The sequence below is a fragment of the Humulus lupulus genome, chromosome 2, assembly GCF_963169125.1.
Source record: "Humulus lupulus chromosome 2, drHumLupu1.1, whole genome shotgun sequence".
NCBI classification, from domain to species: Eukaryota; Viridiplantae; Streptophyta; class Magnoliopsida; order Rosales; family Cannabaceae; genus Humulus; species Humulus lupulus.
Window position 1 is genome coordinate 122,305,026 of NC_084794.1, and position 144,179 is coordinate 122,449,204.

The 144,179-nt window shown below is 40.0% G+C and overlaps 1 long non-coding RNA gene and 1 other non-coding gene across 2 annotated transcripts; one reads left to right on the forward strand and one right to left on the reverse strand.

The window, feature by feature from the left end:
• The first annotated feature begins 59,772 nt into the window (after positions 1 to 59,772).
• LOC133820552 (small nucleolar RNA R71) lies at positions 59,773 to 59,879 on the forward strand. Its single transcript, XR_009886958.1, has one exon. It is a non-coding gene; the product is annotated as a small nucleolar RNA R71 (small nucleolar RNA).
• A 14,992-nt stretch (positions 59,880 to 74,871) lies between these two features.
• On the reverse strand, positions 74,872 to 98,059 carry LOC133816281 (uncharacterized). Its single transcript, XR_009885132.1, has 4 exons — positions 97,949 to 98,059; positions 97,819 to 97,872; positions 97,665 to 97,733; positions 74,872 to 75,119 (listed from the first exon to the last, which is right to left on the reverse strand). It is a non-coding gene; the product is annotated as an uncharacterized LOC133816281 (long non-coding RNA).
• Between the last annotated feature and the right edge of the window lie 46,120 nt (positions 98,060 to 144,179).

The following is a 144,179-nucleotide window of genomic DNA, read 5'->3' on the forward strand; positions in this document are numbered from 1 at the left end:
TCCCTTGGTTATTTCTTTGTATATTTATTTGCCAGCTGTACCCGAACTGAGTGAATGACTCGAGCTAAAATTAGGGTACAACATTTGCCCCCCAAGCTCCTGCTCTTGTATGATGTCATCATTTTCTGACCTACACAGTAGGGGATTTTAGTCTTTTGTTACACAAAACCATGCCTGCCAACTACTCGAGTACCGGACACGTGGCGTACTGCAACTGGCGTCTCTTCAGGTTTCGAAGGCTGTAATAATTGTCTTGTCACCTTTTTGCCTCCGTTTTGTATATTTAACCATGGACCTTGGATCTTATACTAACCCAATTGGATGGCCCAGATTAATTTACGTATAAATAGGAGGGGAAAATTTCAGACTTCACCACCTTTCATTCAGAATTTTTCCTCTTCTGCACTCTCGAAACTTCCTCCTTTTCCAGAAATCTCCAAAACTCATTCACTGTATCTCGTTACTCAGGAGTTTTCCAAGAATTTTCCTCTGCAAAATCTTACGTCTTACCGTCGAAGAACATACTGTAAGTACCTCTGATATCTTGGTTTGGAAAAGTTTTTTTTTACTGGTCTTTTGTTCTTCACCATGCTCATTTGTAATATTCACTATAGTCACTTGTTAGGCTATTTCTAAATGTTGTTAGAGAATAGGCTTTGACTTAGGTTCAATGGGTAGGCCCTAAAATAGCTCTAGAAATAACACATTCATAAAACTGGGAATTCTTTTGGGTAAATATGGGTAATTTCGATGGTGAACCAATTTAAAGAATACCCATTCAGGATAAAGGAGATGAAGGGTTTTTAGGGTTCAAACAAGATTGATTAGAGGTCACGCTTCTTGGGCAGTTTTGCACAAAACCGTTTCCGAAGGACAATAGTGGTCTGGCAGTGTGACACACAGATCCCTAAATATCAGGGGTTTGTTAGGAAACCGAGGCGCATAACTTAGGGTATCGCGTGGCAACACACGATGGGGCTAAGGCTAACCTCAGCTCGTATAACGAAAGTAAACCTTCCCCCCTTCGTATTTCCGCGTCAGTCTATAAATCCTCTTAGGTCGCCTATTAACTAGGTCGTTCTGTTCGTTAGGTTGTAACGACCCGAATTTGCTAATATGGCTTAGGGCCTTGATTAGTGTGCCTGGAGGGAAATAAATGATTTAATATGTTAATATGTGGATTTATTTGAATATATGATAATGATGCATGTTTAGTTGAGTTAAATGTGCATGTGGGCCCCGTCTGGATATTAGGGGTAAAAATATGATAAATGTTATATATATGTGATATGTTTGTGCAGCATGATCCGAGATAGTCCTGGGGAGCGGTTAGCCAGAAAGTCACAACAGGGTTGAGAATCTGAATCAGGGCAAGTCGAGGGGTAGTTTGGGCATTAGTTATTATACGGGGTTATCAGGTTATGAAAATAAATATTTGGAGATATATTTGAGGATAGAATGTCTAGGAGGGAATATTGTGGAAATTTACCATTTTTGCCCTCGGGGACGTTTGGGTACCCCGAGCCTTGAGGTAACCACATAGATTAAGTTAAATAAAACAAAGTAGAGGAATAGTTGGGAAACTTAGAGAAACCGACATACACTTTCCTTCTCAGCTGAAGGTAGCTTTCATCTTTCTCTCTCTTTCACTCTCTAAGAGAAACTCAAGGAAAACTTGGGGGAAACTAACTTGAAGCTAAGGGATTGCAGCTGGGGATTCAGGGGAGCTTGAAGCTTGGAGCATAGGGAATTGGTTCTGAGGCTTTATCTAGCAAGGGTAAGCTTTAATTATAAAGGTTATGTTTAGAATTGCTGCTGGTTTGTTAGAGATTGCATGTTAGTTAAGTTTGATATGCTCTTGAGTGTTTTAGTTGAGTTTTGGAGCAGATTTTGTTGGGTTTTGAAGCTGATTCTGTGTTAGGAATTATTATGGTGATGAGCTGGGATTGTTAGTTTAGTTTTGGGGAGGATTGGTTTGAAGAAAACGCAGGAAAAAGGGTGAGAAATCTGGGTTTGAAGGTGAGGGCCGCGGCCCTAGGAGGGGTGCGTTGCGGCCCGTGTGCGCATGCGTCCATGGAAGGCCGAAATGCTTGAGGCGCACTGCGGCGCTTGGTGATGCGTGCCGCGGCCCGAGTGTGCTCTAGGGAGATGCTAACCTCTGTTTCGAGGCTAGCCACGACGCTTGTGGGTAGGGCCGCGACTCTTAGTACCAGCTTGTGTTTTTAAGGGTGTTTAGGCTTGGGAACTCAATGGTTAAGGCTCGGGATGGATTTTATCACCCAGATTGATAGAATTCAAGGTCCCAGAGGTTAGGGTTATGGTTCAAAGTTATTCAATGGATTAGACTTAATGGATGGATATTGTTAATGTGTTGTGACTAGGGTTCCGGCGAGGCTCAAGTTAGAGGACTGTGCTCGGGACATCGGTGCTCGGAGAGCTCGGGACTCAGGTAAGAAAACCCTTATTCCCATAGAGCTTGTATGCAGGGCTGAGCCCAATATGTTTGAATTGCAGGGCGTAGCCCTTTGATTGTATTTGCTAGTATTCTGTACTTGATTATTATGCTATGAGTGCAATTATGTGAATGATCGGCAAGAGCTGGGAACGGTGTAGGCCGAGGTCAGCAGGGGCCGGGAACGGCAAAGGGTCGGGAACGACGTTAGGCACGTTGAGTGCAAGGCCGAGTAAGGCAAGGGGCCGGGAGCAGCGTTGAGCACGTGGGGTGCGAGTTGCCAGGGTGGGTCCCTAAAAGGATACCTGGAATATCCTCACGGTGTGGACCGCGAACCTAGGGCCTGGTAAAGCGCCTGGGATGGCTAGGCCGTATGTGTTTAGCCTGCTGATGGCCAGTTTATATACTTGCTGTATGTTTTGCATATGTTATCTATTTTGGGTTTTCTTGTTGGGCTTCGGCTCACAGATGCTCTGTGGTGCAGGTAAGGGCAAGGAGAAAGTCAGCCAACCTTGAGTGTAGCAGGCATGAGTGGCGTGCACATGTTTGGCTAGCCTGGCTGCCATAGCCAGTGGATTTTGGGAGATGTTTGTAAATAAACCTAGATTTTTTCGTTTAGTCGACTTGGTTCAATTTATATGTTGTAAATGTTTCTAAACTGTATTTTGGGATCCCAGGTGTTAAACCTTTATGATTTTCAATGAAATAGAATTGTTTCTAGAGTTTTTCCTCTGTTTATGGCTTAATTACACTATTTGACCTAAAACCTCGATTAGCGAGTTAAATGCACGTTTTAAACTCACTTAGCAACGGCTCTAAGGAAGTAAGGCGTTACATAGGCGATCAGATGGCTCCCAAGAAAAACGCACCCAAGAAGAACGCAACCAGCTCGTCCGCTCAGCAAAAGAACAAGGGGAAAAGATTGCCCCAGAATCCCCCATTCCCCACTTCAGTCCGGTGGTGGAGAAGGAGGTAGTGGCTGACCCCAACGCCTACTTTGAGGCTAAAAAAATCATATCCAAGATTATAACCCAAGGGAGGGTAAACAAAATCATGCTGAGTCACAACATTGAGGTCGGGATCGGAACTCTCCTAGCCCGACCTGCATTTGAAGGGGAACGGAGCTGCTCCCCTCTCCAAGAAGACTCCGCGGCTTGGAGCGATGAACACTTGAAGGCAGGTGCCTTCCTTCCCCTGGACCAATATTTTGCTGACTTCTTGAACTACGTGAAGTTGGAACCATTTCAGCTTCCCCCAAATTCTTATAGGCTTTTGGCGGGGTTGAAATACTTGTTTTTGAAACATGAGTGGGAGGTCCCCACTCCGGCAGATATATTATACTTCTTCTGCCTTAAAGCCAGCCCGGAACAGAGAGGGTGAGGTGACGGTAACTACTATCTAACAAGATTTCCCAACTCTGCTTCGTTATCGAGCTTCCCAGTCACCCCAACGACTACAAAGACCTATTCTTTATGTCGAATGGGTTCCAGAATTGCGAACACAGATACTTCAATTGTCCTCGTAAGTTCCTTACTTTTGAAACCTTAGCTCGTGACATTTTTTTTCCTTTCATGGTGTTTCTTTTGTACATGTCCTAATTGAATTTTTTTCTCATGCAACCATATTTGCGAGGACGGAGAAGTCCGTGACCCTTGGGGGTCAATACGAGAAATTGTCTGGGCTTCCACCCAGCGTAAAGGACTACCGCAAGGTTGTGAATGGCGTCACGATGCTGGCTTGTAAGTTGATTGGCGAAGGTCAAACATTGGCCTTAAGGACCTGGGCTACCCTTTCGGTGATCCAGGAGCTCCCATCCTCTCAAGAGGAGGCCTTTCCAGCCACCGAAGGCGAGGAGGAAGAAGAGGACGAGGTGCCTCTTGTGAGGAAAAGGAGGGCTCCCGAGGTTGTCTGGAGACCTGAATTAGAACGAGTTGCGTCTGGGGTAGCAGCCAGCCCCTCCGACCAAGGTAACCCATACCCCTAAAGGACTTAGATAGGGCTATTTCCAATTTTAGGTTAGTTCGATTTAACCCAAATCAGCTCGTCCATCGTCATCCTTATAACCCAGATCGTAATGTAACCCTGCTCCAATGTGTAGACCACCTAGTGGTACACCATGACAATAGTTACCCTAAGGGCACAATAGTTGTTAACAACACTTTAAAATTTAGATCTGCCATTTTTGAGGAGTATGGAACCAACCGTAGGACCTGGTCCTCTCTGCTCTAGGGTGCCTTTGCCCCTGGATTTAGAGAATATGCAGATGAATCTAGCTCTGAGGAAGGACCTGAGTCTGAGCCCCTTAGAATCCCATAAATATTAACCATAGATTCCCCTTCTCCTCCATTAATTCCAAGACCGGAGGTCGTGATAATAGACTCCTCCCCCAGCCTGGAGGGTAGGATCTTTGTTTATTTTCTTTCTTTGGGTGTTTCTGACAACCTTATTTGCGAATTAATTCCTTTTTATTATTTTCATGCGAAGAGATGGAAAAACCCAGAGCTCCTGATCTCCGAACCGCCTTTCAGACAAAGAAAACTGGCTTGGGCCTCGCCGTAAAGAGGCTTAGGATCTCAAAGAAAACTCCCCTGCTGCAGGCAACACCTCCAGATCCCCTGCCAAGTGGAAAGACGTGAGCTCAACCCGGGAATCAGTTCCGGTGAGTACTGTTACTGCTAGGGTTCCTCCTCCTCTACCTCGATTCGCGCCTCCTCGGGACCAAGTAATACAAGTTGACCCTCCAGCCCCCACCGTTCCAGCCTCGACCGTTTGAATTCCAGTAGATCCCCAGGATCTGGAAAAGATCCCTGAAGCTTTTCGGGGCATCATTTATGAGACGATGAGCCATATGGTGGGGCACGCCTATAAGGCCAGCTTGAGGGATCTAAGGACCATCAAGGAGCGCAGGCCGGAGAGTGTCTTGGAGTCAGCTATAGGGATGAACCTCACTGTAAGTTATCTTTTCTTGGAGAAAAATTCCTTATTATTGTGATCAAGGATATATCTCTGACTTGTTTTGTTATTTTGTAGTCTGTCCTGGCCCAATATCGCAGCATATCTCGCGCTAGGGCTAGAAATGATGAGTTCCAGGCTGAATTAAACGCTGCCAGCACTGCCCTGACAGTTTCTCAGGAAGGAAAACAGGCCGCCAAAGCTTCCTTGGCGACCGCTCAAAAGAGTAAGAAAGATGCTAAGGCCGCTCTCACCTCGTCACAGGAAAGCAAGCAGGCTGCGAAGACTGCATTGTCTGCCCTCCAGGCTCAAATTGCACAACTTCAGTCAGAGGCTGATGAAGCCAAAACCAAATTGCTCAAGGCTGAGGCTGCAGTTAAAGAAGAAAAGGCGGCCTCATTGTCTTCCATGGAAGACGTGTTATACCAGTGTTGGGCCTTCAACCCAGATGAGAACTTTTCTTTCATGGAAACTGGGTTGTGGGATCCGCTCCTTGAAAAATTCAAGGCTCGACTTTTGCAAGAACTGTCAGAGACTGGTGAGGTTTTTGGGGCAGTTGAGGGAGATGGCGAGGAAGTCAACTTGGCCGGGCGAACTAGTGGAGCTCACTGATAGCTTCTCTCTCTCTCTTTTTTTTTTTGTCTAATTGTAACCGTTTTTTTATTAAACAATTGCCTTCGGGTTCAGTTCGAGGTTTTTCTCCTCGGGATAATTTTATTCGATATATATCTAACTTTTTATCTATTTATCATTCCTTCACTCTTATGTTTATGACTCCTTAGACTTGTGCATTCGAGATTTTAGGAATCGATTTTTAGATCGGAATAGATTTTTTAAGCTCGGTTATATCCAAGTTTTGTGTATTGATTTGTATCATACCTGTTAAGAATCAGGCCTTGAACTCGATTATATCCGGGGTTTCAAATAATTTAAGATTAGTTTGCGTTAGGTTTATTGATAACTCGAGCTTTAAAAAGCCCTTGATATTAAACAATTTCCCAACTTTCCAAGTTTCGGACCTGGTTGTATCCAGGGTTTTTAAATGATTAAAACTGAGTACGTGCTAGGTTTATTGACATCTCAAGCTTTTAAAAAGCCCTTGATATTAAACAATTTCCCAGCTTTCCAAGTTTCAGACCTGGTTGTATCCTAGGTTTTAAATAATTTAGACTTAGTTCGTGCTAGGTTTGTTGACATCTTGAGCTCTTAAAAAGCCGTCGAATAATCAATTTTCCAAGCTTCTAAGTTTCGGACCTGGTTGTATCCAGAGTTTTAAATAATTTAGACTTTTCCAGCGATCTTAACTTGGCCAACCTTGGGTTATATGCCCCCTAAGGAACCAGAATGTAGAAACTTTCTCGGTTGCTTTTACAAACATTAAAACACGAGCTAATACAACCTTAACAAGAAAAAATATTTCAAACCACCTTAACAATTAATAATCCATCTATTATTTAATCAAATGGCTTTTATAGATAAGCCTTACATGGATGATGGTACTACTGATAATACTTTTTCAAATGTAAGGCATTCCAGGTCCGCGGGACTATCTGTAACGCCCTGGGTAGCCAAGACCGTTACACTGCGTATTTATAAAGGTGCAGGACTTGCTAATCAAGTAATTTAGTTGAAAACATGTCACTAAAACCATTAATGAACTAGGGTTAAAAGGTTTTGTTCATAAAAGATACATTTCATATAAATAAACGTTTTGAACATGGGATCCCAAAAGAAATAACGTTTGAAGGTCAGTTTACAAAATTTCAAGGTATAAACAACCGCTAGCCACTCTAAGGGAAAAACAAACATTTATGGTCCTCCTGTTCCTGTCCCTCCCTCAACCATGGCAGCCGAGTAGCTAGTCATGTACATTCTGCCTCCAGAGCTCTCCAAGTCAGGGCTGATCAAGCTTACCCTTGCCTTTACCTGCACCACGTAGCACCCGTGAGCCAAGGCCCAGCAAGAAAACATAACATCATAACACAAACAATGATAATAATCAAATAACTTTTTAAGCATGTTCATACACTTAGCAATCCACATTAATCACATAATCCATAATCATAAACAGGAAATCCACAAACTAATACTCAAATATTTAGCATCTCATACTCGTTAGTTAACAACGATAACAAAATCACATGATAATAAGAGTCGGTGCCCTTAGGTCGCATCCTTTGTTTATCCCACTGACTCCGGCCCGCTTAAACCGAGCTTAGTGAATATTAAGCTATCCTCAGCTACCAGTGGCTGAGCTGTGCCTTGTGTGCCAATGTAAACTCTGGCACTCTTAGGCCATTTGTTTATTATTCTCATGGCAAAATACCATTCTTCATATTGCATACAAAAATAGGGAGCCCTTAGTCCCGTTATAAACTCACAACCAGGTACAATTTTCTTACCTTTAATTTCCAAGTGTTCTGACTACGAGAGATGACCCTTGAGCAGGATCTGTTTCCCGAGCCCTAGCTTACACCTAGTCACAACCAAGATAAGGGATTCCATCAATAATTGTATAAGGTTTTCCAGACTAATTCTAGCCTCTAGGACATCAAATTCCACCAAACACGGTAGTGGAATCGATCCCGAGCACCCTAGGTTATCTTCCTGTGCCTAAAATCTCCATAAGGCCAAAAATGACCTTAAGAGCCACGACCCAAGCTTCCTATGCCGCGGCCCGCTCCTATCCAGAGGCCCAGCCTCACCAAATACTAGACACAGGCCGCGGCCCAACACTCCCCATGCCGCGGCCCGCCCTTCTTCCTCAGCTCCCATCTGCTCCAAAGGGCCGCGGCACACCAAGAACTGAGCCGCGACCCGACCCCTTCGAACTTAGAAAACCCACCATTTTTAGCAACCAAACCTCACTCAAATCCACATAAACCCTCCTAGTGTTACAATTCAACTATCATAAACATCCTAACATGATTACAGCAGCAAAACCCAGCAAAAACCTAACTTAGAAACTCATCAAACTAACACTTCAATATTTGAAACCCATAAGCTCAAGAACACTAAAAACAGCCAGGAAAACACAAAATTCAGACACTAAACCATACATTAGAGCTTACCTTCACTGAAGAACCAATCCTCCAAGATATTGCTGAGTTACTTCAAAGTCCTTAGCCTCAATTTAGTCTTAAGTTCAAAACCCAAGAACTCTTAGAATCCAGCCCAAAGCTACATAATCAAATGACCAAAACTGTAATTCAAGTCTTACCTCCACTCCTGGTTGAATTCCTTAGCTAAAACTGAGCTAATCTCCAAGTGTCCAACTCAAATTTCTGAGGTTCCATCCAAGTCCTCCTTTTGGTTTCACTAGCTTCCTTGAGAGGGAGTTGAGATGATAGGAATGAGCTGAGAGGAAAAGAAAGGGACGGTTTGGCCTTGTTCTACTGCTTTCTTAATTTTGTCTTATCCATCCCTAATTCATTAAGTTAATCCCAAAGCTCGGGGTACCAAAAACGTCCCCGAGAGAAAAATGGTAAATTTCCCCAATATTCCCACCTAGGCTTCCTATCCTCAAATATATCTCAAATTATTTATTTCCATAATCCGATAACCCAAATAACCATCTAATACCCAAAATACCCCTTGACTCGTCCCGAGCCAAGTATTGGGCCTCGTTGTGACTTTCCCGCTAATTGGCTCCCTAGGATCGCCTCAAGTCGCATGCTGCAGATATATCCACATAATAATGTGGTCTTCACAATTATAACATATAATCAAATTTATGCCCTCAACGGGCTAAAATTACAAATATACCCCTTTAAGCCAAACAGGGCCTACATGCATACTAATACTCTTAGACATGCATTTCATATATCCATATACTCATATAAGCATGCTTATCACAAAATCATGAATTAAACTATTTAATTCACATATAAACCAATTATTCCCTCCCGGCATACTAATCAAGGCCCTTAAGCCTTATTAGTGATTTTTGGGTCATTACACTATCTCCCCATTCAACTGAGCTATCTTGAAGGTTCCTTCATGCTGAACCTCCACGATCTGATACGGTCCCTCCCAGTTTGGGCGTAAGACTCCATCCTTGGGATCCTTATTCGCCAGAAAGACCCTTCGGAGAACCAGGTCGCCCACTGCGAAACTACGCTTCTTAACTTTAGAATTAAAGTAACGAGTGATTTTTTGTTGATAATGGGCGAGCTGTAACTGTAGTTCCTCTCGTTTCTCATCAATCAGGTTGAGAGATGTGAGTGGTTACCATGGCCTCGACTGGAAGGACGACCTCGCTTCCAAAAGTTAAGGAGAAATGAGTAAGTCTCGTGGAGATCCTGTGAGAAGTTTGGTATGCCCATAGTACTTGCGGGAGCTGTTCGGGCCATAATCCTTTGGCCTCATCTAACCTCTTCTTAAGGCTTGCCTTTAGGGTTTTATTCACCGCCTCGACCTGTCCATTGGCCTATGGATACACTACTGAGGATAAACTCTTAATAACGCCATATTTTTCACAGAAGTCAGTGATAAGATCACTGTCGAACTGTGTCCCATTGTCTGACATGATATTTTTAGGAAGCCCAAACCGACATACAATACTCTTCACCACAAAGTCTAGGACTCTCTTTGAAGTGATGGTTTGCAAAGGCTCGACTTCTACCTACTTTGTGAAATAGTCGATTGCCAACAATGTGTAACGAACTCCTCCCTTGCCCATAGGTAGGGACCCTATTAGGTCGATTCCCTACACTGCAAATAGCCACGGGGATGAGATCATCGTTAGCTCGACTGGAGCAGCTCGGGCAACTATGGTGAAGCGCTGGCATTTGTCGCATTTCTAAACATACGAGATGGAGTCTTTTGTTAAAGTGGGCCAAAAATAGTCCTGCCTCAATATTTTCAGTGCTAGGTTTTGCCCCCAGCATGATCTCCACAAAATCCTTCATGCACTTCTTGCAAAATAGTTTTAGCTTCCTTGGGCATAACACATCGTAGGAGAGGAAATGAATGACCACGTTGGTACAATGTCCCATCCACTATCACATACCTCGGAGCTTGATATATTATTTTCCTTGCATCCTTTCTTTCCTCGGATAGCCTTCCTGTTGTGAGGTATTCCATTATGGGGGTCATCCAGGTTGGTCTTGTGTCGATCATATCGACCTCTATCATTTTTTCTATCATGCTCAGACTCTCTAAGAACTCTACTGGAACTTCATTCAAGGTCTCAGCTTCCTTGGTGATGGCAAGCCTTGCCAAAGTGTCATCATTAGAATTCTGCTCGCGAGGTATCTATTCACCAGTACTGTACTCAAACTCAGATAGCTCCCCTTTCACCTTAGCTAGGTAAGCTGCCATCTTGGTGCCTCGATCTTGATACTCTCCCAACACCTGATTAACCACGACTTGAGAATCGCTATAGCAATGGGCGACCTTCACTTTGAGTTCCTTTGCCATTCACAGTCCAGCTAGTAAGGCCTCATATCCGGCTTCATTGTTAGATGCTTCGAATCTGAATCTTAGAGCTGTATGGAATCGATGCCCTTCTGGGGAGATTAATATATTCCCAGCTTCTAATCCATTCTCGTTCGATGATCCATCTACGAATATTTTCCACACCTCTTGCACCGGTTCCTTCAAAAGATCCTCTTGAAATCCAGTGCATTCAGCCACAAAATCAACAAGGGTCTGACTTTTGATTGAGGTCTGTGGCACATACAATATCTCGAACTGGCTGAGTTCAACTGCCCATTTTAAAAGACGTCCCAACATTTCAGGTTTTTGCAACACCTGCCTTAAAGGTTGGTCGGTCATGACGCTGATTGACTGGAAATATGGCTGGAGCTTCCTGGAAGCCAATATCAGACAGAATGCCATCTTTTCTATCAGTGGATACCGTGATTCAGCTCTGAGAAGTCTCTTGCTTATATAATACACCGATTTTTGAACACAGTCTTCTTCTTGAACTAACACGGCACTGATTGCATTTTCTATCACGACCAAATAAAGGAATAGAGGTTCCCCAGACATAGGCTTAGACAATATTGGGGGCTCGGCCAAGTGCATTTTTAGGTCGAGGAATACCTGCTCGTACTCCTCAGTCCATTCAAATTTCTTGCTTCCTCTGAGCAAGTTGTAGAATGGCAAGCACTTGTCAGTGGATTTTGAAATAAAACAATTCAAAGCTGCCACCTTTCCAGTCAGGCTTTGAACTTCTTTACGCAACCTGGGCAAGGGAATTTCTAACAGCGATCTGATTTTATTAGGATTCGCCTCTATCCCCCTCGTATTGACTATGAATCCCAGAAATTTTCCCGATGCCACTCCGAAAGTACACTTCTGGGAATTCAGCTCATATCGTACCTCCTTAAGATCTCAAAACATTCTTTCAGATTGGATACATGGTTATCGGCAGTATTGGATTTGACAAGCATATCATCAACATACACTTCCATATTTCTCCCAATCTGATAAGCAAACATTTTGTTAACTAATAGTTGATATGTTGCTCCGGCATTCTTTAGCCCGAAGGACATGACTTTATAACAATATACGTTAGTTGGGGTCATTAAGCTAGTATGCTCTTGGTCCAAAGGATTCATCGTGATCAGGTTATATCCAAAATACGCATCCATGAAGTACATGAGCTCGTGACCTGCAGTGGCATCTACCAACTGATCAATCCTTGGCAGTGGAAAGCAATCCTTGGGGCAAGCTTTGTTCAGGTCGGAGAAATTGATGCAGGTCCTCCATTTCCCGTTTGGCTTTGGGACCAGCACGGGATTGGAAACCCAGATCGGGTATTTTGCTTCACGAATAAACCCGCACTTTAGCAGTCGAGCTACTTCTTCCTCCAGTGCTTCAGCTTGGACTGTTCCCAAATGCCTCTGTTTTTGGGATTTTGCAGGCATGTTCTAGTCTAAGTTTAGAGTGTGCATGATTACACTCGGGCTTATTCCCACCATGTCTTCATGTGACCAGGCCAAGATTTCCAGATTCTTTTGTAAGAAATTGATCAGCTCCTTCCGTTCATCATCAAGATTTTTTCCAATCTTAACAACTCTTGAAGCTTCTTTTGGGTCTATACTTACTTCCTCGAGCTCCTCAATGGCCTGGAGCTCTAACCCGTCTTCTCCCATTCGTGGGTCAATGTATTTACATGGGGCGACGTCACCATCCTCTGCTTGCTGAGGTTCTTCCGTCCCATAAGTACCTTCTACTCCCTGGGACTCCTCACCTTCGTCATTTATGACCATAGTTTGCTGCCTGGGTTGTGATTTTCCCTTCATAGAAATGCTATAGCATTCTTTGACAACAAGCTGTTCACCTTTGATGGTGCATATTCCCATATCTAAGGGGAATTTTATTGCTAGGTGGTAGATAGAAGTTATGGCTTCAAATGCCATTAGCGCAGGTCAGCCCAAAATTGCATTGTATGCAGCTGGACAGTCGATCACAAAGAACTCAAGTAACTTGGAGACAGTTCATGAGCCTTCTCCCAATGTTACCACTAATTCGATCATCCTGATGGCTGATGATCCTTCGCCAGAAAATCCGTACAGAGTCATTGAGGTCGCCTTCAGTTCTATGACAGACAACCCCATTTTTTCCAAGGTGGATCTAAAAAGTAGATTCATAGAACTCCCGTTATCTACCAGTGTCCTCCGTACCCTTTGCATAGCGAGCTGAATGGTTATGACCAAAGGATCGTTATGTGGGAATTGGACGTGGCTAGCATCCTCTTCTGTAAAAAATGATTGATTGTTTTTCCAATCGTTGTTGTTTCGATAGTTGCTGTTCTGGGACGAATTCCACTCTGTTGTGGGATTTCAGTTCATTAATATACCTCTTCTGGGCTCCTCTGCTTATGCCTGCCAGATGAGGTCCTCCTTAAATGGTTGTAATATCTCCTCCTATTATCGGAGGAGGATCGTCCTGATTCGGTTGAGCTCTGGTTTGATTGACTGGAGCTTCGAGAGCTAACAAAGGGTTTTGTCCAGTGGGCTGATTAGGGACCACCCGATTTCAGGCATACTGGGCCAAAGGACCTACTCTAATAAGAGTTTCGATCTCATCCTTTAGCTATCGACAGTCATCAGTGTTATGACCAATATCATTATGAAATCGGCAGAACTTTGAAGGATATCTCTTCGCTCTTTGATTTTTCAACGGTTCTGGATTTTTCCATGGAAGGCAAGTAGAATTTTCCAGGAAAATGCGCTCCCTAGTATCCGTGAGGTCAGTATAAGTGGCGTAAAAAAGCTTGAATTTCTCCCTAGATTTATTTTTCTTTGTTCCGCTCTGGTCGCCCTCACCATTTCCCTTCCTTTTGTTACTCCCCCCTTGGTTATTCTGGGTAACGGTTTGAGCTGTAGCTGCAACGTCCGTTACCGCTCCAACGGGTTAGACGGGGATCTGGCTGGTTCCTGCGATGGAAGCTCGCATCTCTTCCAAGTTAATCCATCTCTGAGCTCGTGCCAAGAACTTGTCTGCACTATTAACTCCTTTTCTCTATAATTCTTGCAACAAGTCACCTCCAACAAGGATTCTTGTCCTCATTTCCATGAGCTTGGAGCTATCATCAGCATCTCTAGCTCACGTAGAGACATTGGAAAACCTACTTAGATATGCCTTCAACGTTTTGCCAGGTTGTTGCTTTACATTGGCTAATGAATCAGCCTTAACCTAAGCTGTCTGGGAAGCCCATAATGCTTTCTTGAAATTAGAAGAAAACTTCTTCCATGAGCTTATAGAATGCCTTTTGTATTGTTTAAACCACTGCCTAGCTGGCCCAATCAGAGTTGAAGAGAATAAAATGCACCTTAGATCGAGTTCGACATTGTGGGCTATCATCATGGTGTTAAACATCCCGAGGTGATCTGAAAGGATCTTCATCTCTGTCAAACTTTGACAAGTGTGGCATTATGATGCCCATCAGATATGCAGCTACTGCAATATTTGGAGCGAAAGACTCGAGCTCATCCTCTGAGACGCAATCGTCTTTATCTTTTCTAGATAAAACCTTCTTCATTTGCTCTTCCATTTGAGCTAGCCTCTCGAGAGTTTAGTCCCTGGCCCCTAGGTTATCTGCAGGTTGTTCAACAGCTCCCATCCTATTGTACGCATTTGATGGGTTATTATCTCTCCAAGCTCGAGCCTGGTTTGGTGGGGCATTCCCATTATCACGTACTATGGAAGGACCTCCCACTAGACGAGTATAGCTAGCATCCTTATCCCAAGCTGAATTTCTTCTCTGTGAATTCTAATGATCACGCAGATCAGGTTGTGAATCGTATCAAGGGCTTTGTGCCAAACTCAAATGATTTCTCATATCACCTTGGACTTACCACTTCGATGACTTTCAGTCCAATAAATTCCATTTGCAAAGCTTACAACTTGCGGTTGAGGCCGAGGATCTGGATTTTGACACGTGTTCGTGGGACATAGGTATGGGTAGATGGAGGAGGATTTCTCCTGCTGTCTCCATAAGCAGGAATGTCTTGTGTAGGAAGAGGTGGCATCAGATGTCTTATGAGTGATGGGGGATGCCTAACTAGCGAGGCAATCCTTGTCCTGTAAGGGAGAACTAAATTAGCCCGCCTTTGTTCTGTCCCATTATTCCTAGTTCTCTGTGCCTGACGAACCGATCATGACGTAGGAAGGTTTGCTGGAACATTTTGTCTCTGTGAGCCTGTCCTAGCCCCTCCTCGTGGGTTGCCATGGGCATTCATATGTGCTTGTGAAGGAGGCACCGAACTTGGGGTTGTGGTTCGAACCGATTGACTGATATGCTATGACCCCTACTAGGGCCACTGGGATGGGCATTCTGGCAGTCTCGCCCTGTAGGCACAAAACTTGGGGTGTCAGTTCTGACTGATCGACTTGGTTTGGATCAATTATTCCCGTGGGACTTGTGAGACCCACTTTGCCTCTTTTCTACATTAACGTTGGTTGCGAGAGGGGGTAACCGAGCCAAAACCTCCTTAATATGCCTGTTTGCCTTAGCGAGATGACATCTTAATTGCATATTTTCCAACTCAATGATAGTTAAGTAGCCTTGGTTTGAATTCAGTGGTAATGACACTGAACTCCCAGTTTCGCCATGACCAGCCGGTTGTTTCCTCGAACGTTGCTAGACTTTAGGGCCATGCTCATTCAAAACAGACGTTTGATGGGTCTCCTGCCCACCAAGCTCTTCTATCTCATTGTCGTGCATTGAGCGAGTGAGCACCATGATGAGATTTGACTGGGATTTTGACGAAGCACTAATTTCCGTCTTAATGAAAGCACCAAACTGTTGACGCGGTTTTTCGCCAACAGTGTATTAAGAAATAATAAGGTAGATTAATGCTTAGTAATAAATCGTAATAAAAAAATGAAATGAATTTACAAGAACACAAATCTTTTACGTGGTTCAGTGGTTAAAATCCACCTAATCCACGAGTCTATATTATTGTTGTTTCTCTCTCTATTTTGGCAGAGTTTCAGTATTATAGAATCATCACTCCCTTTTCCTTATTCTCAGTATTTATAGAGAAATTCCATGGACATGTTTGGATAACTGCGTGAGTCAATCACGCATATACATATTTTTTTACATTTAATACATATACTTCCCATTTATAATGGGATATGATTTGATCATACAGTAATGTTCTCCTAATACCTGAGACATTAAATATGATAGCCTGGTCATAAATAATCGTATAATAGGATTCCAAGTCTCCAGGGATGCTTGAGTTAGCACGAGCTGAACATCTCCTCCAAGCTCGTATTTCAAATGTCGTTTGAATATTATGAGCTCACACTTCACAACGTTAGTATCTGTAGCTCGGGTTAAACCCAGGACGCCTAACACCACACGTGCCCATGTGAAACTGGATTTGCTTACGTGGATAATAATTAGATATCATTCCCTTGGTTATTTCTCCGTATATTTATTTGTCAACTGTACTCAAACTGCGTGAATGACTTGAGCTAAAATTAGGGTACAACAACTTGATTTATGATTTTGATTCAAAATTCGAAAGATGAGAATTGAATATGCTATCATTAAATAGACATAGGTTACATATTGGACGAAAGTACCTGTATGGCTTGTGTAGCAATTAGGTTTTTATGCTTAATGCTTGCTATATGTTTAAGTTTATCACATAGATGTAGAAAACCTACATATAGGTTAAGATCTTATATCTTGAAAAAGAATAGGAATCGATTTATGTTAACCTGCTATTAGAATAGGAAGAAAGAAATTTAGAACTGATTAATAAAATTAATAGAATGAAAAGTTGATGAAGTTAATACCCTAGGTCCTTTTATTATTGATTTTATCCTTTGATTAATTGTTTTGGTTTTAGTTATTGAAATTGTGTTTATAGTTAGATCTATTCATCTTGATTTTACTTGCCAAATAGAAAGTAAAGAACGATTATGTAATACCCTGGATAACCAAGACCGTTACACTATGTGTTTCAAAATAGTGCAACACTTGCTAATCAAGTCGTTTGAACAATAATGTGTTCCTAAAGTCAACTATCAGGTTAAAAGATTTTGATCATAAAAACACTTAATTTTAATTAAAACAAATGTTCGGTACATGAGACCCAAAAACAGGGTGTAAATGATAATTTACAACTCTCAAAAGTATAATAAAATCAAAAGCCACTCTAATGGCAAAATACAAGTTTTAGGGCTCTGTCCCTTGTACTTTCCCTCGGCCCTGGCTGATGAACAGCTGACTATGTACACCTCACCCCCAGTGCTCTCTAACTTATGGTTGGTGCAGTTTTCCTTTGCCTTTACCTGCACCACGTAGCATCCGTGAGCCAATGCCCAGCAAGAAAACCATAAACAACAAGCACATATAAAAACAGTAATATTCAATAAGTTTAATCATTTAAAAAAATATTCAAGCATATAACTAAACAATTGTAAACACATCATCTCAAAAACATATAGTAACCAATTACACAAATGCTCAAGGTTGGCACACTTAGGTCGAGCCCTCTATTTATTTAGCTGACCACGATTTGCTTAGGCCGAGCTGTGTTTAGTATGCTTATCATCAGCCCTGACACTCTTAGGCTGTTCATTCTCATATACATAACAATCGTATAATCACACAATACGCATATCTAGTTATTGGGAACCTCAGTCCCATTCATAACCACAAGGGTGCAGTCTTATTACGTCGAATCCTGAGCAAAGAATACAGAATGGTCCCGAGCACAATCCTTTGTCCTGAGCCTTGATGATAAACCTAGTCACAGTGTCAATGGGAAACCATCAATTTATAATCCAAATAAATACTTAGAAAACAATATCTAGCCTCCGGGACCTCGATTTCTATAAACCGAGTAGTAGAATTTGTCCCGAGCGCTTAAGTTTGAATTCCTGAGCCTCCTCGAGCCTTAAACCCCATTCTCTCGTAATTCCCCATTTAGGGCTGCGACTTGCCCTTGAGGGCCGCAACCCGCCCCTTGGACAGAGGCTCAATCCTCCCTGATGGATGACACGGGCCGCGACCTGCTCTCCTCTGAGTCGCGACACGCTTGCTGAATAGAGGCTCTCAGCCTCCAGAACTCATGCAGGCCGTGGCGCCTGAAGAACAAGGCCATGACCCGAGCCCCTAAATCCAGAAAAACCAATTTTTCTCAACGTTTTTCCACGAACCTAACCTCAAATTCCACCCCAAACTAGCATCCAAACTCAAATTCAAGCCCAGAATTCCCATCCTTTTAGTCTAAACATTACATCTACCTTATAATCAATTCTTACTCCTATTTAAACACCCAAATTCAACCAAAACCCAGAATTTACACAAGTTTTAAACTCCAAAATAACTCAACTTAAATCAGCAGATTAGGATTGGAACTCTTACCTAAATTGATGGTCTAAACTTCCCAAAAACCTTTGATTGACCTTAGCCTTGTTTTCCCCTAGCTCAAACCAGCCCAAAACCTTGAATTTCCTTATGTTTTTCTTCAGCTTTAATACACAAGGGGAGAGAAAAAGGAATACGTGTATGAGGGAGAGAGAGAGAGCTGTGATTTTAGAACACTTGGGTGGTTTTTGGTTGAGTCTAAACTTACCCATGGGTTAAACTCTTAACACAAAAAGACCAAATTACCCCTTGAATCACTTAGCCATCTACTTTGTTCTAGGGTTAAAATGGTCATTCCGCCCCCGTGCTCCCGCTAATTCCTCAAGTGTTCCTAATGTTAACCAATTAACCCCATCACGTCTAATTAATTGAAAAATATTTATTTGTTACCCAATAAATCCCAAAATATTTTCTAAATTCCCCAAATACCCCCAAGCTCCCCCAAGCTAGGTATTTAAACCCGCTCTGACTATTTCTCTAATCTGCTCACTAGGACTATCTCAACCCATGAACTGCAAATATATACACATAATAATGGGGTCTCAACCAAATATCACATAAAATCACATTTATGCCCTTATTGGGACAAAATTACAAATATGCCCTTATAAGTTATAAAGGGCCCACATGCATATCTAATACTCATAAACATGCATATAATATATTCATATAATCATATTAATCATGCATGCATTTAACCAATTAAACATACATATGTCCAATTATGCCCTCCCGACACGCTAATCAAGGCACTAAGCCCTATTAGCAATTTTGGATCGTTACAACTATCTCCTCCTACTGAGAATTTCGTCCTCGAAATTTACCTGAAAAACTCAGGATACTGATGCCGCATAGCTGACTCAAGATCCCATGTAACTTCCTCGACCTTCCTATTCCTCCATAACACTTTGACTAGAGGAATCGTCTTGTTCCGTAGAACCTTATCTTTCCTGTCTAGGACCTGAACTGGTCGCTCCTCATATGTCATATCTGTCTGCAACTCCAATTCCTCATACTTCAATACATGAGTCGTGTCTGAGACCTACTTCTGAAGCATAGAAATGTGGAATACGTCGTGAACCCCTGATAATGATGGTGGCAAAGCCAATCTATAGGCCACCTGCTCGATCCTCTCCAAGATCTCAAAAGGTCCTTTGAATCTAGGGCTCAGCTTGCCCTTTTTCCCAAACGTCCTCACCCCTCACAGTGGTGACACTCGTAGAAACACGTGGTCCCCTACCTGGAACTCCACCTCCCTATGCTTAGGATCACCGTAGCTTTTCTGTCTTCTCTGCAAAGCGAGCATTCGAGCTCGGATCTTCTCAATAGCTTCATTACTCCTCTGAACCAACTCTGGTCCCAAATTCTTACTCTCACCCATCTCATCCCAATGAATGGGCGATCTACTTCTCCTTCCATACAACATCTCATATGGAGCTACCCCAATCGTTGATTGATAACTTTTGTTGTACAAAAACTCAATCAATGAAAGGTAATTATTCCAAGACCCCTCAAAGACCAATACACATGCTCTAAGCATGTATTCCAATACCTGAATCATCCTCTCAGACTGTCCATCTGTCTGAGGATGAAAGGTTGTACTGAACTTCAGCTGAGTCCCCATAGCCTTTTGCAAACCACCCAAAACTTGGAGGTAAATATGGGATCCCGGTCTGATACTATAGATTTGGGAACCCCATGGAGACGTACAATCTCTCACGTACAACTCCACGTATTGATCCACAATATAGGTCATCCTCATTGGTAGAAATTGAGCTGACTTGGTGTATCTATCTACAATCACCCACACTGAATCATGTAACCCCACTGTCATGGACAAACCTCCCACAAAATCTATAGTAATGTCCTCCCACTTCCATTCAGGAATACCCAAAGGCTGTAGCAACCCCGCTGGTTGCTAATGCTCAGCCTTCACCTGCTGGCAGGTCAATCACTTGGCCACGTACTCTACTACATCCTTCTTCATCCCATGCCACCAATATAACGTTCGTAGATCTTGATACATTTTCATAGTGCTTGGATGGAGTGAGTATGGTGTAGTATGGGATTCATCAAGTACCTTTCGTCTAATACCCACATATGTAGGGACACAAATTCGATCCTTATACTGTAATAAACCAGTCTCTAAAATGGAATAGTCCTTAGCCACTCAAGCTAGGATATTCCCTCTAACCTCTTGCAACTGTGCATCGTCCATCTGACCCTCTCTTATCCTCTCTAGAAGGGTCGACTGTAAGGTAATGATGGTCAACCGGCCCACTACCAGCTCTATCCATGCTCTAGCCATATCCTTTGCCACCTTTGATATCTGTATAGAGCTAAATAAATGTCTCGGGCCTCTCCGGCTCAACGCATCTGCCACTACATTGGATTTTCCTGGGTGGTAAAGGATATCACAATCATAGTCCTTCACCAACTTCAGTCAACGTCTCTGTCTCATATTCAAGTCCTTCTAGGTGAAGAAATACTTCAATCTTTTATGATCGATGTATATCTGCACTTCTCCCCATACAAGTAATGTCACCAAACTTTTAGTGTGAACACCACTGCTGCAAACTCCAGATCATGGGCAGGGTATCGTTGCTCATATTCCTTCAGCTGCCGTGATGCATGAGCAATAACCTTCTCATTCTACATCAATACACATCCCAATCCCAATCTTGATGTGTCACAATATACTACAAACTTCCCTCCCTCTGAAGGAAGACTCAACACCAGAGCAGTAAGCAGTCGTCGCTTCAGGACCTGGAAGCTATTCTCATAATTGTCTGACCAGACGAACCTCAGATTCTCCTGTGTCAATTCTGTCATCGGTGCAACAATCTTTGAGAACCCTTCCATGAATCGTCTGTAATATCCCGCTATTCCAAGGAAGCTCCTAACCTCTGAGGCGTTCCTTGTCCTCGGCCATTCTCTCACTGCCTCTACTTTAGCTGGATCCACCTTAATCCCATCTTCACCAACAATGTGTCCAAGGAATGTCACTTCTGGTAGCCAAAACTCGCACTTCTTAAACTTGACATATGACCGATGCTCTCTCAATCTCTGCAATACTAGCCAAAGATGTTGCTCATGCTCTGCTTCTAAATTGGAGTAAACCAAGATGTCATCAATGAAGACAATCATGAACTAATCTAAGAAGCCTTGAACACCATGCTCATCAGATTCATGAATGCTGCTGGGGCATTGGTCAGACCAAATGACATGACCATGAACTCATAATGCCCATACCTCATTCGGAAGGCCGTCTTCGGTATGTCCTCGTCCTTGATCCTCAGCTGGTGATAACCAGATTGAAGATCAATCTTCGAGAATACTAACATTCCCTGCAGCTGATCGGACAAGTCATCAATCCTTGGTAAGGGGTATTTGTTATTGATGGTCAACTTGTTCAACTCTCTGTAGTCTATACACATTCTCAGAGTCCCATCCTTCTTCTTCATGAACAAAACCGGAGCGCCCCATGGCGAGAAGCTAGGTCTGATAAACCACAAATCTAGAACTCCTGCAGCTATATCTTCAACTCCTTCAGTTCTGCCGGAGCCATCCTATATGGTGCCCTCGACACTGGCTCTGTACCCTGTGCTAACTTAATGACGAACTGAATCTCCCTATGCGGCAGCAGTCCCGATAAATCTTCAGGAAACACATCCAAAAACTCGCGTACCAATCTGGTGTCTCCCAGCCCCGCTAGCACAACTCTAGCGGTATCCACTACACTAGCTAGAAAACCTATACAACCTCCCTGTAACAGGTCCTAGCCCTCAATGCTGATATCGTGGGTATGCGAGGTCCATGCACAGCACCCACGAAAACAAAGGGATCCTCACCCTCATGCTCAAAGGTCACCATCTTCTTCCTGCAATCTATAGTAGCGCCGTATCTGACCAACCAATCCATCCCTAGAATCATATCAAAGTCATCCATACTCAACTCGATCAAATCTACTGATAGTTCCCTACTATCTACCATCACTGGAAGTGCTCTAATCCATCTCCTAGAAACTACCAGCTCCCCTATAGGCAGTATAGTCCCAAATCTCGCAGTATAATACTCACTAGGTCTACACAATCTATAAATTACCTTACTAGAAACAAACGAATGTGTAGCACCAGAGTCAATCAATACAATATGTGAAGAGCCAGTGCTAGAAAGCTGACCTGTCACTACCAAGGGACTAGCCTTGGCCTCAGCCTGTGTCAAGGTGAACACTCGAGCTGGAGTCAAGTTGTCCAACTTCACTGGTTCCTCTTTCTTTGCAGTTGGAAATCCTTCTTGAGGTATCCCACCACCCCGCACAAATAACAAGCCTTTGCCCGACATTCCCCCAGATGACGCTTCCTGCATCGTGTGCACTCTGGATACCTCCTCCATGTCTCACCACTTCCCTGGCGGCCACCCTGAGCACCCCGACCCCTCCTATCAGGACCAACAGTGGTTGAAGTGTTAGGGGTCTTTCTCTTTAGATCACTTGGGCCTTCGCCTTTCCCAGAACCTGTGGATGGAGGCACTACCCTGCGAACATCTCGTCTCGCAGTGTTCTCCCTCCAGATCTTATTCTCTGCCAATTCAGCGATAAAAGCCTTCTAAAAAAGCTAAGCATAAGTCGTCTTCCCAGGTACTAATGTAATCCTCACATCCCGGACTATCATAGCATTAAGCCCTTGAACGAACATGTCCTACCTGGTCGCTTCTGTAGGCACTAAGTCTAATGCAAACTTCGCCAACCTATCGAACTTCAGGGCATACTCTGTAACTGTCATGCTGCCCTATACCAACCCCGTGAATTCATTCACCTTTGCTGTCCTGGTGGCAACATTGTAATATTTTTGGTTAAATAGATCTCTGAACCCATCTCAGCTTATAGCAGTAATGTCCTGAGTCTGTGATGCCACCTCCCACAAAATATGGGCATCCTCTCAAAGCATATAGGTGGCACAAGCCACCCTGTCATTACCTTCCACCCTCATTAAATCCAGGATTATGGTAATCATACTCATCCACTATTCAGCCTTTAGTGGATCTGGTCCTCCCTCAAAGGTTGGAGGATGCTGTCTCCTAAACTATTCATACAGTGGCTCCCACCTACTCCCAACCTCATGTGGTTGTACAACTAGTGCCACATCAGGTGGCATAATAGGTACAACACTCCCTGATGAAGCCTTCTGTCTTAAGCGAAGGATCTGCTTTTCCTGACTTTGTAACCGGGCTTGCATATCAGCAAGTATGTGCTGCCAGTTCTCAGGGACTGGTGGAGGGTTCTGGCCTTGTTCATCATCTCTACCCTCAGACCCTGTGTCGGCTAGTCTTATTGATCGCCTTGGATGCATAGTTATCCAAGTTTATCTACAATCAACGACTCGACAATCAAGCAATGATGATAGGTTAACAATCTTTCCATATTCCACCATTAAAACTCAACCAGAAATATGCAATCAAGATGCAAACAAGCATTTAAATATTCATTCACATGCAGCAGAAATGCTAATAAGCATGCCTCACTATAATCACACAGCAGTTAAGGGCCAGACCCTATTAGTATCTCATGCTCCCTATTAATCAAACAAATTGAGACATTTATATTTCATTCAAGCATTTAAGCATGTAATCACATATATACAGTTACCAAACCCTGAGTTGAGCTTGTCTTTAGCGGTGAGTGTACATGCCCAGCTAGTCTTTAGGAACCCTTAAACCTAGACCGATCTGATACCAAGTTGTAACACCCTGGATAACCAAGACCGTTACACTATGTATTTTAAAATAGTGCAAGACTTGCTAATCAAGTCGTTTGAACAATAATGTGTTCCTAAAGTCAACTATCAGGTTAAGGTTAAAATATTTTGATCATAAACGGTTAATTTTCATTAAAATAGATGTTTGGTACATGGGATCCTAAAAACAGGGTGTAAATGATAATTTACAACTCTCAAAAGTTTAATACAATAAAAATCCACTCTAATGGAAAAATGCAAATTTCAGGACTCTATCCCTATACTTTCCCTTGGCCGTGGTGGACGAGCAGCTGGCAATGTACACCTCGCCCCCATAGCTCTCCAACTCATGGTTGGTCCAATTTTCCTTTGCCTTTACCTGCACCACGTAGCACCCGTGAGCCAAGGCCCAATAAGAAAACCATAAACAACAAGCGCATATAACAACAGTAATATTCAATCAGTTAAGTCATTTAACAGAATTCAAGCATATAACTAAACAATAGTAAACACATCATCTCAAACACATATCGTAACCAATTACACAAATGCTCAAGGTTGGCACACTAGGCCGATCCCTATATTTATTTAGCTGACTCTAACTTGCTTAGGCCGGGTTGCATTCAGTACGCTTATCATCAGCCATGAAACTCTTAGGTCATTCATTCTCATATACATAACAATCGTATAATCACACAATACACATATCCAATTATTGGGAACCTCAGTCCCATTCACAACCACAAGGGTGCAGTCTTCTTACCTCGAATCCCGAGCGAAGAATACAGAATGGTCTCGAGCACGATCCTCAGTCCTGAGCCTTGATGATAAACCTAGTCACAGTGTCAATGGGTAACCATCAATTTCTAATCCAAATAAATACTTAGGAAACAATAGCTAGTCTCTGGGACCTCGATTTCTAGAAACCGGGTAGTAGAAATTGTCCAGAGCACTTAGGTTTGAATTCTCGAGCATTAAACCCCATTCTCCCTTAATTCCCCATTTAGGGCCGCGACTTGCCATTGAGGGCCACGACCCGCCCCTTGGACAGAGGCTCAATCCTCCCTGATGGGGGACACCGGCTGCGACCTGCTCTCCTCCGAGTCGCGGTGTGCCTGGCGAACGAGGCTCGCAGCCTCCAGAACTCATGCGGGCCACGGCGCCTGAAGAACAAGGTCGCGACTTGAGCCCCTAAATCCAGAAAAACCAATTTTTCTCAACGTTTTTCCACGAACCTAACCTCAAATTCAACTCCAAACTAGCATCCAAACTCAAATTCAAGTCTAGAATTCCCATCCTTTTAGTCTAAACATTACATCTAGCTTATAATCAATTCTTACTCCTAGTTAAACACCCAAATTCAACCAAAACCCAGAATTTACACAAGTTTTAAACTCCAAAATAACTCATCTTAAATCAATAGATTAGGATTGGAACTCTTATCTGAATTGATGGTCTAAATTTCCCAAAAACCTTTGATTGACTTTAGCCTTGTTTTCCCCTAGCTCAAACCAGCCCAAAACCTTGAATTTCCTTATGTTTTTCTTCAGCTTCAATACACAAGGAGAAAGAGAGAGGAATACGTGTATGAGGGAGAGAGAGAGAGAGAGAGAGAGAGAGAGATCTGTGATTTCAAAACACTTGGGTGGTTTCTGGCTAAGTCTAGACTTACCCCTGGGTTAAACTCTTAACACAAAAAGACCAAATTACCCCTTGAATCACTTAGCCATCTACTTTGTTCTAAGGGTTAAAATGGTCATTCTGCCCTCGTTTTCCCCCTAATTCCTCAAGTGTTCATATTGTTAACCAATTAACCCTGTCAAAGTCTAATTAATTGCTAAATATTTATTCGTTACCCAATAAACCCCAAAATATTTTCTAAATTCCCAAAATACCCCCAGGCTCCCCCGAGTCGGGTATTTAAACCCCGCTTTGACTATTTCACTAATCTGCTCACTAGGACCGTCTTGAGCCATGAACTGCAAATATATCCACATAACAATGTTGTCTCAACCAAATATCACATAAAATCACATTTATGCTCTCAACAGGCCAAAATTACAAATATGCCCTTATAAGCTATAAAGGGCCCACATGCATAACTAATACTCATAAACATTCATATAATCATATTAATCATGCATATCACATAGTCACACATTTAACCAATTAAACACACATATATCCAATTATGCCCTCCCGACACGCTAATCAAGGCACTAAGCCCTATTAGAAATTTTGGGTCGTTAAAGATTATTGGTAATTGGTCAATAGTCTCTGTGGGATGATATTTGTTCTTCCAGAATTTATTACTTGACACGAACACGTACACTTGCATGCATATTTTATAGATCATAGGCAACGTGCAAGGGTAAGCACAATGTCATTGTCATATTACACCCTGGAGTCAGCTTGGTGACCTTTTTGATTCCTTACGAGACATAACTCAAATAAAGAAAAATTACTACTACTACTTTGTGGGGGCCAATCTAGGTGACTTATTTGGTTTCCAAGAGACACAAATAAAAGGATTCTTATCGGAGGTTATCCCTGATGAATCATACTTGCTTCTTCTTGAAGCCTTCTTGTAGACCTCTTCCAATCTTCAACTTGGTCAGCGACTTCTCTATCACAATGATCTCTTCTATGCAGAATCTCCAGGCGTATTGGTGGAAGCGGGATTGGAGGAAGGTTTGCTTTCCTCAGCATGCAAGTTCTCATAACCCTCTTCCACACGTATATACTTTTGTGCTCTTTCAAAGAAGTTGTTTAAGTTTGTAACCTCCCTCTTGAGTATGTTATCCCATAACTTGCTTCCTGGATGAACTCCAGATGTAATAGCCATCTTGTGCTCCGCTTTAGTTGAACTTCCCAACTTAGTTGCTTCAATATTGAATATATGGATATAGCTCTTCATGCTTTCATTCACGCCTTGTTTTATGTTAGCAAGGCTAGTACTTGGCATAACATAATCACAGACCGCATGGTGTTGCTGAAGAAATTCGCCAGAGAATTGTTGCCATGAACCGATTGTTCTCGGCCTTAACCTCTTGAACCACTTGTACGCAACTCCTTTGAGTGTAATAGCAAAGCAAATGGCACCTTGCCCTACTATTGATCCCCCTTAACTTCATTAAGTCATTGAAGATGTCTAAGTGATACTTTGGGTCTGTAGTGTCTTCATACGAAGTTATACGAGGCTCTCTGAAGTTGGTGGGAATTTGCTCAACCTGGATCTCCTTTGTGAAGGACGACTTGTAGTCGAACTCATCATCATCGCTGTTCCCCTAGGTGTAGCGACTATCTTTCTTCGAAGGCTTTGCATTTTGGTGTCTAGTTCCCTTATCTTTTTGTTTAAGGAGTCTCGTGGGTTCTCACGGTGAACCCTTGCTTTGGTTGTGTCCCTCGGGGCAGCTGGAGGGGTGTGATTTTTACCTTTAGCCCTCTCTGGTTGAGTTTCACCCTCAGGTTAGATTAAGATCTTCTGGAGGTGGTCTTTGGTTTGTACCTCCTGTAAGTGGGGTCACCAGGTTGCATCGTTGGTGTAGAATCTTCCTTGTGTCCTGGGCGAGGGGTATAACAAGTGGAGAGTTGCATTTTTCCACTGTCCATGGGTATGGTGATTTCTCCCCGTACAGGTTTCTTCTCCTTAAGCTTGGGAGAGGGAATGCTTGACTTCCTTTGCAGTAGGCCATTCGCACCTCCTACATGTTCTCTATTGTGGCATTTAGCCTTTGATTCTTTACGTGCAACTCGCGCATCTAATCCTCATAAAAGTGAGTTCTAGATCTGGAGAACATGGAGTGCACCCAAGGAATCTTGCCGAGACTGTGCATTAGTGTTGATGGACCTAGATCTTAGTGGCCAAAGCACGGTGCAGTCGGTGGTAAAGGAGGAGGGTGCGTACCCAAGCCGCCCACATGGGTGACAGATAGTTCAGGATGACCTCCGTTAGGTTGGACAGCTGGGGATGATGCCTTCTTCTCCTCTTCAGGGGCTAGATGTTCTTCTGGAAAACCTCCATCCTCCGATGGTGGAGGGTCTCTTCTGGAAGGTCTTGGTTAATCTCCGTCAAGGTGGATCTCAACATCCTAAGATTCCCATAGGCGTCTTGAACGCCTTGGAATTTCTTCTTTTTAGAATTGATGGAAGAACAACGACTTGATACTTGTCCTTCCCATAGACGATGTCAAACTGTTGACGTCAATGATGTTAGGTCAAAAGACTCAGAGCTTAGTAAGAAAAGAACTTAGAAAGAACTTAGAATGGACTTAAATAAAAAAAAGTACAGAGAAAAAATGGAGTAAAAATTCATATATTGCTTAATAGCATGAGTATATAATGACTTTTTCCCACCTCTTTGTTTGAGGGATGTGGATCTATCTATAGTGGAGCTTTAGTGGCTCTTGATACATTATGGTCTAGGGGGATCATATAGTACATGGGTACACCGTTAGTGTGGTGGCATAGATAGTAGTGGTGCAGAAGGTCGTGTTGTTGGCTCTGGTACATGGTCAAGGCCTGCAAAAATGCTCATGGTCTTGTACCACACCGTACCTCCACCACTTGTCTGGTACAAACATCAGAGGCGTGCTAGGGGAGTCCTTGCCATGTACCATTCTTCTATTACCACTACTTGTAGGGTACGCGTGTCGTACACGTACCTTGGTTCCCTTTGTCTTATTTGTACGTTCCATACCTATACGTGAATTCCATTTATGCTATCATTCTTCTTGGGTGCCACTATGTCCCGAGCATCTCAATATTTGGCTAAGTACGGGTACTTGGGGTTTCCATTGTGACCTATGTGTAAGGTGCATCTTTGTTGATGCTCCTACCCCAAAATTAGATAACGCCTATTCTGCAAGCCACATGTCTCAATAGGTTCATGGGGACCTAATAAAACCTTCATGCATGTGATGGCTATGGCTGCATGCGAGGTGGAGACATCTCACGCGGCATGGAGGCATCTTGCCAAGGGGTGCGACTTGGAGGCATTCACACGAGGTAGAGGCATCTCGCAAGGGCCTTGCGAGGGCGCAGCTTGGAGACATGCACACAAGGCAGAGGCATCTCTCAAGGGCTTTGTGGGGGCGCAACTTGGAGACATGCATGCGAGGCGGGTGTGTCTCGCGAGGGTAATTTAGCGGAAAAAGGACATAATCATAGGTAATTTAAGCTTTGAATTTTTGAATTTTCGTTTTCTTAAGTTTCTTAAATTTTGAATTGGATTTCACAGTTTGGTGAGTTTTTGATCCATTGGAACCGCGTGTTTTGTTGCTTAAGAGGTTCTAGGGATGTTGTGAGATTTAATGGTGAGTTTGGTATAGATTTAGGGTGATTTTTGAGAAGATTTTGGACTGAGAAAGCTAGGTTCGCGGGGTCACGTCGCGGCCCTGTTCTTGGACGTCGTAGCCCTAATGAACCTAGGGGCTTGGACGATTCTCTGAATCGCTATTGAGCGGAGGCGCCTGTGGGTTCCACCGTGGCCTGTGTCTAGTGTATTTTGGGGTTGGGCTCTCTGGTTGTGAGAGTCGCGACTCTAAATGGTGGGGCACCGTGGCGCAAATGGGAGTTCTTGGCCAATGAAGGTTTTGAGTGCGGGAACTCAAACGTTAGGGCTCGGGATTGATCCTACTACTTGGTCCGGAAGCCTGTGCTTGCTTGTTATTAACAAGATTCTATACTTGGTTGTGACAAGGTTATTGCTAGAGACTCGGATCATGATCGTGCTCGAGGGTCATTCTTATTTTACATTACACTTAGACCTGAGGTAAGAAAACTGCACCCAATATGTGATGTACATGATTAGGGCTTGGCCCGAACGTTGAATATAATCTTGATTGGGCGTGGGACCCTATAAATGTGCATGATTATGATTACGATCATGCTTGTAAATAATTAATTAAGCATGTTGAATGCTCTGTATATGGATATTTGTTATATGATGAATCCTTATTAGAATTATATAATTGAGAAAGGCTTGACTTATGAGTCAAGGATGGAAATAACATTGAGCGCTGGTCGAAAAGCATTGACTTATGAGTCAAGGACGACAAAAGCGTTGAGCATTGGTCGAAAAGCATTGACTTATGAGTCAAGAACGGAAATAGCGCTGAGCATTGGTTGAAAAGCATTGACTTATAAGTCAAGGGCGGCAATAGCGCACTGAGTGCTAGTCGATACAGTTAGATCTAATCAGGAGCGCACCATACACTTGTCCGACCCAATGGTCATAGAAAATTAAGCGCCAGGTATGCTAGGCTAGCTCCAGGGCTGGTTATATAGAGGATAGGGCAACGGGCTTTGATATGATTCAATTAATAAGTTAATTAGGGCATCTGGCCCCATATGACATTGTAGTCATTTATATGAATGGTATGCATGCATGAGTAGGGTTATTACTATTGGTAAGGGGAAAGGAAAGTTGGACCAGCCATGAGTTGGAGAGGTTAGGTGGCGACGTGTACATATGCAGCCGCTTCACCACCACGACCAAGGTTTAATAGAGGAACTAGGGTTAAACCCTATTTTTTCCACTTAGGTCGACAAGTTGTAACTTTTGAGTTGTAATTACTCTTTTGGAACTGTAAACAACTTTGTAAACATTTATTATGGGATCCCATGTACAATTTAACATTTTTAATAAAATGTCTATCCCTTTTGATCGAAATTTTTAACCCTGGACCATTATTCACATTTAGTTGCACATTTATGGCTAAATGACCCGTTTAGCGAGTTAGCACTATTTAAAATATACAGTGTAATGGTCTTGGCTAATCAGGGCGATACACATACCCCACGTGTGCATGGGCCATGCACACGTGGCACAAGTTGTACATCAATTACAAACATACAATAATTCCACATAAAATCATCAAAGAATAATTCTAATTCTACAAAGTAATCCTTCATGGTTACAACATAAAAATCACATGTTTGAATAATAGGCGTTCGATCTCTCTAGTTTGCATGCTCACCACGCAACCATGCACATGCACACACACAAGTGCTCAAGTGCATCTCTAATAACCATGCACCTTGGTGCATACAACCAAAACTCATGAACTTGCAAATTAAAATATTTAAATAAAACAATTAACAAATTAAATTCACATAATTTCTACCAAAAAATAAAAAATAATTTCCTAACATTTAACAATTAATAATCAAATAAAGCACAAAATTAATTAAAATAAAAAAATTGGTGCGATACAAGTGCATATGTGTCAAAGTAATATATTCCCTCATTTTGTTTGAATCTCTTGGCTACTAATCTAGCCTTAAAAGTTTGTATGGTGCCAGCAGTATGGTATTTTTTTCTAAATACCCTTCTACACCCAATTGGTTTAGACTCTTGTGGAAGGTTAACCAATTACTAAGTGTCGTTAAACATAATGGAATCAATTTCATCATTTATTTCCTCCTTCCAAAACATGGAGTCTCTTCAGGATATAGCTTCTTTGAAAGTTTTGGGATCATCTTCTATTTGAAGTACTATTGGATATTTCCATGTAACTTCTTCATTATTTCCTTCTACTAGAAATAGTGTTTCTACTTGAGAGCATTTTTCACTTGATCCTAAGTCTTTAAGCCTTTGGTTTCTTCTAGGAAATAAATGTTGCTCACCAACCATTTTAAGAGTCTCCTCTTGAGGCTCTCTAATTTGAATAGGTTCTTTTGATTTATTGTTATTACATAACATGTTCTTAAATAACTCAACATATCTTTATTCAATTATCACATTAGACTCCAAGTATAACAATCTACAAGCTTTACCATTTGAGGCATAACCTACAAATGTACATCTTATGATGTTTGGACCCAACTTGATCATTTTAGGGTCCATGATTTTGCAATAAGCAAGACACGCCCAAACTTTAAGATAACCAATGTTTGGTTTTGTTGACGTGGTTTTTCCCCAATAGTGTATTAAGAAATAATAAAGGCAGATTAGTGCTTAATGGTAAATTGTAATGAAAAATAACCAGAATTCACTCAAGAACACATAGATTTTACGTGGTTCAGTGGTTAAAATCCACCTAGTCCACAAGTCAATATTATTGTTATTTCTCTCTCTATTTGGCAGAGTTTCGGTATTACAGAATAATTGTCTTCCCTTCCTGTCCAATATTCCTAGTATTTATAGGGGAATTCCATGGACAAGTTTGGGTAACCGCGTAAGTTAATCACGCATTTACATAATGTCTATATTCAATACAAATAATGCCAATTTATATTGGGATATGATTTGATCACAAAGTAAATATGTCTTGCTATCTTGGATAATAAATATGACAGCCTGGCCATGAACAAGCGTATAAACAAATCACGAATCTTTGGGGATTATTTAGTGTGCATTATATTTGAATCACCTCGAGCTGTGTATCTTCCACGAGCTTGTGTTCTGACAGCTATCCAACCCCGAGCTAGTGCTTCGATGACTTATCTTATTCGTAGTTTGTGGTAAGGTCAGGACGCCCAATACCAGGACTGACCATTACGAACCTTGACCTGTTCATATAGATAATAGTAAGATATTCTACTTGATTACTTTTCCACATATTTATCTGCCAGATGTACCCGAGCTGAGTGAATGAACTCGTGCTAAGAATAGGGTACAACATTTGCCCCCTAAGCTCCTGCTCGTGTATGATGCCGTCATTTTCTGACCTACACAGTAGGGGCTTTTAAACTTTTGCTACATAAAACCATGTCTGCCTACTACTCGAGTATTAGACACGTGGTCTACTACTATTAGCGTCTGTTCGGGTTTCGAGGACTGCAATAATGGTATGTTTAACCTTGGTCCTTGGATCTTGAATTAACCCCATCGAATGGTCTAGATCGATTTCCATAGTTTATGTATAAATAGGGTGATTAGTCTAAGACCTCACCACCTTTGCATTAAAAAAAAAAAAAAAAAACCCTTTTTCACATTTTTCAAACTTCCTTCTTCTTCCCCAGAATTCCCAGAACTATTTGTTGAGCATAGATACTCAGAATCGTTCAAGAAGCTTTCCGTGATCAGAATCTACATCCCCCAATCGTCGAACACATTTCCTGTAAGTATCTCTATCTTTCATAACCCAAAGAAACTTCTTTCTCATCTTTTTTTTGTAAAAAAAGAAGCAATGCTCATCGTTCGTTATTGTTAGGCTTCTATGAATGCCAATAAGGAATAGGTTTCGGCTTTAGGCTCCATAAGTGAAACCGAATATGTTTTTACAAAAGAAGTATTCATAAAACTGGGTAACTTTCTGGGTTAATCTGGGGTAGTTCTAATGTCAAATAGGTTTAGAAAATACCTGTTTGAGGCATAAAAATTGTATGGTCTCTAGGTTTAATACCAGGTAGCTTAAGGGTTATGATTCCTTAGGCAGTTTTTCACAAAACTGCTTTTCAGAGGAAAGTAGTGGCCTGACGTTTCTGACACACGAATCCCTAAATATCAGGGGACTGTTAAGAAACCGAGGCACGTAGCCTAGGATATTGTGTGGCATCACGTGATGGGGCTGAGGATAACTTTAGCTCGTATAACAAAAACAACTCATTTCATCCGTGCCCTCATGACATAGTTATAGATCATCTTAGGTCGCCTGCTGACTAGGACGCTTTGCCGTTTGGCGATCTGATGGCTCCTCCAAAGAAAAACACCTCGAGCTCATCCACTCAGCACAAAAACAAGGGGAAATAGGTTGCCTCCGATTCTCCCATCCTGCACTTTGGTCCGGTGGTGGAGAGGGAGGTCGTTATTGATCCCAACGCTTATTTCGAGGCTGAGCGTATAATCTCAAAAATCACGACTCAAGGGAAGGTCAATAAAATCCTGTAGAGTCACAACATAGAGATAGGATCCAGCAGTCTTCTCGCCCGACCTGCGTATAAGGGGGAGCGGAGCTGTGTCCCCTTCCAAGATGATTATGTCGCCTGGAGCGACGAACATATGAAGGCTGGCGTCTTCCTTTGGACCAGTATTTCATAGACTTCTTGAACTACGTGACACTGGCTCCATTCCAGCTCCCCCCAAACTCCTACAGGCTTATGGCAGGGCTAAAGTATTTATTTCTGAAGCACCAGTGGGAGGTCCCCACCTCGACAGACATATTATACTTCTTCTACCTCAAAGCTTACCCTTACCAGAGAGGACGAGGTGATGGGTTTTATTACCTCACGCGGTTTCCAAACTCCGCCCCCGTCATCGAGCTTCCCAGCCATCAAAACGACTATAAATATTTATTCTTTATGTCAAATGGCTTCAAGAATTGTGAACACCGATACTTCAACCGTCCTCATAAGTCTTCTACCTTTATAAACTCAGCTCGTGAATTTTTGTTCCTTTAAAATATTTCTTTTTTGTACATGACTTAATTGAATTTGTTTCTTGTGCATCCATATTTGCGAGGACAGAAAAATCTGTGACCTTCAGGGGTCAATATGAGAAATTATCTAGTCTCCCCCCTGGCGAAAAGGATTATCTCCAGGTCGTGAACGATGCCACCATGTTGGCATGCCAGCTGATCAGAGAGGGTAGAAATTAGCTCTGAGGACTCGAGCTCCACTCCCAACTATCCTCGAGATTCCCACTCCTCACGAGGCCTTACCAGCTGCTGAGGACATCGACGAGGAAGAGGCCGAGGTGCCTCTTGTGTGGAAAAGACGGGCCTCCGAAGCTGACCAGGGACCCGACCCAAACTGAGTTCCGTCAGGGGCAGCAGCCAGCCCCTCCAGCCAAGGTAACCCATACCTCTTTAGGGAGTTAGATAGGGTTATTGCCGACTTTAGGTTAATTCGTTATAACCCGAACCAACTCGTTAGCCGTCACCCTACAAACCCGGATCTAAATGTAACCCTTCTCCAGTGGGTAGATCATCTAGTGGTACGCTATGACCATAACTACCCTAGAGGCACTATTATAGTTGATAACACCCTAAACTTTAGATCCGCCATTTTTGAAGAATACGAGACAATTCGTAGAACCTGGCCTTCTTTGCTCTAGTGTGCATTTGCCCTTGGGTTAAGACAATACGTAGACGAATCCAGGCCTAAGGAAGGACCTGAACCCCCTAGGATCCAAGAAATATTAACAACTCCAAGGCCGGAGGTCGTGCCTATCTCGGTCAAAATGTCCGAGCTAGTGATAATAGATTTCTCCCCCAGCCCGGAGGGTAGGATCTTTGTTTCCTCCTCTTTCTTTATATATGTTTTTGAAACATAACTTTTGTGAACTAACTCCCTCTGTTATTTTTAGGCAAGGAAATGGAACAGACAGGAGCTCGTGACCTAAGGACTGCTTTTCAAGCTAAAAATCCTGAAACGGGCCCCGTCGTGAAGAGGCCTAGGGTGGCGAAGAAGGCCACCCCTAAAACAGGGGATACTACAAAATCCCCCTCTAAGGGTAAAGTCACGAGCTCCTCTCGGGAGTTAGCTCTAGTGGCTAATGTCGTTACTGAGAAACTTCTGCCTCCCCCCTCTCCACATATGCCCCCGCCTCCCCAAGTTAGTCAAGTTGAGGCCCCCATCGCCCGAATACCGGTGGAAACACAGGACCTGGAAAAGATCCCCGAGGCCTTTCGGGGTATAGTATATGAGACGATGACTCATATGGTGGGCCACGCATACAAAGCCAGTGTGAGGGACCTAAGGGCCATAGAGGAGCACAACTCGAAGGATGTTCTCGAATCTGCCATGGGGATGAACCTCACCGTGAGTCCTTTCATAACTAATTTTTTGCTTTTTGTTTAATATGTCTTCCTCTTCTTTTTATTTATATCTTTGAGCTTGTTCTATTATTCTACAGTCTGTCCTGGCCCAATACCGGAGCATATCTTGTGCCAAGGCCAGAAATGAAGAAGTCTGAGCTGAGTTGGCTACTGCCAAGGCCACCCTGAAGACTGCTCAAGAAAATGGGCAGACTTCCAAAGCTGCTTTAACAGTTGCTCAGAAGAATGAGCATGATGCTAAGGCTGCTCTTACCTCTTCCCAAGAAAGCAAGCAGACTGCAAAGATTGCATTATCTGCCTCCCAAACTCAGGTTGCAGAAGCGTACCACCGAGTTGAACAGCTTCATGGCGAGATTGATGAGACCAAAGCGAAACTGCTTGCGGCTGAAGCTAAAGCCAAGGAGGAAGCGGCAGTGTCATCATCCACCATGGAGGAGATGTTGTAGCATTGTTGGGCCTTCAACTAGGATGTGAACTTCCCCTTCATGGAACCCGGGCTGTGGGATCCATACCTTGCTAAATTCAAGGCTCGACTTCTGCAAGAACCCTCGGAGACGGGTGAGGCCTCCGGTGCAATGGAGGGAGATGGTGAGGAAGTTACCTTGGTGGGGAGAGCTGACGGAGCCCAATGATCTCATTTATAATTTTATTTGTATTTGTCTAACAATCTTTTGATATTAAACAATTTCCTCCGGGCTTAGTTCGAGGTTTTTTCTCCTCGATGTGACAATATATTTGTTTATCTTATTTTAATATATATCTAACTTTTGATCCATTCGTATTTCCTTTATTAACATCTCATGCTTATGAATCCTTAGACTCTTGTACATTCGAGATTTTAGGAATCGACTTTTAGATTGAGATAGATTTGATCAAACTTGGTTATGTCCAAGTTTTTGTTCGCTTAATTGTGTCACACTTGTTAAGAATCAGGCCTCGAACCTGGTTATATCCAGGTTTCATTTAAAAAAAAATTGATTTAAATTAGTTTGCACTAGGTTTATTGAAAACTCAAGCTTTCAAAAGCCGTTGAATAATCAAATTTTCCAAGCGTCTAAGTTTCGGACCTAGTTACGTCCAGGGTTTTAAATGATTTGAACTTAGTTCACGCTAGGTTTATTGAAAACTCGAGCTTTAAAAAGTTGTTGAATAATCAATTTTTCCAAGCTTCTAAGTTCTTTAATCTTATCTGAGCAGGCTTAATTTTGCCAACCTCGGTTATGTGCCCCCCAAGTAACCAGAATGTATAAACTTTCTTGGTTGCTTCTACAAATATGAGAACACGAGCTTGCAATAACAACACTAAGAAATAGTTATTTAACAATCCATCTATTATTTAATCAAAACGACTTTTATAAATAAGCCTTACATTGATGGTGGTACTATTGATAATACTTTTTCAAATGTAGAGCATTCCAGGTTTGTGGGACTACTTCCCCAGTCAGTCGAGCTATAGTGAATGCTCCCTCACGTAAGACTTCTACGACCTCGTATGGTCCCTCCCAGTTTGGGCCCAATACACCATCTTTGGGGTCTTTATTTGCCAAAAAGACCCTTAGGAGAACTAGGTCGCCCAATCCAAATTTGCGCCTCTTAACTTTAGAATTAAAATAACGAGTGATTTTTTGTTGATAATGGGCTAGCTGTAACTGGGACTCATCTCGTTTTTCTTCCATCAGATTGAGAGATGCGTTAAGTAGTCCATCATTCTATTCTTGATTAAATGTCCTTTGCCTGTGAGTAGCTACCATGGCTTCGATTGGAAGCATGACCTCGCTTCCAAAAATTAAGGAAAAAGGAGTATGCCCCATGGATGTCTTGTGAGAAGTTCGGTAGGCCCAAAGTACCCGCGAGAGCTGTTCAAGCTATAGTCCTTTGGCTTTGTCTAACCTCTTCTTCAGGCTTGCCTTAAGGGTTTTGTTTACAGCCTCGACCTGCCCGTTGGCTTGCGGATATGCTACTGACGAGAAACTCTTCATGATGCCATATTTTTCACAGAAGTCAGTGAAGAGATTGATGTCGAATTGTGTCCCGTTGTCTGACACAATCTTTTTAGGAAGCCCAAACCAACATATAATGTTCTTCACCACAAAGTTTAGGACTCTTTTTGAAGTGATGGTTTCCAGAGGCTCGGCTTCTACCCACTTCATGAAGTAGTTGATCACCACCACCGAGTAACAAACTCCCCCCTTTCCCATAGGTAGAGAACCTATTAGGTCGATTCCCCATACCGCAAATGGCCCTGGGGATGAAATCACCGTTAGCTCGACTGGAGCAGCTCGGGCAACCATGGTGAAACGCTGGCATTTGTCGCACTTCTAAACATACAAGATCGAGTCTTTTGTTAAAGTGGGCCAAAAATAGCCCTGCCTCAGTATCTTGAGTTCCAGGTTTTTCCCTCAGCATGATCTCCACAAAATACTTCATTTATTTCTTGTAAAATGGTTTTTGCTTCCTCTAGCAGAATACATCGTAGGAGAGGCAACAAATGACCACGCCGATATAAGGTTCCATCTACTATTACGTACCGTGGAGCTTGATAAAGTATTTTTCTTGCGTCTTTTTTGTTGCCGGGTAACTTTTCAGTTGTGAGGTATTCCATTATGGGAGTCATCTAGGTCGGCCTTATGTCAATCATTCCGACCTCTATCACTTCTCCTGTCACGCTCGGGCTCTCCAAGAACTCCACTAGCATCACATTCAATGTCTCAGCCTCTTTTGTGGTAGCAAGTCGTGCCAAAGCATCAACGTTAGAATTCTGCTCGCGGGGTATCTGTTCAACAGAGCTGTACTCAAATTCAGACAGTTCTCCCTTTACCTTAGCTAGGTAGGTTGCCATCTTGGTAACTCAAGCTTGATATTCTCCCAATACTTGATTGACCATGAGCTGAGAATCACTACAGCATTGGATGGCTTTCGCCTTGAGCTCCCTTGCCACTCTCAGCCCTGCTAGTAAGGCCTCATATTCGGCTTCGTTGTTGGATGCCTCGATTCCGAATCTCATAGCTGTATGAAATTGATGTCCTTCTGGTGAGAATAAGATGATCCCAACTCCCTATCCGTTCTCGTTTGACAATCCGTCAACAAAGATTTTCCATAACTCCTGCACCGACTCCCTCAAGAGCTCCTCTTGAAATCCGGTGCATTCAGCCATAAAATCAGCAAGGGCTTGACTTTTGATTGAGGTCTGTGGCATGTACAATATCTCAAACTGGCTAAGTTCAATGGCCCATTTTAAAAGATGTCCCGATGTTTCAGGTTTTTGCAAAACCTGCCTTAAAGGTTGGTCGGTCAAGACGTTGATTGAATGGGACTGGAAATATGGCTGAAGCTTTCTGGAATCCAATATAAAATAGAATGCCAGTTTCTCTATTAGTGGGTATCATGACTCAGCTCTGAGAAGTCTCTTGCTTATATAATATACTAGTTTTTTAGCACGATCTTCTTCTCGAACTAACACGACACTGACTGCATTCTCTGTTATAGCCAAATAAAGGAGTAGAGGTTCTCCAGACATAGGCTTAGATAATACCAGGGGCTCGTCCAGGGGCATTTTTAGGTCGAGGAATGCATGTTCGCACTCCTCGGTCCACTCAAATTTCTTGTTTCCTCTGAGCAAGTTGTAAAAGGGCAGACACTTGTCATTGGATTTTGAAATGAATCGATTCAAAGCTGCCACCCTTCCAGTTAGGCTTTGAACTTCTTTACGTGACCTGGGTGAGGGAATTTCTAACAATGATCTAATTTTCTCAGGGTTTGCCTCTATTTCCCTCGTGTTGACTATGAACCCTAGGAATTTTCTAGATGCCACTTCGAAAGTACATTTCTGGGTATTCAACTTCATGTAATATCTCCTAAATATTTCAAAACATTCTTTTAGATTAGACACATGGTTATTAGCATTTTTTGACTTGACAAGCATGTCATTGACATACACCTTCATATTTCTCCCGATCTGGCTAGTGAAAATTTTGTTGACCAAGCGTTGGTATGTGGCCCCGACATTCTTCAATCCGAATGACATAACTTTATAACAGTATACGTTATGTTTAGTCATGAAACTAGTATGTTCTTGGTCCGCAGGATTCATTGCAATCTGGTTATAACTAGAATACGCGTCCATGAAGGACATGAGCTCGTGACCTACCGTGGCGTATACCAACTGGCCAATCCTTGGAAGTGGGAAATATTCCTCGGGACAAGATTTATTTAGATCAGAGAAGTTGATATAGGTTCTCCATTTCCCGTTTGGCTTCGGGACCAGCACGGGGTTGGCAACCCAAATCGGGTACTTTGCCTCCCTGATAAACCCGCATTTTAATAACCAAGCTACTTCTTCCTCAAGGGCTTCAGCTTGGACCATTCCCAAACGTCTCCATTTTTGGGATTTCGCAGGCACATTCTTGTCCAAATTTAAGGTGTGCATTATTACATTCGAACTTATTCCTACCATATCTTCATGCAATCAGGCGAAGACGTCCAGGTTTTTCTGTAAAAAATTGACCAACTCATTTTTCCTTTTGTCATCAAGATTCTTTCCAATATTTTCGACCCTTGAAGCTTCTTTGGGGTCGATGTTTACTTCCTCGAGCTCTTCTATGGATTTGAGCTCTGATCTGTCTTTGCCTACCTGTGGGTTAACATCATCGCATTGGGAGACCTTATATCCTCTTTTTGCTGAGGTTCTTCTATCCCGTGAGTAACTTCTACTTCCTGAGACTCCTCACCTTCATCATTTATGACCATAGCTTGCTGTCCGGGTTGTGATTTTCCCTTCATAGAAATGTTATAGCATTCCCTGGCAGCGAGATGATCACCTCTGACGGTGCATATTCCCGCAGCTGAGGGGAATTTCATTGCTAGGTGGTGGATAGAGGTTATGGATTTAAATGCCATCAGCTCAGGTCAGCCCAAAATTGCATTGTATGCAGCCGGAAAATCTATTTCCATGAACTTGAGAAACTTGGAAACAGTTCGCGACTCTTCTCCCAGTGTAACCACCAATCTGATTGTCCCGATGGCTGCCGACCGTTCACCAGAAAACCCGTACAGAGTCATCGAGGACGCCTTCAAATCAGTTACATATAACCCCATTTTTTCTGGGGTGGACCTAAAAAGTAGATTCACAGAACTTCCATTATCCACTAGTGTTCTTCGGACCCTTAGGTTGGCGAGCTGAAAAGTTATCACCAGTGGATCATTATGTGGGAATTGGACGTGGCTAGCATCCTCTTCTGTGAAAATGATTGGTTGCTTTTCCAATCGCTGCTATTTCGATAACCGTTGTTCCAGGATGAACTCCACCCTGTTGTGGGACTTCAGTTCGTTAATGTACCTCTTCCGGGCCCCGCTGCTCATGCCTGCCCAATGAGGTCCTCCCGAAATGGTTGTTATATCTCCCCCCACTATCAGAGGAGGTTTGACCTGATTTGTTTGAGCTCCGGTTTGGCTTACTGGTGCTTCAGGGACTGATTGAGGGTTTGGTCCAACGGGCTAATTAGGGACCACCCGATTTCAGGCGTGTTGGGCAAACGGTCTGGCTTTGATGAGAGTTTCGATCTCATCCTTTAGCTGTCGACAGTCATCAATGTTATGACCGATGTATTTATGGAGTCGGCAAAACTTTGAAGAATCTTTCTTTGCCCTCTGATTCTTCAATGGTTCTGGCTTCTTCCATGGAAGGCGATTAGAATTTTTCAGGAAGATGTGCTCCCTAGTGTCCGTTAAGTCGATATGAGTAGCTTAAAAAGGTTTGAACTTCTCCACAGACTCATTTTTCTTCATCTCGCTTTGTTTGCCCTCGCTATTTCTCTTCCTTTTGTTATTCCCCCCTTGGTTATTATGGGTAACGGTTTTAGTCGTAGCTGCAACATCTGTTACCGCTTCAACGGGCTGGACAGGGGTCTGGCTAGTCCCGCAATAGAAGCTCGTTCGTCCTCTAGGTTAATCCATTCTTGAGCTCGGGTCAAGAATTCGTCCACACTCTTAACTCCTTTTCTTTGGAGTTCCTGGCACAGGTGACCCCCGACGAGGATTCCTCTCCTCAGTGCCATTAGCTTAGAGCTGTCATCAGCATCCCTAGCTCGTGCAGTGATATTGGAAAATCTACTTAGATATGCCTTCATCGTCTCGCCAGGTTGCTGCTTTAAATTGGCCAATGAATCAGTATCAACCCGAGTTTCATGTGAAGCTCAGAATGCTTTTTGGAAATCAAAAGAAAACTTCTTCCATGAGCTTATGGAATGCCTCTTGTATTGCTTAAACCACTGCCTGGTTGGCCCGACTAGAGTTGCAGGGAATAAAATACACCTTAGATCGAGCCCGACATTGTGAGCCATCATCATGGTGTTAAACATTCCGAGGTGATTTGACAGATCTCCATCTCCATCAAATTTTGACAGGTGTGGCATTATAAAGCGTACCAGATATGTGGCCGCCGCAATATTTAGAGCAAAAGGTTTGAGCTCCTTATCTGAGTCACAATCGTCTTTTTCTTTTCCAGATAAAAGCCTCTCCATTTGCTCTTCCATCAAAGCTAGTATTTTGAGGGTCTGGTCCCTAGTCCCTAGGTTACCTAGGGGTTGTTCAACAACTCCCATCCTATCGTATGCGTTTGATGGGTTATTTTCCCTCCAAGCTCAAGCTTGGTTTTGTGGGGCAATCATGTTATTGCGTACTATGGAAGGATCTCCTTCTTGTCGAGTATAGCTAATATCTTCATTCTGAGCTGGATTCCTTCTCTGCGAATTCAGACGATCGCGCAGATCGGGTTACGGATCATACCGAGGGCTCTGTGCTGAACTCAACTGATTCCTTTGGTCACCCTCGGACCTACCGCTATGACGAATTTTGGTCTAGAAACTTCCGTTTGCGAAGCTTACAGCTTTCGGCTGGGGTCGAGGATCTGGATTTTCGACATGTGTTCGTGGGACGTAAGTATAGGTAGATAGGGGAGGATTTCTCCTACTGTCTCCATAAGCTGGAATGTCTTGTTGAGGACGAGGTGGTGTCAGATGTCTTATAGGTGACGGGGGAGGCCTTATTGGTGAGGCTATCTGTAACGTCCTACGTTTTTGGGTACCTTTAAACGACTCGGGTCGGGATTTTTCCCTCGGGTTAAGAATATTATTTTAAATAATATTATATTTTGTTTGTAAGTATTCCATGAGTTATTGCTAGCCAAAATATGAATTTTGTGATTTTAAAAGTCAAGATAAGACTTTCGGTCCTGGACCGACACAAAAACCCTGATCGGGTAAAAATCTCGGAAAATAAAATGAAAAATCATGGAAATTATATTTTGGGCATAAAATACATTCATAAAAGTTAAAGTTTGGTCAAAAATAATAAACCTAAAAGAAAATGGAAATTTTAGGGCATTTTGTGTTAAATGCCTAATTTTACCGAAATGGGGAATTTTATTCCATGAATGGACCTTAGGTTAAATTTTACTATGTGATTAATTAAATTAATTAAATTAAATGTGAGAGACATTTAATTTAATTAATTAATGTTAATTTTGGTGATTAAAACTTAATAAGAGTGAAAAAAGGTGTCAAAAGCCAATTTGGACTTTTCTTCTTATGAAACCTTTATTAACCTTTATTAAAAAAAAAAAAAAATGAAATGATCATATATGGCATAAGGTGGCCGGCCATGTGCTATTTTAGGTGGTGTGAACCCAACTTAATAAAGATAAAATCTCATTTTAACTAAGTCAAGTCAAGTGGGCAAGTGGGAGGAAAACACTTGAGTGTTTTTGAGATAAATTAGATAGTATATAACTTTTCCATCCCTCCCCAACCGACCACACCACCCTCTCTCATTCACTCATCTGATTTTTGAAGACCTCTCAAAGTGTTCTCTCCATTTTTCAAGCCCAAGAACACCAAGGAAACTTTGAGGCTAAGTCTTGGTCTAGGAAGTATATTCCCTAAGGTAAACTTTCACTAATCTAAGCTTTTGTAAAGTTTTAAGCATAGAGTTTCAAATAGCTAATTGACTATGTTGTTGGGGGAAGTTTGTTAGGGTTTTTGAAAGGTTTTGGAGGAGCCAAAGCTAATAGGAAGGTCCAAACCTTAAGCAAGAACACCAAAGAGGTAAAAAGTTTACTTTTGATGATTTTGTTGTAGGGTTTTTAGTTTTAAGCATTATTTTGTATATCTAATGCTTAAAGTTTCTTGTTGGTGATGTAATAAGGTTATGGTAGTTGTTTAATAATTTTTATGATGCATGTGTATTGATTTTTGAAAATGGTAACCAAAACCCCCAAGGGTTTTGTAGGATACCCTAAAACAAAACATGTTTTGAGCTGTGACTTCCAAGGGGTCAAGCAGCCACTGTATATTGGTTTTGTAAAATTAAATTGTACTGTGATGTTGTTGAGATTGAGTACATAAAATTGAGCTTTTGAAACACTAAAAAATGTTTAGAAATGAGTAAGTTATGCTATTTCAAAGTTTAGGTAAAAAACTGTTTTTTCGTATTCTTATTTTCGGAACCAAGTTTGGACAGCCACTGTATAGGGAAAATGAACCCAGTTTTTTCTAAAATTTTGTGGACATATTTCTGGCATAACCTATTAGTCCACTGTAAAATTTGGTACGAAAATATTGAACGGTTTGAAAGTTATTAACTGTCAAAGTTTGGAAAAAATAAGGACTTGAAAATAAGGTCATTTTTACCTCATTGTTGGAAAATGATTTCACCAATAAAAAATGCTCATTTTGACCTAAGATTTTACAAAGACCTAAATGGCATAACAAAAATGGAATTGGGAAATTTTGGTAACAATTGGGTAAGTAAATTTGAAGTTATGAACTAACGAAGTATGTAGTTAAAAATGTGAAAATTAGGTTTTTCACACTTAGTGTAAAAATGAGATTTTGGAACATAAGGTAAAAAGTAAAATTTTGCTTATTTCAAGATATAAATTGGTAAGTCTTGAAATCATATTTTCACTAAAATTATCCCTTTGAGGTTAAATGAATTATTTTTATTAAAGAGTTTTTATTCTTTCTAAAAATAAGAGATTTAATTTATTAATAGTTAATAAATTAAAAGAGGGTTTAAAACCCTATATTTTGAGAAAATAATTAAATAAATTATTTTCCTAGTAAGTAAAATTGATTAATTGCTTTTGGAAAATTAATTAGTCAAGATGAGAAATTTATAACGGTTTTCCTAATTAAGACAAATTAGACAATTTTCTTAAAACGGTTTTTAGATATTAAAACCTTAAGAAAAATAAAAGGAAAATTTAAAGAGTTTATTTTCTTTAAAAATAATTAAGGAATTTATTTGTATTTTCTAGATATAATACCGGCTAAAATCTTACATATTTTAACCGACTAGTGGAAAGTGCGGGTTAATAGCGATACCTTGAAAGAGTAAGATTTTTAGCGGGAAATACCATTGTGATACCCGAGCCTAGGTATCGAGACCTTAGGATAGGTCTCCCTGAGACTTAGGGTTTAGTCTCGAATATTTTGTATGACTTTCCTTAATAGGTTTAAAACCAAATAAGGATTATAAATCCTTACAAATGACTTTTATTAAAATGACCAAATTGCCCAAAATAATAATAATGAATTATTAGTGCCATAATTAATCCGAGTATACTGTATGGATAACTACAGTATTGGCTAAGCGTAACTGGACTGAACGTTGGAGGGTGAAAACCTGCTGAGCGCTAAGGACTCCAAGTAAGTCAACTTATATTGTATGGCTGCAACATGAAATGATTATTGTCTTGTATGTTAGTATAGGGATACATGCATATACATAGGCTGTCATAGAAAGTTGCTTAGAGACGTTAGTCTAGTGAGTGCTGATTTAGAAAATATGAACGGTAGAAGTCCGTCATATCCTAGACGGTTGATCCCCGTCACACTGCTTGATGTTATTTATGTCCGGTTCATTACCGCGATAAGTGGCCATGAGATGAGGATAAGCTGGTTAAACCTAGGGGCGCCAAGATAAATGGGACCTAGGGGCCCTCATGCTTACTTAATCATTGGACGGTTAGAATCCGAGCAAGTGCTCTGATAAGTTATTCCCGGATAGCAGCCGTGAATATTGGCCATTCCGTGAGAGTGTCTAGAGATACTAGGGGTTGCCAAGATTGAGTGAGGCTGAACACCCTAGGGGCAGCTGCTCACCAGCACCACTGATTAACATAGAAGTCTCCGTAAAACCGTGTAAATTGGATTACACTCTTGAATATGTAGCGATGCCCTAGGTAACACGATAGTTACCCTTGATGAGAATATTTATTGGCTAGATCTTAGTGTGGGGACTCGGTTCTCTTTTACAGATTAGCAATTATGTTGGAGGGTGCGTTCGCCTGAATTGTTGGAATTTGTCGAGCGTTGGTCTCGAATTATATTGTGATATAATATATCTGCTTGCTCTGGGATTTTCTGAGTGCAGGGATATAATTGTTGATAAGATGTAGTTGTGATATAATATATCTGCTTGCTCTGGGATTTTCTGAGTGCAGGGATATAATTGTTGATAAGATATAGTTGTGATATAATATATCTTCTTGTTCTGGGATTTTTCTGAGTGCAGGATTTTTATCTAGATAGGAATTAATTTATCCTTGGTTATCAGGCATGACCATAAGTTTGCCAGGATGCTTTAGCATTCTTGAAATTGATTGTGTAGGGTCCGGATGGGTCCGGGTCCCTAGTTCTCTATCTGCTTTGTTTGAAAGTTGATCTTACTAAGCGTTTTCGCTTACCTAGTTGTTTCATGTTGTAGGTAAGGGCAAGGGCAGGGCAGAGCAGTGAGCGCTGGAGTCTTCCTTGCAAATGTACATGTGGACCGACCTTTTGGGAAGCCTTTTTATTTTTGGAAATGTTGTGTAATTTTCCTAAACTAGGCTCACTCTAATCTTTGTAAAACATGTTTGTAACTAAATGTTAAGTATGGCCATACGACTTTTTAAAAAGTTTTTTTTCTATGGGTTTTTGAGACATTTTGTTAAATGAAAACATTTATATTTCCGCATTATCGAGTCTTGAAAATCCGGGTCGTTACACTATCCTCGTTCCATCAGGAAGGAATAAATTAGTCCGCCTCTGTTCTACTCCAATGTCTCTAGTTCTCTGTGCCTGGTGATCCGATCACAACATAGGGGGGTTTGTTGGAGCATTTTGTCTTCATGAGCCTGTCCCACCCCCCTCCCCCCCCTCGTGGATTTTCATGGGCATTCCTGGGGGCCGGTGAAGAAGGCACCGAACTTGGGATTGCAGTCCTAACCGACCAACTGACATGCTGACGATCCCTATGATGATTGTTGGGTCAAGCATTCTGGCGATCTCGCCCCGTAGGTACAGAACTTGGAGTGGCAGTTCTAATTGATTGACTCGGTTTGGATTGGTTATTCCTGTGGGACTTATGAGACCCACTCTGCCTCTTTCTCACATTAACGTCGGTTGCAAGAGGGGATAACCGAGCCAAAACCTCCTTAATCTGCCTGTTTGCCTTAGCGAGATGGCTTCTCAATTGCATGTTCTCCAACTCGACGGCAGTTAGGTAGTCTGGATTTGGATTCAGCGGCAATGATGCCAAACTCCCAGTGTCGCCTTGTCCCACCAGTTGTTTTCCCAGACATTGCTGGATCTCAGGGCCATGTTCGTTCGAAACAACGGTATGTGGGCCTCCTGCCCACCGGGCTGTTCTATCTCATTGTCATGCATTGAGCAAGTGAGCACCATGATGAGAATCGACTGGGATTTTGATGAAGCACTAATTTTCTCTCAATGAAAGCACCAAATTGTTGACGCAGTTTTTTGCCAACCGTGTATTAAGAAATAATAAAGGAAGATTAGTGCGTAAGGGTAAATCGTAATGAAAAATAACCAGAATTCACTCAAGAACACATAAAATTTACGTGGTTCAGTGGCTAAAATCCACCTAGTCCACTAGTCAATATTATTGTTGTTTCTCTCTCTATTTTGGCAGAGTTTTGATATTACAGAATAATCGTCTTCCCTTCCTGTCCAATATTCCCAGTATTTATAGGGGAATTCCATGGATAGGTTTCGGTAACCGCGTGAGTCAATCACGCATTTACATAATGTCTATATTCAATACAAATAATTCGCATTTATATTGGGATATGATTTGATCACAAAGTAAATATGTCCTGCTGTCTTGGATAATAAATATGACAGCTTGGCCATGAACAAGCGTATAAACAAATCACGAATCTTTGGGGATTATTTAGTGTGTTATATCTAAATCACCCCGAGTTGCGTATCTTCCACGAACTTGTGTTCTGACAGCTATCCGACCCCGGGCTAGTGCTTTGATGACTTATCTTATTTGTAGTTCGTGGTAAAGTCAGGATGCCCAATGCCAGGTCTGACCATTACGAACCTAGAGCTGTCCATATTGATAATAATCATATATTCTACTTGATTACTTTTCCACGTATTTATTTGCCAGATGTACCCGAGCTGAGTGAATGAACTCGTGCAAAGATTACGGTACAACATGTTTCTTTCCTTTCTGTTGACCACGATTTTGGACAACGGCGAGTAGACGCAAAAACGACAGTAAACCTTGAATAGAAAATAAATGACACAATAATTTTATAGTGGTTCAGCCCTAATTGGTTGGTTATAGCCTAATCCACTTGGAGTTGTGAAATATGTAGCCTACACTTAAGATCAGATGAATTTGAGTAAACTGAGTTTCTCAAGGGTAAGTAAAAAAGTACAATGTTTCTCTCTCTAAAGTCCCAGAAAATGCTCCAGAATGCCCCAAGTACAGTCCCAAAGTCTCCAAACTAGAGAGTTTTTTAGTCCCAAAAAGATCAGATCCTAAAATGATGCCATGAGCCCTTTATTTAAAATGATGCCATGCGCAGTAGTTACGAGCGATTCTGATTGAAGTTGTTACTAAGATTTTGTAAATAAGTCATTGGGCAGTTAACTCCTGAGTTTCTGACACATCCAGTCGGCTACACTCCTCAATCTGTCATAGCTTGTCTGCTAAATCTTCCTTCTGATGTAGCTGATCGGATGAAACCCTTTTCTGATGTAACTAGTCGGGTGAAACCCCTTTCTGAGGTAACTGGTCGGTGAAACCCCTTTCTGATGTGACTGGTCGGGTGAAACCCCTTTTCTGATGTAATTGGTCGGGTAAGACTCCCTCCTGACCAGACAAAATTCTTATCCGGTCGCATAAAACATTGAGGTTTTTATCTTGATCTATTGAGAGTTTATCATGTGTATTAGAGGACTCATGATGAACTTTGAGAACTATAAGTCTAGATTTATCTTGGAGGATAAGGGACTTAATAGAAATGAAGATATTTCTATTTTTTAAAAAAAATGATATTTTATTATCACTATGGGAGAAATGTGGGGGTGATGCTCCAAAGTTAATCAATTTATTTTGTTGATAATAATTGATTAATTTGGTCATCCTATCAAATAGGTGATTTGGAATTCCACATTCTAAATCATATTGGCTATATGTGTATAGAATGAACAAATCTAGACATGCTTGGTGTCTAAAGTTATTGTTTTGTAATATTTTTATTCAAGAAGGAATCAATTTAAAACATAAAGGAGAATTCTAGAAACAAATAGGTTTCTAGAATTAATATTCAAATGTTTATCTTGGATATTAAACTATAAATAGTGGGGGTGTTGACTATGGTTAACATCACTATTTTAAAGAGATAACTATTTTAATCAAACTATGGCTAGCAACAAAGTTTGAATAAAATAATGAGAGTGTCTAAGTATGCATACATGAAAAGAAATGATTCAAATGAAATAATTTCTACATCTCAAGGGATGGGACTTAGACCCCCTAAAGAGATTCACGGTTGATGGTAACCTATCTAATACTAGTAACCAAACTAGTATTAGGTTCAATAGGTAATAACAAGTCAATCAAGTGAATAGTAGTAGTACTCAAAATTTTGTCCCATCTGAGATATGAGTACTAGAGTGTTACCAAAATGAGGGTTAAAACCGAAAGATTTTTTAATAGAACTCAGTCTTGAAAAGACAAGTATTTTAGGGTAACAAAATACTGTAAAAGTTCTACCTATATAGACCTAGGGGTGGTGCCACCCCTTGTTGCTCTATTTTAATACACGCAAGTGCACGTATCATACAAGTAGTACTCACACAGGTGAGGTCGAACCCAAGGGAATTGCAGCCAAGTACTAACCAAATTGGTTTTTTAAATTAAATTGCAGAAAACACAACAAGCAAAACAACAAATAAAAAATTAAGGGTTTAACAATGGATGTGATGATAGGAATATGATTTCAATTGCTTTGATTACCCAATTGTTAACACTAGTCAACTATTCTTCTTCTTTCAATGAGATGACAGATTATAAAATCACCTAAACTCTTTTCAGAACATTTAGGTACTAAATTGCATTGTCAACTATTGCATTTCTGAGATAGTATAACAATCAATTCGCATTAAGCAATAATCTACAAGTCACATAAGCTATGCGAATACTCTCGTTTCGCATCAAAACCTATGTTCATTCATTTAGAGCATTCCTAATATTCACTTTTCAGATTTCACATTAGGATCATGAATCATGCTTAAGGTGATCAATCTCAAACATACATTAAGCACAAAGATGAACAAATCACATAAACAAGGAAGAAGAAATAATCAAATAGCATTAACCATGGGATAATCTCAGTCAATATCCATCAAATCCCTAAATAGGAGTTTAGCTCATAATCTCAATATTCATATCCATAATCAAACTAAACATAAACAATAACATAGGAAATTAGAGAAAAGAGAATGAAACTAGATGGGGAATTGTCACAGATCGCCCACGCTTGCTCCAAAGTTCGTCTTCTCTTGTTTTTCCTCTCTTTCTTTCTGTCTCCTCTGTCAAAATCGCGATCCCTTTTTCAGAATGAAGACCTCATTCGTTATCCTCCCAAAATGACAAAATTGCCCTTAAAAATTATGAGGTGTACGGACGCCAGCGCCGCGGCCCTACTCGGAAAATGCCAAATCTCGAGTTTCTGGAAAGGGGCTCGCCGCGGCTCTAATACGCAAGAGCGCCGCGGCCCTAATTAAAATTTCAGCACAATCCACTCCAAATGCTTGATTTCTACACAATCCACTCCAAATGCCCAAAACATATGCTTAACCTGAAATCAAGGAAAAACAAGCATAAATCCGCTCCAAAAACACAAGAACCATTAAAAAGACCTGATAAAGACACTTAAAAAGGTAGGCTAAAATTAGCCTAACAAACTCCCCCAAACTTTATTCTTACTCATCCTCGAGTAAGGGAACGACACATTAAACTAAAACAAATAAACATGACAAGTTAAGCCTCCAGTCTTATTTAAACCACGCCGTTATCACTCACAAAACTTTAACTGTTGATCGACCATAATTTCAATTCAAAAACTCCAACAATTAATCTGGATGCCTCAATTGGAAATTAGATTATACCTTGCAAATAACAAATGAATAACTAGATAGCACCATACACGCCTCACTCATTCCAACAATCCACTAGCCAAAATTCAATATGCTTGCACACTTACCTTTCTCCACTAATGTCAACAACACATGTTATGGAATCAAAAGGACTTCAAAGGTTCATAACGTTTTGGCTTAGGTAAAGGTGGATAAAAAAGACATTTAGGCTTCATTATACCATAAGCACATCAAAAACCAATCAAACAACCCACCTTGCATTCAGTTACCATCCCCTTTTTCACCCACTTCTTATCGATTGAGGACTCATACTCAATGCTCCAACATCACTTTATTTAATTATTCATCACTCAAATATATTTTTTTATTTATTTATTATTTTTTTTAACAAGAATAAGGAATCAAAATTTAGTGATGTTGCAAGCACTTTTACATTTCACACTTGTCTCAATCAGAAGATTACATTGTTCATCCACTTACACCAATACCCCTTTCTTTTTTTTTTTACCCAATTACAATTCGTTCCCCCAAACTTATTTCTAAGCTTATGGCATAATTCGTAGGATAGGGAAAGATAATAATTGGTACATTTTTGGCTTAATGAAGTGGTTATACAATCAATCAAACAAGTTAAGGCACAAATAGGCGAACTAGGGATAATAATGATAAGGGTAAGCTTGAAAGGCCCAAACGTTCCAAAAGATTGCCTAAATCATATTCCAAAACACATGTCATCAAGGATTTCGTCTCAAAAGGCAAGCAGTGCAAGTTCTATCTTTTTCATCAATTCATACCTCAAACCCAAGTAACACATGTATAGCATAATCCATTTATTCACATTTGCAACATATACTAAAATTTCCAAAAGGCATCAAAATTAATCCAAAGAGTGATCAAATCAAGCACACGGTTAGACACAATTTCCGTTTGACAAGTGACAAGAACGGCATTTATACGTATCATTGGCTTAACTTTTGACACACACAAAAAAAAAACAACAAAATTAAACAACAAAATTTTAACTAAACTAAACTAAAACAGAAAAGTAAGCCCCTCCCTCAAACTTTTATTTCACATTGTCCCCAATGTGAACATGACTATCAAAAGAGAGAAACTTACCTGACAACCCCTCAAAATGGGTTGGGTGGTGGTGGTTGATCATAAGGAGTGAACCGCGGTGGTAGTGCAAAGTAATTCTCATCTTCTTCATCCAAAGACCACCGAGATACCAAATTATTCAGCTGCTGAATATGGTTTGCATCATAAGCACTCCGCTGTCCCATATAAGTCTGCATATGTATGTTTCGCTGAATAAGGTAATTCAACTGAGCATGAGTGTATTGCATAGCAGGATCCATGTGACCACCCAAAAGTTCGGGCTCATCCTCTCCATCATCGGTCCTTTGTCGGCGGCAACCTCTTCCTCTCTGAACTTGCGGGGCATCATAGGGAAGTGGCGGAATGAGGCGATTCACCATGGCCACTCCGACTGGCTTTTGCGGAGGCACCTTCATGTCAGTTAAGTATTGAGGTGCGCCATACGCCACGCAAAGTTCAGTAATGAAAGTGCCATGTCCTAACCCGCCAGTAGTGGTGCCCTGAATTATATGATTGATACTTTCCCGAACATACCTCCCAATGTTTAGGTTGTACCCCTTTAAAATAGCATATGTCACCTTGAGCCGGTCAATAGGGATGTCAGACAAATGATTGTTGGGAATCAGTCGGGCACTCACAAAATAGCACCAAGCACGAGCCACTTGGTTAAGTTCACAGCGATACATACAGTTTGGCTCACCATCCTTCAAATGAATTCTTGCGCCAGGAAAACCCAATGTTTCCGCAAGGTCAACAAAGTCTAGATTATCGGCCCCCAGTACCCGCAGCTCTTCTTCTTCTATGGGAAAGTTAGGTACCTCATACAATTGATTAAATGCTGCAAGAGTGACTGGTATCTTCTTGCCCCGCACCATGACAACATTTTCTTTTTCTGGCCAATTAGCAAGGAATTCGTATGTCATCGTGTGATTAGCCTTTCCATTACAATCAACAAATTGGTCCCACTGTCGCCGAGCAATCTCAGCTCGAATAGGCTCATACAGTGGATGGTTTTCTAGGGGTTCTGAGCTAAATTCCATACCTCTTTCTTCAAGAATAGGTTTCCCTGACAACACCACAAACCGCTCTTGAGCCTCTTTGCTCACAAATCTTGAGGTGTCATAATCCGCCCTTGTGGAGACACAAGGAGGGCGGGATGATGACGCACCTGATGCATTCACAATACCCTTCTTTGGCCCCATTGAGTGAAATAACTCCCAAAATACCAACTTGTAAGATCACTAGAAATTTTGGCAGCACCTCCCCTTGTTTTTGGCACTTCCCAAAATCAGAAAATTTCTTCACAAACCACAATTCTCCAATCCAATTTTTCAGAATAGCAAAAACAACTAAAATGCACCACTTAATCCATAATAAAACCCAATTAACACTAGATTTCCCAATAACCAAAGGAGTCTCAATAAATTGAAAAGATGAGAGGCAAGATCACTTACATTATTGAGAAACCCATTGATAATCCACCATTGTTTTCCAAAGCTTGGAGAAATGAGCAATATTGAGGAAGAGGATGGGATTTTCGGATTAGGGTTAAAACGAGTGGGCAAAATGGTATTCTTGAAGAAATTAGGTGAAAAGGGACAAAGAAAATGATGGAGGAAGTGATTTTTATGGAAAGGGATGAAGAAATTATGAAAGATGAGTGAAATATTGGTGGTTATGGAGGTTGTATGGTGATTTGGGCGGAGGAGAGGCAGAGAAGATGAAGAGAGGCAGATGGTGTATTTTTTAGGGTCTAAAAAATTTGGGGCAAATTTTCGGATTTAAATGGTGGCCCGTGTTAGCGCCGCGGCGCTAATGCACTTTTCTTTCCCAGGAGCCACGGCGTAGGAATAGGGGGCCGCGGCGCTAATACGACTCCAGAATTTCTCTGCTCTCTGTCTAGCACCTCGCCACGGCACTAATACCCCTAAGCGTCGCGGCGCTACATGATGTGCCGCGGCCCTAATTAAAATACAGCAATTTTTTTTTAACTTTTCACGCTTTTCACGGTTTTCTCTTTACACAAAATACAATAAAAATACGAAATAAAAACACTTAAAAGTACTAATTGTTCCAAACCAAAGATTAAAATGCAAAACAAAATACAATTTCGGATGCCTCCCAATGGCGCTGTCGTTAACGTCATATAGCCGGACGCTGGTTTCCTCTTTACTGTGGCGCCAAGAGGATGGCGGACTTGGCTTGATCAAACTGATCACCCAAGTAGAGCTTTAATCGCTGACCATTTACTTTAAACTTGCCAGTCTTTTCACTTGTTACTTCGACGGAACCATAAGGAAACACTTGTAATATCGTGAATGGACCAGACCATCTCGATTTCAACTTGCCTGGAAAAAGTTTCAATCTTGAATTAAAGAGTAATACCTATTGACCTGGTTGAAATTCCTTCCTGACAAGGTTCTGGTCATGCCACTTCTTAGTCCTCTCCTTGTAAATCTTGGCGTTCTCATAGGCTTCGTTTCTAAACTCCTCCAACTCGTTCAATTGCAAAAGCCTCTTCTCACTAGCTGCTACCAAGTCCATGTTCAAGGTCTTCATGGGCCAAAATGCTCTATGCTCAAGTTCCACTGGAAGATGACACGCTTTCCCAAAGACCAGCCTATATGGTGACATACCAATAGGTGTTTTGAAAGCTGTTATGTATGCCCACAAAGCATCATCGAGCTTCTTAGACCAATCTTTCCTCGAGCTCTGTACCGTCTTCTCCAATATTAACTTAATTTCCCGGTTGGAAATCTCAGCTTGTCCATTACTATGCGGGTGATAGGGTAATGCTTTTCTATGTCTAACTCCATATTTCGCAAGTAACGCTTCAAATTGCTTGTTACAGAAATGACTCCCCTCATCACTAATAATAGCTCTAGGAGTACCAAACCGGGTGAAAATGTACTTTTGGAGAAAAGTAAGAACTGTTTTACCGTCATTAGCATGAGTTGCAGCCGCTTCCACCCACTTAGAAACGTAGTCCACAGCTAGCAGAATAAACAGATTATTGTATGATGACGGAAAAGGGCCCATGAAGTCAATACCCCACACATCAAACAGTCCCACTTCTAAAATACCAGTCAAAGGCATCTCGTTCCTTCTTGAAATATTACCAGTCCTCTGACAACGATCACATGCCTTGACAAACTCATGAGCATCCTTAAAGAGAGTTGGCCAGAAGAACCCACTTTGTAGAACCTTTGCAGCAGTCCTTGTCCCACCAAAGTGACCTCCACACTGCAGACTATGACAATGATTTAGGATAGAGTACATCTCCTCTTCAGGCACACATCTTCTAATTATCTGATCGGCACAGTGCTTATAAAGGATTGGCTCTTCCCAATAATAGTGCTTTACCTCAGAAAAGAATTTCTTTAATTGTTGTCTTGTCATGTTAGGAGGTGTGATGTTTGCAGCTAGAAAGTTGACATAATCAGCAAACCATGGAACCAACAAACTTTCTTTTAAAGCAAACAACTGCTCATCAGGGAACTCATCATTTATCTGGACTTCCTTCACATTCTGACCCTCTTCTGACTCCAATCTTGACAAATGATCTGCTACTAGGTTCTCGGTACCCTTCTTGTCTCTGATTTCTAACTCAAACTCCTGGAGGAGAAGGACCCATCGGATTAGTCTTGGCTTGGCATCCTTCTTGGTCATAAGGTATTTGATCGCCGAATGGTCTGTGTACACAATAACCTTATTCCTGATTAAATATGGCCTAAACTTATCACAAGCGAAGACTATGGCCAACATCTCCTTTTCAGTAGTAGCATAATTCAACTGAGCATCATTCAAGGTCCTACTAGCATAGTAGATGGTGCGAAAAACCTTGTCAACTCGTTGACCCAACACAGCCCCGACAGCATAATCACTTGCATCACACATCAACTCGAACGGAAGCTCCCAATTCGGTGCAATGACTATAGGTGCTGAAATCAATTTTTCCTTAAGAGTTTGAAAAGCTTCCATACACTCCTTTCCAAACTCAAAGGGCACTCCATTAACAAGAAAATTAGAAAATGGCTTGGAGATCTTCGAGAAATCCTTTATAAACCGTCTGTAGAAACCGGCATGACCCAAAAAACTACGAATCCCCTTTATCGAAACTGGAGGGGGAAAATTCTCAATAGTAGACACCTTGGTTTTGTCGACCTCAATGCCTTCCTGTGAGATCTTGTGTCCCAAAACAATCCCCTCTCTAACCATGAAATGGCACTTCTCCCAATTAAGCACCAAATTGGATTCTTCACATCGAATCAGTACCAACTCCAAGTTCCTCAAACAATGGTCAAACGACGAGCCAAACACTGAGAAATCGTCCATGAAAATTTCTATACAGTTCTCAACCAAGTCAGAAAAAATAGCCATCATACACCGTTGGAAAGTTGCTGGTGCGTTACATAGCCCAAATGGCATTCGTCGAAAAGCGAATGTGCCATAAGGACATGTAAATGTCGTTTTCTCTTGGTCCTCTGGTGCAATGACTATTTGATGATACCCGGAGTAACCATCCAAAAAGCAATAATACTCATTTCCTGCCAGTCTGTCTAACATCTGATCAATGAATGGAAGGGGAAAATGGTCTTTCCTTGTTGCCATGTTGAGCTTGCGGTAGTCAATGCATATTCTCCAACCAGTAACAGTTCTTGTTGGAATTAACTCGTTCTTCTCATTCTTCACTACCATCATCCCCCCCTTTTTAGGTACTACCTGAACCGGACTCACCCACTCACTATCATAAATTGGGTAAGCTACCCCTGCATCTAACCACTTCACCACTTCCTTTCTCACAATTTCCTTCATTGGCGGATTGAGTCTTCTTTGGGCATCTATGGTTGGTTTGACTCCGTCCTCCATTAAAATCCGGTGCATAACAGTAGAGGGGCTGATCCCCTTGATGTCTGCCAAAGTCCACCCAATGGCCTTCATGTGCTCTCTCAGAATTCTCAACAATTTTTCAGTCTCCACATCAGAAAGTGAAGCTGAAACTATAACCGGAAGTGTCTTGTTTTCACCCAAAAACTCATACCTTAGATGGTTAGGAAGTACCTTCAGTTCTAACTCTGGGGGTTTCTCAACTGAAGGCAATGACCTTTTTGGTACTGCCCCAGGCTCTTCAAAGTATTTCCTCTTCAATGGCCCATAAGAATTAAGCCATTTTGCGTACTCCATAGCTTCCTTTCCATCTTGATCACTAACCTCATCTTTAACCAAACTTAACTCAAGAGGATCATTTATCAGTTTTCTCTCTTCCACTAAATTACCCATTACATCCACCGAAAAGCAATTGTCACTAGCTTCTGGATAAGTCATGGCCTTGAGCACATTGAACACAACTTCTTCTCCTTGCACTCTCAACTTCAACTCACCCTTTTGAACATCTATGAGTGCTTGGCCTGTTGCCAAGAAGGGTCTCCCAAGGATAATGGGCACATTGCTATCCTCTTCCATGTCAAGAACTATGAAATCGGCAGGAAAAATAAACTTGTCTACTTTGACCATGACATCTTCAATTACCCCTCTTGGATGTGCCAACGAACGATCAGCTAGTTGCAAAGTTACAGTTGTGGGTTTGGCTTCACCAAGTTGCAATCTCTTGAAAACTGACAATGGCATCAGGTTGATACTAGCCCCCAAATCACAAAGAGCATTTATTCCCTCAATTCTCCCAATAGTGCACGGTATTGTGAAACTCCCAGGATCTCTCAGTTTAGGGGGGAGCTTCTTTTGCAGTATAGCACTACACTCTTCCGTCAATGCCACAGTTTCAAAGTCCTCCATCTTCCTTTTCTTGGACAAGATGTCCTTCATGAACTTGACATAGCTCGGCATTTGCTCTAAGGCCTCCGCAAATGGAATGTTGATGTGCAGTTTCTTGAATACTTCCAGGAATTTAGTAAACTGTTTGTCCATGTTGTTCTTACGGAGCCTTTGGGGGTAGGGAATCTTTATGTGATGCTCAATACTGATTGGTGGCGAAGCTTCTTTTGCTAGTATGCCTTCAGTAACCTTTTTCTCACTGTGCTTCTTTTCCTCTTGTGTCGGTGCCTGTGCCTGTTGATCCTAACCCGCTTCTTCAACTGGCTGCTTCTCACTTGGTCCCTCATAATTCTTCCCACTTCTTAACGTGATTGCCTTGCAATTCTCTTTTCGATTCACTTCAGTGGTACTAGGCAAGTTACCTTGGGCACGATTAGCCATGAGAGTAGCCAATTGTCCCATTTGGGTCTCCAAATTTCTAATAGAAGACCGAGTTTCAGCCATGAATTGGTTTAACACATCTGACTGAGCATTAGAATTTCCACCAAAATTTTGTTGTTGCTGATGATGAGTGGGCGGTTGGGGTTGTTGCTGCTGCCTAAATCTTGGCTGAAAGAACCCTTGTGGCTGTTGTTGGAATGACTGTTGTTGGTTTGAAGATTGGCCTTGCTGATCATTTTTCCAAGAAAAGTTGGGATGATTCCTCCACCCTTGATTAAAGGAATTGGATTAAGGGTTATTGTTGCTCTGTCGAGGAAAATTCCCAATTGGTGGCGAAGCTTCTTTTGCTAGTATGCCTGGCGAAGCTTCTTTTGCTAGTATGCCTTCAGTAACCTTTTTCTCACTGTGCTTCTTTTCCTCTTGTGTCGGTGCCTGTGCCTGTTGATCCTAACCCGCTTCTTCAACTGGCTGCTTCTCACTTGGTCCCTCATAATTCTTCCCACTTCTTAACGTGATTGCCTTGCAATTCTCTTTTCGATTCACTTCAGTGGTACTAGGCAAGTTACCTTGGGCACGATTAGCCATGAGAGTAGCCAATTGTCCCATTTGGGTCTCCAAATTTCTAATAGAAGACCGAGTTTCAGCCATGAATTGGTTTAACACATCTGACTGAGCATTAGAATTTCCACCAAAATTTTGTTGTTGCTGATGATGAGTGGGCGGTTGGGGTTGTTGCTGCTGCCTAAATCTTGGCTGAAAGAACCCTTGTGGCTGTTGTTGGAATGACTGTTGTTGGTTTGAAGATTGGCCTTGCTGATCATTTTTCCAAGAAAAGTTGGGATGATTCCCCCACCCTTGATTAAAGGAATTGGATTAAGGGTTATTGTTGCTCTGTCGAGGAAAATTCCCAATTGCCTGAGCTTCCTCCATAGGCATGTTGTTTACATCAGCATACTGACACTGTTCATAGGCATGAGGACCCCCACATATTTCACACAAAGTCTGGGCCTGTTGCACTGGAGCTGTTATTACATTGCCTTGCAATTGCTTAGTCAGGGCCTCAACTTGAGCGGTCAATTTCGAAATTGCATCCACTTCATACATACCGGCCACTTTCCTTGAAGAACTTCTTTCACTTGGCCACTGCTGATTATTCATGGCCATTTCTTCCAACAAGTCATATGCCTCATTGGCGCTTTTTCTCATAAACGCACCACCAGCTGCTGCATCAATGAGTGTGCGAGTAGTACCACACAACCCATTATAAAAATTATGGACTAGCATCCATTTCTCTATTTCGTGATGCGGGCACTTTCTTATCAATTCTTTGAATCTCTCCCAAGCTTCATAAAGAGACTCATTATCCAACTGAGAAAAATTATTGATCTCTCCTCTCAACTTAGTTGCTTTAGCTGGAGGGAAAAACTTGGAGAGGAACTTCAGTGCTAGATCATTCCATGTATTGATTGAGTTAGGTGGCAAAGATACCAACCAACTCTTAGCTCGCTCCCTCAGAGAAAATGGGAACAATCTAAGTCTGATAGCGTCATCACTAACTCCATTCATCTTAAATGTCTGACAGAGCTCCATGAAGTTAGAGAGATGCATGTTTGGGTCTTCAGTGGGTAGTCCCCCAAACTGGACTGTGGATTGAACCATCTGAAGTATGGCTGGCTTTATTTCAAAATTGTTTGCATCTACGGTGGGTGGTCTTATACAAGACTGGACCCCTGTCATTGTTGGCAACACATAGTCCCTCAGGCTACGGTCGGGTGGATTCTGACCATTAGTCGGGTCTTCTATGGCACCCCCATTATTACCATTGTTGGCCATAACTTCCTCTTGCTCAATCCTTTGTACAACTCTTTCCAACCTTTTGTTTCTTATGTTCTGCCGACAAGTCTTCTCTATCTCAGGATCAACAGGCACTCTTGCAGCTGGTCCTTGACGTCGCATAAACCAATGGTACCTGAGATGAGATAAGAAGAATTGGACACAAACAAGTTAGCAAAAAGTGAAAAGAAAACCAAATTAGAATTTAATCCAATTAACGTAATATTAACTAAACAATTCCCCGGCAACGGTGCCAAAAACTTGTTGCTCTATTTTAATACACGCAAGTGCACGTATCATACAAGTAGTACTCACATAGGTGAGGTCGAACCCAAGGGAATTGCAGCCAAGTACTAACCAAATTGGATTTATATTTCTATTTGGCGACAATAAAAATTGGTTTTTTAAATTAAATTGCAGAAAACACAACAAGCAAAACAACAAATAAAAAAATTAAGGGTTTAACAATGGATGTGATGATAGGAATATGATTTCAATTGCTTTGATTACCCAATTGTTAACACTAGTCAACTATTCTTCTTCTTTCAATGAGATGATAGATTATAAAATCACCTAAACTCTTTTCAGATCATTTAGGTACTAAATTGCATTGTCAACTATTGCATTTATGAGATAGTACAACAATCAATTCGCATTAAGCAATAATCTACAAGTCACATAAGCTATGCGAATACTCTCGTTTCGCATCAAAACCTATGTTCATTCATTTAGAGCATTCCTAATATTCACTTTTTAGATTTCACATTAGGATCATGAATCATGCTTAAGGTGATCAATCTCAAACATACATTAAGCACAAAGATGAACAAATCACATAAACAAGGAAGAAGAAATAATCAAATAGCATTAACCATGGGATAATCTCAGTCAATATCCATCAAATCCCTAAATAGTAGTTTAGCTCATAATCTCAATATTCATATCCATAATCAAACTAAACATAAACAATAACATAGGAAATTAAAGAAAAGAGAATGAAACTAGATGGGGAATTGTCACAGATCGCCCACGCTTGCTCCAAAGTTCGTCTTCTCTTGTTTTTCCTCTCTTTCTTTCTCTCTCCTCTGTCAAAATCGCGATCCCTTTTTCAGAATGAAGACCTCATTCTATATCCTCCCAAAATGACAAAATTGCCCTTAAAAATTCTGAGGTGTACGGACGCCAGCGCCGCAGCCCTACTCGGAAAATGCCAAATCTCGAGTTTCTGGAAAGGGGCTCGCCGCGGCTCTAATACGCAAGAGCGCCGCGGCCCTAATTAAAATTTTAGCACAATCCACTCCAAATGCTTGATTTCTACACAATCCACTCCAAATGCCCAAAACATATGCTTAACCTGAAATCAAGGAAAAACAAGCATAAATCCGCTCCAAAAACACAAGAACCATTAAAAAGACACTGATAAAGACACTTAAAAAGGTAGGCTAAAATTAGCCTAACACCCCTCATGAGAATTGGGAGTCATTCTCAAGAAAAGTCTATGAATGGAATGTGCACATGGCCATTAATGGTGCAAAAGCGAGACAATGAGGTCTCAAGTGAACATAGCACAGGTGTGTGTTATCACCGGTTTGTTATCAAGGGATAGTGGTTCAATGCTTCGGCAACCAAAATTTCAACAAACTTTGTGATAATTACACTAAGGTAAAATTCAAGTCGAAAGACATTTTACTTTATGCACCAATGCAAAGGTTTCTATAGAGAGTCATTATTTAATCAAGTGGGGGAATATTATATTTTAATATAATGTTTTGATTGATTAAATAAGTGTTACAAAAAGTGATTATTTAATATAAGTGGGGGAATGTTATATTATTTTAAATAATATAATGTTAGATTAAATAATGTGACATAATGTGATTTTTCACACAAATATGATTTGTCACACCTTGTAACATATTATTGAGAGTCACAAAAATTGGACACATGTGTTTGGAAAATGTGACATATTTTGGAGTTACAAAAAAACAAACTTGTAACTCCCAAATATTACCCAATAATGTGTATATTTGATATTAATTTCTCAAAAGCCATAAGAGACATGGCTGCTAGAGATGTGAATTTAACTCCCATAATGTGTATGGAAGTTACAAAATCAAGTGGGAATGAATTTGGAACGTTGTGGCAAATTTGGAAAATTGGTTGTTGAAGAAACGACTTGGGCCGCTGCCTATGTTTTTTAGGCCGCGGCCCATGTTTTTCAGGCCACGGCCTGAGCGGCTGACAGCATTTTCCAAACTTCGGTTTTATCCAATTTTGAACGTTTCCGACAGCCAAGTAACTCTCAAATCTCTATTTTAATTCCATAAACATCTAATTAATCATTGGTAACAACCATGGGGGTTGGTGGAATTTGAAATTCAAAGGGTGTCTCAAAACTCTATAAATAGGAGCCTAATGCTCACTTGTAAGACACACCATTTTCTATCCACAAAGCACTTAGCTGGAAAATACACCATAGAGGATTGATTATTCCAGAGAGCTATTTCCTAGAGAGATCCCTTAGTGCTTAGAGAATAAAGGGAAATAAGCTTTTTGACAAAGGTTTTGAACCTTGTTCAAGTTGGTGATCCCCACTACTCTACACTTTGGTTGTGTGAGAGTTTGTTCTTTTTATTGATTTTATTTTCATTCTTTTGATCTTGTTGATCTTATTTACTTGTATTATTATATTTTGAGTTTGTAATCTTCTACCTCTTTATATTTACTTGTATTTTGAGCAATTGAGTTTTAATGTTCATTTAATCAATTACCTTGTCTATTGTATTTTTTGCATAGAGTTGTATTTTGGTTTTTCCATGTTTCCATTGAGTATAAATATATATTCTCTAACACTTTCCTAGTTGGACAAACACCCCTTTTGATGTGTCTGGTCAGGTAAGATTCCCTCCTGACCAGTTAAATTCCTATCCGGTCAGGTGAATTATTTCCTGACCATGTAAAGCCATCTTCCGACCAATGATATCACAACTCTGGAGGTCATTTTGTAACCTTTGCACTTCCCTTGGTCAACACATTTATTGACCATTAACTTGATGATCCGTTTGACGATCATGCACTGCCACCTCTGATTGTCACGCCATCGAACTAAAATTTTGGGGATAACATTTGCCCCCCAATTTTATTATATGATTTACTCGTATGATAAACTTTTTCTCTAGCAAAATGTTTTTGAGGTTGTCCAAAAACTTCGCCCGGTTATTAAATTTCACAAATAATGAAAGTCCGACCAGTTAAATCTCTAGAAATTGAATAGCCAATCTGAAATTAAGAGAATATCCTTGCAGTTGCCTCCACGTGGTGACTCACCAATAACTTTAATATTATATGTGTCCCAAAATTCCAAAAAATTCCAAAAAATGACTTCATATATTCTCCCGCCTTTTTAAGTAAACCCACAACTGAACTTTTCAGGCCATAAAAATGGCACCTATCAGTTCCCAATCGTGGGAAAGAGAATACTAAGAGTTTTTAGGGTAATTGAAAAGTTCCTCCTTTCCCTTTAAATAGGCCCACGCATGCCTATCCCTCACAAGCAAAAATAAAATATCACAAAAAGAAATTCTTCTCGTCTTGGCTGATTCTCCTCCAAAGCTCCAAGAGTGTTCCACTTCCTTCGAACAAACCAATGTTTCTTTCAGGAAATCAAATGCTCTTCCATCCACTTGGGTAAGTTTCTTCTTCTTTAACTTCACTTTTAAACATTTTGAAGCATTAAAATCCTGCACAAATTTTGGTTAGAATATGTGAGTGCCGAAACCCACATTTGATGTGCTCTCCTTGGAATTTTTTGATGAATCTGTGTTTAATAGTGCATTTTGTGGCTGTTTTGATGTAGTTTAGGCCTTGGGTTAGTCAATTTTGCCTCCAATTTCATGAAATTTTGAAGAAAAAATGATCTCCCATTCCACATTGCATATTCAGGTTCATGGGTATAGGATGAGCATTGATGTTTTCTTGAAGCTTTTTGAAACCCTTGAAATTCCCTTTTTGATCTTGTTGGTGCACTTCATGGATAGGAAAACATGTTTGTGCCCCACATTTTTGAGTGAGTTTGTGCTTGCCGAGTGATAACTTTTTTATTTTAAAAAAATTCTGCCTGGATTCATTGGTTTGACCGATCGAATAGGCTTAAACTACTCAGAATTATATATTTTTTTGTAAGCCGATCAGATATCACCTTAGTTGGTCACATGTTGGCCAATCGGATATGCCTCCACTACTCATAACTTTTTCCACGAGAAAGGAAAAAAAAATTCATGAACCCAATCGGATGCCATTAACCGTTCGCGCATTCTTGGCTCATTAGAAAAGCTTAACTGCTCGGGCATTCTTGGTTGCCTTGGTTCTTCGGAACCCACCAAGCCGCTCGGGCATTCTTGGCCCCTCGGAACCAACTGTGAACCGCGCAGATCATGCACCTTGCTTGAATGTTTTATGCTCTAAGTTGTCATTTAGATCACTTGTACGTTGCAACTTGTGTCATTTAACTACTCGGGTTTGTGCCAAGTTATTTACCTGATCGCACAACACCCGTACATAGAGTATTGTTGAATCCGATCGGACGACATCCACATATGACTATTTTATGTTGCTTAAATTTTTTTGTACCTCTCAGATTGTCACACTTAGCCGCTCGAGTATGTGCCCATTTTTGGGAACTCGAGCATCACATGAGCACAAAATCATATAACATTCGATCGGCTTGGCCTTGGAATGTGCTGTGTGACTAATTTTTTTTCTTTCTGAACTGCATCAAATTATCACTACTGCTCTCATACATTTTTATCTGGGCAGTAAAATGTTTTCACTGCTCAGAATTTTTTTTCACTGGGCAGTAAATATTTTTATTTTACACTCATTTTCTGTTTGGTTTACTCACCTCCCCGTATTTTTTTTAGATGAACCGTTTCGACTGTAGGGGAGGTGACAACCAAACAGACTTTGATTCCTCACCTCCCGCTTCAAGTGATACTCTTCCGAGCAGCGATTCTTCTTCCAAATCTCCAAGCAAACGAACTCCGGAAGATCGTCTTCGTCATATCAAGAAAATCCTTTTGCGATTAGCTTTATACTTCCTTCACAAAGATCAGTTCCTTAAGCAACAACGTCAGCATCAACCGATGAGGGTGAAAAAGTCCAATTGACTCCCTCAGGAACAAGATCCCCAAGTAGCTCGTAGAATCCAATTTTTATTTTCTAATTTTTAGAATGAAATTTTCATTTAATAAAATAAAAGAAAAAACTTCTTCCAAATCAACGAAAAATTCGTTATAATAATAATATGATCCAACACAAGGGATTTTTAGTAAAACCAGGGTTGTGGGGGGATATAGAAAGACGCGGGACTTTCTTGCTTAATTTCACGGAAAAAGGAGAAAGAATTCACTCTGTTTATTTTGTTTGATGGAGATTTAGTGATTCCTGATTAGGAATCTCGATCAGGAATATCAATAAAAAAATATCTGCATGATTCTTTCTCGAATTAAATCTTATGCTACCAAAGAGAAATCCATTCTTCGTGTTTTGACTTTGATTCCTATACTATGAAACGAAATCACTATTTTTTCACTATCAAACAAATAAAAAAAATGTGGAGTTTATTAAATTAAGGCTTATAAATTTCTACTTGATTGAATTTTGATTCAAAGGAGAGAACGAGTGCCCTTTGTGGGAGAAAATTTATTAGAAGAAGTTGAGACTGAAGCCTCTTCAAAGACTCCTCACCAAGCTTGAAAAACTAGTGAACCCAAGAGAAAGGTTACTGAGACTTTTGTCACAGAAATCCAAAAAAGTGCTACACTCAAACCGAGGAAAGAAGAAGATCGCATGCCTTCATGGTTCGTAGCTAAGGCTTCTAAGCTAAACTCCAAAATGTTTGATAAACATATTCATACTTTGGGTCTTGAAGGAGTGAATGTGGTATGGCCACACCCATACCAGAGAGCCAATAATCCTGGTGGTGCCTATTATGCCTGGTCTAGGTATCACATTTATGCGGGAGCTACCATCCCTTTGTATCCTTTCTTTAGGTCGATAGCGAATTACTTTAATGTTTCCCCCTTCCAGATTGCTCAAAATGAGATACAAGCCCTGTCTTCCTTACACATTCTCTACCACTTCCATGGTTGGAACCCACCTACCCCTCATGAGGTACACTATTTGTTCGATCTTAGGACTAACCCCAGCCACAAGAATACAGGTTTTTCCAACTCTTTCATAGGCAAAAAGGGTTTAAGTACCTTCATGGCATTGCCCACAAATCAAATCCTGGAAAGTATTATACGGAATACTTTCTTACTCCTAACATCAAAGCCAACAACCTGGCTTTTACGCATGCAGGCCCTTTTGATCAACCTCTCCCAACCAGGGAAATGCATTCCCAGGCAGAGGATCTTGCTAACATGCCCATTGAGGAGAAGGATGCTAAGCAGTTGGTCACCTTGGAGAATCTTCAATTGGCGGGGTTGTTACATAACAACCAAGACATTGTTATGGGCAGCACTACTGATGAAGCAAATTTGACTGATCAGTCTAATGCCGATACCGAAGTAGTGACTGACCAGTTTTCTCCTGAACCATCTCCTCAACCACGCCAACTATGTGGTCTCATCATTAGAGAGCCACTTCTTGAAAAGTCTCACCGACCTACCTTCCCTATTAGGTCTGGCAAAGGTAAAAGTATTGAGCTTCTTAGAGAAGACACCTCATCATCAGAAGACGAGGATGAGATTTTTGATGAAATTCTGAACTCACGTTTTACTAACAGTGACCATAATTACATTTTGAGAATGATTATGATGAAAGTTTGTAGAGTCATGTGGTCACAGTAAAACTTTTCATTCACCTATATTTATTTCTCATTTTCACTGACCGTACCTTTGCTTTACTTTTTTGTAGATCCAGACATGTTTAAGCAGTTAAACACTACCTCTTCCCAAAAGAGAAAAACTGATGAAGGTAGCAGTTTGACTACGCCAAGCAAGGTCATGAGGACTACACCACCTAGCCAGGGGAGACCATCTCATCAATCAGTCACTATCCCATGCTTGACTCCTCCGTCACTTCCCTCTTCTGCCAGCCTACAAACTACTCGGTCAACCTGCTTAAGTGAGCGCCTTCACATTGTTGGTGAGTATGGAAAAAAGTTACTAGACCATACTCTTCACCACTCAATGACAACTCATACCTTTGAGACTCTACCCCGACAAAGCGTTGAAGTTTTCCTTCACAAAGGCCTTGCTCAAATTATGAGTGTAAACACCTTATCAGAAACACTCACTTTCTTATTGATTGTTTTTATTCTGAATACTTTTCCGGTTATTTACTCCAGGGACTCATTACTATTAGTCATGCTCAACGTCGAGCAATCGACTATAAGGAGCTGGTCAAGGTCTTAAATGATCAATTGGTGGAAGCCCAGGCAAAGATTGAAAGCTTGACTAAGTCTAAGAAAGATCTCCAAGAAAAGACTGAGTAGGCTGAGAAAACAATTGTTGACCGAGATAGATCATTGAAGGAGCTGGTTGATGAGAACAACAAGGAAATCCAGGCCAATAAGACATTGACCGACCACCTGGAGAAAAAGACTCAAGAGAATGAAGAGCTGAAACAGGAAAAGGAAGTTGATCTGGCTCGTTATGAAGAAATCTGCTTCAACTGCTTCTATCAGAAATGGAAGTTAAACAAGCCTCTCAACCTCAAATTTCTCTCTGAAGAAGCAAAGGCCGAAGAGCTCACCAAATGCAAAGCCAAGGCCACTGAGGAGGCAACTCTTCTAGCTAGCATTGTGCCTGCTTCTGCTGCTCTATCATTCCGACCAGAGGAGGTTCTGGATGTTGACGATGGTATTGACTAGCCATAGACTAGTTTACCCAACCAGTAGACACTCTTAGCCGACCAGAGAGCATCCTATCCAACCACAGAGTTTCCTACTTGACCAGTGATGCATGCTCAGCCAACCAAAGAAGTTGTATCTATTCTCCCAACCAGGGAAACTTTGCACCTGACCAGCAAAACGTTGTACCTGGCCAGTAGTTTACACTTTTTTTTCTTATACTTTTTTGAAAATAATTGCTGCTTAGCAGCCTTGATATTTTTCTCATACGGCCGAGCTATTGGCATTTATACTTTACTTTTCTTTGATAACTTGAAACATTCTAAGTCTTTTTAGACTTAAAACATTATAATTTTTTTGTGAATAGTAAAGTCACTCTGATGTATGCCTTATATTATCGCATGAGTACTTAGTTTTCTAACTTAGAAATTATAGACATTTCATAAGTCCCTACTAAGTATATTTTCTAACACTCTTATTTCTCTAACATTTTATGAGCATAATGTTTATTGTCACACGAATATTTGCTTTTAACTTGAAATTTTGAAAAATTCCTAGTTACTTAAGCTTAGTTAGCTTAATGGCCTTTTTTGACTTCGAAAATTTACAAGTCAGCCTAAAAACAAATATCTTAACTCGTGCTCTTATTGCTTGTGTTAAATTATATAACAGTATACCCCATGTGCCCCCCAAGTGATCGAGGGTTGAAAGATCCTTAGTCACTTGTACTTGACCGAATATGTTTGAGTAGTTAATTACTCGTGAAACACATAGAATATATGGAAAATATTTGAGCAGTTGAACACTTCTTGAACGTACCGAGCAGTTGAACACTATCCGATTTTACCGACCAGTTGAACATTGTTCAAAAAATTAACACACATGCATATTTGTAGCAAGAATCGACCACGTTGCGCGTAGTCTCTTTTATTACTTGTAAATTAAAAAAGGACAAAACGTGTCTAATAACGAGTCTTAAACAACAAAACTTGTTCAAAAATAAATGACTGGTAAACCAAACGTAAATAACAAGTTAAACAACTTGAAATTAAAGCTACCACTCTGAAAGCAGTATTTAGTGATAATATATCCATAGACGCTCGCCATTCCAGTGGTTTTTGATCAGGTTCCCTTCAGCCAATAAAGTTTGTTGTAAGTGCCAGGAGGCAAAACTTTCTTGATCTGATAAAGTCTTTCCCAATTTGGTCCTAGCACTCCAGCTGCTGGGTCTTTGATGAACACCTTTCTCAGGACCAAATCATCGACCAGGAACTTTCGATCTTTAACCCCTGAATTATAGAAAGATAAATTATATACCAGTATACCTATGTGCTCCCAAGTGATTGATGGTTAATTACTCATGAAACACATAGAGAATATGGAGAATTTATGAGCAGTTGAACACTGCCCAATTGTTGTCAGTTTGTCCGACCAGGTGAATATCGGCCAGTTGAACACTGCACCGTTTTTACTAACCAGTTGACAACTTTTCAAATTTACTGATCAGTTGAACACTACTTGATCTACCAACCAGTTGAACACTGCTCGATTTGACTGACCAGTTGATTTTTGCGAGAATATACAGACCAGTTGAAAACTGCCCAGTTTACTGACTAGTTGAACACTGTTCAAGTATACCGAAAGGGTTGTCATTCCTATGGTCGATGTCATTCAACTTGGTAAGTCACTTAGCCAAACTTTGCATTGTAGCCGCTAGTGCGTCAAGTTTGGCTTGAATGACCGGTGTAACTGATGATGTTTCATTGTTTTGACCTCCTGGTCAGGCATTCCCATCTAGTGCATTGTCATCAAGTATTTCTACTTGATTTCCAGGGTGGGTAAGATCTTGCCCTTCGACCTGGGCGGTCTTCCTCTTGTTGCTGATGACGTCCCTTAGATCCTTCCGGGAAGCATGTCCTTCTAGCCGATCAAACTTCGTACTCTTTGATTTTTCGGAGGGCTTACTATGCGGGACCTGCTCTCTCCCACTACGTTGTTGGCTAAGATGTAGTGGCGGCTTCTCGGTATGGCCTGGGCAGTCAAGGTGAATACTCGAGCTAGAGTCAAGCTATCCACCTTTCCTGCTTCACCTTTCTTCACTGTTGGGCAATCTTTCCTGAGATGCCACACTGTTCCGCACACAAAACAAGCCTTCGCCCGACACTCACCCAGATGGCGTCTTCTACACCTCGGGCACTCCGGATAGGTTCGCCATGCCTCGCCGCCACCCTGACGGCCACCCTGTCCACCCCGACCCCTCCTATCAGGAACAGCAGCGGTCGAAGTGTCAGGAGTCTTTCTCTTGAAGTCACTGAGGCCTCCGCCCCTACCTGCCCCTAAATAAGAAGGCACCACTCTGTGGCCCTCGCGTCTCACCGCACTTTCTTTCTAAATATTATTCTCCGCTTCCTCAGCGGTAAGAGCCTTCTCAATGGCCTGGGCATAAGTTGTTCCTCCAGGTACCATTGTAATCCTAACATCCCGGGCTATCATAGCATTAAGCCCCCTGATAAATCTATCTTGCCTAGCAGCATCAGTAGGCACAAGATCTGGTGCAAATTTCACAAGTCTATCAAATTTTAGGGCATATTCAGTAACGGTCATATTGCCTTGCACCAAACCCACGAACTCATTAACTTTTGCTGCCCTGACGGCAACATTGTAGTATTTCTGACTGAACAAATCTCTGAAACCTTCCTAACTCAAAGCAGTAACATCCCTGGTCTGCGATGCAACTTCCCACCAGATGCAGGCATCCTCTCTCAACATATAAGTGGCAGAGGCCACTCTATCATGCCCCTCTACTCTCATGAAATCCAGAATTGTAGTAATCATGGTTAGCCATTGCTCAATTTTCAATGGATCCGGTCCACCCTCAAAGATTGGGGGTTGCTGCTTCTTGAAACGCATATACAACGACTTCCATCTGTTCCCAACCTCCCTCGGATGTACAACTGTTCACGTCATCGAACTGAAATTTTGGGGATAACACTTTCCATAACTGATATGCAGAAATATTATTTTTCTTCGTAGGAATACGATTCAAGATATGACATGCAGATAACAAGGCTTCACCCCCACAAAGTAAAACTTAATTTTGAATGCAATAGCATAGTATTGATCGTTTCAAGTTGAAATCATTTAAAAAATATTCATCACCCTTATCACTTCTAAGTACTTTTATTTTCCTTTCCAATTAATTTTCAACTTCTGCTTTATATGTTTTAAACACATTAAATGCTTCATATTTATTCTTAAGCAAATAAACATATGTGAACCTAGACTAATCATCTATGAAAGTAATAAAATATATTCTTCCTCCTCTAGTCAACATACCATTTAGTTCACATGAATCATTATGTATCAAATCTAACAAGTTATAATTTATATCATCACTAAAAAAAATCTTAACCATTTTAGATTTTACACATAGCTCAAAATTATCATACTCGACATTATCACAATTAATTAATCCACATTTAATTGCTCTTTTAATTATACTAAAACCAATATGTGCAAGTCGAACATGCCATAAAGTAATAGAATTTGAGTCATGAATATAACAAGAAGAACTAAAAGCTTTATTGTTCAAATCATCAATAAAGGTACAAAGTTTGAACATTCCATCACATGAATATCCCTGTTGGAAAACATAATGGATCTTGTTTATTATCATATGATTTCTCATTTAATCAAAACATAAATAGCAATCATAGAACATGTTTCTAATGAAATAAACTATAAAATAGAGATCAAGTAAATTACTTACTCGTATGCAGCGAATTAATGACAGTCCACCCTTTCAATTCTCTATCCTTTTGTCCTTTCTGATTGCTAGAAATTTCCAAGAACTGAAACTACTTTACAAAACATAACCACAATATTCCTCACCAATATTTGATCAAGCCTAACTAGTGTGGGAAATTTTTTCAACACATGAGATAGAGATATAGAGGAGAAGAAGAGAGAGCGGTGACTAGAAGAGTGTAAACCCATTCCCGCTATATGCTTCACAAAATTTCTTTATGCCAATGTCTTTGTAAAAGGATCAGCCAGAATGTCCTCCGATGCTATCTTCATTACCTTTACATCGCCCCTTGCCACATATTACTAGATGATATGGTAATTACTCTCTATATGCTTACCCTTCTTGTGGCTCTAAGGTTCTTTCGAATTGGATATCGCCCCGTTATTGTCACAATACAAAATGAGGAGTTCATCAATTTATGGAATAACACTAAGATCTGTATAGAACTTCCTCACCCATACTATTTCCTTAGCTGCCTCAGATGCAGCTATGTACTCGGCCTCCATGGTGGAATATGAAATTGCGGAATGTTTAACCCTTCCCCATATTATAGCTCCATCCCAAAGAGTAAACACCATTCCAGAAGTAGACTTCCTATCATCGACATCAGTCTGAAAATCAGAATCAGTGTAGCCTAACGGGTTCAAATATCCACCCGAATAGACTAGCATATAGTCTCTAGTTTGTTGAAGATATTTCAGAATGCGTTTAGCTGCTACCCAATGTTCCCTTCCACAGTTTAACTAGTACCTACTCACAATTTTCACTACATGGTAGATGTCTAGTCTAGTGCACAATATTGCATACATTAGACTTCCAATAGCGGATGCATAAGGAATTTGTATCATCTCATCTTCATCTTCAAAAGTTTGTGGAGACCGCTTCTTTAAAAGACGAATTCCATGTCAGGATGGAAAATGTCCTTTCTTGGATTTTTTCATAGAGAAACACTCAAGCACCTTATCTACGTATGGTTCTTGAGATAGAGCCAAGAGTATGTTCTTTCTATCTTGAATGATCTAGATACCAAGAACATAACTTGCTTCACCCAAATCCTTCTGGAATTGAGATCCCAACCAGTTCTTTTCGTCTGACAATTTCTTGACATTGTTTCCCTTGAGCAAGATATCATCTACATACAGAATTAAGAATACCACAATGTCACTCGCCTTTAGTTGGTCAAAGTAAGGCTCATCAAAATTTTGCTCAAAGCCATATGCTTTAATGATCTCATTAAACCTTAGGTTCTAGGAACATGAAGCTTGCTTAAGTCCATAGATTAACCTATTAAGCTTGCAAACTTTCTTTTCTTGTCCAGCTGCTTTAAACCCTTCTTGTTGATCCATATAAATGGTCTCGACAAGATTCTCGTTAAGAAACGATGTCTTGATGTCCATTTGAAAAATCTCATAATCAAGAGTTGTGACAATGGATAAGAGTATGCGAATGGATTTTAACATGGCAACATGCAAAAATAGTTTCCTCATAGTCAACTCCTTCTCTTTGGGTATAACCCTTTGCCACGAGTCGAGCCTTATATGTCTTGACCTTTTCATCATCTCCTATCTTCTTCTTGTAGATCCAATTGCACCCAATAGCCCTATAGTCACTAGGTGCATCTATAAGATCCCAGACGGGGTTAGAGTACATGGACCCATTTCTTGTTTCATGGCTTCAAGCCAAAGTTCCTTTTTAGAACAACCCATTGCATGTTTGAAAGACAATGGATCATCGTCACTTGTGTCTCCAACTACCATGTTGGTTTCACCGTCCAAACCATAGCGAATCGAGTTTCGAAAAACCCTCCCACTATGACGAGGCTCTGCAACTATCAGACTTAGAATTGTGGTTTCTTCATCTTCCTCATTCAATTTGACTTACGTCAATTGAAGAGTAATAGTAGGAATATCTTCATTTCCATCGACTCACGACAGTGGAGTAGGAACAATAGGATAGTCAAATCTTATTGCATTTCCTCTAATACTACTTTGCTTCGAGGATTGAAATTTTGTACATAGTCATTCTCTAGAAAAGTAGTATTTTTAGAAACAAAAACTTTCTTGTCTTTTTGGACTATAAAAGAAACGACCCCGTGTACCTTTTGGAAAGCCAACAAACATGCAAACTTTAGTTCGCGATTCTAGCTTTCCTTCCTTTTTCCTTAGGATGTGAGTGGGACACCCCTAGATGCTATAAATGACAAAAACTAGGTTCACAACCATTCCATTGTTCTAAAGGTGTTCTGGGGATAGTTTTCGACAACACAACATTTAGAATGTTGTTTGCGATCTCTATGGCATGACCCCAGAAAGAACTCGATAGATTCGAATAGCAAATCATAGACAAAACTATTTCCATTAATGTGTGACTGCGACGCTCAGCAGCACCATTTTGTTGCGGGGACCCTAGAGCGGAGAGTTAAGACAATATCCCAAATTCAATGAAATGATCTTGGAAATTCATATCTAAATATTCTCCATCCTTATCAAATCGCAAGATCTTTATAGTCTTTCCTAACTGGTTTCAAGCCATTGCAAGGAATTCTTTAAACTTGTTAAAAAGTTTCTAATTTCCTATGCATTAGGTAAAGACATGAGTATCTTGAGTATTCGTCAATGAAAGTGATGAAGTACTCATAATCACCCATCGCTTGAACATTCAGCAGTCCATATACATCATAAGGAACTAGCCCTAGTGGTTCTTTGGCCCTTTCTCCTTTTTGTATAAAATGGACACTTTATCATTTTGCCTTCGAGACAAGATTCACATAGAAATAGGTCACCCATGGTGAGCTCCCTGTAAAATGCCCTAAACTAATACTTTGAAAACATCTCCATGCTCATAAACTTATAGAAGAAAACCACATATTATATGAAAATTTCAGTGGGGCCTTACTAAAACATGTAAGTTGGGCCCAATAGTTTAAAATAAAATAAAAGTTCTCGTGCAATGTTTTAAAAATAAATATAGTTCAAGTCCCACTGAAAAGTTTGGAAATCAAAATAAAAACATAACATCGTCCAATAAATTTTGGCGTTTTAAGCTGATCATTTGTTCACCCATAGGATAACCCCACGCCATACACACCCTGACGTTGGAACTCCCCGCATCACCACGCGTGCCAATGAGAAACCCTATTTGCTACCTGGAAGGAAAAGTAAGGGGGTGAGCTAAAAGCCCAATAAGGGAGTACAAATAACAGACAAAGAAAACACAACAAAACACAATCGTATCATAAGACTCCTACAACATCATATACATACATCGTCATACATTTCACTTAATGTCATCATCATACATCATTATCATGCATCATATATCATAAACATATTCAAACAACATCATCATAAACATTATCATCATAAGCATCATCATCATAGCTTTATGAACATGACCCCTATCTTGTCCATGTCACATCTTGAGGTAAACAGGAGGCTCTGACCCTTGAATGACCTCGGCACGTCCGCCCTATGAGTTAGGGTTACGTCTTAGATCCTTAGTAACCCATTTTTTGTGTCGCATTCAACACGCTAACAACCATTTACATATCATACAACATACAGAAATACATACAATCCAGTAGCATCAACACAAAAAGGATATACATGGTTCATCAAATTTCACCATTTCAATTAAAAAAAACATTTCATACTTCATACAAACCAATCTTACCATTCACAGCATAAATAAACAAAATTATATCTAACTCCATACCTTAGGTCCGTGCAAAGCAAAAATTGACACACTTCACAACGAGCCTATAACCATAATCAAATAGCATTCTTTAGCATCATATAAGATTTTTTGTGCCCAACTCACATATCCCATGTGTGCATGGGCCATGCACACATGGTACAATTACACATAATTTCAAAGCATGCACAATTTTTCACATAAAATCACAAAAGAATAATGCAACTTTAACCTATTATACATGCATGGTTTTCAAGTAAAAATTATATGGTTGAATATTAGACATATTTTTTAACGTAAAAGTGCATTTGCATGCGATATGCATACATGGGAACGTTTTTAAAAAGTGGCTCAGTTTTTAAGGCTCTCAAATAGAGGACTCGCACCCAGCGAGTCCTAAAAAGCCTTTTTTGTAGTAGTGATCACTACCTACCATGCACCTTGGTGCATTCAACCAAAACTCAATTAGTCACAAATTAAATAAATAAATAAATTAACAATTAACAATTAAATTCACAAAATTCTACCAAACAATTCTAACAATTTAAAAATAAAAATTTACAACACTTAACAATTAAATAAAAGCAAAGCACAAAATTAAACAAATAAATAAATTAAAATTTGGCGCGATACAATATACCCTCCTTAAAAGGAATTTCATCTCGAAATTATTTCTTACCAAATAACTCAAGGTATCTTTCTCTCATGTCCTCCTCCAGGTCCCATGTTACTTCTCGTTCCGTACTATTCTTCCACACGACCTTAATTAAAGGAATCATTTTGGATCTCAGTTCCTTGATTCCCTTTTCAATAACATACTCTGGTTGTTCATCATAACTCAGGTCCTGCTTCAGCTGTAACAGCTCGTAACTCAAAACATGAGAGGGATCTGACACATACTTATGCAACATCGAGATGTGAAAAACATTATACGTTTCGGCTAGTGCTGGGGGCAGTGCCAAACGATTTGCAACTTGCCCTACCCTATCCAAAATCTCAAATGGACCTATATATCTAGGGCATAACTTCACTTTCTTTCCAAAACGCATAACACCCTTCGTTGACGAGACTCTCAAGAATACAAACTCGCCCATTGAAAACTGGATGTCCCATCTCTTAAGGTCCGCATAAATATTTTGCATACTCTGTGTGGTAAGCATCCTTTGGTGAATCTTCTCGATCGCCTCACTGGCTTCCCTAACTGCCTCAGGGCCTAAAATATGTTTCTCCCTAACTTCATCCCAGTGTAAAGTAGACCTACACTTGCGCCCATAAAGCATCTCATAGGGAGCCATTCCAATAGTGGATTGATAACTGTTATTATAGGAGAACTCCATTTGGGGTATGTATCCATTCCAATACTCTGAAAAGTCCAAAGTAAAGCATATCAACATGTCCTATAGAGTCTGTATAGTTCTCTCAGACTGCCCATCGGTCTGAGGAAGAAACACGGTGCTAAAATTTAGCTTTGTCCCCATAGCTCTATGTAGTCCCTTCCAAAAGTTCGATGTGAACGCTGACCCTCGATTGGAAATTATTGACTTTGGAAACCCATGAAGTCTGACTATTTCACTCACATATAAAATTGCATAATGGTCCACCGAGTACGTGGTCTTAACTGGTAGAAAATGGGCAGACTTAGTGAGTCTATCCACTATTACGAAAACATAATCATGTTGCTTTGTGGTCCTGGGTAACCCTACCACAAAATCCATTTCTATATCCTCTCATTTCCATTCTGGAACGTAAAGTGGTTGAAGTAACCCTACTGGCCTTTGGTGTTCTGCCTTAACTTGCTGGCATGTCAAACATCTGGCAACAAACTCAGCAATATCCCTCTTCATACCAGGTCACCAATACAGTGCCCTAAGGTCTTGGCACATCTTCGTCGACCCTGGGTGTAAGGAATAGGGTGTTATATGTGCCTCTTTCAAAATACTTTCCGTAATCTCTTCATTATCAGGCACACAAATCCTATCCTTGAATCGCTTCAACCCACCGTTGGACATTGTGAAGTCACTACTACCACTTTCCTGTACCAAAGCCTCTTGCTTTATTAGGGCTTCATCCACTTTCTGTCCTTCTCTAATTTGTTCCAGTAGGGAGGATTGTAACATGAGGTTCGCTAGGCTTCCTGTCATAAGTTCGTTGCTAGCGTTTATAATCACCTTCCGAAGAGGCATCTCCATTGTATTCAGTGCTGAGACGCTCCCATTTCCCTGCCTACTCAATGCATCAGCAACCACATTAGGCTTGCCTGGGTGGTATATAATTTCACAGTCATAGTCTTTCACTAAATCCAACCACCTTCGCTGCGTCATATTCAGTTCCTTCTGAGTGAAGAAGTATTTCTGAAATTTGTGGTCAGTGTAGATTTCACACTTGTCCCCATACAGGTGATGTTTCCATATCTTTAGTGCAAACACCACTGCTACCAACTCAAGATCATGAATGGGATATTGTTGCTCATAATCCTTGAACTGTCTAGAAGCATAAGCTACAGCCTTCCCATCTTGCATCAACACACACCCTAAGTCGTTCTTTGATGCATCACAATACACCACAAATTTCCCGCCCTCTGTGGGAACACAAAGGATAGGTGCATAAATCAACTTATCCTTCATGGTCTGAAAGCTTTCTTCACATTTCTTGGTCCATACATACCTCTGATGTTTGCGGGTTAAGTTGGTCAAGGGTGTGGCGATCTTTGAGAAACCCTCGACAAACTTCTGATAATAACCTGCCAATCCTTAGAAGCTTTGAACCTCTGAGGCATTCATCGCCTGGGGCCAATCTCTAATGGCCTCGATCTTGGATGGATTTACTACTATCCCATTCTTGAACACTATATATGTAACGACCCAAAATTACTAATAAGGCTTAAGGGCCTTGATTAGTGTGCCGGGAGGGCATAACTGGAAGTTATATGAATTAATAGTGAAAATACATGATTATGTGATATGCATGATCCTATGATTATATGGGTATGTGGAATGCATGTTTATGAGTATTAGATAAGCATACGGGCCCTGTTTAGTCTGTAAGGGCATAATTGTAATTTTGGTCGTTAGGGCATAAATGTGATAAACTGTTGAGAACACATTATTATGTGGATATATTTATATTTGCAACATTCGACCCGAGATGGTCCTAGGGAGTCGTTTAGCTAGAAAGTCACAACGAGGTCAAATACCTGACTCGGGAGGAGCTTAGGGGTATTTTGGGAATATTATAATGTTTTCGGGAATTATTGAGTAAGGGTTAGTGGCTTGTTAATAATTTAGACATGTCGGGATTAATTGTGGATTTGTAGGAATACTTGAGGATTTAGCCGGATTTATGTGAAATGACGGAATTGCCCTTGAGGTTGTATAAGGATTTTATTAAGGGAAAGGGAAAATAGGTAATTTGGTTTTAGGAGATGATAACCTTGGCTGAGAGAAAGTCATTTACGTTTTCTTTTCTACACTTAGGCTTATTCAAAAGTCTTGCTGGAAGTTTAGAGGGAACCAAGAAGCTAGAAGGAAGGAGGAGCTGGTTTTCCATGAGATCAAGGAAGGAATTCAGGGTTGAGATTGGGGCAGCTAGAGTCAAGCATAGGCCAAGAGTAATCCAAAGGTAAGGCTTCATCTTCTATTTTGAGTCTCCTTGCATGTTTTAGAGAATTTGGGTTAAGTGCTGAATATTGGATGTGTGGCTTGGTGATTGTGAGGTTCAGCTGGGAATCAAGGGAATTAAGCTTGGAATTGGATTTGGAGGTGGCTCAAGGTCAAATCCTTGTTTGAGGTAAGAATTTCGTATATCTCTGAAGCTTATTTGCTGGTGTGGTTTATATATTCTGAAGGGTGGTTTAAGTTATATAAAAGGTGGTTTAAGTTTTGTGAATTTTGAGCCACTATGTGATTCTTGGGTTTGATTGTGTGATTGGGTTTGTTGCTGTGATTTTTGAGTTGCCATACTATTTTTCTGGGGTTTTAGGTTGATTTGGGACTTGGGTCTACCTTAGGGTTGGTTTGGAAGAGTTTTGGCTCGGGAAAAATGTTGGGAAAAACCCAGTTTCTGGGTTCGCGCATGAGTGTCGCGGCCCTGTTCTTCCGCATCGCGGCTCCAGGTTGAATAAGGGGATGGTGACTATATTGGGTGTCGCGGCACCTATAGAATCGTGCTGCGGTGCTAGGCTAAATTCAGGAAAGGGGAATTTGAGTTTTTAGGGTTTTGGCTCAGGGGGCTTGGGGGACGCTTTTGCTACCTTGTATGGGGAAACGAGAGGTCCCGAGAGCATGGGATTGGTTCTGGGAGATGATTATGAATTGATTAGTAATGAGAGTGCTATGTATGGTTATGACTAGGTGTATGCTTAGGCCTGGGCTGGATCGTGCTCGGGGGTCGTCTTTCTTAATCAAAACACTTGGAATTAAAGGTAAGAAAACTGCACCTGTTTATGTGGATAAAATGGGACTAAGTGTTCCCTATATTTGTATGAATTGTTATATGATTAAGATAAACCATGTGAATATGTTGGGACTAAGAGTGTAATGACCCAAATTCGCTAATAAGGCTTAAGGGCCTTGATTAGTGTGCCTGGAGGGCATAATGGGAATTATGTGTGAATTTAATGATTAAGATGCATGATTATGATTTAAAGCATGTTATATGACTATTTGAATACTTGAGATGCATGACTATGTGTATTAGTATGCATGAAGGCCCTGATTAGGTTAGAGGGGCATAATCGTAATTTTGGCCATTATGGGCATAACTGCTTTGATATATGTGATAATTGTCGAGACCACATTATTATGAGGATATATCTGAGATCTGTGACTCGAGACGATCCTAGTGAGCAAAGTAGCGAAAAAGTCATGGCGGGGATTTATACCCGGCTCGGGGTGAGCTTAGGGGTATAAATGAGAATTTATCGATATTATTGGAGTCTATTTTGACATTGAGGAATATTATTGGTGGTTAATTAGGTATCGGGAATTAAGCGGGAAGCATTAGAGACACTCGAGGAGTTAGCAGGAATTGGGTAAAATGACTAAAATGCCCTTAAGTAGACTAAAGGATTAGAAATAAAGGGGAGGGCATTAGGGTCATTTGGCATGTAAGGAATAGATATGTTGAGGCTTTATGCTAGTGGGAAGTGTAGAGAAATGTAGAAGTCTGAAAAGAAAGAAAAAGGAAAGGAAAAGAAAGGAAGGAAAACAGAGTGGTTCTCCTTGACTCGGTTTGTGGTTCTCTTACCACTTCTCTCCATTCTTCTTGAAGCAAAATTCAGAGGAGAGCTAGTTCAATTAAGCCACAAGGTTACTGAGCTAAGATTGAGGATTTGACAAGGGTTTAGCAAGGTTAGGCCATCACTTGAGGTAAGGTTCTGTAATTTCTTCAGTTGCTGGTTTGGTTTCTGAACTATGGTGTATAAGTTGAGTTTGATGGGGAACTTTGGGGAAATTCAGGGCAAAGGTTAAGGAGAAGCAAGCCAAGGAGGTCCAGAGACAGTTTGTGGTCGAAATCCTATCAAAGGTATAAAGTCTAAACTCTAACTTTGCTGTTCAATTGGTTTCTGCTGAGTTTTAGTGTTTAGGAATGGCTATGGTGAATTCTGAGTTTGTGGATGCATGTGCTTGAGTTCTAGATGTTTGGGATGCTTAGGATGAGTGGAGTATGGTCATAAGGTTGTTTTTGAGGTTGGGGAATATTTGGAAGAGTTTTGGTTGAGGTTGGTTCGAGAAAATCGCAAGAAGAGAAAACTGAAGCTGGTCTGTCTGTGACTAGCGCTACAGCGCTAGCCTTTGGGCGCTATAGAGCTAGGCCAAGATGCTGAGGGGTTTTTGGCTTTTGTCTGTAGCGCTGTAGCGCCCTCCCATGAGCGCTGTAGCGCTACCCTACCTTCTAAAGGGGATTTTAGGGTTGTTTGCAAGGACTTTTGACCTAGGGTTTGGGGTTTGATTCCACCACCTTGTTTGGTGGAACTAGGATTTCCCGGGGGGCTCGGGATTGGCCCCGGGGCTGGGTTTTGGACTTGAGGGTTGATGATAACTTTGGCCCATGATTGTGTTTAGGTGAGCACTAGGGCTCAAGGGGGATCGTGCTCAAGGAGTGGAGGGATCAAAGCTAGTGAATTGAAAGGTAAGAAAACTGCACCCGATTATATGTTTGTTATGGGACTAAGTGCTCCCGAGAATTGTATCATGTCAATGATGGTATTACGCCATGGAACATGTAAAGCGGCCTAAGAGTGCCATACATAGTATTTGCGCACAGGGCGCGGCTTGGCCACTGGTAGCCGAGAATATTCACTGAGCTCGGCTTAAGCCGGTCGGAGTTAGTGGGATGACGGAGGGAGCAGCCTAAGAGCGCTAGCCCTAGTTATCATTTGTGCAGTGATATGTGATATGAATTGATGTGCTTAATATGTTGAATACTTGGTCATGCTGAATGATTATATGTTTGAGAACTTGTGATACAATGTGAGATATGGGTTTGTCTGTTTATTGCTTATGCTCTGTTGTTGTGTTTTCTTGCTGGGCCTTGGCTCACGGGTGGTACGTGGTGCAGGTAAAGGCAAAGGCAAGCTGGACCAAGCCTGAGACAGAGAGCTCCGAGGTGGAATGTACATAGCCAGCTGTTCGATCGCCATGGTCGAGGAGTGGATCAGGACAGGGATTACCTAATTGTCTGTTTTGCCCTAGTATGGCCTGATATTGTGTATAGACCTTGTGTCTTTTGTAAACGATCTTAAAACTTGTATCTTTTTGGGATCCCTTGTAAAGGATAATGTTTCTTAATGAAAATGTGGCTTTTGAGACCAAACCATTTTAAACCCTAGTTCCTTTATAGTTTTAGTGACACGATTTTAATTAAATGACTTGATTAGCAAGTCTGGCACTTTATAAACACACAGTGTAACGGTCTTGGCTATCCAGGGCGTTACAACTTGGTATCAGAGCGTCCTAGGTTTATGGGTCCTGAAGACTGGCTGGATATGTACATTTCCACGAGAGACAAGTTCAACTCAGGGTTTGGTAATTGTGTATACATGATTATGTGCTTAAGTGATTTGAGTGAGATATGATTGTTGATATCTGACTGATGAATAGGGAGCATGAGATACTGATAGGGCCTGGCCCTTGACTATTGCATGATGTTATTGAGGCGTGCTTATTAGCATTGCTGTACATGTGAATGAATATCTGGATAAATTGCTATACTTTGATTGCTTGTGAATGATTGGAGTTCCAGTAATGGATATGAAAGGATTATTACCCTGTCATCATAGCCTAATTGCCAAGTCGTTGATTGCATATTGACTTGAATAGTTATGCGTTCAAGAAAATCCACACGACTAGCTGGCAGGTCTGGGGCTAGAGATGATGACCGAGGCCTGACCCCTCCGCCAGTCCCTGAGAACTGGCAGCAGTTAATGGCCGACATGCAGGCCCAACTTCAGAGCCAAGATGAACAGATTAAAATTCTGCAGCAGGCTCCATCTGGGAGTGTTGCCCCTGTTGTGCAACCGACGATGGTACCTATGGTACAACCAGTTGACGTTGGGAATAAATGGGAACCGTTGAATGAGCAGTTCAGGAAGCAACAACCCTCGATCTTTGAGGGTGGACCAGATCCACTGAAGGCTGAGCAGTGGATGACTATGATCACTACTATACTTGATTTTATGAGAGTGGAAGGTTATGACAGGGTGGCTTGTGCCACTTATATGCTGAGGGAGGATGCCCGAATCTGGTGGGAGGTGGCATCACAGACTAGGGATGTTGCTGCATTGACTTGGGAAGGGTTTAAGGACCTATTTAATCAGAAGTAGTATAATGTTGCCATCAGGGCAGCGAAAGTGAATGAGTTCATGGGGCTGGTTCATGGCAGTATGACAGTTATAGAATATGCCTTGAAGTTTGATAGACTCGCGAAGTTCGCACCAGATCTTGTGCCTACTGATGCAGCTAGGAAGGACAGATTTACCAGAGGGCTGAATGCTATGATAGCCCGAGATGTAAGGATTACCACAGTTCCTTGAGGGACTACTTATGCCCAGGCTATGGAGAAGGCTCTTACAGCTGAGGAAGCGGTAAATAAGATATGGAGGGAGAGTGTTGTGAGAAGGGAGGGCCGCAGGGCAGTGCCTCCATATTCTGGTTCTGGTAGGGGCGGAGGCCCCAGTGATTTCAAGAGAAAGACTCCTAATGCTCCAATCGCTCCTGGTCCTGATAGGAGAGGTCGGGGTACTCAGGGTGGCCGTCATGGAGGCGGTGATTCGTGGAGGACTTATCCAAAGTGCACGAGGTGCAACAGACGCCATCCGGGAGAGTGTCGGGCTAAGGCCTGCTATGTGTGCTGGGTGGTGGGACACCTCAGGAAAGATTGCCCGACAGTGAAGAAGGGAGAGACAGGAAAGGTGGACAGCTTGACTCCAGCTCGAGTGTTCACCCTGACGCAGGCGGAGGCCGAGGCTAGTCCCTCGGTAGTGACAGGTCAGCTTTCTAGTGTTGGCATTCCTTTTACTGTGTTGATTGATTCTGGTGCTACGCATTCATTTGTATCTGATAAGGTGATTGATAGACTGTGTAGACCTAGTGAGTATAGTGCTTCAGGGTTTGGGACTATATTGCCTACAGGAGAACTAGTAGTATCTAGGAGGTGGATTAGAGCACTGCCAGTGATAGTTGATGGTAGGGAGTTATCTGTAGACTTGATTGAGTTGAGTATGGAGGATTTTGATATGATTTTAGGTATGGATTGGCTGGTTAGATACAGAGCTACCATTGACTGTAGAAAGAAGATGGTAACTTTTGAGCCAGAGGGCAAGGATTCCTTTGTTTTTGTGGGAGCGGTGCATGGACCCTGCGTACCCAGGATATCTGCATTGAGAGCCAGAGATTTGCTACAGGGTGGATGTATAGGATTTTTGGCTAGTGTGGTGGATACCACCATAGTTTCACCAGTAGGACCGGAGGATACCAGATTGGTTTGCGAGTTCTTGGATGTGTTCCCTGAGGATTTTCCGGGGTTGCCGCCGCGTAGGGAGATTCAGTTTGTTATTGAGTTGGCACCAGGAACATAGCCAGTGTCAAGGGCACCATATAGGATGGCACCAGCGGAACTGAAAGAATTAAAGATACAACTGCAGGAGCTTCTGGATTTGGGGTTCATCAGGCCTAGCTACTCGCCATGGGGTGCTCCAGTTCTGTTTGTTAAGAAGAAGGACGGGACTTTGAGGATGTGTATCGACTATCGAGAATTCAATAAGTTAACTATAAAGAATAAGTATCCCCTACCAAGGATTGATGACTTGTTCGATCAGCTGCAGGGTAAGACGATGTTCTCAAAGATTGATCTTCGATCTGGTTATCACCAGCTGAGGATCAAGGATGAGGACATACCTAAGACGGCCTTCCGAACGCGGTATGGGCACTATGGGTTCTTGGTCATGTCTTTTGGTTTGACTAATGCCCCAGCAGCCTTTATGGATCTAATGAGCAGGGTGTTCAAGGACTTCCTAGATCAGTTTGTTATAGTCTTCATCGATGACATCTTGGTATATTCCAGTTCAGAGGCAGAGCACAAGTTTCATCTTCGACAGGTTCTTCAGAGGCTGAGGGAGCATCAGTTGTACACTAAGTTTAAGAAGTGTGAGTTCTGGTTACCTGAAGTGACATTCCTTGGACATATTTTTGGCGTAGATGGGATTAAGGTGGATCCATCTAAGATAGAGGCAGTTAGGGATTGGCCGAGGCCAAGGAACGCCTCGGAGGTGCAGAGTTTTATGGGGTTAGCAGGTTATTACAGACGGTTTGTAGAGGGCTTTTCGAAGATAGCAGCACCGATGACAGAATTGACAAGAAAGAATTTGAAGTTCATCTGGTCGGACAAGTGTGAAGACAATTTCTAGGAGTTGAAGCAACGGCTTATTACAGCGCCTGTGTTGAGTCTTCCTTCGGGGGAAGGGAAGTTTGTTGTTTACTGTGATGCATCAAGGTTGGGCTTAGGATGTGTGTTGATGCAGAATGAGAAAGTTATAGCTTATGCATCACGACAGTTGAAGGAGTTTAAACAGCGGTATCCTACTCATGACTTGGAGCTGGCAGCAGTGGTTTTTGCACTGAAGATTTGGCGGCATTATCTCTATGGGGAGAAGTGTGAGGTGTACACTGACCATAAGAGCGTGAAGTATTTCTTTACACAGAAGGACCTGAATATGAGACAGAGACGTTGGATGGAATTGGTAAAGGATTATGATTGTGATATTCTTTACCATCCAGGGAAAGCCAATGTGGTGGCGGATGCTTTGAGCCGCAGAGGTCCAGGTCAGTTGTATAGCTCTGTTCAGATCTCAAGGGAGTTAGCCGATGAGATGGTTAGAGCAGGGATAGAGTTGGTGGTGGGCCGGTTGGCTAATATTACTCTGCAGTCGACCCTGCTAGAGCGGATCAGCGAGGGGCAGTTGGCGGACGCTCAGTTACAGAGGGTTAGAGAGGATGTCTTAGCGGGAGTAGCTAAGGACTATTCAGTTTTTGAGGTTGGATTACTTCGGTATCAGGGACGGATTTATGTTCCAGCGGATGAGGGGATCAGATGGGAGATACTAGATGAGTCTCATACGACGCCGTACTCACTTCATCCGGGTACCACGAAGATGTATCAGGATCTACGGACTTTGTATTGGTGGCCCGGGATGAAGAAGGATGTGGTAGAGTACGTTGCCAGATGCTTAACCTGTCAGCAGGTAAAAGCTGAGCATCAGCGACCAACAGGGTTGCTTCAACCTTTGGGTATTTCTGAATGGAAATGGGAGGACATTACCATGGATATTGTGGGAGGTTTACCCAGGACAGTAGGACTTCATGACTCAGTATGGGTGATAGTGGATAGATACACCAAGTCAGCCCATTTCCTTCCAGTAAGGTCGACATATACTGTGGATCAGTATGCTGAGTTGTATGTGAGGGAGATCGTACGTCTCCATGGGGTTCCTAAGTCTATAGTGTCAGACCGGGATCCTATTTTCACTTCCAAATTTTGGGGTGGTTTGCAGAAAGCTCTGGGGACTCAGTTGAAATTCAGTACAGCCTTTCATCCTCAGACTGATGGACAGTCTGAGAGGACGATCTAGGTATTGGAGGATATGCTCAGGGCATGTGTGATTGATTTTGAGGGTTCATGGAGTAAGTACCTTCCGTTGATTGAGTTATCGTATAACAATAGTTATCAATCAACGATTGGAGTGGTTCCCTATGAGATGTTATATGGGAGGAAGTGTAGATCACCCATTCATTGGGATGAGATGGGTGAGATGAGATATTTGGGGCCAGATATGGTTCAGAGGACAAGTGAGGCCATAGAGAAGATCCGGGCTAGGATGCTCGCTTCTCAGAGTAGGCAGAAAAGCTACACTGATCCTAAGCGTAAGGATGTGGAGTTCCAAGTTGGGGACCATGTCTTTCTCCGAGTTTCACCATTGCGAGGGGTGAGAAGGTTTGGAAAGAAGGGCAAGCTCAGCCCTAGATTCATTGGACCATTCGAGATCCTGGAAAGGGTTGGTCAGGTGGCTTACAGGTTAGCTTTGCCGCCATCATTGTCTGGAGTTCATAATGTATTCCATGTGTCCATGCTTCGGAAGTATGTCTCAGATGTGACTCATGTGTTGAGGTATGCAGATCTAGAGTTACAAGCGGATTTAGTTTATGAGGAGCAACCAGTTCAGATCTTGGATCGGAAAGATAAAGTGTTTCGGAATAAGACGATTCCTCTGGTTAAAGTACTGTGGAAGAATAGTAAGGTCGAGGAGGCAACCTGGGAGCTTGAGACAGCGATGCGGGATCAGTATCCCGAGTTATTCAGGTAAATTTCGAGCACGAAATTCTCATTAGGAGGGGATAGTTGTAACGACCCAAATTCGCTAATAAGGCTTAAGGGCCTTGATTAGTGTGCCTGGAGGGCATGATGGGAATTATGTGTGAATTTAATGATTAAGATGCATGATTATAATTTAAAGCATGTTATATGACTATTTGAATACTTGAGATGCATGACTATGTGTATTAGTATGCATGAAGGCCCTGATTAGGTTGGAGGGGCATAATCGTAATTTTGGCCATTATGGGCATAACTGCTTTGATATATGTGATAATTGTCGAGACCACATTATTATGAGGATATATCTGAGATCTGTGACTCGAGACGATCCTAGTGAGCAAAGTAGCGAAAAAGTCATGGCAGGGATTTATACCCGGCTCGGGGTGAGCTTAGGGGTATAAATGAGAATTTATCGATATTATTGGAGTCTATTTTGACATTGAGGAATATTATTGGTGGTTAATTAGGTATCGGGAATTAAGCGGGAAGCATTAGAGACACTCGAGGAGTTAGCAGGAATTGGGTAAAATGACTAAAATGCCCTTAAGTAGACTAAAGGATTAGAAATAAAGGGGAGGGCATTAGGGTCATTTGGCATGTAAGGAATAGATATGTTGAGGCTTTATGCTAGTGGGAAGTGTAGAGAAATGTAGAAGTCTGAAAAGAAAGAAAAAGGAAAGGAAAAGAAAGGAAGGAAAACAGAGTGGTTCTCCTTGACTCGGTTTGTGGTTCTCTTACCACTTCTCTCCATTCTTCTTGAAGCAAAATTCAGAGGAGAGCTAGTTCAATTAAGCCACAAGGTTACTGAGCTAAGATTGAGGATTTGACAAGGGTTTAGCAAGGTTAGGCCATCACTTGAGGTAAGGTTCTGTAATTTCTTCAGTTGCTGATTTGGTTTCTGAACTATGGTGTATAAGTTGAGTTTGATGGGGAACTTTGGGGAAATTCAGGGCAAAGGTTAAGGAGAAGCAAGCCAAGGAGGTCCAGAAACAGTTTGTGGTCGAAATCCTATCAAAGGTATAAAGTCTAAACTCTAACTTTGCTGTTCAATTGGTTTCTGCTGAGTTTTAGTGTTTAGGAATGGCTATGGTGAATTCTGAGTTTGTGGATGCATGTGCTTGAGTTCTAGATGTTTGGGGTGCTTAGGATGAGTGGAGTATGGTCATAAGGTTGTTTTTGAGGTTGGGGAATATTTGGAAGAGTTTTGGTTGAGGTTGGTTCGAGAAAATCGCAAGAAGAGAAAACTGAAGCTGGTCTGTCTGTGACTAGCGCTACAGCGCTAGCCTTTGGGCGCTATAGAGCTAGGCCAAGATGCTGAGGGGTTTTTGGCTTTTGTCTGTAGCGCTGTAGCGCCCTCCCATGAGCGCTGTAGCGCTACTCTGCCTTTTGAAGGGGATTTTAGGGTTGTTTGCAAGGACTTTTGACCTAGGGTTTGGGGTTTGATTCCACCACCTTGTTTGGTGGAACTAGGACTTCCCGGGGGGCTCGGGATTGGCCCCAGGTCTGGGTTTTGGACTTGAGGGTTGATGATAACTTTGGCCCATGATTGTGTTTAGGTGAGCACTAGGGCTCGAGGGGGATCGTGCTCAAAGGAGTGGAGGGATCAAAGCTAGTGAATTGAAAGGTAAGAAAACTGCACCCGATTATATGTTTGTTATGGGACTAAGTGCTCCCGATAATTGTATCGTTTCAATGATGGTATTACGCCATGGGACATGTAAAGCGGCCTAAGAGTGCCGCACATAGTATTTGCGCATAGGGCGCGGTTTGGCCACTGGTAGCCGAGAATATTCACTGAGCTCGGCTTAAGCGGGCCGAAGTTAGTGGGATGACGGAGGGAGCAGCCTGAGAGCGCTAGCCCTTGTTATCATTTGTGCAGTGATATGTGATATGAATTGATGTGCTTAATATGTTGAATACTTTGTCATGCTGAATGATTATATGTTTGAGAACTTGTGATACAATGTGAGATATGGGTTTTTCTGTTTATTGCTTATCTGTTGTTGTGTTTTCTTGCTGGGCCTTGGCTCACGGGTGGTACGTGGTGCAGGTAAAGGCAAAGGCAAGCTGGACCAAGCCTGAGACGGAGAGCTCCGAGGTGGAATGTACATAGCCAGCTGTTCGATCGCCATGGTCGAGGAGTGGATCAAGACAGGGATTACCTAATTGTCTGTTTTGCCCTAGTATGGCCTGATATTCTGTATAAACCTTGTGTCTTTTGTAAACGATCTTAAAACTTGTATCTTTTTGGGATCCCGTGTAAAGGATAATGTTTCTTAATGAAAATGTGGCTTTTGAGACCAAACCATTTTAAACCCTAGTTCCTTTACAGTTTCAGTAACACGATTTTAATTAAATGACTTGATTAGCAAGTCTGGCACTTTATAAACACACAGTGTAACGGTCTTGGCTATCCAGGGCATTACAAAGAGTTCCCTATAATCATATGAATGTCATGAGGTGGTATTATGCCACGGGGACATGTGATAAATGGCCTAAGAGTGCCGGAATAATTACTTGCGTACAGGGCGAGGCTCAGCCATTGGTAGCTGAGGACAGCTTAATAATCACTGAGCTCGGTTTAAGCGGGCCAGAGTCAGTGGGGTGAACACTGGGCTTGGCCTAAGCGAGCCAAAGACAGTGGGTTAAATAAAGGGTTCGGCCTACAGTCGTTGATCCTAGTTGTTGCTTGACATGTATACTATTGTTAATTGTTGTATATGATATGTTGAATATCTGGTAACTTGATCATTGGTTATTGACTTATGTCTTGGATTGAATGAATAATATGGCTTGCTAGGTAATTAATTAATATCTTGTAAATCATTTGGTTATGCTCTGTAAACTACTTAGTTACTGTTATTGATTATGCTATGATATTATGTTTTCTTGCTGCGCCTCGGCTCACGGGTGCTACATGGTGCAGGTAAAGGTAAGGGTAAGATGAGTTGACCATGGGTTGGATAGCTCTGGGGGAAGGTGTACATTGTCAGCTGCTCGGCCACCACGGTCGAGGGTTTATACAGGGACGGAGACTTAAAATTTGTATTTTTTCATTAGAGTGGCTTTGATTATTTATAACGTTTGGAAATCCTGTAATTATGTCATTTAAACCCTGATTTGGGATCCCATGTACCAAACATTTGTTTTAATGAAAAATATTCGTTTATAACCAAAATCTTTCAAACCTAACTTGTTTATGTCTCTAGATTCACATTTTTATTTAAACGACTTGATTAGCAAGTCTCGCATTATTTCAAACACACAATGTAACGGCCTTGGTTATCCAGGGCGATACAATATGCCCTAGGAAATTTACTTATTCCAGCCAAAACTCACACTTAGAGAACTTAGTGTATAGTTGATGTTCTCGTAGTCTTTTCAAAGTCAACCTCAAATGCTCCTCATGCTCCTCCTTGGTCTTCAAGTAGATAAGGATATCGTCCATGAACACTACCACAAACTTGTCCAAATAGTCCTGAAATACTCTTTTCATCATATTAATGAATGATGCTGGGGCGTTAGTGAGTCCAAAAGACATCACTAGGAAGTCATAGTGCCCGTAGCAAGTTCTGAAAGTCATTTTCGGAATGTCTCCCTCTTTCACTTTCAACTGATGGTACCTGGATCGCAGATCAATCTTTGAGAATACTGCTGCCCCTTGCAGTTGATCAAAAAGGTCATCTATCCTAGGCAAAGGATATTTGTTCTTGATGGTGACCTTATTGAGTTCTCGGTAATCGATGCACATTCTCATGCTCCCGTCCTTCTTTTTCACAAATAGAACTGGTGCTCGCCATGGCGAATGACTAGATCTTATGAACCCTTTATCCAGCAATTCCTGTAGCTGGTTCTTAAGTTCCTTCAACTCCACTTGTGCCATTCGATATGGTGCTTTGGAGGTCGGTGCTGTTTTTGGTGCAAGTTGGATCACGAATTTGATTTCTCTGTTCGGGGGTAATCCTAGTAATTCCTCTTGAAACACTTCTGGAAACTCACAAACGATATGCACATTTTCTGGTTTTAACCCTGACTCCTTGGATTTATCTACCACACAAGCTAGATATGTCGAACAACCATGTTGCATCATATTCTGTGCTTCCAGTGCCGATATTATGGGGGAATGAAAACTCACTAATTCTCCTTTAAAAGAAAAGAGTTCCTCTTCTTCTAGTAGGAACTCCACAGTCTTTTTCTAACAGTAAATCATTGCTCCATGTTTTAATAACCAATCCATGCCAAGTATGGCATCATAATCTGGTATACTTAGTTCTATAAGGTCTGCCGGGCACTCCCTGCCCTCTATTGTTATAGGTGCTGACTGCAACCACCTGGTTGACAACATCATGTCTCATGACAATAACATTCTACTAAAACTATGCTCAAACAGTTTAAAAGGCATACCCAACTTATCAATCGTATTTATGGAAACATAGGAGTGAGTCGCTCTAGGATCAATAAGGACTCTACACATCATACCAGATATAGTGAGCTGACCTGTGACTACGGTGTTGTTGTTGGCTGCTTCATTCTGAGTTAAGGCAAAAACCTGTGCTGGCACCAGATTGTTGTTATTGTTCTGTCCTGCTTTCCATTGTGGGTAATCTTTTCCCAGATGTCCTGCCTGACCACACTTGAAACATTTGTTGGTGCTGGCCTGGCATTCTCCTAGTTGTCTTTTCGAGCATTTAGGACAAGTGGGGTGCTTTACTCTGTTGCTTTGGTCATTCCCACGGTTCCAATCATTATAGCGACTGTTGCGGTTGTTAGGGTGGTTCTGAGTGTTGTGACTGTTGTTATTCGTAGTCGGGGGTCTCGGTCTTTTGTCAGTGCCACTATTCTGCCCTTCATTCTCTTTTCTCTTGTTGCCCTCATTGAAGCCCTTGTTTCGGTTGGCCTTTCTTCTGGCAGCATTGTCCTTCCATATCTGATCCTCCAAGTATTCTGCCTTAAGTGCCATATCTAGTACTTAGACATAACTGACCACTTCAGTACTGGTCATCTTAATGTCCCTAGCAATCATAGGCTTGATTGGTACTCATGAACCTTTGGACTCACAGAGCTTCAGTTGGTACAACTTCAAGAGCAAATTTTTCCAACCTATCGAACTTCTATGCATAATCAGTGACAGATAAATTTCCCTGAACCAAAGTCACGAACTCATCTACTTTGGTTGCCAACAGGCCGCACTGTAATACTTCTTGCTAAAAGCCTGCACGAAATCTGCCTAAGTCATGGTATTCAGATCTTGAGTCTGTTTAATCACATCCCACCATATCTGCGCACCCATATGAGATTCTCTGGTGATAATTTAACTCCATATGATCAAAGATAGCCTCGATTGGTCTTAACCAATCTTCCGCCACCATGGGATCAGCTTTTCCTTCAAAGGTTGGCGGAGCTTGCTTTCTGAAACGTTCATACACTAACTCGAACCCATAAGTAACAGGTAGTGGTGCAGGTGGTGGTGTTGGTGGCTGAGGCTGCGCCACTGGTGCTTGAGGCACTTGGGGAATTTGGGGAACTTGCCTAGCATGTGCTAATTCCTCATCTCTCAGCCTTAATTGTTCCCTTAACCTTACTACCTCTGGGGCCAGATCCACAGTTGGTGCAGCTCGGGCTGCAGGTTGGATTGATGGCATTCCTACTTCAGGAGTTGTCGTGGCCTTAGACCTTGTGGAGACACCCTTTCCTCAGCCTCCTCCTCTTCCCTTGCCTCCTCGTCCTCTTGTCGACATTATGAGATTCTAAGGCACCAAAAGAAAATCATAAGGGAGGATAAACCGCATAATGGTTTGATAAATATTCATGAAAATCATACATTCCAAATCCACACCATTTAGAGTTTGCAAGAGGAAAAATATTAAACTATAGCATTCAAAGTGTGTTCAAAATTATTCCAAAATTAAAAAAACTCATAAAGTGTTCAATAACCAAAAACATAAGTCCTTAGGGTTTTTTTTTTAAAATCCCATCTTATTCATTAATGTTTCATGGAACGATCTACGCGACAAACTCTAGTCCTCAACTGTGGACTTGTCTCATGAACTGTAGTCGAAGACGCCCTCTAAGATGTGGAAGTAGACAGGGGCGCTCGCCATCACCCTCATCCTAGCGGTCACTTGTGGTATGGCATGAACCACTTCCTGACATGCCATGGCTCCTTCCAATTCGTGTACCATCTCATAACGCTCATCCATCTCTCCATTGTTCGTCTTTACCATAACCAGCTCCGCACGACTAAATTCGTAGTTGTCCATAAGATCATAGATCACATACTCTATGGTGCTCAAGTCTAGGTCGTCTTGAATGACGTCGTGCCATGCCACGTCTAACTGGAGAAGGGCCTCAGAGTACACCGACAGTGCTTCCCTTAACACCCAATATTGTTCTCTAGGCCATAGCAATGCTCCTCTTTTGTTCATGATTCCTTGATAGTGATCGCAGACCACCGCCGTTGTTTTCAACACTACAATTCTCCAATCGTAGGGGTCCTCCTCAGGTGGACCTTGTGTATTGCACGGATTTCCTTAAGTAGTTGTTTCTTAGTGATTTTTATAACATGAGGCATCTTACTATACTGCAGTAACAAAGCTATAAAATTAAATAAGACAGAAACAAGTAATAGCACATAAAACAAATACTTACAACGTAGTGAGGTGAGATTTTCCCGTCTTTAGCGTGTATGGGGAGGGTCCTTGGAAACACGGACGACTGTTTCTGATACCATGTGTAAAACGCCCTAAACTAATACTTTGTAAAACATCTCCATGCTCATAAACTTATAGAAGAAAACCACTTATTATATGATAATTTTAAGTAGGGCCTTGCTAAAACATGCAAGTTGGGCCCAATAGTTTAAAATAAAATAAAAGTTCTCATGCAACGTTTTAAAAATAAATATAGTTCAAGTCCCACTGACAAGTTTGGAAATAAAAATAAAAACATAACATCGCCCTTTAAATTTTGGCATTTTAAGCAGATCGTTTGTTCGCCCATAGGATACCCCCACGCCATACACACCCTGACGTCGGAACTCCCCACATCACCATGCATGCCAATGAGAAACCCTATTTGCTACCTAGATGGAAAAGTAAGGGGGTGAGCTAAAAGCCCAGTAAGGAAGTACAAATAACAGACAAAGAAAACACAATCTTATCGTAAGACTCACTCATCGTCATATACATACATCGTCATACATTTCACTTAACATCGTCATCATACATCGTTATCATGCATCATATATCATAAACATATTCAAACATCATCATTATAAACAGCATCATCATAAACATTATCATCATAAGCATCATCATCATATCTTTGTGAACATGGCCCCCTATCTTGTCAATGTCACATCTTAAAGTAAACATGAGGCTCTGGTCCTTGAAAAAACTCGACGCGTCTCCCTAGGAGTTACATCTTTATATCCTAGTAACTCGGGTTACGTCTTAGATCCTTAGTAACTCATTTGTTGTGTTGCATTCAACACGCTAACAACCATTTACATATCATACAACATACAGAAATACATGCAATCCAGTAGCATCAACACAAAAAGGATATACATGGTTCATCAAATTTCACCATATCAATTAACAACAACATTTCATACTTCATACAAACCAATCTTTCCGTTCATAGAATAAATAAACAAAATTATATCTAACTTCCTTACCTCAGGTCTGGGCAAAGCAAAAATTGACACACTTCACAACGAGGCTATAACCATAATCAAGTAGCATTCTTTAGCATCACATAAGAGTTCTTGTGCCCAACTCACATATCCCATGTGTGCAGGGGCCATGCACACATGGTACAATTACACATAATTTCCAAGCATGCACAATTTTTCACATAAAATCACAAAAGAATAATGCAACTTCTACCTATTATACATGCATGGTTTTCAATTGAAAATTATATGGTTGAATATTAGATATATTCTTTAACGTAAAACTGCATTTGCATGTGGCGTGCATACGTGGGAACGTTGTTAAAAAGTGGCGTTAAAAACAATAATTTCTACGCGCTTATTTCTATCATTTTCAAAATAAAGATTTATAAGTCATAATTTATCACCATTATTTTCCTTTAAATCCCTAAGTTGTTTAAACCTCTTAAGACATTATTTTTATTCCATAAAAAATAATTTATTTAGTCATTTTCAAAAATATAATAATTCCATTTCTTACTTTTAAATTTGCATAGAAAATATCAAAAACTTGAAATTATCTAAAGTACTTATAAATATCTTGTTTCCCTTAGAAAATAACATTTTATTTAAATGATTAAAATTACAAGATTGATATGAGGAAAATATAAATTTTTGGTGTGAGAAATATATTTTGTTTGTTATTCTTTATTCTTTGGCTGGCTATTCATAATAGATTGAACACCAAAGATAGACTTAAAAGGCATGGAGTTATTGATCAATTAGATTGTCTGTTTTGTGGTGAAGCTGAGGAATCCTGTGAGCATCTATTTTTTAATTGCCATTTCAGTTTAAATTGTTATCATCAGATTTTGCAGTGGCTAAATTGGAGAACTAAGCTAACCACCTTGAGGAAAGTTATTAGGTGGTTTGAGAGAGTTTCTAGTAGCAGATTTCAGAAGCTAGTTTTTCAGCTGTTATAGCAGCTTTGCTTTACAACATTTGGAAGGCTAGGAATGATACTTTGTGGCTTAGGAAGAGTATGCAACCTGAGTTAATTGTTCATAATACCAAAGTTAGTGTTAAGAATAGAATTTCGTACAGTTTACCAAAGAAAATTAGTCAACAGGATAGAAATTGGTTTGGGAATTTGTAATGGGGCTGTGTTTTTCTTGCTTTGCTGTGTTTTGAGGTGTATTTGGAGTTTGTATGATTTGTTAGAAGTAACGAAATTTCTCTGATTTATCAAAAAAAAAATATATTTTTTGTTTGTATTATTTTAGACTTAATTTTTATATAGTATAAATTCATATGTGGTAATCAAATAATTATTTTTAATTTATTAAACTAAACTTTCAGCCACCATTTAATTTGTTTAACAATCACAAGTGAATTAAATTTCGACATTTTTCTTAATTAAAACAAAGAAAATCATACCCATTAAAATGTGAACATTCAATGTTACATTAAAAATATAATTTTTAATATATATATATATAATTGAGGGTATTATATTATTTCAACAAACACACAATTTCCTTTCATTTAAAAAGAATTTCCTAATTTTTACCAAAACTTCCAGCAACAATTAAAACCCTTAAAATCACCATCTTAGTATTAAAACTCATATTTTCATCTTGAAATATATATAAAAAAAATGTAGGTATTTACTTGAGTAAAATATCATTTTAATGTACATTAACATACCCCTTTAATTTCATAAAATCATCATAGCACTTGCAAAAATATTTATGCATGCAATTATTATTTTCATCATGTTCATATCATTTATACATGAAATCAGCGAGCAATATTCATCATCAAATTCATTTCAAACTCATGCTCTCGTAACTCAAATGTGAATTTTCATGTATTGCCAATACATCAATTTATACAAGACTTAAGACAATTTCTTTCATTTTCCAAATTATCCTAACATGTTTCTAATGAGTGTAGGTAACATAAACAAATTAACCAACATGCATCAATAAATCCCCCTAGTTCGAAACCCTCTAGAACATTAACATAAAAAATACAAATCCTCATTTACTTTCACACGAAACCTAGCATGTATAAATCAACATATTTTAAGGGAAACCATTTAAAATCTTGCAAACAACCTATCATGTTTCTAATATTACATTTGACATGAACACATAAAGATGATCTAACATACTTGAGTAATCACCCCTAGGCCGAAACTCTACAAGCCAAAATAATCAAAACCCTTGCATGCTTACACGTAGAACCTTTAAGCCAAACCAAACATAGCATCAAATCATAGGAAAGACCTTAGGCATCATAACATCAACACCACCATGCTTATGATTTTATGATCAAATCAAATATTCATAACAAGAGATTGGCATAACACCATACATCAACAATCAATCCAATACACACATACCATGAGTATATATATATATAAAAAGGTTACAACAATAAGAACCAAATCAAGTATAGAGATTCCATTACCTTCTTTGATACAAATCAAAGAACTCAAAAATAATTATGGTCACCCTCTTGTTTGCTAGCCTCCAACACCTTATTATCACCACCAACTCATTAGACCAAACAAACCAAAAAAAATCCCAAATAGATCAACATTAGTAAATCAAAACACCCTTACCCTAGTAGGCCGAAACCCTTAACCACAATCTCTATGCTCTTGTGAGATTAGAACCTAGCATCACCAAGGACTCCCATTAAACTTATAACCAATAAGAAGAGAAAAAGAAAATCACAACCCGAACCCATACCTTAGAGACTTCGAATGCCCTTCTTCCTCTTCTCCTTTTTCTTTCACTCCTTCTTCACATTTTTCCTCCTCCTTCTCTCTCTAGAAATTGGCAGCCTCTCTCTCTCTCTCTCTAGCTGTTGGTCCCAAGGAGCAAAAATGCTCTTCTCTTCTTTCCTTCCCTCTTTATTCTAACCTAGCCAATAATAGCCTAATGAAGAAAAGGTAAGTTTCCTCTTCTTGCTTATTTTCTTTTTTTTATTTGATTTTTATTAATTAGGGGAAAAATAAAGAGTGCATAAAGATGACACTCCTCTTCCCTTTTTAGCTAAAAATCACCCAAATAAAAATGGAAAGTAATACTTCCTTTCCCACTATGCTTCACACGTCCACCCTCTTCCTTTCCCTTTTTTTTTTCCAACTAAGTATAAATAAATCTAATAAAAGGAAACAATAAAATGTGTAGAAAATTCTACACAAGTGCACCATGAGACCATGCACATGCACACACTCAATCACTAGGGTGCATCACTACCTACCATGCACCTTGGTGCATTCAACCAAAACTCAATTATTCACAAATTAAATAAATAAATAAATACATAATCAATTAACAATTAAATTCACAAAATTCTACCAAACAATTCTAACAATTTAAAAATAAAAATTTACAACACTTAAAAATTTAATAAAAACAAAGCAGAAAATTTAACAAATAAAAAAAAAAAATTGATGCACTACATTTCCTCAAAGGCCCGAATTCTTTTAGTCTTTGAATCCTATCATAGCTAATATGACCAAGGCGAAGATGCCAAGGGTACTTCATGTTGTTGTTATCGATTTTTTTTGTTTGGCAGTCTTAGGTTTAGCTAATTTAAATAACTCATTATTAAACGCGTAGGGTTCGTTTGGTTACAAAAGATAAAACTCATTTTCCATACATCCAGCATACAATTCACATCCATTCAATGAAATTGGTATATTAAAAATGGTAAAAGTTACAGCAAAATGTTGTTGATGTAATAAAGAAACCGAAATTAAATTCCTACTAAAGTTTGTAATAAAATAAACATCATTTTTAACATTAAAAATGTATTGCCAAAGTTTTTACAAGCTTGTCATCTAGCCTTGATCTCAATAAATGCTTAATTCCCGACTCTTAGCTTGAGCTCGCCATCTTTCACATCCTTTCAGGTGTTAAGTAGCTATAAAGAAGTACGCACGTGGTTAGTGGATCCAGAATCTATAATTCAAACTGAATTATCTTCCACAACACATGCATCCAAGACAAATGAACTATTATTATTACCTTGGGTTTCATTAGCCTTGAGGGCTAAGTAGTTTCATTTCCAATGCTCAGTCGCATTGCAGTGGAAAAATGCTCATTTGGCCTTCTTAGCAGCGAGCTTTGCCCCATCAGATTTTGCAGTAGTTGTGGATGGAGTTGCAGTAGACCCATCTAAGGTAGAGGCTGTGAAGGATTGGCCAAGACCAAAGAATGCATCAGAGGTAAGAAGATTTTTGGGATTAGAAGGTTATTATTGAAGGTTTGTAAAGGGCTTTTCTAAGATATCCACTCCACTCACCAACCTGACCCGGAAGCAGCAGAGATTCAACTGGATTGACAAGTGTGAAGAGAGCTTCCAGTTGCTTAAGGATAAGCTGTGCTCAGCCCCAGTACTCTGTGTACCAACACCCAATGACAAGTTTGTAGTCTACTGTGATGCGTCTAAGCAAGGATTGGGTTGTGTACGGATGCAAAGTGACAAGGTGATAGCCTACGCCTCAAGGCAGCTAAAGGAGTACGAGCAACGCTATCCAACACACGATATGGAGTTGGCAGCGATGGTATTTGCATTGAAAATTTGACGCCATTATCTTTACAGAGAACGGCATGAGATTTATACGGATCACAAAAGCTTAAAGTATTTCTTCACTCAGAAGGAGCTCAACATGAGGCAGCGCAGGTGGTTAGAACTAGTGAAGGATTATGACTGTGAAATCCTATACCATCTGGGAAAGGCAAACGTATTTGATGATGCATTAAGTAGGAAGAATTATAGAAGAATAACATCACTAGCCAGAATAGAAAAGCCGCTACAGCAGGAGCTGATCAGTGCCGGAATAGAAGTAGTCATCGGTAAGCTGGCTAATTTATCTATCCAGTCAAATTTGTTAGAAGATATATGGATTGGGCAAGGGCATGATGACACATTAGTGACACATATGGATGCAATTAGAGAAGGCAAGGCCACAGATTTCTCAATATCAGATCAAGGGTTATTGAGATATAAGAATCAGATATGCGTGCCGAATGATCAAGGGATTAAGATGAAAATCTTAGAAGAAGCGAACAGTACCCCATACTCAGTTCACCCAGGGTCACCCAAGATGACTCACGACGTTAAGGCAATATATTGGTCGCCAGGAATGAAGAAAGATATAGTGGAGTATGCATCTAAAAGTTTAGAATGCCAGCAAGGGAAAGCAGAACATCAGCAGCCTGCAGGCTTATAGCAACCACTTAGCATACCAGAATGGAAATGGGACGATATAGCCATGGATTTCATGAGGGGTTTGCAACGAACAAGTAAGCAGCATGATTCAGCTTGGTAGTAATAGATAAACTAAACAAGTCAGCTCATTTCCTGCCAGTTAAGACTTCATACACAGCAGATCAATACGGAGACATCTATGTCCAAGAAATAGTACGGTTGCATGGAATCCCTAAGACACTAGTGTCTGATAGAGGATCGGTGTTTACATCGATATTTAGGGGAAGCTTACAGCAAGCCATGGGTATTAAGTTAAGTCTGAGTACAACTTTTCATCCTCAGACAGACGGTCAGTCCGAGCGTACCATACAGATTCTAGAAGATATGTTGCGCCCTATGATACTTGATTTCGGAGGATCATGGATTAAGTACTTGCCACTGATCGAATTGTCCCACAACAATAGCAACCAGTCAACAATCGGGATGGAACCTTATGAGTTACTTTATGGAACAAGATGCCGATCATCGTTACATTGGGATGAGGTAGGAGAAAGGCAGCTTCTTGGTCCCGAAGCTGTTAGAAAAGCTCAAGAAGCAGTAGCGCTGATTAGAAAGTTTATGCTCCCTGCTCAAAGCCATCAGAAAAGTTATTTAGATGCCAAGCGACGTGATGTGGAATTCAAGGTCGGAGATCAAGTCTTCCTAAAGATATCTCATATGAAAGGTGTGAAGCGGTTTGGGAAGAAAGGCAAGCTTAGTCCCCGTTTTATAGTTCCTTTGGAGATATTGGACAAAGTGGGAGCAGTTGCATATAGATTAGCCTTACCGCCAACTCTAGCAGATAGCCACAATGTGTTCCACATTTCGATGCTACTTAAATATGTGTCAGGCCCATCTCACGTCCTCAAGTATGATACGATAGCACTCTAGAAAGACTTGAGTTACGAGGAACGACCGGTTAGCATCCTAGAAAGAGGGATGAAGCAGTTACGGTCCAAGAGTATTCCAATAGTCAAAGTTCTATAGAGTAATAGTTCTTAACGGGAGACAACGTGGGAGTTGGAGGAAGACATGATAGCTCGGTATCCGGAATTGTTTGGTAAGTAAATTTCGAGGACGAAATTCTTTTAAGTAGGGGAGAATTGTAGAGTCCAAGAATTTTACTTAGCTAATTAGATAGTAGTAGTAGTAGTAATACCTAGTAGTAAGTTATAGTATGTTTATTACTGGGGATTTTGGTTCAAGCTGGGACTTAGTTGAACACTCGTAGCAACATTTATAGATTTTATAAGTTTAACCTATAATTTAAGAATATTAATTATAACATAAGGTTTGATTAATATAGCTGATTATTAAGATGTTATTTATTATACTATAAGGTTTAGATATAACTAATAAGATCATGACACTTGTCGTGTGCATGTTTATTGAGAGATTAAGCATTTTTGATGAATAGTTTTATAAGAGAATTATTTGAAAACCCCAAAACCTGCCAGCAGCTTTAAAATCATTTTATGGCTTAGTCAAAGCTGTTTACCCAATTCAAATTAAGCTGAAAAAGTGCAATTACGTGTATAATATTTCAGAGATGCCGATATATCACAGTTATAGGGGCGATATATCGCGACACGGGGAATACGAAAAACACGTTACTTCGCACAAACGCATTGACAAGCCTCGGGATATAAGCTCAAGCGATATATCGCCTACAATGGTAGATATATCGACGCTAGGGCAAGTTTTTTCAAACGTTTTTGAAACCAAGCTCATTTTATTCCTCAACCTCTTGATAAGCCTCTGAACGTTTTGAGCGAGTCTTAAGCCTCTGCTGAACGAATATTCAAATGTTTTTCAATTAAATATTCATTATTTTATTCAAGCTAAAAGAAGATCTTTTCACTCCTTTAACTCTATAAATAGGACCTAGTACCCAACCATTTCTCTCATTCTTCAAGCTGTGTTTAGAGCCTTCAAGCTGCTAGGTTTACTATTGAGTGATAAAAACTTGGGTTAGGTTATAAGATTTATCATTTGAAGCTTTATAAACACTTAGGAAGTAAGGTTAATAGTGTGTTTTTCTATATCGAGGTGTAGTTCGAATCTAGTACATTCAAAGGTATTCGTACTCTTAAGTTTATTTCAGTTTTATTCTTTAGTTTCTTTAGTTTTCTTTAGTTTTCATTCAGATCCTAACTTATTGTTTTCAACTCTTGGTTAGGTATTTAAGTTCTTTGAACTTAAGGTTTCCTTTCGGTAAGCTCTTCTTCTCGGTGGCTTAGTTCATTTGTTGATCATCTCTTTTCTTTAGAATACTCACATTCTTATTGTTGGTTTTAGGAGTGTTCCAAAATCCCGTCCTTGTTCTCATATCCTGGTATTGGTAAGGAAAATAGGATATAATTTTATATGTTTATATGTTATGTAATGTTATATTATGTATGTTGATAGACCTTTGACATATGACTTGTATAGCTAACAAGCCCCAATAAATTATGGGCATATGACTTGCTTAGCTAGCAAGCCCCACCAATCTATTGGGCATATGACTTGTTTAGTTTAGAAGCCCCACCAATGAATTTCAACATTTACCTTATAGTTTTTAATAAAACTATGAATGTGTTATAGGTATGTTTTCTTAAGAATAGTATATATGTATAGTAGTTTTAATGGTCCAAAGTCTTAGAATTAGTTGGGTCATTACAGTTGGTATCAGAGCAACGGTTCATTCGCATAAAGTTCTCCTTGATACACACGCTCAAGCTCCGAATCTAACCGCCAAGTAAGTGTTTAAGTTATAGTTATTATGTTTATATGTATAGCTAACGATTTTAGCCTTTATGTTTTCAGTTAAGAATGAACGGAGCATTAACTTATGAGGATATCTGAGCCGTTAAGGCCTTAAAAAGGATTAGAGAACCAAGAAACACCATAGGAGCACTAGAAAGAATCACTCGATGACTACTTTTATTCCACAGGGAGATAGGTCACCTCCAAGAAACTAAGTAGATTATGATGAGATCAACGGACCAAGACGTTTTAGTAATTAGACTTTTTAAAGATTATCCAACTGTGATTGTAACTTTAGAAGATATATGGGAGACGATAGATGATGAAGATGAATTGCAGGTAGCTATGAGATATTATTTTCGCATACTTAGGTTCACTTCTAAAATGGAATTTCAATTTACCAATGAACAAAAACATAGAATTTTTATGAATCTTCCTCGAGGGAATTTTGATGGAAGTATAGCAGCACTAGCCAGAATAGAAAAGCCGCTACAGCAGGAGCTGATCAGTTTCGGAATAGAAGTAGTCACCGGTAAGTTGGCTAATTTGTCTATCCAGTCAAATCTGTTAGAAGATATATGGATTGGGCAAGGGAATGATGACACATTAGTGCCACATATGGATGCAGTTAGAGAAGGCAAGGCCACAGATTTCTCAATATCAGATTAAGGGTTATTGAGATATAAGAATCAGATATGTGTGCCGAATGATCAAGGGATTAAGATGAAAATCTTAGAAGAAGCGAACAGTACCCCATACTCAGTTCACCAAGGGTCACCCAAGATGACTTTCGACGTTAAGGAAATATATTGGTGGCCAGGAATGAAGAAAGATATAGTGGAGTATGTGTCTAAAATTTTAGTATGCCAGCAAGTGAAAGTAGAACATCAGTGGCCTGCAGGCTTAATGCAACCACTTAGCATACCAGAATGAAAATGGGACGATATAGCCATGGATTTCGTGACGGGTTTGCAACGAACAAGTAAGCAACATGATTCAGCTTGGGTAGTAATAGATAGACTAACCAAGTCAGCTCATTTCCTGTCTGTTAAGACTTCATACACAACAGATCAATACGCAGACATCTATGTCCAAGAAAATAGTACGGTTGCATGGAATCCCTAAGACAATAGTGTCTGATAGAGGATCGGTGTTTACATCGAGATTTTGGGGAAGTTTACAGCAAGCCACGGGTACTAAGTTAAGTCTTAGTACAGCTTTTCATCCTCAGACAGACAGTCAGTCCGAGCATACCATACTGATTCTAGAAGATATGTTGCGCGCTTGTGTACTTGATTTCGGAGGATCATGGATTAAGTACTTGCCGCTAATCAAATTCTCCTACAACAATAGCTACCAGTCAATGATCGGATGGCACCTTATGAGTTACTTTATGGAATAAGATGCCGATCACCGTTACATTGGGACAAGGTAGGAGAAAGGCAGCTTCTTGGTCCCGAAGCTGTTAGAAAAGCTCAAGAAGCAGTAGCGTTGATTAGAAAGCGTATGCTCGCTGCTCAAAGCCGTCAAAAAAGTTATGCGGATGCCAAGCGCCTGATGTTGAATTCAAGGTCGGATATCAAGTCTTCCTAAAGATATCTCATATGAAAGGTGTGAAGCGGTTTGGGAAGAAAGGCAAGCTTAGTCCCCGTTTTATAGTTCCTTTGGAGATATTGGACAAAGTGGGAGCAATTGCATATAGATTAGCCTTACCGCCATCTATTGCAGATAGTCACAATGTGTTCCACATTTCGATGTTGCGTAAATATGTGTCAGACCCATCTCACATCCTCAAGTACGATACGATAGCACTCCAGAAAAACTTGAGTTACGAGGAATGACCGGTTAGCATGCTAGATAGAGGGATGAAGCAGTTACAGTCCAAGATTATTCCAATAGTCAAAGTCCTATGGAATAATAGTTCTAAACGAGAGGCAACGTGGGAGTTGGAGGAAGACATGATAGCTCGGTATCCGGAATTGTTTGGTAAGTAAATTTCGAGGACGAAATTCTTTTTAGTAGGGGAGAATTTTAGAGTCCAAGAATTTTACTTAGCTAGTTAGATAGTAGTAGTAATAGCTAGTAGTAAGTTATAGTATGTTTATTACTGGGGATTTTGGTTCAAGCCGGGACTTAGTTGAACACTCGTAGCAACATTTATAGATTTTATAAGTTTAACCTATAGTTTAAGAATATTAATTGTAACATAAGGTTTGATTAATATAGCTAATTATAAAGATGTTATTTATTATACTATAAGGTTTAGATAGAACTATTAAGATCATGACACTTGTCGTGTGCATGTTTATTGAGAGATTAAGAATTTTTTTATGAATAGTTTTATAAGAGAAATATTTGAAAACCCCAGAAACTGCCAGCAGCTTTAAAATCGTTTTATGACTCAGTCAAAGTTGTTTACCCAATTCAAATTAAGCTGAAAAAGTGCAATTACGTGTATAATATTTCAGCGTTTGCCAATATATTTTAGCTATAGGGGCGATATATTGCCACACGGGGAATACGAAAAACACGTAACTTTGCACAAGAGCATCGACGAGCCTCAGGATATAAGCCCAGGCGATATATTGCCTACAATGGGAGATATATCGGCTCTAGGGCAAGTTTTTTCAAACATTTTTGAAACCGAGCTCATTTTATTCCTCAACCTCTTGATAAGACTCTGAACATTTTGACCGAATCTTAAGCCTCTGCTGAACGAATATTCAAATGTTTTTCTATTAAATATTCATTATTTTATTCAAGCTAAAAGAAGATCTTTTCACTCCTTTAACTCTATAAATAGGACCTAGTCCCCAGCCATTTCTCTCATTCTTCAAGCTTTGTTCAGAGCCTTCAAGCTGCTAGGTTTACTATTGAGTGATAAACACGTGGGTTAGGTTATAAGCTTTATCATTTGAAGCTTTATAAACACTTGGGAAGTAAGGTTAATAGTGTGTTTTTCTATATCGAGGTGTAGTTCGGTTCTAGTTCCTTCAAAGGTATTCCTACTCTTAAGTTCATTTTAGTTTTATTCTTTAGTTTTCTTTAGTTTTCATTCAAATCCTAACTTATTGTTTTCAAATCTTGGTTAGGCATTTAAGTTCTTTGAACTTAAGGTTTCCTTTCGGTAAGCTCTTCTTCTCGGTGGTTTAGTTCATTTCTTGATCATCTCTTTTCTTTAGAATACTCACATTCTTATTGTTGGTTTTAGGAGTGTTCCAAAATCTCGTCCTTGTTCTCATATCCCGGTATTGGTAAGGAAAATAGGATAGAATTTTATATGTTTATATGATATGTTTATATGTTACCTTATGTTATGTAATGTTATATTATGTATGTTGATAGACCTTGGGCATATGACTTGTATAGCTAACAAGCCCCAATAAATTATGGGCAAATGACTTGCTTAGCTAGCAAGCCCCACTAATCTATGGGGCATATGACTTGTTTAGTTTAGAAGCCCCAAGTAGTATAATGGCCATTGTAGTAGTATATGATATATGTTTATAGTATATGTTAATGATATATTTTATGTGTATGTTTTATGTTTTTAGTAGATTTTCCTTGTTGGTCATTAGGCTCCTTCCTTTATTTTTTATGTATGCAGGAAAATAGTTATGGCAGCGAAAGGATTCTTGGCAGCTTGGGGTTGTGTATTGAGGAAGAATGGATTCGGTGGACTGCATGAACGATTTGAGTACGACGTTGTCTTTAGTCTTTGTAATTATGTTTCTATATATTTTTCGCGCTTGGTTTTGTAAACAATTTCAATTAAGTTATGTTTTATTTTTCAAACAATGGGATCTCATACCTCGAATTTATGAATTTCAAGATTTACCTTATAGTTTTTAATAAAATTATGAATGTTTGGTATGTATGTTTTCTTAAGAATAGTGTCTATGTATAGTAGTTTTAATGGTCCAAAGTCTTAGAACTAGTTGGGTCATTACATTCAGTCATCACGAACTTGGAATTGTCACCGACAACACAATGTTGATGTTAGATTTCCAATTCATGAAGTTGTCTCCAATGAACAATTCCTTAGAGAGTAGAGTGAGGATGGGGTTGGAAGCTATAGAGCTATAATTATCAATAAAATGGAAATCAATTCATTGCTCGACAAAAATATAATCACATAAAATTCATAAATATTCACAAATACTAAAAAAATACATATCATTATTTCTAAGGTATTTTCACTATCCATGAAACATATGTCCTAGCGGGCGAAAGTCAAATCATTTTGTTAAATAGAGAAACATCTCAATTAATGAAAAGTATATAACTTTTAATTAACAACCTTCCTATTCGATCAAAGTAACGAAATCCAATTATTCCTTACTTTATGAGCTTGATCCACAATTTCGATTATCACAAACTTAGTTCTTAATAGTCACCGTAGGGATTAGTCTTTAAGAGTTTGATCTATGATCATCTATCCTACGAAATTTAACCATGTTATGAGTCCAATGAAAACCATCGGTAAGGAGACGAAATCAAAGCTCCATAAAGACCTACTAAAATCTAACCTTGTTAAATTAACGGTGGAGATTGAATATTTAGTGTAAATGAGCTCATTATTTTAATTTTCTCTTTTAGTATTTTATTCTTTGAAAATTACTAACTTAGGTCTGCCAAATTATTAAAATAATGAATAAAACATACTTTATAATTTTCCCATTAATTCTAAAATAACCCAATGAAAACCAATTCAAAAATTAGAATTAATATGTTTCTAATCAATTACTAGGTCAAACTAAAACAATTATCATAATACAATCAAGTAACTTAGGTAAATGAGCCTTAAAAATTGTGTCGGCATGGAGGAAGGTTGAGTCCAGTTTGTCATTCCCACTGCAAAGGTCACCTATCTTCCATACAAGATCCAAAAGAGTCTTACTAATAATTATAAATTGATTAGACTCAATTTATTCATGCAAAGCAAATGGGCATTCATAAGTGGAACCACTCACAAAATAGGAATTTAAACTTCACATTTTCTATTGGGCATAAATAAAACCTAACATTTTATGAAAAGTTTTGTTTGGATTTTCCACACATTACAAAAATATGGGCCATCACTATAACATACATAGAAGCCCAATTGCAAAAATGTCAAATATAATGATGTATGACATGTTAATAATTGGATGGACCTAGCATACATTCTATATGGTATGTTACTCATTTATGCACATTTATTTCAAAAATAAACAATTTTTGCCAAAATTAAAAAAAAATCCTAATTAACAAAAAAATTAGGTAATTGTCAATTTAAAATAATTAATTAAATACAATAATTTATCAAACAAAATTCAATTAATTAATTAAATTAAATCCGATTGTTTTTCAGTGTAGGAAAGATTCTACAAAATAAGGTAACAAAAAAAAAACCATAAAAAATTCGATATTTAAATTTTAAGAATAACTAAATTTCAAAAATATATGAAAACAATATATTTTTTTTAAAATTAATTTTTTTTGTTGATGTTGCCTAGTATCTGCTAGGCGCAGTAGCACGAGCGCCCAGCACACATACGCGCGTGTACAACCACTAAAAAAATTATTTTTGTGCGAAAAAAATCTTAAACATGTTTCTAAATTAATTTTTAGAGGTTTTATACATATAATAAACTACGTATAAAAATTAAACACATTAAATTAAATACATCAAAACAATCAATTTTAGGAAAAAATTACATAAAATCTAAACATGCTTCTACAATATGCAACCATCCAATTATTATTTCCAAACATGTAAAAATTTAAATACATGTCAAAATACTGATTGCTATGAATTTCGAAGAACTGAAATCGCTTTATAAAACGTAACCATCTTCCTCGCCAATCTATGATCAAGCCTAACTAGTGTGTGAAATTTTCTCAACACATGAGATAAAAAATTAGAGAAAAAGAGAGTGGTGGCTAGAAGAGTGTAATATCTAGGGTTTTCTATATCAAAACACTTACCCAAAACTTTGCAGAAAACCCTAGCTATAACATTCTATTTATAGAGACAACCATGAACTTATTTTCTTAATTGAATTAATTAGAAAATAAAATGTAAATAAACCACATCATGGTCGCCCACACCATGTGGGTTGAACTAATGATGTGTGTCTTAAATTCAAAATCCAATAGACTCAAATTCAAGACCCTTTTATTTATCAATTTTATAGTTAAATACTTAAATCCTTATTAAAATTAACCATTTATAATTTGAGCATTGATTTTTTTTTTTTTTTAATTTTAACATCAATTTGTCATTGTTAATAAATATGCCCAATAGTTTACAAAATCTCTCTTATTTTCTCTAATTCATAATTCATGTAAATATCACAAAATTGAACTAGTCAATTCGATATTCTCAATTGATAATTAAAACAATTGTTTGAGACATTTAGAATAGATTTAATCAAAGACAACGTGGGGACCATGAATACAAGCTACAATAAGTTCTCATGATTTTATTCATAGTATAAATTATCTCACAACTTACTAATTCATTGTGACTCTACTATAAACTCGGAATTGGACTCTTGAATTCATAGAACATATTTCCACTAAAGTAAATACATTATCCATTGTTATAACCATTACCGTTAGTTGATCCTCTATCGATGACACATTAAGGAGTTGGGTGAATTTTACCATTTTACCCCTCATTTGTATTTTATCCTTAACTCCCACTAAGTTTCTTATAAATGATAATTCCTTAAAATTAATAACAAAAATGAGTACTCAATCATTTAAGGACATCATATTTTTACTTATATTACAGAAGCTATAGATTTCATATCTATGATAAATACTCTCATTCAACTACACCATTGAATCTCCAAGATGTAAGTATAGGTTATTGTTTGTAACTGGTTTACCATATGCGCAACGGAAAGCATGGGGTGGTGGGCCCAGATATTTCAAAAAAAATTATTTAAACAATCTTTAAATAAAGGATCCATTAATATGCAAAACGTTAATCAAAGAGTAAAAGAAAGATAAGGATTTACCAGTAGTAGAACAATCAAGAATCATTGTTATCTTTTGGTAACTCATACGAATATCCAATCCAAAGCAGTCTTGTGAGTACTTAGACCAAGATCTTCCAATATATATCTCTACACTCTAGATGTGTGTGGGCACATAGAGTAATGGTGGGAAAATTTATGATTCACCAGATGTACTCAACTCATGCGATCTTGGAATATTAGGTTTGAGACAGTTTTCAGGGATAGAGAAAAATAATACGATATATTTTCTCTCTATGAAATGCTTAAAATTTTCTCTCTAGAATATTCTCTCTGTTAAGCCTATTATAAAAATATTTTCATATGATAGATTTATAAAAGAATTAATTAAATTTTAAAATTCAAATTTCAAATTATAAATAAACTATTAAATAATTAAATAAATAAAATAAATATCCAAGACCCATTCTTGGACCATGTTACGCGCCAACTACAGTAGTGCATGCACAGTAGTTGGCGTGTAACAGATCCCTGATTTCAGGGATGTGTTCCAACCACTTTCTTTTAATTATTATTTAACCATTATGTATTGACGGGTGTCGTATGTCGTATCAAATTTAAATATATTTTTTATTCACTTATACCAGCTACTTCATTATAGCGGTAAATAAGGGTCGAACCCACGAGAACTATGATCAAATTATTATTCAAAATAAGAACTAAATTGGAATTAGAAAGGGATTTTAGTTTTAAAAACTGAAAACGTAAAATGAAATAATGATCAAAGATTAAATAACTTTGGATAAAATGATATTAAAGAGATAGTCAAGAATTACTCTCCACCTTCGACAATCAATGTATCAACAATTACGATAATATTCCTTATTCCCAATTAAACTATTAACCCCGCAGATAACACTTAAGCAGACAATTATCCTAGTTTCACTATTATACTTAATTAAAGTTAAGCGTTCTTGTACGCCCTGAATATCCACGCACACTTTGGTGAGCTAGAACAGGGCCTAAATCGATCTACCACGTGTCAACCGTCCACCCGAAGCTGATTGTTACGGACCCCTAAACAATCAGCCCAAGCTGATGGATCATTTAGCTGCTCCGTGCGTGGAGCCATTGTGTCAACATAATAGAAGCCACGAGCTGGCGCCACATTAAGCTCGTGGTGCATCAGAGGTCTGACACCCCCGAATCCTTATAAAGTCAACCACGCAATATAAACGTGCATATACCAGACATCACGTGTTTGTTCCATTCCTGAATTCTCGGGTGCGCAATATAAATGTGCGTGTTCAGGCGTCCCACGCCTGATTTGGGCCATGCGACCCAAATCCATCTTTACCTATTGATTAGACCACACTTCATTGTAAGGTTTAGGAATTAATCATCGGTGTCACATAAATGACATGATGGATGAAGAGATCACGAGATGACCCCAGTACCTACTCAGAGATCAATCTCCTATAAATACTGAAACCCTAGGTAGTGCAAGGGGTTAGCTTCTTCTTGTAAAGCAAATACTTTGTGACAAATAGTATGGAGATGTCAATAATATCGACTGGTGGACTAGGGGGATTTTAACCTCCGAACCACCTAAAAAAGAAGTGACCATCTTTTCCTTGCAATCAATTTCCACATTCTAGATTACTATCATTTTCATATTACGTTTTATCAATTAGCACTAATCCATCCTATTTATTCGTATAATTATCTGTTGGCGAAAAACCGCGTCAACATTTTGGTGCTTTCATTGGGAGGGTTTAGGTTAGTGCTATCGTAAAAACTTGATCATGGTGGTTACTCGTTCGAGACATGGTAACGAGGCGGATCAACATGGTGGGCAGGAGGCTCACCATGCTGCCATATCCAATGAACCAAACCCAGAGGTCCAGCAGCGATCGGGAAAGCAGCCGATGGGCCATGACGACACTGGAAGTTCGGCGCTCCTACCGCCAAATCCGAACCCGGGTTTCCTGACGACGATAGAAATGGAGAACATACAGTTGATGAGTCATATGTCCAAAGCGAATAAGCAAATCGAGGTGCTCTTGGCTTGACTACCCCCTCTTGCAACCAATGTTAACATCGGAAAGAGGTAAAGCAGGACTCACAAGTCCCGCAGGGATAGTCGGCCCAGACCCAGTTGGTCGGTCAGAACCTCAACCCCGAGTTCTGCGCCCATGTCGCACCATCACCGGGAAACTATGTTTGAGGAGTTTCCCAGGGCCAATCAACATATCAGCCGATCAGTCAGAACTTCAACTCCAAGTTTAGCCCCACCATCAAACGCACCCAGAACGGTTCGAGGCAGCTCACGGAGGAGGTCCGGGGAAAGCTCGCACAGACAGCCCGCTCCAGCCAGCCCTCCCACGCCGCGGTCAGACCGTTAGGCATAGGAAACTAGAGGCGGTAGGGTAGAATGACCGCGACCTAATTTGATCTGGCAAGACGAGACTAGGATCGCTTCACCACTTAGGTATCCCCTTTCACCGATAAGATACCCATCTCCTCCTCGTCCTGCTCGAGATATTCCTACGCACGGGAGCAGCAGACGGAATCCACCTACCGCTGCTCCTGCCCATCGCCCGCGAGCGCGCAGAAATGTCCCAGATCCTCACCCTCGGCAGCAGGCTCTAAGCTTTTCCAATGGGAGCTATTGGACCGAGAGCCACCAAAGTGGCAGATCCGGTGGAGACCTGCGCAATCATCTAAGTTCGGCGCAAAGCCCTCGGGCCGCCTCGAGAACCGACCTTCGAAATCGCATCAACTCCCAGAGGGGGGATATGAACAGAAATGAAATTCATACTCGCCGAGAGGATGGTCCTTCTGAAATACGTGACAATGGGAATATCCCACCAAACCAAGCTCAAGCTTGGAGGGATAATAACCCGCCTAATGCGTACAATGGAACGAAAGCTGTTGAACAGCCCCCAAACAACCAGGGGATCAAGGATCAGACCCTCGAAAGGTTAGCTCAGATGGAGGTGTTAATGAAGAAATTCTTATCAGAAAAACGCAAAGGCCAATATGACTCGGGAGACGAGCTCGAGCTTTTTTCCCCCAACATAGCAGCCACGACATACCCGCCTGGTTTCCAGATGCCCAATCTATCCAAATTCGATGGGGATGGGGACCCGTCGGATCACTTGGGGATGTTCAATACACTGATGATGGCCCATAATATCGGCCCCGAGCTAAGATGCTTGATATTCCCTTTGACTTTGATCGGGCCAGCTAGGCAGTGGTTCAAGTAGTGTAAGAAACAATCAATCAGCTCGTGGAAGAATTTCTTTGCCGATTTCAAGAGGGCATTACGAGCCTCTCAAGCGGCTCGCGTCAAAGAAATCCAGAGGAAAGGTGTCAACAATGTGGATGAATTCTTGAACAAGGCCCAGGAATGGATAAACTTGGAAGAAGCGCGAGCGTCGGTCGTGGGAACCAGCCAAACCCTTGACCAGCCCGTTGGAGTAGAAACGGACGTCGTGAAAACAACTCAAACCATTGCCTAGAATAACCAAGGGGTGGGGGCAAGAGAAAGGGGAACGGTGAGGGCGGCCAGCACGGTCCAAAAAAGAACAAGCCTGTGTAAAAGTTCAAGCCAGTCTACACAGTTTATACCGAGCTCACAAACACTAGGGAACACATTTTCCTAGCAAACTCTGCCCGCCTTGCCTGGAAAAATCCAGAGCCCTTGAAGAATCAAAAAGTCAAGAGAGACCCTTCAAAATTCTGTCGATTCCATAACGACATCGGCCACAACACAAATGATTGTAGGCATTTGAAGGATGAGATCGAGACGCTCATCAGAGCCGGACCTTTGGTTCAGTATGCACAGAATCGAGTCCCTACCAGTCAACAAGCTCCGGAGGCTCCCATAAACCAGCCAGGGGCCCGAGTGATTCAGGACACCCCTTCTCCCATAATAGGAGGAGAGAAAACCACCATCTCTGAAGGCCCTCATCTGGCAGGCACGAGCAGAGGTGCCCATAAGAGGTACGTTAATGAGCTGAGGTCTCATAATGGAGTTGAGTTTGTTTCGGAGCAGCATCTACCCAAACAGCAGTGATTGGAGAGGCAACCAATCAGTTTTACCAAAGAGGACACTAGTCATGTCCAGTTCCCGGATAACGATCCTCTAGTCATAACTGCCCAGCTCGCCAATCAGAGAGTTAGGATGATGCTAGTTGATAATGGGAGTTCGTTGAATCTGCTGTTCTGATCCACTCTAGAAAAAATGGGGTTGTCTGTAGCCGAGCTGAAGGCCACCTCCATGATGTTGTATGGGTTTTCCGAAGAAGGATCGATAGCGATAGGGAGGATCGAGTTAGTAATAACCTTGGGAGAGGGACCCCGAACTGTCTCCAAACTCCTCGAGTTCGTGGTTATCGGCTGTCCCACCGCGTACAATGCAATTCTAGGCTGGCCTACGTTGATGGCATTTGAAGCCATAACTTCTATCTGCCACCTTGCGGTCAAATTCCCCTCCTCTACATGGGTATTTACGGTCCTAGGTGACCAGCTTGTTGCCAGGGAATGCTACAACTTTTCCATGAAGGGAAAATCAAAACCCGGGCAGCAGACGATGACCATTCAGGGTGGAAGCGAGGGATCTCAGGAAGTATGATCTGATCTTGGGGTAGAAAAACCTCAGAAAGCCGATGGCGTAGGTACCACCTTGAGTGATGATATCGACCCAAGAATAGGCTAAGATAGATCCGAGCTCCAGGTCATCGAAGATCTAGAAGAGGTGAACATCGATCCTAGAGACCCTTCGAGGGTGGTTAGGCTCGAGAAAAACCTTAGTAATGAGAGAAAGGCAGAGCTGCTGAAATTTCTACAAGAGAATCTAGACGTGTTCGCCTGGTCTCATGAAGACATGATAGGAATAAGCCAAAGCGTCATCATGCATACCCTTAACTTGGACAAAAACATGCCTGCGAAATCCCAAAAATAGAGGCGCCTAGGCACGACCCGAGCTGAGGCCCTAGAAGAGGAAGTAGCTCGACTTTTAAAATGCGGCTTCATTCGCGAGGCAAAATACCTGATTTGGGTCACCAATCCTGTTTTGGTCCCGAAGCCCAATGGGAAGTGGCGGACCTGCATCGACTTTTCTGATCTGAATAAAGCATGCCCCAAAGATTGCTTTCCCTTGCCGAGAATTGACCAATTGGTGGATGCCACTGCGGGGCAGGAGCTCATGTCCTTCATGGATGCATACTCAGGTTATAACTAGATCGCTATGAATCCTGCGTACCAGGAACATACTAGCTTCATGACCCCAATCAACATTTATTGTTACAAGGTCATTCCCTTCGGGCTGAAGAATGCGGGGGCAACATATCAGAGAATGGTCAACAGAATGTTCGCTGATCAGATCGGGAAAAACATGGAAGTGTATGTTGACGACATGTTGGTCAAGTCAAAAACTGGCGATAACCATGTTCTCGATCTGAAGGAATGTTTTAAGATCTTGAGGAAGTATGATGTGAGGCTGAATCCCCAAAAATGTACCTTCAGGGTTATGTCAAGAAAGTTTTTGGGTTTCATAGTCAACACTAGAGGAATAGAGGCGAACCCTGATAAAATCAGATCACTACTCGAAATGCCATCACCCCGGTCGCGAAAAGACGTCCAAAGTCTGACAGGAAGGGTAGCAGCCCTTAATCGGTTCATTTCCAAATCAACCGATAAGTGTTTGCCATTCTATAACCTGCTCCGGGGAAATAAAAAATTCGAGTGGACTGATGAGTGAGAGCGTGCCTTCCTCGTTTAGCCGAGCCACCCGTGTTGTCTAAACCAACTACAAGAGAGCCTCTTTTTATTTACCTGGCTGTCACGGAGGATGCGGCAAGCGCCGTGTTGGTCAGGGAAGAGGACCGGTCTCAGAAGCCAGTCTATTACATTAGCAAAAGGCTCCTCAGAGCTGAATCTCGGTATCCATTGATGGAAAAAATGGAATTCTGCCTTATCATGGCCTCTATAAAGCTTAGGCCATATTTCCAGTCCCATTCAATCCACGTCATAACCGATCAACCTTTAAGGCAGGTACTGCAAAAACCTTAGGCATCGGGACGTCTATTGAAGTGGGCCATCGAGCTCAACCTATTCGAGATACTATACGTACCACGAACTGCGATCAAAAGCCAATATTTTGCTGATTTTGTGGCAGAGTGCACTGGATTCCAAGAGAAACCGATGGAAGAACCAGTGCAGGCTTTGTAAAAAGTCTTTGTGGAAGGTTGGTCTAATGAGAACGGGTCCGGAGCTGGAATCATTTTGGTATCTGTAGAGTCCAAAGAACTATACTTAGCTAGTTAGATAGTAGTATAATAGTAATATTAGTATTATCTTTATGACTGTGGATTTTTGGTTCAGACCGGGATTTATTTGGACACTCATAGTAATACTTGTAGATTTTCTAAGTTTAACCTATAGTCTAAGAATATTAATTTTAACCTAAGGTTTGATTAATATGACTGATATTGAGGGTAATATTTATTATATTATAAGGTTTAGATAATACCCAATAAGATAATAGCACATGTCAAGTGTATGTTTAATAATGATTAAGTATTTTGAGGAATAAATTTATTAAGGTTAAAATTTGAATATCCTAGGGTCAGTCAGCAGCTTTGAAAACGTTAGAGGGATTAGTCAAGGTTGTTTACTCAATTCAAATTAAGCTAAAAATGTGTAATTTCGTGTTTAAATATTCAGCGTATGCCGATATATCGCAGCTATAGGGGACGATATATCGCAGCACGAAGATACGAAAAACACGAAACGTTGCACGATTGCCTTAGGCATACTGGCCCAGGCGATATATCGCCTCCTTCAGTGAATTTTTGAAAGTTTTCAAAAAATTTCTCATTCAAATCCTTAACCTCTTGATAAGTCCAGCATCTTTCTGAACGAGTCTTCAGCCTCTGCTGAACGATAATTCAAATGATTTTCACTTAAAAGCCATTATTTTTATTCAAGTTAAATGAAGATCTTTTCATTCCTAAACTCTATAAATAGGACCTAGTACCCAGCCATTTATTCATCTATTACTCTAAGTTCAGAGGCTACAAGTTGCTAGGTTATTATTTTGAGAGTGTAAACACTTGGGTTGGGAATTATAAGCTTGATCATTATAAGCTTACCAAACACTTGGGAAGTAAGGTTTATAGCATTTCGGTTCAAGGTTTAGATTGGCTATAGAAGCATTCAAGGTATTTCACACTCTAGTTCATTTGGTATTATTTTCTTTAAGTTCTTATAGTCTTCTACTCAGCATTCTAACCTTATTCTTTATTCTTGGTTAGGAAACCTAAGGTCTTGAACATAAGTTTTTGGTAAGTATATTCTCAATGGTATAGTTCTTCCATTCTTTTCATCTCATTCTCTTTAGTATACTCACTCTCCCATTTATGGTTTTTGGGAGTGTTCCAAAGTCCCAAAATCAGTTCTCATATCCCAGTAATTTCGTAAGGAAAATAGGATAGAATTTATGTGTTATATGATTTTATATGTTATCTTATGATTTTATGTTATGTAATATTCTATGCTAAGTATGTTTGTAGACTTGGGCATATGACCTATACAACTAACAAGCCCCAAATATATTATGGGCATATGACTTGCTTAGCTAGCAAGCCCCACTAATCTAATGGGCATATGACTTTTTTAGTTTATGGGACCCCAAGTAATAATGGCCATTATAGTATGTATGTGACATAAGTGTTATGATATGTTTTATGTTTCTTTATGAAATTTATGTATATGGTTTATGTGTTAGATTTTCCTTGCTGGGCATTAGGCTCACTCCTTTTATGTTTATATGTGCAGGAAAATAGTGTAGTGGCGGGAAAGGTTCTTGGAAGCTTGGGGAATGTGTATTGAGGCAGAATGGATTCAAAGAGCCAAGAGTTTCGATTCGAGGATGAAGTCTTTTACTTATGATTTTATATGTATTTTTCCGCACTTGTTTATGTAATCTCTTTTAATTACAAGTATGTTATGTTTTGATTTTAAAACAATGGGATCCCATATCCTACTTGAGATTTTATGTAAGTTTAACAATTTGTTTTTTTACAAGTTTTAATAAAGGTATGTTCTTTTCACTTGTAAGTTCTATTGAGGATTAGGGTCTATGTGTAGTTCTCATTAATGGTCCAAAGTCTAGAGTAGTTGGGTCATTACAGTATCCCCCGAAGGACATCGTTTCCACTCCGCGTTACTCTTCAGATTCAAAGCGTCCAACAACGAGGCCGAATACAAAGCTTTGTTGGCTGGGCTAAGGGTGGCCCGGGAGCTGAAGGCTAGGGCCATCCATTGCTATAGCGATTCCCAGCTCGTGGTTAACCAGGTATCAAGAGAATACCAAGCGTGGGGAACCAAGATGGCGGCATACCTGGCCAAGGTAAAGAAGGAGCTATCCGCATTTGAGTACAGCCTAGTCGAACAGATCCCTTGAGAACAGAACGCAAATACTGATGCCTTAGCAAAGCTCGCCACCTCCAGGGAGGTCGAAACCTTAAGCCTGATACCGGTGGAATTCTTGGAAAGGCCAAGCATAGAGGAGACCATGAGAGAGGTCGAGATGATCGACGCCAGGCCAACCTGGATGACTCCCATAGTCGAATACCTTACAACGGGAAAGTTTCCTGAAGAGCGAAATGACGCAAGGAAGATACTTTACCAAGCTCCAAGGTATACGATCATAGACGGGACGTTGTACCGACGTAGTTTTTCTTTACCTCTTCTGCGATGTATTCTGCCAGATGAGGCCAAGACTATTCTGCAGGAGGTGCATGAAGGCTTTTGTGGGGATCACGCTGGGGGGCAAAGCCTGGCCTTGAAAATATTGAGGCAAGGATATTATTGGCCCACTCTATCAAAGGACTCGATTTCTTACGTCCAAAAGTGCGACAAGTGCCAGCGATTCTCCACGATTGCCCGAGCTCCACCAGTCGAGCTTAAGATGATCTCGTCCCCATGGCCATTTGCGGTTTGGAAGATTGACTTAGTTGGTGCCATACCCACGGGAAAAGGAGGAGTTCGCTATGCGATAGTGGCTATTGACTACTTCACAAAGTGGGCAGAAGCGGAGCCCCTAGCAACAATAACATCAAAGAGAGTCCTCAATTTTGTGGTTAAGAGTATTGCCTGCCGGTTCGGGCTGCCGAAGAAGATCTCGGATAACGGGACCCAGTTCAATAGCAACCTCTTCACCAAATTCTGTGAAAGACACGACATAATTAAAAGTTTTTCCTCCGTGGCCTACCCCCAGGCTAATGGGCAGGTTGAGGCTGTTAACAAGACGCTCAAGGCGAGCCTTAAGAAAAGGCTGGACGGAGCTAAGGGAGTTTGGCCTGAGCAGCTCCCTCAGGTGCTATGGGCATACCAGACCTCACACCGAACTTCGACGGGGCATACTCCTTTCTCCCTGACTTTCGGAAGTGAAGCCGTCCTTCCTGTTGAAACAAAGATATCCTCGCACAGAGTCCCGGCGTTTAGCCAAGAACAGAACGATAAATTTCTTAGAGTGTCCCTCGACCTAATTGACGAAAAATGAGAAGCTTCACAGTTGCAGCTCGCACATTATCAACAAAAAAGCACTCGTTATTTCAACTCAAGGGTCAAGAAACGCATCTTTAACCTAGGCGACCTGGTGCTCCGAAGACTCTTCTTAGCCGGTAAGGATCCCAAGGACGGAGCTTTAGGACCAAACTGGGAAGGACCCTATCAAATAATAGAGGTTGTGAAGGAAGGGACCTTTAGACTAGCTCGGCTTAATGGAGAAATAGTCCCACGGACATGGAACGCGGTACACCTAAAGAAATATTATCAATAGTCATACTTTTGTAAGGCTTAATTATAAAAGCCACCCTGTTTTATTAAAAAATGAGAAGTATATTTCTTGTATCGTTGTATGTTTCCGTGGGCATATAGGCTTAAAAGAGCGTGTTCAAAGTAACTGAGAAAGATCTCTTTCTGATTACTTGGGGGCGTATACCCCGAGAAGAAGATCCTTAAAACTTAGAAGTTGTTTAAATTGATTATCCAGTGTTTTTTCTAAAAACCACGAGGTATCGATAAAACTAACGCGAACTAAGTTTTTAAATTTAAAATTCCTGGACTCAACTAGGTCCTAAAACTTAGAGGTTGGTTGAATTGATTAACCAGTGTTTTTTCTAAAAAGCACGAGGTATCGATAAAACTAACGCGAACTAATTTTTTAAATTTAAAAGTCCTGGACACAACCAGGTCCTAAAACTTAGAGGTTGGTTAAATTGATCAACCAGTGTTTTTTCTAAAGAGCACGAGGTGTCGATAAAACTAACGCAAAATAAGTTTTTAAATTTAAAAGTCCTGGACACAACCAGGTCCTAAAACTTAGAGGTTGGTTAATTTGATTAACCGGTGTTTTTCCTAAAGAGCACGAGGTGTCGATAAAACTAACGCGAACTAAGTTTTTAAATTTAAATATCCTGGACACCAACCAAGTCCTAAACTTAGAAGTTGTTAAATTGATTAACCAGTTTTTTTTCTAAAAAGCACGAGGTATCGATAAAAATAACGCGAACTAAGTTTTTAAATTTAAAAGTCCTGGACACAACAAGGTCCTAAACTTAGAAGTTGGTTAAATTGATTAACCAGTGTTTTTCCTAAAATGCACAAGGTATCGATAAAACTAACGCGAACTAAGTTTTTAAATTTAAAAGCCCTGGACACAACCAGGTCCTAAAACTTAGAAGTTGGTTAAAATTGACTAGCAGTACTTTGCAATCTCAAAGAAAAACAGTCAATAAACTAACACGAACTAAGTTTTTACCAAACACATCATAAAAAATAAAATAGATTGAAATAAAACTCGGGGTAACTAAGATCAATTGTCTCGAGGAGAAAAAACCTAGTGGTGGATTGTTACAAAAGTAAATAAAAATTAAAATACAAAAAAATTCTAAGCCCCCCCAGGTCGCTCCGAAGAGGTCACCCCCTCGGTTTCTTGCTCGCCGACAGCGGAAGTCTCCCCAGTCTCAGAAGGCGACTCCTGCTGAAGACGGGCCTTGAACTTCTCGAGGAATGGCTCCCACACCTCGGGGGCTAGAAAAGAGAAGTCTCCGTACTGGTTGAAGACCCAACAGTGGTAGAGCATGGCCTCAATGGAGGAGCTGGAGGATTCCCTCTCTGCCACGGTGGTGGTCTCGGCCTCCAGCTGCTTAGCCCTGGCCTCCTCGATCTCAGCCTTTGCAGCGGCCAAGGCAGCCTACACAGCCTTTTTGCCTTCTTTGGCAGCCGTCAAGGCAACCTTGGCACTTTGCTTTTGTTGTTGAGAAGATGCGAGGGCGGCCTGAGCAGCCTGGAGCTTGCCCCTGAGCTCGTCAGTCTTGGCCTTGGTTCGAGCTATGCTATGGTGTAGAGCCAAAGCCGCCTACAAAGAGATAAAGAGAGTAAGGCACGTGCTGGGAAGAAAGAAAAGGAATTTAACTGAGTAAGCTTACCGTGAGGTTCATCCCCAGCGTAGACTTTATGACATTCTCGGGGCTCCTCGCCTCAATCTCCCTCAAGTCCCTCGGGTTGGCCTTATAATAATGCTCCACCGTGTAGCTCTTGGTCTCATAGACCGTCCCTCGGAAGGTGTCTGGGATTTTCTCCAGGTATTTGGCATTAATCGGGATGCGCACGATGGGAACAGGGATTGACGGAGTTCCAGCTGGTGCCTCCTATTCCCGAGTAGGGACTGGAGGCCGCGGGGGAGGTGGAGGCATTTTCTCTGTGGATGCGAGGATCTTACTTTTCCCCTTGGCGGGGGACTTGGAGGTTGTCCTGGAGGCAGGAGTCTTCTTGTTCAGCCGAGGCCTCTTGACCAATGGCCTGGATGGTCCGAAGGAAGGGGTCCCCCCTGGAAGATTGATCGCAGGGCGCTATCTCCGGGTTGTGCCATCTCCTTGCCTGAAACAAAAAGAAAAGGACGTTAGTATACATGTAAGGTTGTTTTATTACAAGAGAAATATAAAGGTGTATTGAAAAGGTCCTACCCTCCGAGCTAGAGGAGGAATCTATTACCACGATCTCCGGCCTCGAAACTGCTATAGGGGAGTCTAAGTTTATTACTTCACAAGTCATAGAGGGTTTTGGGTCCAGATCTACCTCAGGACTGGACTCCTCTACGTATTGTCTAAGTCCTGGAGCGACTGCACCCTCCAAAAGGGAGGGCCACGACCTAAGGTTGGTCCCGTACTCCTCAAAGAAGGCTGACCTAAAGGACGAGGTGTTGTCTACTACTATAGTGCCCCTAGGACAGCCCATATCATGGCGTAATACTAGTTGGTCTACACACTGGAGTATGGTTATGTTAAGGTCCGAGTCATCTCGATGACGGTGTACGAGCTGGTTTGGGTTAAACCTAACAAGCCTAAGGTCTGCGGCAGCCCTATCTAGATCCCTAAACAAGTATGGGTTACCTTGGCCGGAGGAGCCGGCTGCTACCCCCGATTGAGCCTGATCCACATTGGGGCCCCAAGCAGCCTCAGGAGCTCGCCTTCGTTGCACAAGCGACACCTCATCTTCTTCGTCTTGCTCGTCGCCGTCGCCGTATGCGGCATCCCCCTCGAGGATAGGCACCAGGTCGCGAGCTACTGGGTAGTTAGCCCGCGTCCTCCTCAAGGCCAGAGTCTGGCCCGCAAAAATTAACTTACACACCAGCATCATCTCATCAGACACGAGCTGGCGGTAGTCTTTCTCACTAGACGGAAGCCCCGCCAAAGTATCGTATTGACCCCCAAGGGTCACTAATTTGGCTGTCCTCGCAAAAATGGCTGCACGATGATGCTTAAGTTAGTACACGCGAAAGAATTAAAAATATAAGTTTTTTTTTTAAATGCGGGCTAAGGATGGAAAGCTTATGAGGACGGTTGAAGTAATGGTACTCGCAGTTGCGAAACCCAGTCAACATGAAGAATTGGTCCTTGAAGTCGTTGGGATGGCTGGGCAGCTCAATGACCGTAGGAGAGTTCAGGAAGAGGGTCAGGTAGTAGAACCTGTCTCCTCGTCCCCATTGATCTAGGCTGCGAACTCCTCGTCAAGAGGTGCGTAGCTCCTCTCACCCTCGAGGGAAGGGCGGGCTATAAGGGTGCATGTCCCAACCTCGATGTTATGGGACAGTAGTATCTTGTTGACCCTCCCTTGGGTCGTGATCTTCGAGACTATCCTCTCTGCCTCGAAGAAAGCATCAGGTCCCACCTTGACCTCCTTCTCCACTGTGGGACCAAACTGGGGATGGGGGATTCAACCGCGACCTTTTTTCCCCTGCTGGATTGCTGGGATGACGAGCTGGCCACATTTTTCTTGGGCACATTCTTCTTGGGCCCCATCTGATCGTCTAGTGAACAAGAATTAGAAAAAGAAAACTTAGTGGGCAACCTAAAAGCTAAGAAAAAATAAGCAGCACTGGAAGAAGTGACTTTCATAGACGGGCTAAGGTAATCTCAGCCCGCAGTGTGTGAAGCCACGCGCTGCCATAGTCACGCGCCCACGTTACCAATGGATCCCTGATCTCCAGGGATCTTTGTGTCAGGAGGGTCAGATTATTGCTTGCCTTGGAGGGGAAGTTTTGAGAGGAAAACCACCTGGGAAGCGTGACCCCTAAGCTACCAGGTTGTACACCCTAAAAACCTCTCACCTTCCATATTCTGAATAGGCATTTCCTAAAGTTACCCAGAAAATTACCCTGAAAGTTACCCTGAAATTACCTAGTTATGAATATCGCCTTCCTAGACATGTTTTTAAATATAATCAATATGCCTAGAATCGAAACCTATGCGCCAAAAACAACCTATTGTTTACGACTGAGAAATAGGTTTGCCTAACAATGAAACGGGGAAATCGAAACATACAACAGACAGGGAACTTACAGTGTATATTCCGAATGAAAGTTACAGGCAGCGTAGGAGTAGGAGTCCTGGTGGAATCCTTAAAGCTGGACTTCTGAAAGGCTCTTGTGGCGAGAATGTAAGGATTTATGGGATTATGACCAAAAGAAGAAGAAGAGCTTCTGAAACTCAAAAGAGAGGATATAAGGAAAAAAATTCAAATGAAGAGTGACTAGTACTGAAGATTGCCAACCTTATATATACGTAAGAGGCATAAGGAAACGAGGACCGTCCGATCAAATTAATGCGAGATACGAGGGTCATAACTCAAGCGATGAAACGACGGTAGAAAGGTGGCTAGGCCATTTAATGCAATTCTTGGAATCCGAACAGTCGCCAGCCACGGTGTCCCACGTGACCGATACCCATGTAGTGGGCAGGACATGAAGACTCGAAAGGGAAGTTTAAAAGCCCCCACTGTGAAGATCAAAGATGATGTCATAGGTCATGAGCAGGGGCTTGGGGGGCAAATGTACGCCTTGAATATCTGCGCACACTTTGGTGAGCTAGAATAGGGCCTAAATCGATCTGCCACGTGTCAACCGTCCACCCGGAGCTGATTGTTACAGACCCCTAAACAATCAGCCCAAGCTGAGGGATCATTTAGCTGCTCGATGAGTGGAGCCATTGTGTCGACATAATAGAAGCCACAAGCTGGCACCACATTAAGCTCGTGGTGCATCAGAGGTCTGACACCCACGAATCCTTATAAAGTCAACCACGCAATATAAACGTGCATATACCAGACATCACGTGTCTGTTCCCTTCCTGAATTCTCGGGTGCGCAGTATAAACATGCGTGTTCGACCCAAATTTATCTTTACCTATTGATTAGACCACACTTCAATGTAAGTTTTATGAATTAACCATTGGTGTCACATAAATGACATGATGGATGAAGAGATCACGGGATGACCCCAGTACCTACTCAGAGATCAATCTCCTATAAATACCGAAACCTTGGGTAGTGCAAGGGGCTGGCTTCTTCTTGTAAAGCAAATACTTTGTGAGAAATAGTAAGGAGATATCAATAATATCGACTGGTGGACTAGGGGGATTTTAACCTCCGAAAAACCAAAAAAAGAATTGACCACCTTTTCCTAGCAATTAATTTTCACATTCTAGATTACTATCATTTTCGTATTACGGTTTATCAATCAGCACTAATCCATCCTATTTATTCGTATAATTATCTGTTGGCGAAAAACCGCGTCAACAGCTCTTAATTAACCCTTTTTACCCAGTAATAAACCCATTAAGCATGTGATCTATTTGACCTAGTAAAAGCATTACACTCTATGGAAACAAGTTAATCTAGGCAACAAATTCATTAAGCATGCAATTCATTTAACCTAGGTTCTATTTTTCATCACAATTGAAATACCCGTCACAACATCCTAATTGTAATTTATCACTCTACTTAGAATGCTAAACTATTAATTGAATAGAAATACTAAGATGATAGAAGAGTAATGCAAAACCCTAATTAGTGGTCATCTAAATAAGATTTTACAAGTTTCGTAACATTCAAATAGAAAAATAGAAACAATTTAACATAAGGGAATAGAAAGAATAAAAGTCATCAATGCATTCAAGTTCTAATGTTTAAGGTTTTGAAATAACCCCCAACTATATAGAAAACTACTCAATAATCACATTCATATTCATAAACATAAATATTCAATGAAAATTAAAGAGTTTTGAGAAGAAAGAAAAACTAGATTGAAGAATGTTTATGCTGATGTCTTTTCTCCTCCCCTGCTGCTCTAGCCTCTAAAATTCGCAATCCAAAGTTATTATAAAAGTTAACCCTAGCCCCTTTAATAGCCTTTTCAAAAATACATTTAAATTCAAAAATTAAGGAAAAATTGATTGCCGGCCGCAGCCACTGGAACATCTATTTTCCATAAAATCGGGGCTTCAGCCGCGACCTAGGACATTGCTGGCCACGGCCACTGGGCTCTGTTGGTGTGGCTGCGGTCAAAAGTGTAACGCCCTAATCTCCAGGGACTGTTACAGTGTGCATTTTAAATAGTGCTAAATTCTCTAATCGAGTCATTTGGTCATAATTGTGTAACTAACTATGATTAACGGTTTAGGATTAAAAATTTTGGTTAAGATACAATGTTTCACTAAAACATTTACTATATACATTGGGATCCCGAAAATATATTTTAAAGGTTAATTACAATAAAAGATTTACAACCAGCCGGCCTAAGCGGAAAAATAAGTTTAAGCCCTAGTTCCTCTTTAAACCCTCAGCCGCCGCATATGTACACATCGTCACTTAAGCTCTCCAACTCAAGGATGGTCTAGCTTTCTTTTGCCTTTACCTGCACCACATAGCACCCGTGAGCCGAAGCTCAGCAAGAAAACTCAATATGCTCATGAACAGTAATAACATGTTACTAAAGCCTAATAAGCATGCCTAGCAATAATAGCCCTATTCATGCATGCCAATAAATCCAAATAATGACTGTGGGCCCTCCCCTTTGTATGGATGACTTATGGGCCCCACCCTTTGTGTAGATAATTTATTGTAACGCCCTAATTTCTCATAGACTACCGAGAATACAAGTTGGGTCATAATCGTAAATATTTCTCTTTTATTTAATAAAACTTAAAAAAAATACATGGATCCATGGTTTTATAAAAATAAAATACTTGTCTTTAACATAAAAATGAGCAACATTTAAATAAAACAAACTTTAAAAAAATAAAAAAATAATTTAGCCCGCTTGATCTTACTCGACTATATGGTCCCTAATGAATACATCACGAAGCTCTTAAGCCCCACTCGCCACCGGCCTTTCTATCCTTAATTTCCTGAAATAAAAACATCATAAGGAGTGAATTTCTAAGCCCAGTAAGAAAAATACAAACAAGGGTTAGTCATATAATCAAACATAACATATATTCACCAAAGTCATACAAACACAAACATCTAGATCATATCATATCATAAGTCATAATTCTAAATCATAAATCTAAGTCATAGATCACAGGTCATACTCTAAGTCATAGGTCATAGGTCATAGGTCCTAGATCATAAATCATAGGTCATAAATCATAATTCTAGGTCATATATCATAATCATAAATAAAAATAACAAGTCAGATATAATAAAAAGATAAGTGATTATACAGGGGTTACATTTAAGCCCCGGACAAAAGTTTGTCATACACCAGACATAAGTCTGTCATAAAGTTTTGGCAACCGAGCCTACCGGACATAGTCCGTCATACATCATTGGACACCTTAGGTCCAGACACACTTACCCATTTATTGTACCTGAAGTCATACAAACATAAACTATATCATACATTGCATAAACTAGATCATAATACTACTATATCTAATTTTCCTTACCAACACCGGGATAATTGAGAACAAATGCGGGACTTGGAACACTCCTAAAACCAGTAATAAAAATGGTGAGTATTTCTAAAGGAAAGAAATGAAAGGAATAGAACTAAACCACCAAGAGGAAACTTACCGAGAAGACAACTTAAGTTCAAAGAACTTAAAAACCTAACCACAAAACCATAACAAAAGTTAGAACCTGAATGAAAACTAAAGAAACTAAGGAATCAAACAGAATTGAACTTAAGAATAAGGGTATCTTAGTTGACTTTATGGATTGGTCTAACTCCAATACCGAAACACTATAATCCTCACTTCCCAAGCATTTGATAAAGCTTAAGAATGGCAAAGCTTTTTCCTAACCCAAGTGTTTTTCCCAACCCAAGCTTTTTCCCAACTTTGGAGTCTGATCACAGCTGAAGAGTGAATGGAAGGGCTGGGTTCTAAGTCCTATTTATAGAGTTCTAGGAATAAAGATCTTCTTTTTGGCTTTGAATAAAAATAATGAATTTAATTACAAATATTTGAATATTCTTCAGTCAAAGGCTTAGGACTAGGTCAAATCGTTCAAAGATAGGTATAAGGAGTCAAAGCTTGTTTTAAAAATTAAAAATAAAAAAAAAATAGAATCCTAACTTCTAACTTCCTAAATCTCGTAACTCTAAACTCACCTGTAGTAAAATCAACATAACTGGATCTGTAGGATTTTGATTTAGACCATATTTATACTGTTAGAAAGCTAATTCAATTATCTACAACTAGAGAAACACTATTTTTCGAAATTCATAATATAACTAGGTAAAAAATAGGTCGGAAGTTACAGTACCCTAAAGTTACGGGAAAATCTATTTAATTATCTAAATAACAACCTAATCCACAAATTTCTTAACTAACCATAAAATAACAAACTCTAATTCCCTAATAATCATGCTTATGAAAAGTGACATATTCTTATTGGCTCTATCTAAACCTTAGGCTATAATAAATAATACACCTAGGACCAGCAATATTAATCAAACCTTATGTTATAATTAATATTCTTAAACTATAGGTTAAACTTATTAAATTCATAACTATTGCTATGAGTTTCCAACTAAGTCCCGGTTTGAACCAAAATCCACTGAATCTAAAATACTACAACTACTAATATCTAGCTAACTATGTAAAATTCTGGGACGCTACAATTCTCCCCTACTTAAAAGAATTTCATCCTCAAAATTTACTTACCAAACATCTCGGGATACCACTCCCTTACACATTCCTCCAATTCCCATGTGCCCTATCTTTCTGTGCTATTGCTCCACAAGATTTTAACCATAGGAACACTTTTGGACCTTAACTCCTTAGTTCCTCGTTCTAGAACGTGTACTGGCCGTTCTTCATAACTGAAATCTTGTTTTAACTCTAGAGCCTGGTAATCAAGCACATAGGATGGATCTGATATGTATTTTCTCAACATCGATACATGAAAAATGTTATGCGTTTTAGCTAATGATGGCGGTAAAGCCAACCAATATGCTACATGCCCTACTTTGTCCAATATCTCAAAAGGACCTATAAACCTCGAGCTTAACTTTCCTTTGTTTCTTAAACGCATAATCCCCTTCATCGGAGAAATTTTGAGAAAGACTTGGTCGCCTACTGAAAACTCTACATTTCGTCTCTTCGCGTCGGCATAGCTTTTCTGGCGACTTTGAGCGGCAACCATTCGTTGTCTTATGTTTTCTACTGCCTCTGTTGCTTCTCTTACAGCCTCGGGTCCTAAGTATCATCTTTCACCCACCTCATCCCAATGAAGTGGTGATTGGCACTTCCGTCCATATAGCATCTCATAAGGTGCCATGCCTATAGGCGCTTGATAACTATTGTTGTAAGAGAATTCTATTAATGGAAGATACTTGCTCCATGATCCTGAGAAGTCTAAAGCACACGCTCTCAGCATATCTTCTAATATTTGTATGTTGTATTCTAACTGACCATCGATTTGAGGGTGAAATGTCGAACTTAATTTTAACTTAGTGCCCATTGCATGATGTAAACCTTCCCAGAACTTTGATGTGAAAATTGATCCTCTATCAGAGACTATCGTCTTTGGAACTCCATGTAGTCTTACTATCTCTGCCACGTAAAGCTATGCGTACTGCTCAACATTATAAACTGTTCTTACTGGTAAGAAGTGAGCAAATTTTGTGAGTCTATCTACTATCACCCAAACAGAGTCATGCTGCTTGGTGGTCCTTGGTAATCCCGTCATGAAGTCCATTGCAATATCTTCCCATTTCCATTCGGGAATCTCTAATGGCTACAAAGTTCTAGCGAGTCTTTGATGCTCGGCTTTAACTTGTTGACATGTAAGGCATTTCGCTACAAATTCTGATATGTCTTTCTTCATCCCCGACCACCAGTACATTGTCTTGACATTATTGTACATCTTGGTCGATTCCGAGTGAAGTGAATACGGAGTAGTGTGCGCTTCCTTCATAATACTTTCTCTTAATCCTCCACTTTCTGGCACACATACTCGGTTTCTATATCGTAGCATGCCTTCTTTTGTGAAGGAGAAATCAGCATTCTCTGAACTTTGTAATGCTGCCTTCACCTTAAGAAGGAACTTGTCCTCTTGTTGTTTCTCCTTTATTTCCTCCATTAGAGTTGACTTGATTGTGAGGTCAGCTATTTTTCCAGTTATTAGCTCAATTTCGGACCTCTTAATATCATCTTGTAAGTGTTGAGCTATCCCCATAAGTGTTGACAAGCTTCCGCAACTCCGCCTACTAAGTGCGTCTGCCATGACATTAGCCTTTTCCGGATGATATAAGATCTCACAATCATAGTCCTTTACTAACTCCAGCCACCTTCATTGCCTCATATTAAGCTTCTTCTACGTAAAGAAGTACTTTAGACTTTTGTGATCCGTATAGATTTTTCACTTTTCTCTGTACAGATAGTGCCTCCAAATCTTTAGAGAGAAAACCACCGCTTCTAATTCTAAGTCATGAGTCGGATACCACTGTTCGTACTCCTTAAGCAGTCTCGAGGCATAGGCGACCACTCTTTCATCTTGCAACAAAACGCGTCCAAGTACCTGCTTCAACGCATCACAATACACTACAAACTTGCCCTTATCGTTTGGAACGCACAGAGCTGGGGCTGTTATGAGCTTATCCTTTAACGTCTGGAAGCTTTCTTTGCATTTCTCCATCCATTCAAATTTCGGTTTCTTCCTCGTCAAATTTGTTAAGGGTGTAGCTATTCTGGAGAACCCTTCAACAAATCGTCTATAGTATCCTGCCAATCCCAGAAAACTTCTCACCTCTGTTGCATTCTTAGGTTTGGGCCAGTCCTTCACTGCTATGATCTTGGCTGGATCTACTTCCACGCTATCTTTAAACACAATGTGTCCTAGAAATGCCACCTTCTCTAACCAGAATTCACATTTCTTAAACTTAGCGTATAATTGATGACCTTTGAGTTATCCCAACGTTAGTCGCAAGTGCTCTTCATGCTCGGCTTTCATTTTTTAGTAGATCATTATGTCGTCTATAAACACCACAACGAACTTATCCAGGTAGTCCTTAAATACACGATTCATAAGATCCATGAATGTTTCTGGTGCGTTTGTTAAACCAAAAGACATTACCAGAAACTCACAGTGTCCATATCTAGTCCGAAAAGTCATCTTTGGGATATCTTCTTTTTGTACTCTTAGCTGATGATACCCCGACCTCAAATCTATCTTCGAGAATACTGTAGATCCTTGTAGTTGATAAAAAAGATCGTCTATTCGAGGTAAAGGGTATTTGTTCTTGATCATCACTTTATTAAGTTCTCGATAGTCGATGCACATCCTCATACTCCCGTACTTCTTTTTGACAAAAATCACTGGTGCTCCCCAAGGCGAATAGCTCGGTCGGATGAAACCTTGTCTAAAAGCTTCTGCAGTTGTATCTTTAACTCCTTTAGCTCAGTAAGCGCAATTCTATAGGGAGCTTTCAAGATTGGTGTCGTCTCAGGTGCCAATTCTATTTCAAACTCGATTTCCTTACTCGGAGGTAATCCCAGTAGATCTTTTGGAAACACCTCGGGAAATTCGCATACAATAGGTACATCCTTTGGTTTGAGCTGCCTCTCTCGTGACTTGTCCAACACACTAGCTAGAAATGCCTGGCAACCACTATTGATTAATCGTTGAGCTTTGAGAGCTGAGACTATCGGTATGTGAGTTTGAGAAATTTCTCCTTTCAAAGTGAACTACTCTCCGCCTTCTGGTTGAAAGTTTACTGTCTTACCCTTACAGTCTATTGTTGCCCCATGTTTTGCTAACCAATCCATGCCTAAAATTACATCATAATCCTTAAGGTCTAACTCAATCAAATCTACTGGTAATTATTTTCCTTCAATCCTAACTACAACGTTACGCACCCCCTACTAGATAGCATTCTTTCCCCCGAGGGTAACTTCGTGACAAACTTATCTCTAAAAAATTTGCATGGTCTATCTAAGCTATCAATCATATTTATAGAGAAAAAAGAATGCGTAGCTCCTGAATTGAATAACACATTGCATAATTTACTAGAGATAGTGACCTGACCTGTTACCACAATATTACTAGTTTCTGCTTCACCTCTAGTAAGAGCAAAAACTCTGGCTAGTACGAGCTTGTCATCTTTCTTTTGATCCTTCAACTTTTGGCAATCCTTTTTAATGTGTCCTTCTTCTCCGCAGTTGAAACAACCTTTCTTCTTATATCTGCATTCTCCTGAATGCTTCCTCTTGCAGATAAGGCATTGGGGATATTCCACGTATGGCTTCTTATTTCCATTACTTTCTGACGCAGTCTTATTCATTTTATCGGCCTTTTGATTTTGACCACCATCATTTTTTTGTTTGTGGTCATTCTGGTCATTGTTATTCCTTTTGGCATCCCTTCTGGCCGCACCTTCCTTCCAGATCATTTCTTCAGCCTGCTCAACTTCCAAGGCTACCTCTAAAGTTTCCGCATAAGTGGTTATCCCCGAATCAGACTCACATCACGAGCTATCATAGGTTTCAGTCCCTTCACGAATCTTTGAATTCTTAGCATCTCAGTGGGTACCATGTTCGCCGTGAACTTAGCCAGCCTATCAAACTTCCTGACATAATCTGTCACAGATGAATTCCCTTGAGTAAGCGCGACAAATTCATCCACCCTTGTGGCATAATACTTCTTGTTGAACACTTGGATATACTCATCCCAAGTCATAACGTTCACATCTCTAGTATGCTTCACTATATCCTGCCAGATGCGGGCGTCCTTCTTTAGCAAGCTTGAAGCACATGAGACTCGATCTTCATTTCCCAGCTGCATATGTTCTAGAATGGACTCCACTAATCGAAGCCATTCTTCTACTTCTATTGGGTTTGACCCTCCATCAAAGTTCGGTGGTTGCTGCTTCCTAAAGCGTTCATATACTGCCTCGTAGCGAGGTTCTGCCAGCTGTAGCAATTGCGCTAGAGGAATGACTTGATGTGCCACTTGTTGTTGTTGCCCTGAGTTTATTTGAAACCCTTCTTCCCTTCTCCTTAGCTCTGCCCTAAGACGGGCATTCTCTCTTTCCAAATTTTCTTGAGTAGCAGCAGCTACCGGATCCTCCACTACATTGGGTGCCTCTTGCACTCCTGGGGCTGCTGGGAATTCTTCATAGGTAGGGGTGGCGGCTACTCTTCTTCCTCGCCCCCTTCCTTGACCTCGGCCCCTGCCTTGGCCTATACCTTGGCCATTTAGTCTTTCAGATCTTCTTGGTTCCTGCTCCATGTGTCTTCTCTGCTTCCCCCAAAGAGAAAAGAATTGAAAAACTAAGACAAACAAAAAAAAAGAGGGTACAACTTAGCCTATTGCACTACTGTCTATTAGGTCCATCTATCTATAAAAACTACCCTATTCTAATTAAGTCCAACTCGGGAAAATGGGCCTTAACAATTGAATCTTCCATGGAGGAGGGCTGGGTTCAGTATATCGTACCCAATACTAAGGCCCCCTAACTTCCACTTGGACCCAAAAGACAGGAATTTGAACCCTTGCTTTATTAATTGTTATTTATTTGAAATTGGATCCAAACTAATAATGCAAAGCAAATGGGCCTTCACAAATAAGAGAGGAATTTAAACTTTAAACTTTCAATTGAATCCAAAATTTTCTTAACACTTACTAAACAATGAAACAATAATAAAAGCAAATAACATGTAAAAAAAAACTAATGAAAATATTCTAAAACAACACATAATAAAATTTAACGATGTGTTCTTATATGCGTCTAGTCTTCCACATTGGAACCATCATCATACTCAGGGTTTGGTACTTTTCTTATAGCTTTAACCTTTGCCCATTGGGCTAATTTATGAAAATAACACAAGAAAAGCATTACAAACATATTTGGAAAACAATGTATATACTTATTGGGTAACGAGTAGGTCCTTTATAGCTATCGTGTGTATTTCGTGGGAACATTCAGGACCAATATAGCTGTGGGCTCTGATACCACCTGTAACGCCCTAATTTCTCATAGACTGCCAAGAACACAGCATTGGATCATAATCGTAAATATTGCTCTTTTATTTAATAAAAACTTTTAAAAAATAAATACATGGATCCATGGTTTTATAAAAATAAAATACTTGTCTTTAACATAAAAATTAGCAACATTTAAATAAAACAAACTTTAAAATAAACTTTAAAAAAATAAATAAATAATTTGGTTCGCTTGATCTTGCTCGACTATATGGTCCCCAACGAATACATCACGAAGCTCGTAGGTCACACTCACCACCGGCCTTTCTATCCTTAATTTCCTGAAATAAAAACATCATAAGGAGTGAGCTTCTAAGCCCAGTAAGGAAAATACAAACAAGGATTAGTCATATAATCAAACATAACATATACTCACCAAAGTCATACAAACACAAACATCTAGATCTTATCATATCATAAGTCATAATTCTAAATCATAAATCTAAGTCATAGATCACAAGTCATACTCTAAGTCATAGGTCATAGGTCATAGGTCATAGATCATAAATCATAGGTCATAAATCATAATTCTAGGTCATATATCATAATCATAAATAAAAATAACAAGTCAGATATAATAAAAAGATAAGTGATTATACAGGGGTTACATTTAAGCCCCGGACAAAAGTTTGTCATACACCAGACATAAGTCTGTCATAAAGTTTTGGCAACCGAGCCTACCGGACATAGTCCGTCATACATCATTGGACACCTTAGGTCCAGACACACTTACCCATTTATTGTACCTGAAGTCATACAAACATAAACTATATCATACATTGCATAAACTAGATCATAATACTACTATATCTAATTTTCCTTACCAACACCGGGATAATTGAGAACAAATGCGGGACTTGGAACACTCCTAAAACCAGCAATAAAAATGGTGAGTATTTCTAAAGGAAAGAGATGAAAGGAATATAACTAAACCACCAAGAGGAAACTTACCGAAAAGACAACTTAAGTTCAAAGAACTTAAAAACCTAACCACAAAATCATAACAAAATTTAGAACCTAAATGAAAACTAAAGAAACTAAGGAATCAAACAGAATTGAACTTAAGAATAAAGGTACCTCAGTTGACCTTAGGGATTGGTCTAACTCCAATACCGAAACACTCTAATCCTCACTTCCCAAGTGTTTGATAAAGTTTAAGAATGGCAAAGCTTTTTCCCAACCCAAGTGTTTATCACTCTTAAGGTCTCACTAGCACCTTGGAGTCTGATCACAGCTGAAGAGTGAATGGAAGGGTTGGGTTCTAAGTCCTATTTATAGAGTTCTAGGAATAAAGATCTTCTTTTTGGCTTTGAATAAAAATAATGAATTTAATTGCAAATATTTTAATATTCTTCAGTCAAAGGCTTAGGACTAGGTCAAATCATTCAAAGGTAGGTCTAAGGAGTCAAAGCTTGTTTTAAAAATTGAAAAAAAAAAAAAATAGAATCCTAACTTCTAACTTCCTAAATCTCGTAACTCTAAACTCACATGTAGTAAAATCAACATAACTGGATCTGTAGGACTCCAATTTAGACCATCTTTATACTGCTAGAAAGTTAATTCAATTATCTACAACTTTTTAGAAATATTATTTTCGAAATTCATACTATAACTGGGTCAAAAATAGATCGGAGGTTACAGTACCCTAAAGTTACGGGAAAATTTATTTAATTATCTAAATAACAACATAATCTACAAATTTCTTAACTAACCATAAAATAACAAACTCTAATTCCCTAATAATCATGCTTATGAAAAGTGTCATATTCTTATTGGCTCTATCTAAACCTTAGATTATAATAAATAATACACCTAGGACTAGCAATATTAATCAAACCTTATGTTATAATTAATATTCTTAAACTTTAGGTTAAACTTATAAAATTCATAACTATTGCTATGAGTTTCCAACTAAGTCCCGGTTTGAACCAAAATCCACAGAATCTAAAATACTACAACTACTACTATCTAGCTAACTAAGTAAAATTCTGGGATGCTTCATTTATGGGCCCTGCGCTTTGTATAGATGATTTATGAGCCCTGCCCTTTGTGTTGATGACTATCAAGTCAATCCTAATCAGATGAGTGATTAAGACTTTGAGATTCTGATAATCATGCTGGGGCTTGTAGCCCATATCATATGGTATCGAGATTCTAATAATCATATTGGGGCTTATAGCCCTAATAAGATAAGTGACTGGTGAGTAAGTCACGAACTTGAACCAGATTAGTGACTAATGAGTAAGAGACGAACTTGAACCAGATAAGTGACTGATGAGTAAGTCACGAACTTGAACTAGACAAGTGATTGATGAGTAAGTCACAAACTTGAACTAGATAAGTGACTAATGAGTAAGTCACGAACTTGAACCATATAAGTGACTGATGAGTAAGGCACAAACTTAAGCCATGTGACGTTATATTCACCTGAGCCTTTTGTCCTTGACTCTAAGTAACTAGCCTTTAGACTATACAAGCGCTTTTGTTTTCATCAAACTTAAGGTCGGTCAAGCATTTCATGCTTATGATGTTAATGCTTATGTCGATTAGAGCTAATCTCTTCCGCTTGCGTTAAACAAGCTAATACCGTTCTTGACTCATAGGTCAATTCCATACGACCAATGCTCAGTACTACTTCGAACTTGACTAATAAGTCACAGCTTCACAGTCAATACCGACACCATTGCCGATTCTTGACTCATAGGTCAGTTCCATTCACAAGTAAGCAATGCAATCATGCATATATCATATGTGAAATATCCAAATGTAGGGCATTCAACATGCTTACTCAACAATCACTAGCATAATTATGATAATACACATTTACAGAGACTCAAGCTCTGATCAATCTCATATTCAATATTCATGTCATGCCCTAATCACATGTATCTCATGCATCACATGCATCACATACTGGGTGCAGTTTTCTTACATTTCGTCCAAGCACATGTTACCAATAAACAAGCCACAAGCACGATCCTGATTCCAAGCCCCTAGCGATAACCTAGTCACAACCATAATATAAAACCTCATCAAAATGAGTAAATAAATACTTCCAAACCCAAACCTAGCCTCTGGGACGTCGAATCCTACTCAACTGAGTGGTAGAATCGATCCCAGACCCTTAGAGCTAAGTTCCCATGATTAAAAACTAAATCTAGGCAAAAATGCCCAAGCCGGTCGCGACTTGGCCTAGTGAGTCGTGACTTGCCCCAAGTCAGAGAGCTCCCTTGCCTGGGCACTAGGGCGGGCTACGACTTAACCCTCCTGGGTCATGGCGCCCCCCCCCCCCCCAAGGCTTCTCCTTTCTAACATCTGACATCATCCAAGTCGCGACTTGCTAGAACTAGGTCGCGACCTGACCACGAAATCAGTCATATCCTACGATTTTTCCCACTTAAATCCTTCCAAAAACCTACCCAAACATATCCAAATTCAAAAATAAAAGTTCCCAAACATCCTGATTATCCAATACCAATAAAACCCAAGCTTCAATTTATTTAAAAACTCATCAAAACACAAAAATCCAATCAAACTTTAAAAACTTGAACTTAAAACTTGGATTACCTCCAATTGAGTTGTTTTCTAACTAAATCCTCCCGCTTATAAGCTTCTAATCTTTCCTAGAATCGATATGCCTCTATACTTTCTGGAATCTGAGTCCTAAAACTTAAGTTTCCTTCGAAAATATGATTGGGCGTCGAAAATGGAACTTTGAGGGAGAGAGAACGTTCTAAACGTTCTTTTATAACTCTTAACAAGTTACTTCAAGCTTAAGTAACCTCAAACAAATCCTAATACTCCCCCAGCGGTAAAATAGTCAAAACTCCCAGAATTTCTCCCTGATCTCACTAACTCCCAATTTATCATCAAATATTTATTCCCATTACCCAATATCCTGGTAATGTGCTAAATACCCATTGACTCACTCTGAGTCAAGTATAAATCCCGTTGTGACTTTCCCACTAGCTTGCTTCCTAGGATCGTCTCGTGCTGAGTAACTCTAGCATAACCAAATAATAATGAAGCACCACACATATACCACATATATGCCAAATATTCCCAAAATGGCCAAAATATGAAAATCACCCAATTAAACAGAAATTGGTTCACATGCATATTTAATACACCTAAACATGCATATAATCATTTAATTGCATAATAAATCAATTGTGGCCCTCCCTGCCTCCTAATCAAGGCCCCAAGCCTTATTAGGAAATTTAGGTCGTTATAAAAAGAGTATTGGAAAATTATGAAAATCAAGTGTGAAGTTTCAGACTTATAATTCCGAGCTTAACCATTGCTTGTAAACACATCCCAAATTCATTCTTTTTCATCCAAATATCTTGAAAATCATAAAAACACAAAATAAACTAATTAAACATATATATATAATCAAGTGCATAATTATAGAAGACTAAATAATTAAAAATAGACAAATTTAGTACTTATCAAATTCCCACATACTTGACATTTGCTTGTCCTCGAGCAAACAAAATAAAAAATAAACACATAAGCAATGGTTTTGTCGAAAGTGCTAGTTGACTCAAAAATTGATCAAACAAATAAGTCATATGAAAAATTCAAATTCCACATTCCTCTAAATTTCAACTCAATGTCAGTTGCCACTTAAACTCGATCTATTTATGATTATACACAATCAAACTTACCAGAACACAAACATTCGAATCAATTTATACATGCTAAAGTATGTTTCAATGTCTCTTGTATAGTAAATATTTTCATGAAAAGCATCTGCTCCATAGACATTAACCAATTATTCTCCACTAATGTAAACACACATAATCAAGAATCAAAAGGTCTTTAAAAGCATATAATGTAAGGCTAAGGTTAAAGGTAGATGAAAAATGAATATTTAAACTTAAATCACACCATAGCCTATATTTTTTTTCTATTATCTAGACTTTCCCACAAATTTCCCATACAATTCAAAAATATAAAATATTTCCACTTTTTCTTTTCACATCGATCTTACTATTTCCCCCCACACTTATACTTTTCAAACTTTTCTTCTTCTTTTTATTTTAAATGCAAAAAATTTCTTCTTTTTATTTTCCTTTTTTTAAAAACTTTAATAGTAGGTCATATACTTTCACATTACAATCCAACAAATCAATACAAATTCCCTTGTTACAATCCATAACCCAACCCACCAAATCAAACAATCATACAAGACTATGGTGTAAAGGGTCACAAAAAGGATAAAAAATTTAAGCTGCAAAAGGTTTAGATGTTGGCTTATAAAAGAAAAAGATTAGTCATTATGGCTCAAAAAGGGGAAACTAGGATATTCAATTTCATAGGTAAGCTTGAAAGGCTCAAATGATCCAAAGAACATGCCTTAATCATCTTCCTAATCATGTGTACTTAGGATTCGCCTCAAACAATTAATCAATGGTTTCTAGAGTGGTCGAGACTATATATAAGTAATAGCATGCATAAATATATCCAAATACTAGTGAAAAAGTAAATCTATTTGTACAGACATTATGTTTAAAAATTGAAGATCAAGCTTAAGTAACAACCACACAAGAGTTAAGCACACAATTCATGCAAAATTCATCAATTTCCTAAACATATGCTTATCTCAATCAGAAGTTTTATCATTGATATACAACTTTCAACATAACCATGCTTATGACAAACTAAAAAAACAAAAAACAAAAAACAAAAACAACCCTAGAAACAACTAAACAACACAAACACAAATAACAACTAAATAAATGACAAATAAAAATAAAACAGCCAGTGTTCCCTTCCCCCACACTTAATTTTAGCATTGTCCTCAAGGCATATACTGTTGGGGTTTTATGCCCTAATTAAAACCCAAATTCTTTGTAATCTCATTTTATTATCAATAAAAGAATAGAAATCATTTTTTTGACTTGGTCAATCACTTTGCTCACATGTTTTATTTTCATGATTATTTGTTTAATATAAACTTCTATTAAATCCTGAGCATATAGCTAATCTTATTTATAGTGACGTAATCACAGTGGAATATAAATATGATTATATGTTCAAAATAAGTTAGTCCTAAGATTAGTCAGTGCACCGGATTTACACTGACTTGCCAATCTACGATATGATCTACTTACACATTACAGTGTTATGTTCTTTCCAGAACATTAGCAAAGTAGATAAGATCGGATGTATTTGTTACATCGGACAGGACCGATATTGACAGTTGATAAGATAAGTAAACATACTGTTATTATCTATTCTAGTCATATCATATAGTTTACCATAGGTCAATTCAATCTCAATTCTGAGTGGTTAGTATTCTAACTGATTGTATTATTTGAGTTCTTTGACTTGTTCGTTACCAGCTTACCCTACGGACTAGCCCATACTTACATCTTGGGAACTCGGTAGTACAATTGAGTGGGAGTGTTAATCATAGATATGAACATCTATAGCTTCTGATGAAGAAGTGAAATGATGGTTTCCTTTTAGTTTGGTTCAAGGTGTTAAATGATAGAGATCTCATTTCAGTAATTAAATTAGTTTACTGAAATATCATTTACAAGGAACTAAGTGTTTTAAGGATAAAATACAATGAGGGGTAAAACGGTATTTTAGTCCTATCTCATTGTAGACCGTCTATAGAGGATTGAGTGACAATTATGGTTGTAACAATGGATAATTAATAGCGTATCTATATTTGTTATGAAGCGTTCTATGAATTCAAGAGTGCAATTCCAAGTCTATAGTGGAGTCACGAGGAATTAATAAGTTAGTAAATTTATTTGTTAGATTTATGATAACTTATTGGAGCTTGATTTCATAGGCCTATGGTCCCCATTGTACCTTGGATAAAATCATCTAGATAGTCTCAATTAATTGATTTAATCATCAATTAGAATTATCAAAGTTGACCAGGTCAATTTTGGATAGTTTCACAGAGTTGTGTAATTTTGAGAAGAAAAGAGAAATTATGGCAGATTTATTAATTAAGATAAATTGGTATCTAAATTAATAAATAAGTTTAAATCAAGGTTCAAATTATAAATAGTTAATTTGATAAAGGATTTAAATAATTATTTAATTAATTAAATCAATAGAAAATAATACAGGCCTTGATTTTAAATCCAATGGGCTTATAATCAAATGGGAAATTTCACGGGCCTATAGCCCATGATAATTTCGACCTAGGGCTTCAAAATGGCTGTTATTTTATTGATTTTTTAATTAAATTAAATGGCCTAATTGAGTCTATAAAAGGAGTGCTTATAGAGAAGTCAAAACAAGGGTTTTTGATAATTCAGATTTTCTGATAGTTTTATATTCTCTCTAAACACAAGTCTTTTTCTAAGCCACTTTGTTATTTTCTCTTCTTCTCTCTATATCTATCTCATGTGTTGAGAATTGCCCACACTAGTCTAGGTGGTTCTAAGGATACATTGGAAGATCGTGAAGAAAATAGAAGATCGGTTCAGTTTCTTGATAATACTCTGCGACAGAAAGGATACAAGAGTTAGAGAAACTGAAGGAAGGACTCTTAATTCCGCTGCGTATATTGTAAGTATTATATTATTTGTTTCTCTTTGAATTCAATTTTAGAAACATGTTTTAGGCTATCTTGTATTAATTTGTTTAATATTAGATATACATGAAAATAAATAAAGATCCTGTATAAACTTTTTCCAACATATACTAAATAAAAATCAATGCAAAATAAAAAGATAAAGGTAAGAAAAACTCCCGCAAGTTTGCTTTGTTTAATGTCATTAGCTTGACTGAATGATGTAGTCATATTGTTATAATGGGTCATTTAGCATAACATTCTTCCTCTTGTACTTATCAATAGATTTCAACATATCAAATTGTATAACTTCACAGTCAAATTTCATTGTAAGTACTCATGCTTTGGCATCCAACTTTGTACTTGTAATCAGTAGGAATGGCCTCCCAAATTGACCCTGCACCAAAACATCTTCAACTACCCTTAATGGATAATCATTAGTGCAATCAGCTAATCGAATAATAACACTAGTTTCTTTTAATAACCCTAGATTTAAAAAAGCAAAAGTAGAATAAGATATAACATAAATAGATGCTCCTAAATCTATCATACAATGATCAAACCTAGTTTTACCGATAGTGTATGGATTTATAAACATCCCAAGATCTTGACAATTGGGTAGCAACTTCCTTTGGAGAATAGCAAAAACATTCTCCCCCAGACTTATCTTTTAATAACCCTTCAGTTTCCTTTTATTTGTGGACAACTCCTTAAGAAGCTTAGCATATGGTGGTACTTGCTTAAGGGTTTTAAGGGGGGAAATATTGATTTTAAGGATCACCTTATTTTCCTTCTCATTCTTAAATTTTGTCAATGTGCTCGGAAAAAGAGGAATAAGGACCAACGATATGACAATTGGTTTGTGTAGCATGTTCGATGGACCAACTGACGTGAAAGTTTCGCTCTCCAGTGGAGAAGATGTTTCTGGGGTTGAATTGTTGACTTCTTGAGTTGGAATTAGATCAAATGTTATGTCTAATTAAGGTGGCATGTCAAGTTGTGTACCACTTTGGAGAATTAGGGCACTATCATTCTTTATTAGATTACTCTCTAGTTCTGCGGGTAATTCTCCAATATTCTCAACCTAAAGATTATTCAATGATGTAGCAATTTGTCCCATAATACTCTCCAAACTCATGAGGGACGCTTCAGTACTCTGAAGAATAACTTGGTATGTATAGTTGAAGCCACCAAGGATTTTAGCATATCTTAAATTAATGGTTCCTAATCTTGTGACATTCTTGTAGGAGGTTGTTGAGGATGAGGCATGTAAGCATGTTGTGACATTTGTTGAAGTTGGAGATTGTTGGCATTCAATGTAACGCCCTAATTTCTCATAGATTACCGAGAACACAGCGTTGGATCATAATTCATAAATACTGCTCTTTTATTGAATAAAAACTTGAAAATAAATAAATTCATGGATCCATGGTTTTACAAAAATAAAATAATTGTCTTTAACAAAAAAATGAGCAACATTTAAATAAAACTGCAAAATAAACTTTCTTTAATAAAAATAAATAGGCCCACTTGATCTTCCTCGACTATATGGTCCCCACGAGTACATCACGAAGCTCGTAGGTTCCACTCGCCACCGGCCTTTCTATCCTTAATTTTCTGCACAACAACATCATAAGGAGTGAGCTTCTAAGCCCAGTAAGGAAAATACATACAAAAGTTAGTCATATAATCAAACATAACATAAATTCACAAGAGCCATACAAACACAAAACTCTAGGTCATATTATAGCTTAAGTCATAATTCTAAATCATAATCTAAGTCATAAATCATACTCTAAGTCATAAGTCATAGATCATAAATCATAAGTCATAATCATAACTATAGGTCATAGGTCATAAATCATATTCATAAATTATAATCATAACTATAGGTCATAATAACAAGTCAGATATAATAAAAAGATAAGTGTTTATACAAAGGTGGCAATTAAGCCCCGGACAAAAGTCTGTCATACAAAGGACATCACTTAGGTCCGTCATAAAGTTTTGGCAACCAAGCCTACCGGACATAGTCCGTCATACATCATTGGCCACCTTAGGTCCAGACACACTTACTCATTTATTGGACCTGAAATGTTAGGTCATACAAACATAAACTAGATCATAAATTACATAAACTAAGTCATAATACTAAACTACCTAATTTTCCTTACCCAAAATAGGAATATTGGAGAGAAGAGCGAGATCGAAACTCCTAAAACCAAACATAAAGAAACCATAAGTTTCCTAAAGAAATGAAGTTGAAGAGAAGATCTAAACCATCGAGATAAGAACTTACCTGAAACCTTATGTTTCAAAGAAATTGAACACCTAACCAAAAGTCACTATCACAAGTTAGGATTTGAAGAAAAATGAAAGAATAATATAAACTATAGTGAACTAAAACTGAATATAATGAATACCTTGGATAGCTTAAAACCTCAATCTATACCTCGAACACTGAAATCACACAAAAACTTACTTCCCAAGTGTTTATAAAAGCTTTAGATTTGAAAGCTTTAACCCCAAAACCCTAGTGTTTTTCTCTAGAATAATCTTAGCAGCTTGGAGGCTCTGAACTGTGCTTGAAGATGAAGAAAAATGGCTAAGAGA